The sequence below is a fragment of the Chionomys nivalis genome, chromosome 9, assembly GCF_950005125.1.
Source record: "Chionomys nivalis chromosome 9, mChiNiv1.1, whole genome shotgun sequence".
Taxonomy (NCBI): Eukaryota; Metazoa; Chordata; class Mammalia; order Rodentia; family Cricetidae; genus Chionomys; species Chionomys nivalis.
Window position 1 is genome coordinate 48,052,661 of NC_080094.1, and position 115,499 is coordinate 48,168,159.

Sequence of the window (115,499 nt, forward strand, 5' to 3'; positions counted from 1 at the left end):
CCAGGCCACAGTCACATGCTTTCTCTAGTTAGAGTAAGGGTGCCGTCCTCTTCCCCAGTCTGAAGCACATCTGAGCTCAGAGAATCCTGTGTGCCCATGAGGTCATAGCTTGTAAATCTCATAATAAGCTGTGTGCCACAGGTAATATGACCATGTCCCACTGTCTCCTGGTGACCCCACTGCAGTGTGCGTTGGAATCAGAAAATCAGCCTTCCTCCGTAGGGTGAGATGTTCTGCTCGGGATCATGGGAGCAGGGTTGCCGTAGTGTCCTCTAATCCAAGGGACAATCATCTCTGTGTGTGCTTGTGTGTAACATACATGTACCCAGGAGAAACTGAGCAATGGAGGAGGAGCAGTGACGTGGACACATCTCAAACAAATACTCGTATCCCTTGACAACACACTGGAACCTTGGGGTGATGGGAAACAATTGTGATGAAAGGTAAGGACCAAGTTGGAACAGGCCTGAGCCAGCTGTAATCAGTCTACAGCAACCGCAAGGGGGAAGAGCATTTAAACTGTTTAAAAACAAAACAAACAGTAGCCAAGGAAACACTCTTGGAGAAATGAAGTTAAAAGGATCAAATTTAGCTCCTGAGTAGAAGTGAAAATCCAATGTGCTCCCACTAAAATGACTTCTCACCGGCCATTCCCGGCAGATGACTTCAGTATCTACCATGTCCTGTGAGCCTCTATGTACTGTGCCTTTTTAGATAACCTTAGGAATGGGGGGGCAGAGCCTTACCCCCAGGAGTTGGGGCACGCGTTGCATTTGGGAGGGCTCTGCCAGATTTGACCCATGAAGGACCCCCAAAGAGGTAACATACATGTACTTCCTAAGCAGTCAGTCCAGGGCCTCTGTGACCTCAGTGAGCAAAAGTGAAAAGGACTTCCATGTACCAGTGAGCACTTTTCAACTGTGAGCAGAGGTCCTGAGAGAGGCCCCTGTATCATGGGACACCAACTTTAGATTCAGGACATGGAAAGGAAAATCATAAAGGACAAAGGTGTTGAGTGGCCATCCTGAGATAGAGCAAATAATAAAAGGGAAGGGAGGTCTCGCGCCTGCGGCACGTCTCATCTGCGTGCCAGGCAGATGCTCCACTCCCACCCCTTACCATTAAGCCATCCCTGCAACTGGAACTGCAGATAGTTGTCAGCTGCCACGCGGATAGTGGGAAGTGAGCCTGGGTCCTCTGAAAGAACAGCAAGTGCTCTTAACTGCTGAGCATCTCTTCAGCCCCCACTGTATTCCTTTCAAAGATATCATTTACTATGTAATCTAGGCTAAGCACCTAGCATAGCACACACCTGACCCACAAGGGAGGTAGAGCATTCCTGTGCTGCTGGGAGAAGAGGTGCTGGGCACCAAATGCAGAGCCCACGTTAGGCACACGACCACACTCATCGTTTCTATTTTATAAATGAGCAGGCACACAAACCCAGATCACAACTGCAGGGTGGTGGCGCATGCCTTTAATCCCAGCACTCAAGAGGCAGAGGCAGGTGGAGCTCTGTGAGTTCAAAGCCAACCTGGTCTATAGGGCGAGTTCCAGGACAGCCGGAACCAGAGAAACCCTGTCTTGAAAAAACAAACCAAAAAAAAAAAAACCCAGATGATAAATATATAATAACTAGTCATTAACATAGTAAGGATGTGAGTCTTTCTCTCTCCTTTCCCCTATATATGTATATATGCGTGTTTGCATATATACACATTTGTGTTCTTAACATGAATATATATGTTCTTACTATGTGTATGTATCATGTTCTCAATATGGTGGCACACATCTTTAATCCCAGCAGAGACAAGGGGATCTCTGTGAGTTCAAGGTCAGCCTGGTCTTCAAAGCTAGTACTGGGCCAGCCAGGGCTACTACATAGGGAAACCCTATCTCATAACAAACAAGCAACCCCACACACACACACTTGCCAAGCTGGTGGCAGATAACCGCAGACTGGGATGTGAAGCAAGAGACTGTCAGTTCAGAGACTGCCTCGGTTACAAGACCTTGCCTGCCAGCCACAAAAGAACCCCTTTATTTCCTAAGTGGAGAGGGCCTTGCTGTCACTTGCACTTACTCTCTTCCCTGGAAATACTTTCCTTCCATGTGTGTGGCCCACGCAGTTCAGAGTGTGCAGACCATGCCTGCCTTCAGGAGTCTGAGAGCCAGCCACACATGCAGGGTGTGACAGGACTGCGGAACCTGGGCAACACCTGCTACATGAACGCCATCTTGCAATGCCTCTGCAGCATATCTCCACTGGTGGAGTACTTCCTCTCGGGAAAGTACGTCACAGCTCTTCAGAAGTAAGAAGCGCTCTTCATTGAGCTCTGCCCCGCTCCCAGCTCCCCCAGCTCCCCCAGCTCCCCCAGCTCCCCCAGCTCCCCCGCCCCCAGTTCCCCGAGGCGGGGTGATGGAAGGGCTGTGTCAGCGCGGGCACTGTAGGTCCCTCGGTAACCCATCAAGGGTGAGCAGAGGGGGCGGGCAGCAGACAGAAATGACGGTGGCGTGGTCCCGATCCCCCACGACTGGCTCCGCTCTTCATGAATCAGCGAGGACTAGTTGCCTTTCGCCCTCTCTTCTTCCCAGGGATTGCAGCGAGATCACCACTGCCTTTGCCTACCTGATGACAGATATGTGGCTTGGGGACTCAGATTGTGTCTCACCAGAGATATTTCTGTCGGCTCTTGGCAGCATTTACCCAGTTTTTCTGAAAAAGACACAGCAAGATGCACAGGAGTTCCTGATTTACGTCCTCAATGAACTTCATGAAGCTTTGAAAAAGGTAAGAACCAACCAACTGCCTTGAGCTAGATGTGCTTCTTTATTGGAAACATCTGCTTCGCATGTGCATGCGTGTGTGTGTGTGTACGTGTGTGTGTGTGTGTGTGTGTGTGTGTGTGTGTGTGTAGGATAGGGCTCTGGGTGCTGGGGGTCCTTTGGAAAATGTCCAGGTTAGGATATTTGTTGTTTATTGATTAGTTTGCTTTTTTAACTTCAATTTTTTTTAAAATTTTTATTTTATGCACATGTATGTCTGTGTGCTACTTGCTTGCCAGGGTCCCATGGAGGCCAGAAGAGGGCATCAGAGGCCCTGGAAGTGGAGTTACAGACAGTTAAGAGCCACCATGTGAGTGCTGGGAATTGAACCCTGGTCCTTTGGGAGAGAAGTCAGTGCTCTTAACCACTGAGCCATCTCTCCGGCTCCTAAAATAATTTTTCTTTTAATATTTCTTTTTTTTTTTTATGATACAGAGTCTTACTGTGTCAGGCAGGTACATGACTCATAGTTTTCCTGCCTCAGCCCCCTCTCCAAATGCAGGTGTTACAGAAGAGATCTGGAACACTCACATCCTGGCCTTTCTTGGTATATGGCAATGGCCAGCGCCTCAACAGTACTCCAGATTTGCTCAGACACCCTCAGGGATAACAGCCCAAATGAAATCGAGCACTTCGAAAAGCCTCTAAGTCAACAAGAAGGCAAAGCCCAGGCAAAGGGTCGAAACACACATTTCTCCTTGCTAAATTCAATTCCAAAGCAACTCATGCTGGCTGAAACCCAAGATCTGAAGTCCCCTCCGGAAAGGGTTCTAGGGCTGTATGGGGCCTGTTGAATCTTGCCTCTCTCTGGGGCCAACTTGCTTGCAAGTGCCCCCCTACCTTGCCAAATTGTTACCAATGCTTTTAAAGGGTGAAAACCTTGTGCTGGGTGACCGCCTTTAAGGGCGGCAGAGACAGGCAGATCTCTGTGAATCTGAGGCTAGCCTGGTCTACAGAGGTTTAGCCCCCACCTTCTTGGTTTTTGTTTTGTTTTGTTTTTTCGAGACAGGGTTTCTCTGTAACCCCCCACCTTCTTGTAAAGACAATTAGAGACAGAAACACTGGAAAGACCCAGAGTGGCTAGACTGGGAAGAGAAACCGAAGTTCAGTGATCCCCAAGTCAACTTTGGGGTACTGACATGAGCTTTAGGTTTAAATAGGTGATTTAAAGTATGCACAACTAAAAGGAGACTGGTCAAGGGGAGTCCTGCCCTCCCCGAGCCATCTGTTTCGCAGCCTATCTTTCTTACAAGATAGTCTGACAAATTGTTGCGATTGTGTTTAATCTCTTCTCGGGAGCCCAGCTCCTCCTCCACCCACACCAGGCTTCATTCAGCCCTGAGAACAGCAATCCAACATCCCAAGGACCATTGTTTTCAGTATCCTGTTAGCCAGAGGGAGGACACAAGCAAATGTCTCTCCTTGGAGTATCATTTCTCCTGCTGGGACAATGATTGTCACTCTTCAGTTTCATCTGGAGAGGGAAATAGCTGAGTTATCAGTTGTCAACACACGTGGCAGATGCTGCCAAGGCCTTAGTGTTCTGGCTGGATCAAAACGAACTCTTTTCTGGTCAAAATGTATCATTCTAGTAGGAAGAACAGCCTTTCTGTGTTACCTGGCTTTATAACCACTAGATGACCAAGAGGAATCTGTCTCTTTACACAGCACTGCGGCAGAAGAGCATACGAGAAGAGACCTGCTCCCAGATCCTGCAGGAAGGTGGTGGCCAGTGAGACATCAATCATCACCCGGCTGTTTGAAGGACAGCTCAACTACAGCATCACGTGTTTAAAGTGTGAGACCTGCACCAACAAGAATGAAGTTTTCACTGTCCTCTCCCTCCCCATCCCATCTGAATATGAATGCTCCCTTCAGGTACATTTACTTATTTTTTTAAAGATTTATTTATTTATTATGTATACAACATTCTGCCTTCATGTGTGCCCACACGCCAGAGGAGGGCATCAGATCTCGTTACAGATGGTTGTGAGCGACCATGTGGTTGCTGGGAATTGAACTCAGGACCTCTGAGTCATCTCTCCAGCCCCCATTTTCTTATTTTTGAGACAGGGTTTTCTTGCTGTGTCATCCAGGCTAGCCTGGGACACTGGGCTCAGATACTGCGATTACAGTCACGGCTCTTATTCCCTACAATTTTAGTAGGAGATGGCTGTCGTATGCCTTAAAGATATAAATAAAGGAAGTCCATGAATGAACAACAATATTATTAATATTTCGAAAAGCAACCTATAGTTAATAGTTACTGTGAATTTAGTTGTATTTCTAAATGTATTCAAGACAAAGCCTCACTTATACATATGGATGAGGTTTATTCGGTCTCTTAAGATGGGGATTTGTGATTTCTTATGAAGCCCTTCTGACTCGCTCATACCTCCACATGTCATAGTTCAAGGCTAGGACTAGCTATAATAGACTCTTTTTTAAAAAAGATTTCTTTTTATTATATAGTGTATGCATGTTTGTCTGCATGCATTTATGTGCACCATGTGCATGCTTGGTGCCCAAGGAGGCCAGAAGAGGGTTTCAGATTCCTTGCAACTGCAGTTACAAACAGCTGTGAGCCACCACATGGGTGCTGAGCCTGGATCCTCAACGGATCTTAATCGTTTAGCCATCTCCCCAGCCCCTCGGGCTCTTTTAGACTTCGGATGGAAGCTGTGGGCTGTAGTGGGAGGAGAGAGAGGAGTCGTGGCTTAGTTTGCCGCTCTGATTTTCTTTACCATGGTGCTCAGAATTCATCTGTAAGTGGGAAGGTGGAGCGATGTGGGTTCAGAGTAGGAAGAAGTCACTGGCTAGGAACAATCAGGAATCAGGGAACTCTTTCCTTGCAGGAGTTTACACAAAGTTTTCTTTTGAGATTGTGAAAACATCTGCTGGACACAGTTTTCCTGCCCACAGCAGGGAAGCAGAACCTGTTACTTTTTATTTTGTCTCCCGTTTGATGGAAAGACTTCAAGATTACTGGAAAGACTTCCAGATTCTTGGGGGAAGCCACTGGCAGTTCTAATGAAAACAGTCTGTGCCCTCCTCCTCTTCCTCTTAAGTCAAGAACTTGCAGAAGCAGGGCATGGCTAGAGACCTCATCTCCTCGGGTGCACCTTCTAATTTATCTACTACTGTGAATTGTCACCCCAAACCATGAGATACGATTGATTTCAGACCCCCACATTCTCAGCAGATTTAGAAAACAGCTGTCTGATTTGTTACTAGGCATTTCAAAGTCTGTATTATTCTGCAATAAACCAGAAAAGTTAAAGTGATAATTCCTAGGTTATTTATTAGTTGGAAAAGAACCTAACCCATCTCAGCAGCACAGTGAGAAGTATCACTAGTTGCTAGGCAGATTTTTATTTATTATTATTGAGACAGGGTCTCACTGTGTAGCTCTGGCTGGCCTGGAACTTGGTATACAGAGCAAGCTAGCCTTGACTTGAAGAGCTCCTCTTGCATCTGGATTAGAGGTGTGAGCCATCAGCCCCAACTCTGAAAACAAAAAAGATTGCTAGGTAGATTTTACAGGGCTCTGGTGATGGGCATGACTTCTGAGTCTCTTCATTAGGAAAACTCCCAGAAGCACAGGTACACAGCTCTTTCAATGCTTTATGGTTTTGTTTGTATGCTTGTTTGAGAGAGAGAGTCTTCTTGTATTGCAAGGCTGGTCTCAAACTCACGATCCTCCTGCCTCAACCTCCAGTGTGCTGTAATAATCAGCAACTACAACCCTGCTTTCTTCTAAGGTCAGCGGAGATCCCAGGTCAGCAAATGCTCTCTGTCTCCCTCAACAGGACTGTCTCCAGTGTTTTTTCCAACAAGACATCTTGACCTGGAACAACCAAATCCATTGCTCCTTTTGTGAAATCAAGCAAGAAACAGCTGTGAGGGCCACCATTTCCAAGGCACCAAAAATAATTGTTTTTCACCTTAAAAGGTATGTGGATTTTGACATCTTGTAGTTGGATGGTGTGTAACAATTTTCCCGAGATGTGATTCACACACTAATAGTTTATTTAATTGTTCTAAAATCAGTGGCAAAGTGGGGGCTTAGTCCTCAGTGTCAGGTAAGAAATAAACTGTCCAGTTCATAGACTGGGTTGGACTCCAATTTAATATGTCATTTCTTTTATTAAAATATATGCAACATAAAATCTATCATTTTGATCAAGTGCATTAATTACCTTTACAATGTTAAATGTCAATTGCCACAATTTCCAGAACTTTTCAATACCTAAACAGAAGCTCAAACCCATTAAGCAACATCTTCACATTCTCCCTTTCCCTTGTTCCTACTTCTGTAACGTATTTCCTGTCTCTCTAGATTTATCCCTATTCTTTAACTAGAGTAGCTGGACCAGCTAGTTTTGCTTCACCTTGACGTGAGCTAGAATCACCTGAGAAGCATGAACCTCAATTGAGAAATTGCCTACAGCCTGTAGGGCGTTTTCTTTATCAGTGATTGGCCCAGCCCATTGTGGGTGGTGCTGTTTCTAGGCTCGTGGTCCTGGGTTCTGTAAGGAAGCAGGCTGAGCAAGCCATGAAGAGCAAGCTAGTAAGCAGCACCCCTCCGTAGCCTCTACAACAGCTCCAGCCTCCAGGTTCCTGCCCTGACTTCCTTTGATGATGAACTGAAATACAGAAGGGTGAGCCAAACAAACCCTTTCTTCCCCAGGTTGCTTTGGCTATGGTGTTCATCAGAGCAGTAGTAACTCAAAGATAGAACTAGGAACCAGGACAATGGGGTACTGCTGTGGCAGACTTGATCATGTTGTGTTGGGGAGGACTGTGGAAGGACTTTGAAACCTTGGACTAGAAAAGCCAATGAGTGTTGAGGGCCCAGTGGGCTATTCTGTAGGAGCTTGGAAGATAAGAATGTTGAGAGCACAGGAGTCTATGGAGGCCTGGCTTGTGAAGAGGGACGTTTGAGAGCTATGTAAAGACTATCAGGGCTGTTACTGTGTTGAATTAACTCTGTGGTTCTGGTCAGCTGGGACTGAAAACACCAGCTGTGATTAACAAGATCCAGGACCACAGAAGTGAAACCTCTGTGACAAATAATGGTGGTCGGCTGGAAGTGAGACGGTACCAGCCGTCAGATACCAGCGCCACTGGGAGTGAGACGGAGAAGGGGTTCCCCAGAGTCAGCATGCAGAGGAGGCCAAGTTCCATAGGAGGGCACGGTTGTACCTTGGGCTTACATCTGAACTTGGCCACGTGTAAGAGTCATCCAGGTGGCACTGGGTTTGAAGCCATGAAGGGCTCACGGAGAACAGCTGAGGTTGGGGCTGCAAGAGACCAGGAGAGGCAATTGGTGAAGGCACAGCCTTAGTAGCAATTGAAACCCAAGGATTGAAGGGGTCAGGGTGGGAAGTTTGTAATGTGTTTTATATTGTAATATTGATATGAGACATTGGGAACCACAAGGAAAGAAAGGTTATATTTGATAAGTGATGTGTTTGTGTGTCAAGTTAACAAGGGATCATTTGTGCCTGTTAGTTTTTATATCAACTTACCCCAAGCTAGAGTCATCTGAGAGGAGGGAACCTCAATTGAGAAAATACCTCCAGAAGATCAGGCTGTAGGCGAGGCTGTTGGGCATTTTCTTAATCAGCCCATTGTGGGTGGCGTCACTTCTGGGTTGGTGGTCCCGGGTTTTGTAAGAAAGCAGGCTGAGCAAGCCATGAGGAGCAAGTCAGGAAGCAGCACCCCTCTATGGTCTCTGTGTCATCAGCTCCTGCCTCCAGGTTCCTGCCCTGCTTGTTTGGGGTCCTGCCCTGACTTCCTTTGTTGATGAACTATAATTTGGAAGTGTAAGCCAAGTAAACCCTTTCCTCCCCGAGTTTATTTGATCATGGTATTTTACCATAGCAATAGTAACTTTAACCAAAACAGCCGGGCGGTGGTGGCGCACGCCTTTAATCCCAGCACTCGGGAGACAGAGGCAGGCGGATCTCTGGGAGTTCGAGGCCAGCCTGGTCTACAAGAGCTAGTTCCGGGACGGGCACCAAAGCTACAGAGAAACCCTGTCTCGAAAAACCAAAAAAGAAAAAAAAAAAAACTTTAACCAAAACAGTGCTGTTGGATAGTGGTGGCGCACGCACTTGGGAAGCAGAGGCAGGTGGATCTCTGTGAGTTTGAGGTCAGCCTGGTCTACGAGAGTGTGTTCCAGGATAGCCAGGGCTATGCAGAAAAACCCTGTTTTGGAAAACAAAAGCAAATAAACAACAACAATAAAACAAGACACACTGTCCTTTTTGTCTGGTAGGCTTCACTTAGCATAAATTTTGTTATTTGAAGGAGCTCATGTAACTGGAACTGGGCTTGGACTATCTTCTTGTCTCCACCTCAGCGTTCTAAGACTACTGGCTGTAGCCACTGTCTCTGGCCCAGCTATCAGAACATTTCCTAAGGTTTATCCATGTTGTAGCCGAGACTCTTGTGCTTTAATAACAGTCTAGTGTCCGTGCCTTTTTCCTTTGTGTTTAGTCATCTAATGAGGGATAGTTGGGTTGTTTCTACTTTCAGTGACTAGGAATAGTTACAGTTAACACTACCTTTCTGTTCCTGAGCATGAGGTCCTCTGAGAACAACCTGTCTTCTCCATCCTGACTGCATCCGTTTATGCTCTCACAGGATAAACGCTAGGGCTCAGAGTTCTCTGTCTCACCAATACTTGTAATTTTCCATCTTTTTTTTTTTCAAGACAGGGTTTCTCTGTGTATTCCTGGTGCCCTAGAACTCACTCTGTAGACCAGTCTGGCTTCAAATTCAGAGAGCCACCTGCCTCCTGAGTGCTGGGATTAAAGGCGTGCGCCATCACCACTGGCTCTTATTTTTTGATAATGAACTTAAACAGGGCAGGAAGCTGGAGGCAGCGACTGAATCAGACATTGTGGAGGGGTGCTGCTTACTGGCTTGCTCCTCATGACTTGCTCAGCCTGCTTTCTTGTAGCGCCCAGGACCACCAGTCCAGAAGTGACACTACCCACATGGACTGGGTCCTTCCCCATCAATTACTAATGTTGAGATAGCATTTAACTCACTCATGCTATGGTCATATGTTAGTAGAATATATTTCTTAGAAATAAAGTTGAGGGCCGGGCGATGGTGGCGCACGCCTTTAATCCCAGCACTCGGGAGGCAGAGGCAGGCGGATCTCTGTGAGTTCGAGACCAGCCTGGTCTACAGAGCTAGTTCCAGGACAGGCTCAAAAGCCACAGAGAAACCCTGTCTCGAAAAAAAAAAAAAAAGAAAAGAAATAAAGTTGAGGGGCTGAAGAGATGGCCCAATGGTTAAGAGCACTGGCTGCTCTTCCAGAGGATCAGGGTTCAATTCCCAGCACCCATGTGGCAGCTCATGACTGTTTGCTCCAGGATTCAATGCCCTCATACATGCATACATGCAGACAAAATACCAATGCACATAATAAAAATAAGTAATAAATCATTTTTAAAAGTAAGTAAATAAATTGAAGGCCAGAGAGATAGCTCAGTGGGTATTCACCTGATGACCTAAGTTTGACCTTTGGAACCCACGTGGTAGAAGGAGGCGAGAACCAGTTGCCTTGTTTTCTGACCTCCACAGGTGTACTTTGGCACACAGTCCCTTCAAGCCATGTTCTCTCTCTCTCTCTTTTTTTAATGTATACATTATTCTCAGTATTCTGTCTGCATGTATGCCTGCAGGCCAGAAGAGGGCACCAGACCTCATTACAGATGGTTGTGAGCCACCGTGCGGTTGCTGGGAATTGAACTCAGGACCTTTGGAAGAACAGGCAGTGCTCTTAACCACTGAGCCATCTCTCCAGCCCCATAGGTGGTTTTTAAACATAAAGCAAAGAGAGCCAGCCTACAAACCACAATCCCAGAGAACTTAGACAACAATGAGGACACTAAGAGAGACTTACATAGATCTAATCTACATGGGAAGTAGAAAGTATAAAAAGACAAGATCTCCTGAGTAAATTGGGAGCATGGGGACCTTGGGGGAGGGTTGAAGGGAAGAGGGGAGAGGCAGGGAGGGGAGCAGAGAAAAATGTAGAGCTCAATAAAGATCGATAAAAAAAGTATATAAAAGAAAGATATACTTACATATATAAAATGATTTTGTCTATGAAATTGTACAAATACATACAATGATATCTGTTGCAACCAATGTATCAACACCACCTGTCACTCCAGAAAATTCCCTAATAGTTCATTACCACCATTCTCTCCCTTTGCCATGAGCCCAGGGAATTAAAGGAAAACGTGTGGATGCCTGTGTGTGGGGTGCTGTGTGTGCAAGGATGCAGGCCAAAGGTAATGTCTTTTGCCTTCTTCAGGCACTGTCAGGTATCAAGGCAGTGTCTCTGGCTCGAACCCGAGCTCACCAATTTGGATAGCCCAGTTAGCCAGCCTGAGCTGGGTTACAGGTGGCCCACATGCTACCTAGCAGTGACATGGGTGCCGGGCATCTAAACCCCAGCTCCTTGTCCTTGCATGGCAAGTACCTTTACCCCTGACCCATCCCCACAGCCCTCCCCACGGGTTACTAATCTGTCGTCTGTCCCTACAGATTTGCCTTTCTTAGGATGCCCTGCATCACGCTGCTTTTAGCCTTTTGAGTGTGGCTCCTTTCTCCTGATACGATGCCTTTGAGGCGGCCTGGGTGTGGATGTGGCAGGTCCCTGCCATTGCTGTGTTTTCACCCTTTCTGTAGATGTACAGTTATTTCTCCATTAGCCAGCTGGTGGCCATTGGCCTTGCTTTCAGTCTGGGCAGACGTGAATAAAGTTGCTCCACTGTGTAGCATGAACACCCAGTCTATAAAACTCTTCATGTTTCCGGGGGTGATCACTGCCTAGGAGACCAGGCCATAGGGTGTCTTAGAGCTTTATTACTGTGAAGAGACACCATGCTCATAGCAAATCTTGTTGTTGTTTCAAGACAGGGTTTCTCTGTTTAACAGTCCTGGCTGTCCTGGAACTCACTTTGTAGATCAGACTGGCCTTGAACTCACTGAGACTTGCCTGCCTCTGCCTCCTGAGTGCTGGGATTAAAGGTGTGCGCCACCACTGCCGACCAAAAGACACCATGACCACAGCAACTCTTTTGTTTTTTTTTTGTTTTTTGAGACAGGGTTTCTCTGTAGCTTTGGTGCCTGTCCCGGAACTAGCTCTTGTAGACCAGGCTGGCCTCGAACTCCCAGAGATCTGCCTGCCTCTGCCTCCCGAGTGCTGGGATTAAAGGCGTGCACCACCACCACCCGGCTCATAGCAACTCTTATTTTTTTTTTTTTTTTTTTTTTGGTTTTTCGAGACAGGGTTTCTCTGTGGTTTTGGAGCCTGTCCTGGAACTAGCTCTTGTAGACCAGGCTGGACTCGAACTCACAGAGATCCGCCTGCCTCTGCCTCCCGAGTGCTGGGATTAAAGGTGTGCACCACCACCGCCCGGCTCACAGCAACTCTTATAAAGCAAAACATTTAACTGGGGCTGATTTACAGGGCAGAGGTTCAGTCCATCATCATCAAGGCAGGAAGCATGGTGGCGTGCAGGCAGACAGGATGCTGGAGAGGGAGCTGAGGGTTCTACATTCTCAGGCAGCAGACAGACAGAGTGACACTGGGTTTGGCTTCAGCTGCCGAAACCTCAAAGGCCACCCCCAGTGACACACGTCCCCCAACAAGACCACAGCTCCTAATAGTGTCACTCCCTATGGGTCTAAGGGGGTCATTTTCATTCAAAACACCACACAGGGCATTCCCTTAGTTTTCAGGAATAGGCATTCCTGCCTTATGGCCTAAGGATGACCCATCTCATCTAGTAATCCCCTGACTCATACCTAAATCAGCACATTTTCTGAGTGAATATTGTTTTTAAAGGTTCTGAATGATTCTGGTATGAGCTTAGATTTGGTGACTTCTATTGTGAAAGATTTGAACAGAATCTCTTTCTAAAACATTACATTTAGCTTTAGATCTCAGCTTGGAAACTGGGACACTAACAGTGCCAACACTAAGATAATGCCAGGTGTGCTGGCCTGCGCCTTTAATCCCAGCACTCTGGAAGGAGAAACAGCAAGCCTCCGAATTTGAGGCCAGCCTGGACTATACAGTTCCAGGGCAGCCAAGACTACATAGTGAGACTCTGGGGAGAGGAGGGAGATAGAGAAAGATGGGGAAGGAGAGGTGGCTTGACTCATGCCTTGCCTTGGTGACAGCTTTTGTGCTATTCCCCCCCAGGCAGACACTATTCCTCCCCCCCAGACACTATTCCTCCCCCCCAGACACTATTCCTCCCCCCCAGACACTATTCCTCCCCCCCAGACACTATCTCTCCCCCCCAGACACTATCTCGCCCCCAGGCAGACACTATCTCCCCCCCACGCAGACACTATCTCCCCCCCCCCCACGCAGACACTATCCCTCCCAGGCAGACACTATCCCTCCCAGGCAGACACTATTCCCCCCCCAGACACTATCTCCCCCCCCAGGCAGACACTATCCCTCCCAGGCAGACACTATTCCCCCCCCAGACACTATCTCCCCCCCAGGCAGACACTATCTCCCTCCCCCCCCCCAGACACTATCTCCCCCCAAGGCAGACACTATCCCCCCCAGGCAGACACTATCTCCCCCCCAGGCAGACACTATCTCCCTCCCCCCCCCAGACACTATCTCCCCCCAAGGCAGACACTATCCCCCCCCCCAGGCAGACACTATCTCCCCCCCAGGCAGACACTATCCCCCCCCAGGCAGACACTATCCCCCCCCAGGCAGACACTATCCCCCCCCCCAGGCAGACACTATCCCCCCCCAGGCAGACACTATCCCCCCCCCCCAGGAAGACACTACCCCCCCCAGGTAGGTGCTTGCCTTGCTCTCTCCCCACCAGGCAGGGCTTGCTGAGGTCGACAGTCTCTGGCTGACTCACTTTGGTGAGGCCGAAGGGTCTGGCATTTCTAAATAAATTTATTTCAAGAAGGAAGTAATTTATATACCAGATAATCATCTCAAAATTACCCTAACTGTACGTGGAATGTGTCGAGGCCTGTGGACCTCGTTCACAAGTGGCTCGCAAACGTATTTTGAATTTCATGCGTTTGTTATTGTTGCAGGTTTGACATCCAGGGTACAGTGAAGAGGAAGCTGAGAACAGAAATCCTTTACCCACTCACCAACTTGGACCTCACTCCTTACATCTGTCCAATTTTCCGGAAACATCCCAAGTACAACCTCTGCGCGGTGGTGGTGAGTTTAACATCCCGTCCTCTGCCTCCTCCCTCCTCCATTTGGCGGCCTCTGCGGAGCTATGCGTCTTGGCCACGTGCACCCCTAGAGGTCAGGCCTGTGTTACTAGCTTGTCTTGTATTTGTCTTGTATAATCGGGAAGCACTTCACAGCCAGCACCCACACACTAGGCACTCAACAGTCCCAGGACTCCATGCCTGGCTCAAGCCCATCCCAGTGGCTCCCTTTGGCTCTAGGTCAGCTGTGATTGGTGCAGGGTCCTAGCCACACCACTGTCCAGAATCTCCCCAAGGAATCAACCTGAGCAGAGAATCATTCTTTGGGCTCCTGGGTCACGGTGTAAGCTGTTGTGTCTGAGGGTGGGGGTCCTTCCAGAGCGCAGTCCTGCCGCAGGACCCTCTGATAAGCTGAAACTGAATCTGCCAGTTCATCTTATTGCTCAGCAGTGTCTTAAAAATGAAGTCGGGCTGGAGTCATACGCCACCAGCATTTGGGGGGCAGAGGTAGATGGATGTCTGAGTTCAAGGTTAGCCTGGTCTACGTAGTATGTTCCAGAATAGTGAGGACTACATAGTGAGACCTTGTCTCAAAAATATTAAAAATAAAAATAAAAAGAAGGGAGGGCATTATGTCTAGTCTTCTGCATTCCATGGTTCAGAGCCATTCTCAGACTTGCACAATGCTCCCTTATTCCCCTGGAGGCCGTCTGTCTCCTTTGTACCATTTACCCTTCTCCACACAGCTGCCTCCCTACACTCCGGCATTCACAGTGACTTCTTCCTCTCTCCCATCAGATGGAGATTCTAATTAATGTGAGTTTCAAAGGTGCTGTGTCCCAAGATCTTACTTTTTTAATTTCTCATTGTATCCCTTTCTGATTCACGAAAATCTTTTTTTTCTATGTGCATTGGTGTTTTGCCTCCATGTTTGTGTGAAGGTGTCAGATCCCCTGGAACAGGAGTTACAGACAGTTGTGAGCTGCCATGTGGGTGCGGGGATTGAACCCAGGTCCTTTGGAAGAGCAGCCAGAGTAACCAGTGCTCTTAACTGCTAGTCATCTCTCCAACCCCATAATTCAGGAAAATCTTCACCAAAAAAAAAGTGGAGCTTATATTTAAACAGTATGTGCATTAAGAAAAGATGCACACTTACGTGAAAATAACCCCAAGTATCTAAAAAGTTCCTATTATTTTAGACTTATTAGTTGAGGCACTGGAAGTCAGCTCAGGAAGAGATGGGCACATAGAGCTTGTGGCACATTGCTGGTGCATCAAGTGCTAAGCAAGCATCTCTCAAACTGCAGTGAGTGGTGCTAGGAAAGGTGGCTGGAACCTGGCTGCGGTAGCCACTGAGCACAAGAGAGCCAGAGTATCAGGGCCTCTGTTAGAAACGCGGCTTCCAGGCCTCACCCAGCCTCCTGCCCTGCAGCATACACTCCGGCAGGCTGTTGTGTGGTGTGCACTCCCTGCCTGAGCTACTCATCCAGACTAGAGGGGAAGGTTCTAGGTGAGCCCTGGAAGAGGGTGGACTTCATCCTTCTCTCTCTCTCTCTCTCTCTCTCTCTCTCTCTCTCTCTCTCTCTCTCTCTCTCTCTCTCTGTCTGTCTCTCTCCTTTCTCTCCATTTACTTATTATTTTTAAGAACTGGTACATCCAAGGTTTTGATCATTTTAATAATTGTATTTATAGTGTCATTTCTGGAAACCTTGTTTATTTTTCCGACAAGGTCCCATAAAACTCAGGCTGGTCTTGAATTCCCTCCTGGGGACTTGCCTTCACTCCCTCAAATGCTGAGGGAACAGGTGTGTGCCACCGCACCTGGCTGAATGTGGGAATTTACAAGGCTGTTTTGTTTTTAAAGATTTATATTTATTATTTTAGTTTTGTGTGTGTGTGTGTACACCCTATGTGTACAGTGACCACAGAGGCAAGAAGAGGGCAATGAATCTCCTGGAGATGGGGGTAAAGGTGACTGTGAGCTTGGTCCCTCTGGGAGAGCACTGGGTCTTACCCGCTGAGCCTCTCTCCAGCCCCTCACCTAGGTTCTACTCCAGGTTGCTCATTTGTTTCTACTGTTACCTGGTCACTCCATGGACCAGGCACTGTGTCAGTCTCTGTGGAAGCCCTGCATCCTTGCTGTTTGTTGCACGAGTTGTTTTCTTACATATTTTGTATACTAATCCTTATCAGATAAACGGATTGCAAATATTTTCTCGCACGCTATGGGTCTTCCCTCCACTCTCTAGCTGTCTTTACTGCGCAACTCCATCATCTAGTAAGTTTGCTGCCTGTGTTTTCGGGATCACATTTTAAAAAGTTATTGCCTAGAACAATGGTATGACACTTTGAGGTGTGTCCGTGGAGGGAGGTATAGGTGTTCATGGCACATGTGCACACGTGTGCATTTGTGTGTGGAGGCCAGAGGTGGGTGTCAGTTATTTCTTTGACAGTTTTAAAATTTCCATTGTGTGTGTTTGGATGTACAAGCACACACACAATTGCAGATGCCTCTGGAGGCCAGAAGAGGGTGTCATAACCTTTGGAATTGGAGTTAAAGGCAGATGCGAGCTGCCCAGTGACGGTGTGGGGAATTGAATTTGGGTCCCATGCAAGAACAGCAGGTACTCTTAACCACTGAATCATCTTCCTAGCCCCTCCACCTTGCTTCTGAAACAAGGTCTCTCACTGGTCAGCCAGATTAGCTGACCAACACGACTCAGGGATCCGCTGTCTCCTCCTCCTGACATGGGTGCCCAGCCCACTGTGGGCAGTGTCACCTCTGGGAAGGTGGTCTTGGGTGTCATGAAAAAAGCAAACTGAGCAGGTCATGGAGGAGCAAGGCAGTAAGCAACGCTTCTCCATGGCCTCTGCTTCAGTTCCTGTTCCAGGTTCCTGCTCCGGCTTCCCTCAGTGACGGGCTGAGGTTGAACCTATGAGCCAGACTCACTTCTCCCCTTCTGGTTTGTTTCACTGCCGCAACAGGGGAGCCCACTAGAATGGGCAACACAGACATCTGAAAATTGAACTGAGGATCTGCATATGCAGTATTTGTCTTTCTGGGCCTGGCTTAGCTCACTCGACTTAATATTTTCCAGTTCCATCAACTTTCTTGCAGTTCTAATTTCATTTTTCCTTTAGTACTGAATAGAATTTCATCATGTATATGTATGTTTTTTTGTTTGTTTATTTTTTGAGACAGGGTTTCTCTGTAGCTTTGGAGCCTGTCCTGGAACTAGTTCTTGTAGACCAGGCTGACCTTGAACTCAGAGATCCGCCTGCCTCTGCCTCCTCCCGAGTGCTGGGATCAAAGGCGTGCGCCACCACCGCCCGGCTCACCGTGTATATGGGCCTTTTCATTTTCTGTCACCAGTTGACGAGCACCTCGGGGAAAGCCACGTCTGCGCTATATTTAGTTTCGTGAGGTCGCACTTGCCTTATTTCCTAATTGCTAAGCCTGTTAGGAGGGCCTTGCCCATGCTCATGTCGTGTTCATACTCCCACCTTTACCAACAGGAGTTTTAATTTTTGGGTTTCATATTAATGGGTTTGATCTGTCTGGGGTTAATTTTTGTATGTGGGGAACGGATCTACTTTCATTCTACATGTAGCTGCCTGTTTTCCCGAGGCATCTGTTGAAGATACTGTCTTTTCTGCAGGAGTTTTTGGCATCTTTATCAAAAAGTAGGTGGCTCAGTGGTTAGTGCTTGCTGCTTTTCTAGAGGGACCCACATGGCAGCTCACAACCATGGGTAACTCCAGTTCCAGAGGGCTCCAACTCCCTCTTCTGGCTTCCATGGGGACCAGGAATGCACATAGTGCAGACATACATGTAGGAAATATATTAATCTTAAACACAGATTAGGTGGCTGTGGTAGCATGGACTCACTCTTGGCTCTGCTGTTCTGTTCTATTGACCTGTGTGTCTGTTTCTGTTACTGTGGCTCTGTAGTTATATAATTTTCACATACATTCATACATACATTCCCATTCACCTTTCATTTGGCGCTGACTGATAAACAGGGCCATGCAGCTCTATCCTGCTGATTCTGCAGACCGTTCAGACACAGGCTATTCTGAAATCGCCACCACTATCCATCTCACTGCTAACAGAAGCATATCCTAATTCTAGTCTGTTGGAATTGGCCAGACGTTGAGGTAGGCTCATTCCCAGTCTTGTTGCTATGCCTAAGTGCTGTCTGGAGAAAGTGTCCCTTGGTTCTGGAGCCTTCTATTATCAGAAGCATTCATTCCTGTCTTCTCTGCCTGGATTTGAAGATGTGCAGTTCTCAGGTCTACGGTTGAATTTCGGGTCATTAAGTCGCAACTGGTTTTTGCATCTGGTATCGGTATGTGGCATCTGGTGAGTATACTGCTCAGAAACCTTGACAATATGACTTGCTATCTCTAGATAAGACTCAAAGGCACCTTCGGGTCCTAAACTTGGTGCTGCTTCTGCTGGACGGTAATGCCGCCTCTCTGCACCTGTGTGGCGCGGCAGATACTCACATGCAGCACTGTAGGAGAGGCGTGGCCAGAGGGATGCAGTACTGTGGGAATCTTCTAGTTCCCATGCGCCTAGCCTCTGTGGGAAGGCTCCTCTGGTTCTCCAATGCTTGAGAGGTTCTCTACTCCCTACCATGGCACACCGCCTGGGTTGGCCACTCAATGAGGCTGAGCTGGGGTCGGACAGCCGGGCTGTTTGGTTTGTGATGCAGCTATCTGCTGAGCTATGCAGGGAAGTGGAATGTCTATGGGGCCCTGGAGATGGACGATGCAGAGGTTTCTATAGTATATTGCACTGAGACAGCAGGTCCCTTATCCAGATGGCTCCTGGCCACGCCATCCTGACAAATGGTCAAGAGGATGGGAACTGGTTTCCAAAGTCAGACTACTTGTGAAGACACCCATCAGATCAGTTACCTAGTTTAGCTGCAAGCCTGTGTGTGGGCTACCAGACTTTCCCTTAGCTGGGTTCACCATAATACATATGGCTGATAGTGCATAGCCCAACACCATGGAGGCAAGGGTGACAGCCATTTTGCCACACTGCCGAGAGTGGGCAGTCTCTGTCATCCCCACCCTGCTATAGAGCTGGGGTAGCCAGAGTAGATATAGAGTTTATGCTGCTGTGCTGTTTGCTCTCCTGCTCATGGCCAGCGCTCTTAGTACCTCACCTCACAATGCAGTTCTTTTCTTGCTGTTTGGCTCTTTGTGGCAGTATAAGGGAGTGCTGGCATCTCTTAAACCTCCTTGTAGAAAATCCTGTTTTTCAGGGGGGTGGGGGGAGGTGCTGGGGGATGTGGCTGTTGATAGACCGCTTGCCAGGATCCACAAAGCCTTGGTTTCAATCTACAGCATCCTACCATAAATGGCCACTGGGGGTGCACACCTATAATCTAAGCACTCAGGAGGTAGAGGCAGGACCAAGAAGGTCAAGGTTACCTTCACCTGTTTAAGCTTGAGGCTAGGCTGGGCTGTCTCCAAAATACTGTTTTTGAAGGACATTTGGTGAGCTGTCCAGTGAGCATATCCATGCACTAAGAACAGGGTTGACTCTAGGCAGTAATGGCAAGATGGGAACTGGGTCCATTCTGGGCAGTAATGGCACAGGTGGGAACAGGGACCATTCTGGGCAGTAATGGTGCACGCCTTTAATCCCAGCAGGGGCAGGTGGATCTCTGAGTTCAAGCTAAGCCTGGTCTACAGACTGCGTTCAAGGACAGTCAGGGCTACACACACAGAGAAACCCTGTTTTGAAAAAACGAAAACAGGGCTCAGACATTACCATTCATGTGTAATTGTCCTTATCCCTCCTTGGGTGCAGAAACAAGACTCTGCTTTTGTGCTTTATGCAAATGCATTCTGCAGCATGTCCTCACTAGGATCTGGTCCTTCTGCTCACAGTTCTGAAAGGCATCCGCACTGCTACACACAGTTCATTGTGCCCACTGGATAGAGTCCACTGTGTGAAGTCACCATAGCCTCTTCTGCTGTCTGCAGTGCTCTAGACCATGAGTATTGCTGTGGTACAGACGTACTCGGGCCTTTGGGGGCTATTTCTGGGACTGGGGCACTGGTGGCTGGCTATGCATACGCCAGCCTTAGGAACTCAGACGGCAGCATTCCAAAGTTGCTCCAGTTCACAGCTCAGCAGCAGCAGCGGGAAGTGTGGCCGCCTTAAGCCTCTGTTGTGCTTGGTAGCTTTCTGTTGGGCTGTTCTAGATGTTTGTATGGCGGGACAGCACTTGAACTTGAGTTGGTCCTTGCACTTTCACAATGGATAGCCTTGAACTTGCTTCCTGGGCACTGGGACTTCAGGTGTCTACTAAGCGTGCCCTACTGAAGTTTGTTTTGTGTGTGAAAACAGGTCTTACGTCTGTGTATTCTTACTGTTACAGGTCTGAGGCTATAGTGGCAGACTGCTTGCCTGGCATGTGTGCATCTCTAGGTTTAAATCTGGGAGAAACCTAATCTTACTGCATTGTGACTATTCACTATTTGCCTAGCATGTCTCAGCAGAGGCACGTCAGGACAGTGACTCACATCTGGAGATGAGACACACGCCCACTGACCTAAGGCCCTCTCAGAAGTTCCCATCTCTAAAGGTTCTACCACCTCACACTTTGGGGACAAAGTCTGCATCTGTGATCTATGGGTAGCACTGCTCCAAACCATAGTGCGTATGTGTGTGGTGTGTCTGTATTCAACAAATTCATTCAATTTTTGGCTAGTTGTAAATTATTATTATTATTATTATTATTATTATTATTATTATTATTATTATTATTTTTGTCTTTCTAACTTAAAAATACTTACTTGGATAACTGGAAACTTCACGTAGGTGTGGCACAGCTCAGCGGTTCTGGTGTATATTTACATAGCTGTCCATTAGCACCACAATCACATTCTACAACAGTTGAGTATTTCTAAACGAATCCCCACTACTGTGTCCTCTCCCCACCAGCCTGGCAACCACCCAAGGACTTCTTATTTCTATTGGTGTGCCATCTTAGGCACAGCACACGGACAGAATCATAAACTGCCTTATGTTGGGTTTTGTTTCTGAGACAGAATTCTGATATGTAGCTCTGTCAGTCTGGAACTCATTCTGTAGACCTGCTCAACAGTGGATTAAAGACATGAGTGTTACTTGTTTCTCAGCATGTTTTTAAGGGTTTCCGTGTGTTGTAGCACGTACTCATTTCTTTCTGTTGCCAAATAACACTGTCCTATGTAAACACATCACAGTCCATCCATTCACCGAGAGGTCCTGGGACAGCTCGACTTTATGACCTCACCATTCATGTCCCACACAGGGTTTTGTGTGGACAGTTTGATTGCTCTTGGGGCTATACCTAGGAGGGAATTGCTGAACATATGGTAACTGTTCACTTAACCCTTGACGAGGTTTCCTGATTTCCAGTGACGGTGTCATTTGTTCTACCAATCAACATGCCATGTTCCAGTGCACACATTCTCTTTGCTTGATATTACCCAGCTCTTAAAATATTTAACCAAAACCAAAGTATTTATTTATTTAGTTATAAACAGAGGCTCTTGTAGCCCAGACAGGTATTGAACCACACCCAAGTACTGAGATTACAAGATATCCACCGCACCTGGTAGCCTGAGGTTTTAAGTAGCATTTCTGTAATGACCTATGATGTTGAGCATCCATCATATGCTTTGTGTCAGTGTTTTTAGTTTTCTTTTTCAGGCAGTTTTCCCCCTTAGCTCAGTCTGGCTTCCAACTCAAGATCTCCTGCTTCAGCCTCCTGTGCTGGTATTTCTGCCACCATGCCTAGTGTTAATGGTTTATGTTTGAAAGATTACTTAGCATGTGTGGAGGTCAGAGGTCAGCCTACAGGATCAGTCCTCCTCCCACCACACGGGTTCCAGAAACTCAGCTCAGGTCATCAGGCTTGATGGCAAGTGTCTTAGTCTGTCCTTCCAGGAGGTGTGGGGACCTCAGTCCAGCTTCTATGCTCCCCAGGGCTCCTAAGTGGCTTCACAGTTCAAGTGCTCAGGTTACCACCCACCTCACTCTGCTCTTCAATCTGCTTCCTTCATTTTATGATATGAAGAGACAAGATGGGGATTAAGGAGACATAAATGGGTATCTACCTCCTAAAGGCTGAAAGGGGCTGGAGAGATGGCTCAGCGGTTAAGAGCACTGGCTGCTCTGGCAGAGAACCTCGGTCTGTTTCCCAGCACCCACACGATGACTTACAACTATCTGTGACTCCAGTTCCAGGGGACCCAAACCCTCCGCTGACCTCTGCATGTACCAGCATACGTGGTGCTCAGGGAAACACACAAATTAAAATAAAAAAGCTAGACGGTTTCTTTCTGAGGCAGGATCTCACTCCAGGCTCCAAGCTTTGAAGTTATGGCAGTCCTGCCTCAATCCTCCAAGGGCCTCGGCCTCCTGTGCTGGTATTTCAGCCAGCATGCCTAGTGCTAGCGAATGAACGGTTTTACAGGATTTGAGAATTACAGGTATGAGCCTTAGGACTTCCTAAGTCTTCCTCCCTGCTGTTCACAGATGCAGGGTTATGGCTCGCAAGGTGGAAACATTTCTAAAGTTATCACTTGATGTTATTTTATTTCCTTTATATGAGGGGCCAGTAAACTTTGTAAAAAAGCCAGCTAAGATATATGTTAGGCCTTGATAGTCATAGTTTTTTTTTCTTGCCAGCTACTCAATTTTACTGTTGCAGCATTAAGACCCTGAAGCTAAGGTTCAGTTCCCAGCATACACATGGAGGCTCACAAGCATCCGTGCCTCCAGTTCCAGGGATCCAATGCTCTCTTCAGGCCTCCATGAACACTGGGCATTATGTGGTGCACATGCAGATATGCAGGCTAACCACATACAGAAATTACTGTTCTTGTTTTTTTGAGATAGGGTTTCCTCTATGTAGCTTTGGAGCCTGTCCTGGAACTCACTCTGTAGACCGGGCTGACCTTGAGCTCACAGAGATCCTCCTGCCTCTGTCTCCTGAGTGCTGGGATTAAAGCTATGCACCATCACTGCCTGGTCACATAAATTATTTTAAAATAATTTAAAATTTTATATATAAATTAAAAATTTATAAATCGTATATATATTCTCCAACTTCCTTTATAATTCTATTAGGGAGTCAATGAGTACAATATATAAGCAATTCAAAGTCAGACATTAGGTAAGACTTGACAAAACTATTTCCTCAGTTCAACAAACAATTTAAAGTTTTTTGACCTTGTGATTTTTATTATTCTGTCAGAGTATTTGCATGTAGAAACCATGTCTTACACACTTTCTTTCCTAGAACCACTTTGGCGATCTGGATGGTGGACACTACACTGCCTTCTGCAAGAACTCAGTAACTCAGGCCTGGTATAGCTTTGATGACACCCGAGTCAGTGAGATCCCAGACACTTCAGTTCAAACAGCTACAGCCTATCTTCTGTTCTATAGCTGCCAGCCCTTTCCTATGCCGATACAGAAGCGCAGGAGCTAGGACAGCACCCTAATCACTGCAAACCAGCCACCAGGAACTGCAGTGCAATGTGTTTTGTCATTAAATCCTTACAACCTGCTTACATCGCTGAGGTCTGTAAGTCTCACAGACAGCCTCTATAAGATAAGTGAGCCTAAGAAGACACAGTCCTTGCTCACTCAGGGCAGCATGGAAGCCATGCGCGGCCATCACGGGAGCCTAAGAACTGTAGGTTCCAAAGGTCAATGTCTCATGCGGCAGGTTCCTATCACAATATATTTCATAAGTGCCAAATTATTTTCCAAAAACTTTTATACTTATTTTGTATCTGTGTGCACATGGAAGTCAGAGGCTAACTTGTGGGAGTTCATTTTCTTTTCTACCATATGGGTCCTGGGGATTGAATTGGGGTCTGCATTGAGCCATCTCTTCAGCCTAACACAAATAATTATTCACACATGTGAGTGTACAGTTCAGTGGTAGGCTGTTTCCTCAGCATGTATAAGGTCCCAAGATTGATTTTTAACACACGGGAAAAGTTAAGTGCAAATATGACCTGTAGGGCTGGAGATGGCCCAGCTGTTATGAGTCCTTCCTGCTAGTAGAGGACCTGGGTTTAGTTCTTATGCCCATAAGATACACATGTACACACGCACAGGCAAAACACCAATACACTGAAAATAAAAATAAGTCTTTCAACTTGAAACCCATACTCTAACCTTCTAAGTTAAATAATCACTTCCCAAAACAGCCAGCCTGGTCAACAAGAACTAGTTCCAGGACAGGCACCAAAAGCTAGAGAAACCCTGTCTCGAAAATCCAAATAAATAAGTAAATATAAAAAAGAATTCCCAAACCAATATGGACTATTGTACTGCCCTTGGTTGCCTTCTAGAACTTGAAGGGTAAGACCCTGTTGCTGAGGACAGCACATACTTTAGACACAGGACTTGAAGGAACCGAGCTGGAACTGACCTGGAAGCCTGTACTTGAGGACTAGCTCCCACAGTGTCCCAACATGCTATGTGTGCTGCCAAGGGAGGAAAGCAACCAATAGTCAGAGTCAGCTATGACACCTATAAAGCACATGGCCAGCGAGGCAAGTATCCCGATAGGTGCAATAGTGGCGCCTCTATCTTGGGGATAACCAGCAGCTGTCATGTAATTGGTCTGAGTGGTCTAAGGGGAAGGATCCATGACTGGTGAGGGGATGGGCCCTAGAGGAGAGTCTCCTACTGCCCGTGTAACTCTCAACTTCTAAGTATCGATCCACAGGTAGTGTAGCTCGCACCCCTCATCAAAGAAGCTTTTTACAGCAGATGGAGACTATCACAGAGGGTCATTACTAATCAAAATGAAAAATGCAGACAACAACTGACCAAGTGGCACTCACCCCAAAAGATAGATCTACAGTGTGACCACTACCTCTCAGCTCAGGGGATTGCTCTGAGATAGCGTCTGTACACAGCAAGAAAGCGGCACCCACAAAATCTCAACAATGAGACTTGCACAGTGACATGGCAGCACAGATGGCGATAATCTCACAAGGGCCTATCCCTAGATGAAGAGCTATAGGCAACTGAGAGCTAAGAATGCAAGAATCAGTTTTCTCCAGGGATGAGACCCTGGCACTCAACCCAATCTCAAGTGGTGAGCTCTAAACATGTGAGCAACACTAAATGGCCTCAGCAAGGTGTGTGTGTGTGAGACATAAGAAATAGAGTTTGAGAGATTAGGAAACACGAGAGGAATTAAGAGGATTGGGTGGAATGATGTAAACAAAGCACTGTAAGAAATCTTCAAAACCAAAACAAAAAACCCAACCAACCAAACAAGCGAACTTTATGTAGTTTTCGTTGCTGTCCCTGAGGAAGGTCAGGACTCTGAGGACGGTGTGCTTCTTATTATAGCAGCTCACTCTACCATAACTCTTCAGAAAAGACAGAAGTCTGGGGATTATTTTACATGTGGCTAGCATGGAATAGAGTCCTAACTCTATAAATAACTAAGGTAATATAAGGTCTGTGTAAAAACACGTAAGAGGTAGGTGGACCTCTGAGTTTGAGGCCAGATGGTGAGTTCCTGACAGCCAGAGCTACATAGTGAGATTCTGCCTCAAAAAAATACCTGGATGCGGGGGAGAAAGAACACTTACAAGGTTTCAAATGTTTTCTTTTTTCATTAAGATTTTAATGTAGATGTAAATGAATTTTTAAAAAATTAAAGTTTCCTTTTTTTTAGAATAAAGATTTAGTGCACAAATACAGCCCAAAGCCAACAGAAAAATAGTTTTGCCCTGTCGTTTTCCCAAGAAAGCACTGCAGCTACCTAGAAAAGGCCAAAAGAACAAAAAAAAAATCTCTCTTTCCCAGGCTTTCAGAGAAGGGCATGTTAAACTATGTACAGCGATCTGATGTGCAAGAGTGCAATAAATATGTACACATACATTCCTATCTGCGTTAGGTCACTCTAGAGTTCATAGTGGACCGAGCTGGGACTAGAAAGGAGAAAAGGCTATAGCAGTGAAAAGGAAATTGAGGGTTACAATGGTTTGATACCAATAGAATAATAAACATCTGGCTAATGGATTATTTTTAATTTTGGGGCAGACTAAAAAAGTTGTTTTGAAATAAATGATACATAGGGATGCTTACTGTGATACTTGTTAAACGTCAGTTGTTTGTTTTTGCTTTTGATAAACAGCACTGACCTGATTATATGGTGCTAGTAATGCAGCCCCCAGAATTCTGGAATTCCTCTACACAGCCAGTCTCAGCGCTCTGTTATCTTTGTAAGCGTTAGATGTACCTCTGCGATTTAAAAACAATACATCATAACCTACACCTCTTTATGTGGCTACATCAGTTACGCGTGGTCCCAATGAAGTATAAAAGAGGATATAAGCCGCTGACGACTTCACAGAAGATACGGAGATATCAGAAACTTCATGATCATCAAACTTAAACCAGCGCTGCCTTGCTGCATTTTTACAATAGGCTGTGTAGTGGCCTCCATCCAGCCCGCCGTAGTGGTTCTGTATCAAGAAGATAAACAGAAACTGAATCATTACTTAGCACGAGTCAGTTATTTCCAGAGTTTGGCTGTTCTCACTCTCCTATGAGGAAAGAGTGCTGGAGCCTCCTGTTTTCTTAGTTTGTTTTAAAAACATCTTTAGTTCAATGAGATACTTACTGAAACAGAAAACAAGTTATATTTCTTCAAACTGTTCTTTGGACCAATAACATACTGGGACAAGTCAAGGTTTTCTAACGGGAAGTCCACGGATGTTTGCAGCTTCTGCTTCCACCTGCCATCATAGGAAAATCTGCAGAACAAGCATCACACGAGTCAGACTGATGGCAAAGACAAGCGCCAATTTTCACAATTTAGCATGGATTTCAAGGCAAGCTCTTAACTCTCACATCAGCTGTGCCGTCTTAGGGCCAGCAAGAGCTCAGTGGTGAAGGGCTTGCCATGTAAACCTCGCGACAACCTGGGCTCGATGCCCAGAATCCATGTAAGGGTGGAAGGAGAGACAGGATTCCACAAAGCTGTCCTCTGCGTGTGTGGCATGACAAGTGTCTGCCTGTACACACAATACATATGACAAAATTATTTAATAAGGCCTCTGTTTAGTAATGGAAAGGCCAATGAAGACAAGTTTCACTTCTATTTCACAGAGGAGATGTAGACGATGTGCCCAGTGGATAATGAGAATGGAGAGGCAGCTCCACATTCAGGTCTATTCCTGGGCCAGCTACAACACTAACCAGAAAGGCACGAAGGAGGAGCTGCGGGAGAGCAACTCCAGACTTATGCCTGCACTTGGAGAAACTGAACTGCAGGGAGACCTGTGTTCAGCTCCCTCCAACCTTCTGTGGAACTACCTCACAGTTCAGTGTCAATGATCAGGCCCACAGCATTGTATGTGCAAATGAACTCCCACAATGAACTGCTTCTCAACAATTCTACACTGTCACTTTAGAACCTTCAGTACTAGAACTTTTTTTTTTTTAAAGACAGGGTTTCTCTGTGTAAGAGCTCTGGCTTTCCTGGAACTCGATTTATGGAGCAGGCTGACCTTGCACTCACAGAGATCCAACTGCTTCTGCAGGTGCTGGGACTAAAGGCATGCATAAGCATGCCCAGCCAGTTCTAGAACTTTTAACAGGGGGCTGGAGAGATGGCTCAGCAGTTAAGAGCATTGCCTGCTCTTCCAAAGGTCCTGAGTTCAATTCCCAGCAACCACATGGTGGCTCACGACCATCTGTAATGAGGTCTGGTGCCCTCTTCTGGCCTTCAGGTATATACACAGACAGAATATTGTATATATAATAAATCAATAAATATTTAAAAAAAAATAGAACTTTTAACAGAATAAATCTATACTCACTTAAGGGCGGTGGTGACCCACGCTTTTAATCCCAGCACTCTGGAGGCAGAGGCAGGTAGATCTTTGTGAGTTTGAGGCTAGCCTGGTCTCCAAGAGCTAGTTCCAGGACAGGATCCAAAGCTACAGAGAAACCCTGTCTCAAAACAACCACATTTATATTGCCACAATGCTCCAAGTGACAGCTGACACACTTGTCAAAACTATAAACTACAGAAAACTGAACATTTCAATGTTGAAATTGACATAAGCAATTGGCCTATTAATCTCCAATAACCCAATAAAAATCCTTGCTTCAAAACAAAATATGTTTCACAACAAAGATTTTGGGATTTTTTTTTTCTGATGCCAACTGAGGCTAGGTGTGGTGTGTGCTCCTGTAGCAGCACTAGGGAAGGAAGGCTGTGTCACGGCTGTCCCGAGGTGTGGAAAGCGCACCCTCCCAAGAGATCACAGAGACTGAGACGAGTGGTGCTGCAGCGCTCACGGCTGAGCTCTGCCGGGTGGACCCTGTCCTTCCTCTTGCTTAGACTTGAGACAAGAATGCTTTTGCTTAGCACAGGTAACATTCAAATATTTTAGTCTTTAAAATTGTGGCTTTTTACCAGGTGGTGGCACACACCTTTAATCCCAGCCATCGGGAGGCAGAGGCAGGTGGATCTCTGTGTTTGAGGCCAACCTGGTCTACAGAGTGAGTTCCAGGACAGCCAGGGCAACACAGAAACCCTGTCTCTGGAAAAAACAAAACAAAACCATGACTTCTTTTTCTCCCACTTAAAAAACTTATTTTAGGCTGATGAGATAGCTCAGCAGTCACGTGCAGTCCCAATGACCTGAGCTTGCTCTTTAGATCCCAGAATGCACCAGGAGAATGCTGACTTCCATCAGTTGTCCTCTGACCTCTACATGAGTGAGCTAAGGCACCCATACCCTGCACTCAAACACTTTTTTTTTAAAAGCATGATTTTACATTTTAATTTTTTTTTTTTTTTTTTTTTTTTTGATACAAGGTCTCAGAAAGTTGTGGCTGGCTTTGAACTCTTGGTCATCCTGTTTCCATTTCCCAAAAGCTGAAATTACAGGTCTGTACTACCATGTTACAAATATTTAAGTTGTTATAGTTTATAATTTGGATGTTAATTAAAAAATATTTTATCATTTTATGTGTATGGATGCTTTGCCTGCATTTAGGTCTGTTCACTGTGTGTGTCTGGTGCTTACAGATGCCAGAAGAAGGCGTTAGATCCCCTGGAACTGGAGTTACAGGCAGTAGTGAGCTGCCACATGAGTGCTGAGAATTTAACATGGATCCTCTGGAAGAGCAGCCAGTGCTCTTCACCACTGAACCATCTCTCCAGCACCTGAATGTTAATTTTTATCTGCTAATATGTTTTGGAATTACACTATGTAACATTTCACTTGATGTGACTTAAAATTTTGTTATCTGAAATGCAATAATTTAGTTCCATTAACAGAATCACATGGAATGACATAAAATGACAGGTACTGTCACTCTGCTGTCATGTATGCCATTAATTGTTCTGGAGAATCTTCATTAGGTTTCCTCGAACGACAATACAGGATGTGCAAATACACAGACATTAGAGCTCCTCCATCAACTGCTAGTGCGTATGCAGAGGCTTTACCGTTTCAGGTGTACCAATAGCACAGGCGGCAATTTCCAGATCTCTATCTTCTTTAGAGAGTCCCGCCGAGCTCGGCAATGGCTGCAGTAGAATCTGTTGTTATCTGTGAGTTTTTCTTCTTTGGAAAATAATCTAAGGCAGTCCTAGTGGAAAAAAATCACACGTGAATACTCAGTGATTCACTTCCTCATAGAGTGCCAGGCGACCCTCTGCAGTAAGAGTGCTGCAGACACAGGGATAAGTGTCTGTGATAAGAAGGGGTCAGCACAGCACACACAAGGACCTCTATTTTGGGTCTGGTGGATCATGGTGGACTTATTGGAGGAAGTGAAGATTGTAGGTATCAATACAAGCCATTCTCTTAGTTACACTGCTGTCATGTAGAAACAAAACGTCTGATCACCAGGTAAAGTACACAGAAAAAGTAGATCTAAGTTAATGTCAAATGCAACTTCCCAAGTTAGCTTTCAAAACTCCCGAAAAATACACACTTTTCCGGATAGGGGTTTGGCTGACTGATGAAGTACTCTCCAGCATGCACAAGGTCTGCATTCAATACTGTCAACAAACTTCTGGCCGCACCTGGTGACCACCTGCCTAGACCCCTCCTCCCCCCAGCACTGTAGAATCAGAGAAAGAAAAGCTCAAGTTCAAGGCCAGTCCCATTTCACAAAGTTAATGGCTATAGGCTGGAGAAATGGTTCAGCAGTTAAGAGAACTTGCTCTTGCTGAGGACCTGGGTTCAATTCCCAACACCCACATGGCAGTTCACACCCTCCTACTTCAGGGAATCTAATGTCCACTCCGGCCTCTGTGGGCATTGCATGTAGTTGGTGCACAGACATATACCAGCAAAAGACCCAGCACATAAAATAGTAAGGTAATAATAAAAATTCCAAGGGCTAGGATGTAGCTCACCCATTTTCCTGTCAGGATGAGACAAACTTCTATGCACACACAAATAACATTTGCATCAACACATGCTCTCTTCATCTTACACTTACCTGTAATGTGCATTTACTTGTGGATGCTAGTGGCAATGACAAATACATGAAAGCCTCAAATGTCCGAGACTTTTTGTGGCAGGTGAGGCACTGCACTGTGGATTTGAACTGACCCTGAAAGAGTGCGACAATAATGGACTCATTGAGCTGCTTGTGTTTCTGCCAAGCGTGTTCTGCCGCTTTAAAGTCATCGAGGTGATCGTTGTTCTCTTCCTTATGCCTCTTCCGATTGTCAGCCTAGGAGTGAGAACAACTCATTTCTCTTAGTACCTAAGAGTTTGGCGTTGATGGTTAAGTATGAAACTCAAGAAATAACACTAAATAACATTTTACACATTTAGCCACACTGAGGAGTTCTGGTCTCAGTAAGTACTATAAAACAATTAATTCTACCAACCAAATCCCACTTTACTGAAAGGGTGTGCCTTGAACTTCTTGTCTGTTCTGTTTGGAGACAGGGTCTCACGATGCTGCTTTAGCTGTCCTAGAATTTTGTTATGCAGACCAAACTGGCTTGAACTCAAGAGATCCGCCTGCCTCTGCCTCCCAAGTATTAGGATTAAAGATGTGTGCCACCACGCCTGGCCTTTATTACAACTTCTGGATATATTTTTATTTGAAGTATGTAGGAGATCTGAACTTCTACTTCTGTCAGTGCTGAAGGCTGAGTTCTGCTCCAAGAGTAGACGCTATCTTGCAGGGTCAGTGGAGAATGAACAACTGCTGCGTGCCCAGCCATAAGTGGAACACACGCATCACCACGGAAGAGGTTCACGGAGGAACAGCAGAAGGAAGAGAAGTGTTCGTGACACTTAAACCAATCTGAGCAAGAGTCGGCCAGTACCATGGAAGGGAAAGGTGCTCATGTGTCCCACGACTCCCCTGAGGATTTATAATGACTGAGTGATGAAGGAAGGAAAGATATTTCCTTCAGTGACATGTGTACTGATAAGGTACACATGTTCTAGTAAACAAACCTCGCGCATTCTTCTGTATCACTAATGAAACTCACTGAGTTATAGGGGAAAAAAGGTATGAAGAGAGGAAGGCAATTAGTCAGAGTTGGAGGCAGGCAAGAGAGAGTCAGGGGGCACAGAAATGCTTGAAATATGTCCATGTATTTATACACAATATAAGCTGATAGCGTCAATGCCATTTTTTAAGATTTCACTGTTACTATTGCGGGTGCATGTGTGTATGATATGTGTACGGGCACATGCGTCAAGGTGCATGAGGGGGTCAGTTCTGTGAAGCTGGGTCTCTTTTGCCTCCTTTACTTTTGTTTTGAGGAGCAAACTGAGGCCACCAGACTTGGCTTTGCCAGCACTCTTACACAAGGCTGAGCCATCTTGCTAGCCCCAAAGCATTGAACTGAAAGATATTTCATTTAACTAGGCATTAGGGTTAAAATTCAACAGGCGCAATCTCACTGTTAGAGGCTCATGAATTTACCTACACTTGACCCCTTGAGACAATCTATGTAGCCCAGGCTGTCCCTGAAGTAACCATCTTCCTCCCTCAGTCTCCTGAGTGCTGGACATCCTGAGTGTGAGCATCACAATAGCTTGAATTTTTATACTCGTGTTAGTTGAGAACTATGACCTTAAAGGCTTTTCTGAAGAAACAGGTGACACTTGGTGCTAAGAGCAGCTGTGTACAGATGGAGGCGGTCCTTATGTCAAGATACTGCTTAATGAAAGCTATTTACCTGCACCACTTGCTGACATGGAGCAATTCTTATTTTGGAAGGTAAGTCTTAGAACATCAGAGTATAACACACACAACACATAAATATGTACTAATATATAAAGAATAAAGATGTTCAGACTACAGTTAATAAATACAGGACTTTGCTTTCAAAAGCATGAGAGTGACAAGAACACCTCCAATAGCTATTTTACCACTTGTAAATTATTCAGTACTTCCTATTGGTACTTGAGTAAATGACCATACACTACTTTTCAAATCCAGATTGCACAATCCTAATCTAAGACTCCAAAACACATGGCATGCTGCCACAAGTAGAAAATTATACTCCATGAGAAAAAAAATCATTAAAAAATAATTATTCAAAAAGTATTGTAAACAATTTAGTTCAGGCCGGGCGGTGGTGGCGCACGCCTTTAATCCCAGCACTCGGGAGGCAGAGGCAGGCGGATCTCTGTGAGTTCGAGACCAGCCTGGTCTACAAGAGCTAGTTCCAGGACAGGCTCCAAAACCACAGAGAAACCCTGTCTCGAAAAACCAAAAAAAAAAAAAAAAAAAAAAAAAATTTAGTTCAGGAAACACATATATAGAAAATTAAAATAAGTTTTATGTTGAGACCAGGGTTCCAGTCCCAGCATGCCTCATTCTATAAATGCAAACATTCAGTTTTTTTCTGGGGAACTCAACAGACATGCTTAGTATGGTTGCTGTCTAGGAAGGACCGCTGGTGCACGGGGATTTGAGCTGCTATGAGGACGGAAGCAAGCAGAGCTGCAGATAGCCAATCCTTACCTTATTTAGATCCTCATGGAGGCCATCCATGAGGAACAGAAGCAGTTCCTGGGAATCTTGCTGGCTGGATCCTGCAAACTGGTCGTTAATCTTCCCAATGGTGACTTTGAAGTCTTTTGGACTGATGTACCTGTACTGTCCTGTCCACAGCGCTTTCATGATGATACCAAATTCTTCTGCCACTTCACCCTTGTGCCCCAGCAAATTTGACCTGTGCAAGTAAAGTCACCAAAGATAAATAAAGGAAAAGATTTTAAGTTATAGTGGGTTCTTGATATCAGCACAAAATTACACGTATAACACACAAAGGAATCACTCACCTGCAGGCCTGGATCAAACACGTCTGAACCTGACTTTGCTGTGGTCCTCCAAATCGTTTCCTTATCCTGGCTGCAAGCCCTGCTCCTCACACTCATCAACAGGCTGCAGTCAAAGATGGAAGCTGTAACCCTGACAGTGTCTGCCATCTTGTTTGTCCTTTACGACCAGACCTGAGATAACTATCCAGTATTCTTGCAGATAAAGAGAATTTTCTTTTACTAACTTAACTCCTCTGAAGCTGAGTGGCAAGTGCTACAATCTGAGTACGTCCTTTCAAAATTTAGTATTGCACATAGACTGGAATAGGTCCTTGCGGGGCTAGAGAGTGTTAGTTAAGAGGAATTGTTTCTCATGCAGAAAACCAGGTTTGATTCCTAGGAGCCAGACGGTGGCTTATAATTACCCATAACTCTAGTCCCAGGGGATCTGGCATTCTCTTCTGGACTCCTCAGATACCTACACTTGCATGTGCACATACTCCTAAAGACATATGCATAAATATACAGTTAAAAAGGAAAAAAAATATACGGCTCTGAGAGGTGACAGGTAAGAACATGACGTAGTGACTGGGATTGGGTTTGCTGAAAAAGGGAATAATGAAGGGGCTTTCCCGGTGCCTTTCCATCTCCTACTACACTGGAACAGCACAATGCTCATCTTGGATTCTCAATCTCTGGACCTATGAGTAAGTAAGCCCAGGAAGTAAAGGTTCCCACCATGTGAGCTGACAACCTGACTTGATCCTGGAACCTACACTAGAGGGAATCGATTCCTGAAAGTTGTCCTCTGACCTCCACATGTGTGCCCTAGTTTGTGCATATTCATTCAGATACACAAATAAAATTTTAAAATTAAAAAGAAAAAAGATTACCTAGTCTTGGGTTCTTTGTTATAGCAGTACAAAACAGTACGGCAGATAGAAATTACGGTTGGATTCCCTTTTCAACAGTGTACTGCAGCAGCGAAATGTTCCTTTACCTGTTGATATCATCCTGGTAGCAGTTCCGGTTGAAATAATCAGCCAAATGTGGAGCATTACACAGGCACTGCAGTATTGAGTTCATGTAACAAGTATTTCCCAAATTACGAAGTCCAGTAAGAGCTGGTCCAGATCCTCCAAAAACAGGATTGAGGTTCCGAATCTGAGAAGCAGAAAGTCTTGAGATCTCAGCCTTAGGCCTAAGGAAGAAAGAACAAGATGCCTTATGCAGAGCATCTCAGCTGGAGTCCACACTGAAGGTGGTAGTTTACAATCCACACGCTAACCTGCTGTGTTCTCTAAGACATTTAGCATGAGGCGAACTATATGTTCCAGGATCCTCCCATGAAATACAAGCCCACAACTTCTCTTGTGAGAGTTCCTGGATCTAGAGTGACTTGAGAGAGGTCCTCTAGCTAGTCCTGAGTTACTTTCCAATGGGGGAAAGCTCTTTCAGCCTTCTCCAACTAGCCCAGAGAGGTTAGCATTATGAAATACTCTTAACTAGAACATTAAAGAAATACAATTAAATCTTATGTACTTATAAATTATATATTAATTACAGAAGGATAAATATGTAGTATGTTCTCTCATATATAGATCACAGCTGCTAAACATTAAATAGTATATTTAAGTGGCAATAAAGGTAGTAGAAAGAAACCCACTAGACAAGAAAAAAGAAACTTTAAGAAAATGAGGTTGGGGAGAGCAATAGAACACATGAGATACGAAAGGATTGCTGGAGGCAGAGGAAGCAGAGGAGACTGGGAGTTTGGGATGAGGAGGGTAGGAAAGTATTTGAATTGAGTGTGTGCAAACCTTTTCTTGTCACTAGTTTCTCAATATTGTATTTCACATCTGCACAGCATTTTCACTGTAGTAGATATGATACATTTAAGAACTAAAGAGGGGGCTGGAGAGATAGCTCAGTGTGATTATGAGCACTGCTGCTCTTCCAGTAAATCTGGGTTTGATTCTCAGCACCCACATGGTGGATCACAATCACCTGTAACTCCTAGTTTGGGAGACCTGATGCCCTCTTCTGGTCTCCAAGGACATTGGGCATATACATGGTACACAGACATACATGTCACAAAACACCCCACACATAAAAATAAATATTTTAAAAAATAAAGAAGCAGATATTTACACTTGTCTAAATAAAATTATACATAAGATGAAAGTATATTCTAATCATTAAACAGTTCTCAAATGAGGTAGAGATCTTCTGGGTACCTAACTATGCCTCCAGCCACTAAGTCACACATGGATGGCCATACTTAATTAAAAATTAAGGCCATTCTGGACCGAAAGAGGCATCTGCTGGGCTGGAGATGCTCCCTGGGTCCTGCGCATGTGTCCAGAGCGTTGTACTGAAGGGAACCTGACTAGAGGATGGTCCCTTGTCTGGCTGATCCCCACATTGTGTTCCCTACCCATGAGGGGAATATGGAAAAAAACCAAACTCTCCCAATTTTCCCTACATGATCTTTCTCTGTTCCTGTATTTAAATAAAAAAATACATGAACTATATATAGATAGCTTCAACCATTGCCAAATTAATGAACTTTAATAACATGATGTAAAGATTTCTAACATCTGAATTGTATTAATTCCAAAAGCTCTTTCAAATAGGTCTCTCTCTGGCAAAATGAAGTCTCAGAAAACTGATTAACTATTTCCTTGAGATGTGTCAGAAAAAAAATAAACTGAAAATTATAACAAATAATATATAATACATGAAAAAACCCAAGTCACTTACTTATACATACACCAAACCAGTATCCAAGACCCCTAAAGTAACAGTATGCAAGGCTAGTCTATGCCTGAGTGAAATGCTATGGTGTCTGCACTGACCTGTGCACACCTTCCTGTCTCCTTTAAACCATTTCTGATTGTTCATCACACCTGATACAATGTAAACAGCTGTTAAGCTGTGCTAAAAATGATAAAGATAAACATCTATTTGTGTTCAGTTCTTCTATAGCCCCCCTACCCCCAATTATTTTTGATCCCTTATTGGTTAAGTCCTTAGATGGAGAAACTACTCAACATGCTCTTGCTTTTGTTGTCTGAGGCAGGGTCTCACATAGCCCAGGGTGGCCTCAAACTTGTTATATGGCTGCGGATGACCTTGAACTTCTACCCCTCCTGTCTCCATTTCCTGAGTGCTGTTCTTATAAGTATACCTCCCCATGGCTGGTTTGGGAACAAACCCAGGATTTGGGTATGTTAAGCAAGCATTCTGTACTGAGCTATACCCCAGCCCAAAAACCAAGGACATGAGGACCAGCTGCATTTTCACCATCCCCAAAGTGATGAGAGAAACACAAGTAAATGATGTGCTACTTTGAGAAACTTAAACCAGCTGGTCACCCTGTGAGCAGAGATGAGAACAGGAAAGGATAAATGGGACAGAGGAAAGGAGGCATTATGGTGCCTGCATTTTTACAGATAGAAGACTGAACTCCTCCATGACTGGTTGAGAGAAACGAAGGCTGGAAATTGAGTACTGTAACACTGCCAACTCGGCAATCCTATGAGTTACATTCTTGAGTGGCAGGACAGCACAGTGGTAAAGGCACTTGCTACCAAGCCTGATGACCTGAGTTCAATCCTCAGGATCCACATGGTAGATGAGAGAGCTGAAATCTCTCTCTCTCTCACACACACACTTTTCTTTAGTAAAATTAAAAATTAATTGTGATCTATGAAAGATGAGTGGAAGCCTGGGGCATGATGCTGAGAAAGCGCTGTAACAATGTATGTGACACTTTCATGTGTGTATCAATATAAAATTCATTAATCCTCCTATGTATTAAGCTAGCATTTGGGGGAAAGCTGAGGACATCTCATTGTTTCTTATTTTTCATGACATCATAACAACAGAACCCTGAGACTGTAACTCTTAGGTGGTGACATGGAGATAGCATTGTTTAGTTCTAGAACTGGGAGAACTTACTTGTTTTCCCGGTTGACTGCTGGGGTCACAGCTGGCCTCCTCTTTTCCTCCTCCTGCAGGGCCTGAGTAATGTCCGGGGAGGAGTAGGAGCGCTTCAGTTTGGATGGCTCCCTGTCCCGCTCAGCTGGGGTCTGGGGCTTGACTTTGTGAGTAGGAGGGGTGGAAGGCGGGGCAGACGACGGGGCCATTTCAGGTGGGTACATGTGGACCGTGTTGGTGGGTGAGTGGTAGTAACGGAAGGTTCCAGTGATTGGATCAAGAAACTTGGAAAAGAAAAATGAAAATAATAATAATAAATCAGATAAGTACCAAAGTCATTAGAGTGCCACCCCCACTGCAGCATTTACTTTTAGATTAAAATGTGTTTGTGCTAAAGATTAAAGCTGGGGCCTTTAATTTTCTAAGCACAAACTCGATCAATTACTTTAGTCCCTAAACTAATTTGAATAAGAATAGCAATCACTTTGTAAACTTCCAAAGAAATTTAGGCTTGCTTTTATGGAATACTATATTTCAAAATTCTACTGTCAGGGTGCTCATATGTGACAGCCAGCACCTGAGGATGCATATTAATAGAGATATCTCCTTGCAGCAGTCAGGAGGAAGAGCTCATGTTCTCTATAACAAAGGAGAATTGACAACTAGAGCATAGTACTTTTTAAAACAAAGTTAACTTGTATTTCAGTTTAGAACTCTGATTTTACCTTGGCCCAGCCAGAAGGCAGCCCTGGTACAATTCTCCCCATTTCTTCACTTCGCGCTCTTGTCAAAGGTTCTCGTTGAGCCTAGTTTGAAAAACAATAATCTGACTTTCCAATTAAAACTTTCCATTCATGAACTTACACTGAGGAATCAAAAAAAAAAAAAAAAAAAAGCCCCAAAACCAAACAAACAAACAAACAAAAAACAGTCTTGACTGCCTTTCATATTTTTAAAGGCAGAGTCAAGATGAAGGCAGTTTTGTATTTCTCAAAGTCTACTATGCCAAGGGTTAGAGGAGTGTGAAATCAAAGGAAAACTGAAGTAACATTTCTAGTTTTCCAAAGGAAGCTGAGAGGTCATCGGGAAGCAGGGACCATGACTCCAGCTGCTGGCGTGGAGGAGAAGAGGACAGGTAATTAATCCACACTGCACTGAGAGGCTGGAGAAGCCTCTTCAGGACGCTAGTGCACTGAGAGCTGTGACTCTTCTGCCACACACCAACTCCGACAACTCTGACAGAGTTGCTACTTTGCAATTGTTGCACTGAGTGTGCACATGAGCCTGGTGGTGAGTGCATTACCTGGTGGGGAGAAAGAGCAGTGGAGCTAAATAAGGAAACCTACCAGATGATTACCTCATGGCCTATTCTAAACCATCTTCCCTCCTAACATAGCTTCTTTTATATCCATTTTACAAAAATAATGAAGCGTTATATATAAGTACATACAGGTCAATACACTGAAGTAACAACCTCCATACTGACTACTTCTAACTTTAGAAACATTTTTGTTTGTAGACTTCCTTGAGTTCCTCATCTGAGCTGAGTGGTGGTGGTGCATGCCTTTAATACCAGCACTCGGTGGCAGAGGCAGGAGGATTTTTTCTTTTTTCTTTCTTTTCTTTGAGGCAGGTGGATTTCTGTGAGTTATGGTCTACAGAGAGTTCCAGGACATGCTCCAAAGCTACGCCACCACTGCCCGGCTGACTACACATTCTAAGTAGACAAAAACTAACTTAACTTTTGGCACCTTCTTTGTCATGAGATTGTATTTCATCCTAGTACTTTAGATGGTTACACACCAACACAGAAACGAATATAGCTAAATCTAGCAGTAACTAAATAGGTACGGCATTTCACCAACAAAAAAAATTCTATTGCCAAAAAGTCATTTAATGTACATCGCCACAGATCTCAAAAGAGTGCAGGGAAGCAAATACCAATGACTCAGGACAGTCTCTCACTCTCTAGAGCACTATGCAGAATGCTTGCCCTGTCTATGGAAGGTCACTGTACCCCCATCGTAAACACATTTACCTTCAGTTCTACCTACCTTGCTTGCACTCAGTTCTCCTGACACGGATGCAGGGGACACATCTGGTGGCCTCTTCTGCACTCCTGATGTGGGACACCTTTTACCTTCCACAGACATCTTGGCATCAGAAGCCTCGTGTTCACTTTTACTTTGTCTTTTTGTCCCTGTGGCTTCCTGGCCCCTGTCTGCTGAGGGCTCTTTTTCTTCCATCTTAGTCTGTTTGCTGTCTCTCTTCTCCAGCTCGGCCTTTGTTTTGAGTTGGTTCTCACTGATGTCATGTTCTTCCAAGTCCTGTGTCTTTCCAGCTTTGCGCTCTTGTTCCTCCCTCCTCAGCTTCTCTTTCTGCTCCTTCTGCTGCCTTTCCCAAAGTTCCCTCTCCTGCTTGTTTTTCTCCATGAGAAGGGCGGTTTCTTCATGAATACGGGCTTTTTCTTCATCTGTTAACATGGCAGTCGGAGGAGGAAATACTGGCTTGGTGGAACGATCAGGAAGAACTCTTCCACTCTGATCTGTATTTTCAGATTTTATTCTATGATCTTCAGGCAATTTCACTGCTGGTTTTTTCGTACGATCAACCTTAGAGAAACAAAAGCAGAACAAAGCGTGTTTTTTGTCTTGGTTTTGAGGCAAGGTCTTGCACATAGGTCAAGTTGGCTTCAAACCCACAATTCTCCTACCTCAGCAAATATGAGTGTTATTTCAGTTTTAGTTTGCAATGAGCATTCTGTGCTCAGAAGAGTTACATATGTCTTAAAGCTCAACTCTAGTACCTAGAGCTGACAGAGGAGAATGACGCTCCACTCCTACACACCCAACTACCCCTGCCCATCCCCACATAAGTAGCCAATAATACCTCACACTAAACATGGCCAAAAATAAATGTATGATGCCCACAAACATGGAGCTTCCCTTCACTCTCCAAACAGCTGTAAAAGCAGTCAGCTGATAGTTTTAGGCCACGTTCTTCCCAGTTTTCTGCTGCCTGGTGAAATTGCACACAGCTGTATACCCATCTCTGTGACTACCCAGAAGCCTATACCAAGATCATTCTCTCTCCAGAACTCCAGCACAGCCTCCCACTGCCTGCTCGCCTGTTTCTCTCCATTTCTAGTTACTTCCCTACACTGTGCTGAGAGTGATCATTTCACAAATTATGTGTGCATATAGTGTGATGTGTGGGCACATCGCATATGCCCAGCACACATGTGACAGTTAAAGGACAATTCTGTGGAGTTGGCTCTTTCCTCCCACCTTTATGGAACCCTTTCCAGGGATTAAACTCAAGTTCAGGTTTATGTGGCCAGTGCCTTCACCTGCCCAAGTAATCTTTTTCAAAGACATCTGACCATGTTTGCTGTGGAACAGTGGTCTTGTACTTTGCAAGATTTGTCACTTGTATTGGTTTAATAAAACACCAATTGGCCAGTAGCCAGGCAGAGAGTATAGGTGGGGTGACCAGAACAGTAGAATTCTGGGACGAGGAAAGGCTCAGCCTACAGCCATGATCCAGATGCAGAGGAAGCAAGATGAGAATGCCTCACTGATTAAGGTATCAAGCCACGTGGCTAGCACAGACAAGAATTATGAGTTAATATGTAAAAGTTAGTTAATAAGAAAACTGAATAGGCCAACCAGTTTATACTTAATGTAATCCTCTATGTGCTTCTTTGGGACTGAATGGCTACAAGATGGGAGGGACAGAAACCTCTGTCAATACATGCTATCTCTTGTTTAATAAAACCCTACTTTACAGTGTTACTCATTGTACTTAGGCTGTAGTGTACACACATACATTCAAGCACAAAATGAATCAATAAAATAAACATTTTACCATGGCCTGTCTACTTTTCATTCTTTTTGTTTGTTTTGTTTTTGAGACAGGGTTTCTCTGTGCAAATGTCCTGGAACTCACTTTGTAGACCAGGCTGGCCTCAAACACACACTGCCTGGCCTACTTTCCATTCTTTTTTTTTTTTAATGCTATTTTTTGTCTTTTTTTTTAATATCTATTTATTTATTATGTATACAATTGTCTGTCTGTGTGTATGCTTGCAGGCCAGAAGAGGACACCAGACCTCATTACAGATGGTTGTGAGCCACCATGTGGTTGCTGGGAATTGAACTCAGGACCTTTGGAAGAGCAGGCAATGCTCTTAACCACTGAGCCATCTCTCCAGCCCCCTTTCCATTCTTTAATATGAAAACATTTTGTTTAGTGTGTGTGCATGCTGCACATGAGTGCGAGTGCAGAGTCAAGTATGGTCAAGACAACTCTGAGAGGTTGGGTCTCCTATGCCATCTTGTAAGATCCAGAGGCTGAACTCACAGCACTAGGTCTCACTAGCCCTCTTTTTCACCTTACTGTTCTATTTTTTAAACGCTATTATTAATTTTATGTAATTATTTAATTTTTGAGGGGGGCGTCAGAGGATAATCTGCGGGAGTTGGTTCTCTTTCTACTACATGGATCCCAGGGATTAAACTCAGTCATCTTTAGCTGCTGAGCCATCTTGTTGGTCCTCCATCTTTACTTTCTGAGATGGGTCTTTCACTGAACCTGGAGCTCACCGATCAGGGTGGGATTCCAGGTGTGTGATGCTGCACGTGGCTCTGTTGTGGGCACTGGGCTCCAGACTCAGGCTCTCATGCTGCACAGCAGGTGCTTTACTGACTGAGCTCTCCGCAGCCCTATTCCTGGAATGTGGGTGTTAAGACCTGCTTTGGCTGCTCTAACACTGCTCTAACAACCTTCAGGAGATTCTAGTTGTCCTGGAAATAGCTCTGTAGACCAGGCTGGCCTTGAACACACAGAGATCCGCCTGCCTCTGCCTTCCGAGTGCTGGGATTAAAAGCCACCATTTCAGGCTTAAATAACTATTGTTTTTAAAAAGCATGCATTTATTTATTTATTTATTTATTTATTTATTTATTTATTTATTTATTTATTATCATACAATATTCTGTCTGTGTGTATGTCTGCAGGCCAGAAGAGGGCACCAGACCTCATTACAGATGGTTGTGAGCCACCATGTGGTTGCCGGGAATTGAACTCAGGACCTTTGGAAGAGCAGGCAATGTTCTTAACTACTGAGCCATCTCTCCAGCCCCCTTAAATAACTATTGTTAACATTTCAAACTGCAATGAAATGGAACTAAAATGATGCTTTAAAACCAAAATACTGACAACTCACATTTCTCATATGCAAAAGCAGGCAAAATACCCTTCATAATGACAGGTTCACACGCCAAAGTGATGGGTTCCACGTGGAAATGTTTTGTTTGAAAAATGTGTTCCTGCCTAAGCATGTAAGGGAACTCTCCTCAGTATTACTCTCTGAACGGTGCTGCACTGCAGCTATCAGAAGGGATGCAGAGAGGACATAAACTCTGGGTGGTGTGTGGGCTACGTGTAGACTGCAGACCATCTGTAAGAGGGACTGATCATTTGCTAGCTTCGTCAGGATAGCTGTGCTGGTCAGATCACTGCAGTGTAACCAGCTGACCTCTTCAGCTCACTTCTGAAAGCAAGCCTTTGCTACAGGGTGTAGGAAATGGCCACCAGCTGATCAGAAATCTTGTAAGTGATATAATAAAGCCATGGCCACAGGGATGGGTTATAAAAACTTTTAGGAAAAATAAAGGTGACAAGATGTACAGATCCTTCTGATGTTTCCCAAGGGGTCACAGGTTACAGATAAAACCCTGTATGTTATGTGTCAATGTGGTATCAAAACAAAAAATAAGAAAGTTAGTTGAAAGAAAAAAATAGCATACCTGTGGGACAGTCTTTGCAGCAGGCACAGGCTGAATTATGGGTGAAGCTTCGGCTTTGGGAGCGGCACTGGGTCCGGCGAGAGCTGACAAGTTCTGTGGTCTCGGTTTTTCATCTTGACCAGTTACCAATTCTGCATTTTCATCTACTTCTATAGGTAAAGGAGACATCTGGGCAGGAAGTTTGGGAGGAACTGGTTCTTCCAGTGAGGGATAAGTAAAATCCACTAAAATCCCCAAAAGAAAAATGTATCGTTTTTAAGAACAGCAAACTCCAACACAATATTTATGTTATACATGTTCTTTGTGATAGCTAAATGTGAATGAAATGGCAATCACCGCAGTCTTAAAACATGAATCCTATTCTGTACTATTTTGCCTGAAAACAAACTAGTATTTAACAGGACAAAGGCATATACAAACAAAGTTACCCTGAACATATAAATCAGGACAAAGGCATATACAAACAAGGTTACCCTGAACATATAAATGTTTTATTCTGTACTGAAGCAATTTTAAACAAATTTTTCACATACATACATGAGACAGACACCTCTTCAGTTTTGCTTCGAGGGGGTGGAGTGACCTTAGCATTTGTTGTATACTGCGGATAGCAAAGGAGCCAGTTTTCATAGCCCCCCTCCAACACCAGAGGCTCGTGGCGCAGGACAGTTTTACTTTCCCACTAGAAAATAAAGACAGAATATTTGTAAGATGGTAGCAGTCTCTTGACAGCAAAAATCACAACCCACAACAAACAAAATGTAGAACTACTGCAAAATGAAAACAAAGAATAATTAAATTCAAACTCCAACTTTAAATGAAGTATTAGGTATAAATCAACACAAGTTTTAAGAACCAAGAAACAACCTGTGATCTTAGAAGGAAAGTAATAAAACAAATCCAAGACAAAGCTACGTAAAACCTGACCACCCAGAGACACTCCCTAACATTCTGGAGTTAGTTCCTAGTCTCCACGTACATACACACTTTTCAAAATGCATTTTTTTTTTGTTGTTTTTGTTTTTCGAGACAGGGTTTCTCTGTGGTTTTGGAGCCTGTCCTGGAACTAGCTCTTGTACACCAGGCTGGTCTCGAACTCACAGAGATCCGCCTGCCTCTGCCTCCCGAGTGCTGGGATTAAAGGCGTGCGCCACCACCGCCCGGCTCAAAATGCATTTTTATAAGATGATGAAACTCTTAATTTGCAGCTTTTTCTTTTACATGAATGTCAATAACAGTTGTATCATTTATAATGATTACTACTGTGTGTGTGTGTGTGTGTGTACATGTACAGATACTCCCAATGCTGGAATAAACACCAAAGATAAGCACACATCCTAACCCCCTTAATAAAATTTCCAAACTTGGAGTAGCTGAGTCTTGACTCAAGAACACCTATGACTTTCAATATTAAATGTTCACCTCTAAGGTGGTTACTGAATACAACTTCCTAGGTGAACAGTTGGTTTAAAAGTCTAGCGGAGCCAGTCAAAACCAGTCTCCACAATTACCCAACAATCAGAAAGAGCTTGTCAAAGTAGCAAGGGGAGCTGCCAACCTTGAAAAGTGCGTCTTTCAGACTCCGCAGTGTGGTTCCAAGCTGCAAATCTTTTGCTGAACTAAACCAGTCGAGCAGTACCACATAGTCCACACTCCCCCTCTTTTTCCAAGTGTCTTTAGAATCATCTGAGAGGTTTGCTTCAATCCAACTGGCAGTGACTCTGAAATGAATGAACATTTGTACTGAGGCAAAGTGGAGAAATAAGCCTTGTACTCTGCCACACCAGCACAAACTTTACTCCCCTCTTCGTTACTGCATGCTAGTGCTTTCTAATAATTATTAGGGAGGGAAAGAAACAGACTTAATTCTGACCGCTTTTTAAAAAAAAAAAAAAATGGAGAGGGGACACAAAACAAACAGGAAATCATCCAGACAACTTCCTTCGCCAAATCACCTTAGCAACATTACTCATATTTAAGCTCACTTCTTCCTATACATATAAAAGCTAAACAGCAAGATTTAATTTAATTAGCAAGCACACACACGCCGACAGTGTCAGGTACTGCTCTGTATGCTTTGGACCTTATTGAATCCTCAGAGCAGTACACCAGGAGACATTACTGCCACCTTCACAGCTCAGGTCTACGCTCGCATCCTTCCATCAGCATGTTCTCAACTACCCAGGAGAGTGTTCTGCTACCCCTTTGCTCATATGGAAGCTCACACACATCCTTAACATGGCCCGTGACACAGACCCCAATCCTCTTACTGCTCCCTTCTCTTCTTTAACTGCTTGCCCTCTTTGCTCATCCACACCAGTCACTGACCTTTGATTCTTGACTCATTCAGTGACCCTGCCTAGGGTCTTCTATTCTTGCTGTATTCTCTGGTTGCTCCCCATGCCTGACCTCAGAATGTGCACCACCATTTCCCCTACATATTTAACACTTGTTAAGAACTTTTCTCTGAGTCTTCCTGGAACTAAATTTTAGGGTCTACTCCAAGACAGACAGACACACCCACACATCCCAATATATACCCACCTACCACACCTTACTAACATAAAGAACATTATATTTTTAATTTTTATTGTTTTTCTTATCTTAACTGCTTATTTAATTAAAGCTTACAAAGACAACAACTTCTATCTGTTCACTGATTAAGCCTCATCACTGAGAAGCCTAGTAAGTAACCCAGTGTACCTCTCAGTAAATATTTGCTGAATGACAGAATAACAGACCCATTCCTTTGGTAAAAGGTGCCGGTGCTTAGAAACCAGCATTTAGCAGGCATTTCAGTATTTAACTGACAATACTAGCAAGCTGAATGGGACTAGTGAAACCTTTACCCGCAAATAAATCAAAATGGTGGACTAAGAATTAAACAAAACAAACCTCTTCCTAAGTAATAACACTGGTTACTTTATCTACTGGGAAGTGAAGAGGAGCTAATATAAAATACCATCTCCTAGCTGTCCTTACAGAGAGACAGATTAAAACGTACGGCCTGAAAGAATGGAAACAAATGGAATGAGAGGTTTGTTTTTTTTTTTTGGTTTTTTTTTTTTTGGTTTTTTCGAGACAGAGTTTCTCTGTAGCTTTGAAGCCTGTCCTGGAACTCCCTTTGTAGACCAGGCTGGCCTCGAACTCACAGAGATCCGCCTGTCTCTGCCTCCCTAGTGCTGGGATTAAAGGCGTGCGCCACCACTGCCCGGCGGAATGAGAGGTTTTTAAGCGGCATTTATTTGCTCACACATTCCTTTTAGGATTGGCATTCTAGTGAACACATATTGGGGAATAACACAATCAACAAGCGTTTCTTAAATTTAAGTTTCTCATGTATTACCTTCATAATTTGTTCTATAATTTAAAATATAACTTAATAATAAAAATATTAATTATATTGTTTATTTTAATAAATTCATATGTCAGCCGGGCGGTGGTGGCGCACGTCTTTAATCCCAGCACTCGGGAGGCAGAGGCAGGCAGATCTCTGTGAGTTTGAGGCCAGCCTGGTCTACAAGAGCTAGTTCCAGGACAGGAACCAAAAAGCTACGGAGAAACCCTGTCTCGAAAATCAAAAAAAAAAAAAAAAAAAACAACTCATATGTCCCTGTATAAATGGAAAAAGCACTATCAAATCCAATATATAAAGGGCAAGTTTAGAAATAACACGGATAATTAAATTATACTGTAGTCACACAAAGGGACACAAGGAGCGATGAGAATGAACACAGTGCACTATACACAGTAATAGAGATGACTATCAAAGCACAGTCATTTACACACTAGGGAGGCCAAAAGGAAGGGTCACAAATTCAAGGCCATCCTGTTAGCACAGCAGGACCCTGACTCTCTTTTATTTTTGTTTTTTTGAGACAAGGTTTCTCTGTATAGCCCTGGCTATCCAGGAACTCATTCTGTAGAACAGTTTGGCCTTGAACTCATATATCAGCCTGCTTTTGCCTCCCAAGTGCTGGGATTTAAGGTGTGTACCACCGCCAAGCTGTATTTTTTAAAATGTATTGCTCTCTCATATACTACATCCCCTTCCTCCTCTCCTCGCAGCCGCACACACGTTCCCTCTCCCCCAGACCCACTCCTCCTCCATTTCTATCCAAACACATAGTGACCTACCCTGGACTGATAGCTTCTTCAGGAACACTGAGAGAATCTGAGATACAGGAATGCTGATAATCCTGCATTTTTCGAGCATCCATTATAATCAAGCTGATGTTTTTATCCATCATCATTGTATACAGCTCCTTTGCTGTGATTGCTCCTTGGAATTGAGAGACACAGTAGTAAACAACAAGAAACACCCTGTTCCATGTGCTGGCACGTTAGCAAACTTCGAAGAGCAAAGTATACTTGGCATCTGACTTGCCAGCCCATCGTACCATGTTTTATCTTTTACAAGAACACTAAGTATAATTTCTGTTAACATTTACTAAGAGACAAATCCCATGTCTTGTTTATACACAGGCTAGACACATAACTTGATGGAATAGTGTCTGCGTAGCTGTGCTCAGCTCTGGGTTTGATTCCATTGTGCCTACCATCGCCCAGTTAAAAACTTTATGTCATGGTCACCACTGTATCTGGTGTTCCTTCTACTACTAATCTCAAAGAAAGAAAATTAAATGTGTCTTAATAAGACAGAAAACAATTCACACACCAAAATAAACTGTTAATAAAATCACCAGGGCTGGTGATGTGGCTCAGCAGGTTATATCCAGTCCACTAAGGCCCTGGGTTAGTCCCTAGCAACTACACAAACTGGGCGTGGTAGAGTACTTACATTCAAGGTCACCCCTTAAAATTCAAGGTCGGGTTACAGCAGATAAGTTGTTATCATAACAAAGAAGTCTCAAAAGGTTCTAGTTTATCTTCGAATTCTTTTTCAAGTCTTTGGAGAAGTGCTATGAAGACTATTTGAAAGTTTAGACTTCCAATTATTTGTTTAATTGGGATAGGGTGTGCAACTTGGCAAAAATAAACCAAACAAAACTCTCTAGGTTGCTATTTTTTGTCAGCTTTACGACCTGAAGTGAAAGATCAAAAAACATTATAAGCTGGGGCTGGAGAGATGGCTCAGCAGTTAAGAGCACTGGCTGCTCTTCCACAGGTTCTGAGCTCAACTCCCAGCAACCGCATGGTGGCTCACAACCATCTACAATGAGATCTGGTGCCCTCTTCTGGCCTGCAGGGATACATGCGGACAGAACACCATATACATAATAAATAAATAATTAAAAAAAAATCACAAGCAACTTTAGATACAGAGGGCTGTTTCTGCAGCTGTGAGAAACACAGGTAATCTTATGAATAGCTGCTAAAACCTCCTTCCTTCCTCTCAAACCATCAAGATCAATTTGATAATGAGCAGACTAAACAAGCAGAGAACACAAGTCACCCAGAAGGATAACAGCTAAGCAAGCACCATGAGCTATCACACCTACACTTCTTAGTTTACTTTTGAGATTACTATATGATAATATGCTTAGTACATAAGTGTTTTGTGTTACATATAATTGTTTAATTTTAATCCTTTCTGAAAGAGCAGGAAATTTCTCTAGTAGATGAAGTCAACTTCCTAACTCCTGTTGCTAGGTCAGATAATTATCATGAGATCATCAATACCACCTAGGGATACATACAAATTACAGGTTCAGATTTTTTTCCTCAGGAGGTGAAAGCACTTGTTAAATAATTCTTACTACCGTAGAGTCACAAATAATAACAGCTAATAACCCTTAAATTTACTGTGGATTCTGAAAGTTCAACATGTATTAGCTGAAATTAACTATGAACCTCTTATCAACACCTTTGACAGTTAATATTAACCGTGGGGGGGGCACAGTTCCATGCCTGAGGTTCTGTTTGGGTGAGAGCTAGCAGTCATCTCCCTCTGCTTCCCGACATGACCAGATACCTCAGTTCCCAACACCATGACTTTCCCGCTGTGGTGGACTGTGCCCTGGAACTGAGCCACAACTAAACCTTCTTCTCATAAGTTGCTTTTGTTAGGGTATTTTTTTTTTCTTTTTTTTTTTTTTTTTGGTTTTTCGAGACAGGGTTTCTCTGTGGTTTTGGAGCCTGTCCTGGAACTAGCTCTTGAAACCAGGCTGGTCTCGAACTCACAGAGATCCACCTGCCTCTGCCTCCCAAGTGCTGGGATTAAAGGTGTGTGTCACCACCGCCCGGCAGGGTATTTTATTTTTGAGACAGCGTGTAGCCCTGGCTGTCCTGTAACTCACTCTGAAGACCAGGCTGGCCTCAAACTCAAAGAGGTCCGCTCCAGTGTGCTGGGATTAAAGGTATGCACCACCACCCAGTTTGTTAAGAGTATTTTATCATAGCAACAGGAAAAGAAAATGCAACCCCACTTTCCAGATGGGTAACCTGGGGTAGAGTGGTAAGTGGTAAGTATCATATCAAGATACTGAGGAGCAGTTCCCGAGAGTCCATCCTCTCAAACACTATTAGTTTTAACTACTGCATCTAGAAAAGAAGATAAGTAAACAACTGCTTATCATGCCAGGCTAAAAATAACCATACCCTCCCCCCCCAGTAAATCAATACAGAACTTACAGCATTTCAATGTATTTGTAGAGTACAGGAAAACACACATGTGCTGAGACCCTCACTGCATCAAACTGAGTAAACTTACAAGAACTTGAAAGGACATCCTGTCTCACATACCTTTCTCTGCAGTTCCACCCTTTTCACTCTTCTCACCATTGATCTAGTTCACAGAGGAAAAGAGTTTCAATTTCATAGGAAAAAATGCTCAAACTTAATACTTAATTACAATAGAAAACTAAGAAATACAGTGTACCAAGTAATGACACTTTATAAAAATGCACATAAACAGGAATAGAGCTCAGTATTAGAGCACTTGCCTCAAGGGCATGAAGCACTGGGTTCAATACCCAGTGATGCCCTCCATCCTCAAGAATTCAGACACATAATGGTTTTGCTGTGTTCTTTTACTAGGCAGCAGCTAAAGTAAGCAGCAGCGTATCAGAATCACTGTTCATTCTCAAATTTTCTTAAGGAGGTATCACATCTAATTTAAAAGTAGTACTTAATTAGAAAGACTTCTGAAATGAAACAGCAATTCTAGCTATTCTAGTCAGCGCTTTCCACTATAAAATTAAAGGGAAATCAAGTAATACAACATACCACTTAGTTTACATTTTCTAACCAAAGCAACTTGAGGTGACCCTATAGGAAGGGAGTTTATTTTACAGATGGGAAAACTGAGGACCCATCTGGACCTATGGGTCAAGTTAGCAGCACACTTGTATGCGCATATTTGCACAGTTATGTATATCACCTGCCTCTTAGTGTGACACAATATGAAGCACAAGGCACCATCTGCAGAGAATTCTTATCATGAAACAAAACTGCACCTCCCCTGACAATGCTGGAGACAATGAAAACCTACAGGCCAGGGGAACAACACAAAATGTGGTTCGCTGTCTCAATCCAGCCAAGTGCACAGTATGAAAAGTCAAAGGAGGAGAATCTCAAGTAGGGATTATTTTAGAACCTTAAGACATATAACAAGGAAAAGACAGTTCCTTGTTTAGCGTCATGATTCAACAAATCAACTTGAAAATCAATTATGCTAAGACAGGAAAGTCTGATATAGACCGAGTACCAGGGAACACTGAGGAGTTACTGTTATATTCTGGGTGGGATACAGAACTGCAGTATGTGAGCTGGATAGCAGTCAAGTAGCAAAGCAGCTGGAGACTGTTCTCAAACACTCAAGCAAAAGAAGAGGTGTAGGAGACAGGTACAGCAGGGCAAAGGAACAGAGATGTAGCTGGAGTTGTGACTCAGCTGGCCACCATTTGCTTGCCCCTGCATCCCGTTAACTGGGTATGATTACAAAGGCCTTTAACCCTAGAAATTGGGAGGTGGAGGTAGGAGGAACAGAAATTCAAGGCTGCCTTGCCTACACAGTGAGTCTGTGCTAGCTTGGACTTCAAGAGACCCAATCTCAACTGAAAAAAAAAAGTGACTATTCACTTTTGCAAAGTCAACAAAAGGAAAAGGTTCCCTTCATACAATCTTTCAAGCCCTGTTATTTGGTGATGGTAGTCACTTGACCCATTGACAAATATCTCCCTAAGTTGTGGCTTTGTCACACATCATGAATTCCAACAATGGAAGATGACATTTCTTCACCTTTCCAGAGTGCCCAGCCCAGTGAAACATCTTCCAAATGACAATAGTAACCAACACACAAGGGACAGGACTGCTACAAATGTCTACAAAATGCACAAGAGGTCAGAGAAAGCAAAGCAGAAGGCTTCCGAAGATTCCAACAATTCAGAAGAGTTTATGCTTTACAAAGAGTAATTTCTGAAAGAGGCACAGTGACAGCTGGCAGAGACTGAGCTGCTGGTGGCTTTTAGTAAGGAGAGTTGTCGATCGCTGAGAATACTAAATGAAATGCAGAGAGTGACAGACACAGGGAAAATGAATAGGAAAGGAATGAAGGAAGGAAGTAAATAAGACTCCAGACACAAACAAAAATTGTTTGGGACCAAATAAAGCATCAAACCAAGTCCTTCTCTCTTCTTTTAGTTTATTTATTTTTGGTTTTTCAGGATACGGTTTCTCTGTGTAGCCCTGGCTATCTCAGAACTCTCTCTGTAGACCAGGTTGGCTTCAGACTCAAGAGATCCTCCGGCCTCTGCCTCCCAAATTCTGGGATTAAAGGTGTGCCTCAACCATGCCTGGCCCACACTTGGCCCAAGTCCTTCTCTTAATGTAGATTTCATTATGAGGTAAAAGATACCTCAGGATCCTGTTTGAAGGAAACTGAGTCCGAGAGTTGTTAGGCAAGGCTCAGCAGAGCCCAGAATGCAGATGGACCAGATCCTAATCAAGGCTGCCTCTCATCCCCCTCGTTAGTTTACGTCGCTGCTCTAATGATGGCCAGAATGGGAAAACCCAGAACCAACTGCTACTGGGACATACTCAGTTTCTGATTAATCACATGAAATGTTATCCCTAATGCTTCAAATAATTTTACAATGGCTCCTCAACTCCTTAAATGCAGGTCACCTGGCAAACAGAACCAGATTTACACAATAAACTTGAAATACCCTTTGGGTTTTGTTTTTGAAATCCGATACATTCTCCAAAGAGCGTTTGGCCACTGCACCACTGTCTTCTCTTCCTGCCTCCTGCCTTTTCTGCTGTTGCAGCTGCTCTTCCTCCCGTCTGTCCTTTTCTTCAAGTTTTTTCCGAACTTCAGCCTCTTCATATCTAATTGAAAGAAGAATTCTTTTATTGACATGACAGAGTATAGTTAAGGGAGTTCATGTTTCATACACTTAGCATCCTGCCTTGGGCATACTGTATGGCTTTTTTTGGTTTTGGTTTTTTGAGACAGGGTTTCTCTGTGTAGCTTTGGTGCCTGACCTGGAACTTGCTCTGTAGACCAGGTTGGCCTCGAACTCACAGAGATCTGCCTGCTTCTGCTTCCTGAGTGCTGGGATTAAAGGCTTGTGCCACCACTACCCAGCTACTTTGTGGCTTTTAACTTACCCTTCCACCTGAAGCTGCATTCTGCTACAGTTCCCATACAAACTACACACATCTGCTCTCAGGGCTGGCTGCATACTTATGTCAAACTGTGTAAAAGCCTTGAAAATAAATGTTATGTTCTTCTATTAATGTTTCTTTTGCTTTTACACTAGTTACAAATTTCTAATTATCAAATCTGCTACAATTTTCTTTTTAAAACACAAAACTTTTGATTCTCTCTGCAAGAGAAATTATCCCAATATCACAACTGTGATAATTTAGATGAAAATGTTAAGTAAGTGTTCAGAAATGATATAATCCACATCAAGTGAAGAGTTACTATCAAAGTTACTATCATTGTCTTAAAAAGGATGAATGACTTCACCGAAATGTCTAATTTGCTAGAAGTTAACCCAGCTATGGTGACCACAATTTGCAGAAATACAAGGTATTTGGAACTACTCTCCACAAAATTAGAAGCAGTACTTTTGGGAATATTTGCTAACAAGGACCTGTAAACTTGCTTACCCTGTCATTAGTGATCATAGTGATGCCTGCTGGTTCTGAATTTAAGAGGATGGAGGGAGAAGGAGACAGAGATGGGGGTAAGAGGAAGGGAGAGAGAAGAATACAGAATGGAGGGAGAAAGGGGTAATAATGGACTCCGGTCGGCTAGTAAAGAATAAGTCAACTGACTTTACTATTCTGTTACATGCTATTCTACCTATCCTCATAGACAGATACAGCCCTGGACAGTCACAGAGACAAGGAACAGGAAGGGTGCTGAACTGGGAAGGGGAAGGGCATCTGTCAAGATCTCTGATTTTGATGGTTTCATCCTTAACGTCAAGACTTCATATACTGGAAACAGCTAAAACTCCTAATGGAATTCTAAATATGGAAAGTCAAAGTTCCAGTCTCTTTGCATAAAGTTGTCCATGTCTCTAGCCAACACCCACAATAAGTAAGGATAGAGCTCACACTGAGAAACCAGCTAACTCTGAAAGAGAAGAGCTGGAAAGACACCTCCCGCAGGACAGGCAGTTTATAAAATCCAACTCCAGCACCCTCCCAAAACAAAATACTCCAACACTCTTCAAAGGAATAAAACAAAGGCTGAGAGCCTGCATAGCCAACCATATCCAAAGTTACTCAACATGCTATCCAAAAAGAGCGAGCAATTGATACAAATTGACCGAGATAAACAAACAACAGATTCAGAACAGAGTAACCAAAAGTAGCTATCCAACTCTGCCCAACAATAAAAAAATGAAAAATGGTTTGTAGTGACTAAACATATAGGACACCTCTTCAAAGAAGCAGATGCTATGAAACAGCCAATCAGAAATCCTGGGATTAAAATGTATCTAAGAAACTTACCTGAAATTGGAAATGACAGTCAGTACCTAAAGAATAGAAATTTTCCAATGTAAGAAGAGAGAGAATGAGAAAATGGTTTAGAAGATAATGAACACAACCTCAGACGGATTTCCAGGACAAAACCAAAGCCCTGACACATGTATAGCCAGAGAGACAGCAAGAGAATGAAACAGAATAAAAAGTATTTGAAGAAACAATAGCCCTAACTCCCAAATTTGATAAAAGACATAGATTTATAGATGCTCAAAGCTCAGTGAAGCCCAAATGGAAAAAATACAAAGAAAAACAATGGTAGTCACATCATAATCAGACTGAGACTAGAGAGAAAACTCTCAAGTCAGAAAAAGAGAATGCACAGCATTCAATAAATTAATAACTGGACTGACTGCTATGAATTTCCACATCAGAAGCAATAGAGGCAATCAGAAGCTGGGCACGGAGGCGCATGCCTTTAATCCTAGCACTCCAGGGACAGAGGCAGGTGGATCTCTGTGAATTTGAGGCCAGCCTGGTCTACATAATGTTCCAGGCTAGCAAGAGCTACCAAAGAGGACAAAAGACAAAAAACAAATACAAGTACAACTTGGAATCATACATCTTCAGAAAGCATTCTTTAAGACTAAAGACAAGGGCCAGCAAGATGGATCGATTGATAAAAGAGCTTGCTGGAAAGTCCCGATAACTGAGTCTGATCCCTGGTCTCCACATGATGGATGGAGAGAATGACTCCCACAAGCTGTCCTCGGACCACTCCAGACATAAGCTGTAGCATAAAGACACACGCTTACAGCCAAAACAAACAAGCAAATGAAAATCAGGAGTAAAAATAAAAGTATGTCTAGATAAGGAGAGTGAAGAACTTGTTCCTAACAGATGGGACTACCCGAAAAGCTAGAGAAGTTCTCAGAGCACAGGAAGGCAGAAATGTGCATCTAGAGGCAATGGAGAGCACCAGAAGCTAAAGGAAAGGGAGGTAGAGAAGGGGTGCTTTCCTCTTTTACTTCCCTAAAGCATGTGTTACAATTAGACTAGCCATGAACAGAGGAAACGTATCAAGATTGTCAGGATGAATGAAAAAGTAGGATCTCATTATACTGGGTGGGCTAAAAGTAATGAAGGAGAGGGGCAAGGTTGGTCTCAAAGGACAGAGACTAACTACCAAGAATTTATGATAACCATAAACGTAAAAATGCCTAAAAACATAACTTCAAAATATACAAAAGCTCAATGAATTACAGGGAGAAATAAATATTTTAGAGACTTTTAGCACCCTGTCGTAATAAGTGTTACAATCCAACTTCTGCCAAAATAAGCACCATGAAACAAAACAAAAAACAAAACCAAACCACCCCCACCTGTACTAACAAAAAGCTCAGCTAAGCCAGATCTGTAAATGGAGGTCTGTACCCTGAGCTATCTGAGGGGCTGAGGCAGGAGGGCTACAAATTCAAAGCCAAATAAAAGGAAACAACATAACAAATGACTATGTCTAAGTGTGTATGTGTTGGGCTTTATCTCCACGTTAGAGCAGCTGCCTAGCACAAGGCCCAAAATCCTTAAGGGAATGGGGTGGGGCAGAGAACCACTAAGTAAGAGCTGAACAGCATTCAACAAAGCAGAGACCTAAATGACAAACAGTACTAAGGTTTGAGTAAGGTCAGTAAGGTCCAAGTCAAAGTCTGACACCCTCTGACACCAATCCCCACCTTCCCTACTCTATCACACTCCTGCTGAAATTGTATTTCCACTGTGAGGTTAACATAGAAGGAAATTCCTGTGACTCTGATGTTTAGAGGGAGGGCTTTTGGGAGGTGATCAGAGTTTTACCTTTAGCCTCAAATAAACCTCTCTCTCTTTTAAATAGCCTGTTTCAGGTAGTTTGTTGTAGTAATGAAAAATGGAAAAATCACACACAGAGAACATTATATACAGCAGTCATTGCACTTTGTTTTCCAAGTACACAATGCACACTGGCCAAAATAAGACTGCATGTAGAGCCTCAAACACAGGTTGTTTAAGGACCAAATATCTCTAGCAAGGATGAAATTGAAATAGAAAACAGTAAGATATTCAGAAAAATCTCATCTTTGAAAATTAAGTACCATACTTCTAAAAAGTCAAAGGACAATTTAAAAAAATAGTTAAAATAGATGACATAGCTTGTGAACTGGAAGAACAATACACTCTCAGATTTATAAAACTCAGTATGTTAACTGACATAGTGACACATGCCTCTTACCTTAGCACTTAGGAAGCAGAGAGAGAATGCTGTAGGGTCCTGCTGTGGGATGATGCTCTTGAACACTGTAAAGATTTGTTGCTAATATTGGTTTAATAAAATGCTGATTGGCCAGTAGCCAGGCAGAAAGTATAGGAGGGGAAACCAGATTAGGAGAATTCTGGGAAGAGGAAACGCAGAGATGCAGTCTCTCTGCTGTCGTCAGACAGAAGCAGAGGAAGCAAGATGAGAATCCCTTACTGAGAAAAGGTACCAAGCCACATGGCTAAATATAGATAAGAATTATGGGCTAATTAAGTTGTAAGAGGTAGTTACCAATAAGACTGAACAATAGGCCAAACAGTTTATAATTAATATAAGCCTCTGTGTGTTTATTTGGGACTGAATGGCTGTGGGACCAGGCAGGACAGACATTTCCATTGACAGAGTACCAGGGCAGCCTGATTTATATAGCGAATTCCAGGCCAGCTAGGGCTACAGAGACCTCTGTCTTTAACAATAAGCGAACGTCTACAAAAATAAGTTCATTCTCAAGTCTCTGGCAGAACCATGCTTACTGGTCTATTCATTCCCATTATTTCTCAATCATATTGCTAAGAACTTGCTGAAAGAAGAGCAAGCATCACTATATACTGCTTCAGTGGAAAGTCAACCTCAGACTGTTCTCCTAATTTCATGTGCCAGTATCTACTTCTACCTCCATAAAATAGAAAAGAAAGACTTGAAATTGCAACTATTCTACCCGGTCCCTTCAACACAAACCATTAGAAGACCATCAAGGAAGGCATCACAGACCAAGTCGGCTTCTACTGTTAATAACAACAGCAACAGAGAACACTTTCGCAGAACCTACTCCAGGCATCAGTCTAACAGAACAAGTCTTACATTTGCTTACTACATTAAGAAACTTGGTTTCTTTTTTTGTTGCTGTGCTCAAATACTCTGAACTAAAGAGACTTAAGAAAGGGTTTTTACTGACTCTAGCTCACAGCTCCATCAGTAAGAAGGTCAGAGTGGCAGGAGCCTGAAGCAGCTGATCACACTGCATCCACAATGAGAAGCAGAGAGATGATGCAAGCTGCTTTTCCACTTATGCAGTCAGGATCCCAGCCACAGAATGGCTCCGCCTGTCCTAGAGTGGACAGCGAGTCTTCTAACCTCAATGCAATTAAGATTCTCCTACAGATGTGCTCAGAGGCTATATCCCAGGTAATTCTAGATTCTGTAAATTCTGTAAGTTAACAGTAACCAGCACAGGTAGTTATTCTTATCCCAATTAAAGACGAAGTAACTTGCCCAGTAACACACAAGAGTAAGTAGAACAGCCCAGGACGTCTGGCTCTGCGCATGTACTCATGCTGCAGATCTCTTCTCTAGTAACAAGCTATACCTTAACAGTATGGGAACCGTCTGCCCTAAGAAATACAGTTCAAGGGCTAGGAAGCACCTCAGTGGTAGAGTGCTTGCCTAGTATGCACTAAGCCCTAAGTTCTATCCCCAGCACTGCCAATATAAAACAGAACGAAAAAGACCACCAGGCAGAATTTCATTTGAAGGTAGAGATGAAGAAATTTCAAGGTTCACTTTCCTGCTGTTTCTGTCATCTGCACCTTACCATATCTGCCATTTGTTCCAAAACTACAGTGGATCTCTGTAAACACACTTACAAAGATCTCATGCTGTTTCTACTTTGGGTAGCCTGAAGTGAGATCAAGGCTTGTGCACCATCTGGCACTGACCTCTGATTCCTTTATCTGCCTGACTAATCCCTTTTGCTGGGATTCTAACACCTTCTGACTTGGTCAAATTAAACCTAAGATCACCCATAACATGGATAGGTGAACACATATGTTTGACAAGTCACACCTAACACAAGGTAACTTGTTTTCTAGGCACTAATTGGGTATTTTCTAGTGTTTTATGGAATTAGGAACTTGGTCTGTCCCAGCAGTGGATTGATATATCCACAATACCAATGACTGGGCATAATTTAGCAGAAAATGGACGCTGAGGAGTCCAAAACTTTCACCTTAAAGTTATGATCCTTCCCAAATTCCAAACTCTAGTCAGCTGGAGTGTAGAGAGGTGGCTCAGTGGTTAACAGCACTGGCTGCTCTTCCAAAGGATCCAGATTCAATTGCCAGCACCTATACAGCAGCTCACACTTGTCTGTAACTCCAGTTCCAGGGCTTCTGACACCCTCCCACAGACATATATGCAGGCAAAACACCAACAAACACAAAATAAATTACATATTAAAAAACCCACAAAAACCTAGAACTGCTCTTTCTCAGACTGCTAGTCTGACAAGAGGGAATCCTACCACCGAAGAGATTTCAGACTCTCAAAGGGGGAAGAACTGACTTGACTAGAGAATCACTAAGGACAGATATATCGTATGCTAATAAGCATCAATGAAAGAAACCAAACATGGGGCAGCAGAAGACAAACTGAAAGGGGTCTCTTCTGTTAGTTGGAAAGTAACCTACACCACAAGAAAACTGAACACACTGAAGAACCTTACAATTAGAAGGCCCTAGAGGAAATTCCATACTAAGAACCTTATTAAATTGAGCAGCCCATTCTATCACCCTGTAAAAAAAAAAAAAAAAAAAAAAAACTACTCTTATTAATGAACTGGTGGAGAGTTAGTTCCCCAAGGAAAAGTGATGGAAAAAAGAGATTGCCAACAGTGGTGGCACACACCTTCATCCCAGCGCTCAGGAGGCAGACACAGGCAGATCTCTGAGCTTAAAGCCAGCCTGGTCTATAGAGGGAGTTCCAGGACAGCCAAGGCTACATAGAGAAAGCTTGTCTCAAAAAACAAAACAACAACAAAGATCTTCTTTCACCTGGATAGCATGTATGTGAATCATCACATATTTGCTTTCTGACAAATTCAGCAACCAAAAGATTTTTCCTCTTTTTACTACAAAGCAATAGGATATAAAAAGCAAATAAATATTCCTTTGTATTTCAACCACCTGGGCTCAATTATTTTTTATTGTCTTTTAAAACATGTAGTATGGGCCGGGCGGTGGTGGCGCACGCCTTTAATCCCAGCACTCGGGAGGCAGAGACAGGCGGATCTCTGTGAGTTCGAGACCAGCCTGGTCTACAAGAGCTAGTTCCAGGACAGGCTCCAAAACCACAGAGAAACCCTGTCTCAAAACACCGAGAAAAAAAAAAAAAAAAAAAAACCATGTAGTATGTTTCAGGGGCTGAGGGTGGTACAGGGCTAGCATGGCATGTGTGAGACCCTGTGCCTGATTCCCGGACTCAAACAACAATATATTCTTCAAGCGTTCCTTTAAAAGATTTTCAGCCGGGCAGTGGTGGTACACCCCTTTAATCCCAGCAGTGAGGCAGAGGTCAGCCTGGTCTATAAAGCAAGGATAGTCAGGATTGTTACACAGAGAAACCCTGTTTTGAAAAACAAAACAAAACAAAACAAACAAACAACAAAACCAGAGTATTTTCAGCTGTGCGTAGTAGTGACACATGCATGTTGTCCTTGCACTCATGAGCCTCAGGCAGGAGAATCATAAATTTGTGGATAATGTGGGTTACAAAGAGAAGAGAAATTCTAACTCAGGAACAACAAAACCCACTCACTGAAAACAACTTACACTTGTGTAAAAATGTGTCAGCCTGATATAGTCTTGTCTTCTTCTTGTGTGTTGTTTGCCTCATAACCTGGCCTTTTCTAGCACCTAGGCTTTAGTGGCTTCTGTCACTTTATACAATGCCAATTTCATTGTTCTTTCCGCCTCTATCGTATCACTGAGATATCAGGTTAGTCATCAACACTTCTAAGCTCTACATATGTGTAGAAATTTATTTTTACTAGGATCTGTATTACAGTAGCATACTGTTCATAAGAGCAAAAAGTTAAATTTAATGAATGACAAAAAGTAAAGCATTCTTCTTTGTAAAAGCTATTTGGATTTATTGTATGAGAGAGAGAGAGCAAGAGAGTGTACCGGCATGAGTGAGTGCACGTATACAGGAATCAAAGTGAGGCTGGAGAGATGACTCACGGCTCTTACTTATGATCCAGGTTCTGTTCCCAGCACCCATATGGCAGCTTATAAAAACTTTAACCCCAGTTTCAGGGAACCTGATGCCCTCTTCTGGCCTTTGCAAGCATTGCATGTACATGGCACACAATTGCAGATAAGACACACATAAAATTAAAAAAAAAAATCTTGTTATGTGGATGCCAGAATCCCGAAGCAGGTCCTCATTACTGTGCAACAAGAACTTACACTGCTCAGTCCTCTCTCCAGGCTAGCATACTGATTTTAATTTGTAATTTAAAAATACATATACTTTTAATTTCTGTATATGCATGTCTGTCACATGCATGCAAGTACCTGTGCAGGCCAAGAAGGACATCAGATCCCCTGGAGCTAGAGTTACAGGTGGTTGCAAGCAATAAGATTGTGGGCACAGGGACCCAAACTCAAGTTCTCTAAAAGAGCAGCAAGTGCTCTTAACTGTTCAGCCATCTCTATAGTCCTAATTTTCAAAAACTGGTAAGACAATCATGGTAAGTACTGGAATTAGATTGCTTTTAAGCATATGTAACTTTTACAACTATGGGGAGATTAAAACTAAGAGTAAACACTTCATTTCTGTACGATTATATCCAATAGCATTTTCTAGGATCTCATGTAGTATATGAAAAATTAAAACTCTCATCATCTTTTGTCAAAAAAATCACAAATACCATAACACATGAGAATATGGACATGACTTTTAATGTAAAACATCAGTGCTGTATTAAAAACCTAAAATCTTCATGAAGAATATTAATAATACCATATCAATATGGGCAATATAGCAAATGATTTTGTTTGGTATTTCAGTTAACATAACTTGTTTCCAGGAAGTGGGGTAGTACAGGTTTGGTTAGATATAAATGAACAAACCTACGCAGTATTATCTTCTAATATGTCAGTACCTCAGTTTGAGGCTCTCAGAGAGTCTTTCAGCTTCTTCAACAGCTTTTTTGATGTTTGCAGGTCCGAGTATTGAATGATAGTAATCCTAGAAGTATAAAAATCATTCCACAGTTAGTATGGGGCTCTGCTACAGCAGTGGTGCTATGTAAAACACTAAAATCATGGTGCCTATAGAAAAGGAAGGTTACACGAAAGCAGAAGTATTTGTTTTAAACTTCCAACCATTTATGTGCACAACTTATTGCCCAAATGTCTCAAAAGTATCGCTGTCTATCAGTATGTAAAAACCCACTATGCAATACATTGAACGTATTCATAAGAAGCCATTCAGTGTAAACACTATTCCTATTGCTTATACATAAATGCTAAGGAGAGTTTTTGAGAGCAAAGCAGATTTACTTCTTACAAATACACATTACACTAAGTTCCTTTCCTCCAGTCTCAAAGGAATAAAGCAGACTATGCAAAGATGTAAAGGGTAGGATTTATTTATTAAGATTTTCCAGGACAGGGCTCAGTTTGTATTCCAGGCTGGCTTAGAATTTAAATCCTCATCCTCCCTCTCCCTTCCTCTCTCTCTTACCCCTCTCCCCCTCTGTCTCTGTCTGACTGTCTGCCCTTCTTCTGGAGAGGTAGTTTCTGCCTCTATCTCTCCCCCCCCCTTTCCCCCTCTCTCCTTCCCTTACCCCTCCATAACCCACTAAATAAACCCTATACCCAAACTCTCAAAAAAAAAAAAAATTTAAGATCCTCACCCTTGACTCCAAAGAGATAGGATTTTGGGGGTGTTCCTCTATGAGAGGCCTGTTTACTTATATTAAATGAAAGTATTTTTGGCTTCTTGGCACCCAAAACAAGTTTTATACTTGAGGAAATCATGAATTTCTAAAATCAAGTAACAAAAGATAATGGTATAATTTAACTAAAAAAAAACGGGGGGGGGTGGATATGGAAGTTACTAACAAGCATAATTGAAGTTTGTTTTTTCTTTTAAATAACTACTTCAAAAGGTTACTCATTGTGGTCAGTGAAATTTTCCAACCAAGGCTTTTTGGATCTAATTCACTACATACCACTGAGACTTTGTAAATAGAACCTATTAGCAGAGTTCACTACCAACAGTAATAATAATAAAAATATAGTGTGTGTGTGTGTGTGTGTAAGGCAGTGAGAAGGACCGTGAAGATAAAGGATCCATCTTCAGCAATGAAGTGGTCAAGAGTGGCAATGGCAAAGAAAATCCATTGTAACAGTTATCACTATCTATGCATCTATTTGGACCAAGAGAAATCATATTTTGATTGTTTACTTTCTAATGCCTAACTATGTCAGAAAAGCTCTTTACCAAATAATACCAATAAAAATGTAGCTTATTGGGACTGGAGAGATGGCTCAGTGGTTAAGAGCATTGCCTGCTCTTCCAAAGGTCCTGAGTTCAATTCCCAGCAATGATATGGTGGCTCACAACCATCTGTAATGAGGTCTGGTGCTCTCTTCTGGCCTGCAGACATATACACAGTCAGAATATTGAAAACATAATAAATAAATAAATAAATAAATAAATAAATAAATAAATAGAGAAAGGATAAGTAGAAAAAAATGTAGTTTATTCAAAACTGTACCAACTGAACTACAAGTGCAATATGTTTTTAAAAGTATAATGCAATCATCATTGCAAATTTATTACAAAAGTAAAACACAAAGTAAAAAAAAAAATGTTTTCATTTGTTTTAATCTTTTTTTTTTTTGGTTTTTCGAGACAGGGTTTCTCTGTGGTTTTGGAGCCTGTCCTGGAACTAGCTCTTGTAGACCAGGCTGGTCTCGAACTCACAGAGATCCGCCTGCCTCTGCCTCCCGAGTGCTGGGATTAAAGGAGTGCGCCACCACTGCCCGGCTTCATTTGTTTTAATTTCATGAACTCAATTAGAAAGGTAGTCTGAGAGCTTGCTTTATCTTAAATGCTAAAAAAAAAAATGCTGTGTTTGGGCATGTCTATTACAAACTATGAGGCAACGATCCTTTAATATTAGTGAGGTTTCCTAGAGACTCAGCAGCATAGATATTGTCAATAACATGACAATTGGCAGAATAGAGAGGTAACATCTGATTCCTACTCGACTAAAAATTCTTCGCAGGTTTACAAGTACAACTGTCCTATCCCTATCTAAAAATTCCCAGATTCCTATCCAAAAAGGTTAGCCAGTAGGGATGTGATGGGGTACACCTCACACCCCAGCACTCCTGAGGCAAAAGCAGGTGAATCTCTGAGTTGATTGTTAGAGGATTATCAGCAATGCTGCTCATTTTTAAATTCACTGCAGATTTTTAAATATAACTCTAGTTTCATGAGAATTTACTATGCCAGTATTTCACTCCTTCTCTTCCTTCTCAGACAACCCTGACAGCATTATTTAGGATTGAGCGGGTTTCAGTTACATCACTGTGCCCTCTCTTTGACATTAACAACTTTTACTTACAACTTAACACTTTGCAATACAAAATAAGAGGGAAAACACCTAATTCTGAAGGAATTCACTTACATATTCTGTCCCTACCCAATTTAAGTAGTTGAAACTATAAAATATCTAAGTACCTCACATACTTAAGCGTATACGAGAAAGGTCAGGGTAAATGAAAAAATACAACAAAAACAGTTCTAAGACAGGAAAGATGAGGTACTCTAGACAGAGCAAGCAAATAGGGAGCCAAGTAACTGTAATATTCCAAGGAACAGCCTGGGTTAGCTGACCCTCGCAGGTAGCTTCCTAACCTGAGTTCACAAACTCAGCGAGACAGTGGAAATGGAAAGAGCTCCTGTCAATCAAAATGACTTCCAACCTATTCAGAGAGGAGAAGCAGACAGCCAAAAAGGCAATTCCAATCTTGCCGGAGGAAAAGCACTACTAAGTTCTAAAAATAAAGCAAAAGCCAAACATACATAAAATCAGTCCAGTACTGGGACAATCAGCAGATAGTGGCTACCAAAGCTAACAATCCTCAAGCCTTCCAAGCATTTACTCTAGAAAGTACCAGATCTGGGGTGTGCGTGGGGTGTGTGCAACACCCCACCCCACAGAGCTCACGTGGAAGGCAGAACAACCTGTGAGAATCAGTTCTCTTCTACCCTGTAGTTCCAAGGAACTGAATCAGGTCACTGGGCTTTCTATGTGGTAACAAGGTCATTTCTAAGTTGGGAGCACAAATACAGCATTCTTCCTGTTGTTTAACACCACCTGAATATTATTTAGCCTATTTCTAGGCCAACTGAAATACAACCATCTTTTCTCTCCACACCAATCCCAGTTGTCAGCTTCTCTGTCTATACCATGACTGCCCACCTTTCTACTCATGACTTCAGCCAAGTGACAGATTAGCACCTGCTAAAGAGATTAAAAACCAAAAAGAAAACACGAACATGAAGAGACACTGAAGTCTTGCTCTTAATTCTAAAGCCATATCTAATACGCCAGTCAAATAAAAAGGCCAGCACATAACAAATAATTAAATATTTGACCTGAAAGCACAACAGAAAACATATTCTTATTTATTTTTATTTTCATTTGTGTATGTGTTGTTTGAGTGTATGCCACATATGCAGGGGCCCAAGGAGGACCAAATAGGGCACTGGACACCCCGGAGCTAGAGTCAGAAACAATTGTAAGTTATCTAAAATGAGTGCTGGAAACCAAACTTGGGTCTTTTGAACAGTATTCTTAACCACTGAGCCACGTCTCCCAGTCCCTCTATTTTATTTACTGATAAAGGATCACGCTGGCCTGGAACTCTTGGGCACACATGAGACTAAAGGCATGAGTCACTGCACTCAGTAACACTTTCCTTACTCAGTGCATGAATAAAGTCAAACCTTCCATCTGATCTAGCAATAATTTATTACAACAAAAAGTGAACAATCAGCTTATATACTGACATATACACATGCTGATCCAAGCCAAGTGTATGTATGCACACACTTACAAACAAAGAGACTGTTTTTGCTTTGCTTTTCCCAGCCACATGGGAGTTTAGAACTGTTAAGACATCATGTGATCTAAATCCATTGTTATGTTGAAGACAGAGCTTCTGCTTAGCAATTCCAAGCCCAGGATTTGATTGCCAGTACCAGGAGAGAGATGAGGGGGAACAGTTGGTTAAAACTTTTAGAGAAAGTCAATAGTTCTATTACACAAAAATAATAAATAAGAATGCAAAAAAGGTACCTGCTGTTGCTTGAAATCAGGTCTTTTTTTGATAAGATTATAAACTGCCACATATTTCATATAAAGCACATAGGCCCTTTCCTCATCACGATCTAGTCTGCATTCTTCTGCTGCCTTGAATATCTTCTGAGCGCTGTGGACATAACTTAAAAGTTGAAAGAAAATTTAAAATACTTGCTACTGGGGGGAAAATACAAGTCTATATAAACTCTGCAGGTGACCATAAGATAACTGTCATGATTTAGGCTGTTTACTTCACACACCTCCTTTCATACCTTCCCTTTGACATTAGGCTAGTCTTAAGATATAACCATAGACAGCTAGAAAGGAATGACCGGCCGTCTTAGGTTTAACCTTTAGGATGTTCCTGCCCTTAGTTTTTGAGAAAGTTTAAAGGTGGCTTGTAACAAGAGTTAAACAAAATTACTTTCCTTGTTAGACCACATTTACCAATTTACCTCAAGAAGTAAGACAATCTTTCCCCATTTCTCCCCAAAGGGTAACTTTAAAGCCATTCTGCTACTGGTAATACTAAGAAACAATGGTGTACTCTCAGGTTTTCTCTCCTTACTTTTAATTATGTTTTCACCCTCAACTGTCTTTTGTTTCTTCCCATTTATTTCCTTGATAAAATGACTCATTAAAATGCTCCTGTGCCTACAGACCAGGGGCCTTGAATAAGACCAACATTTCTTTTTGATAAATGACTACATGTAAAAATATATGGAAAAGGGTTTACTCTATGTGACACTATACGTGTCACAGTGCAGCTTCCATGATGAGAGTTTCCCCTTCTTCCATTTTTCCCTTTTTCTCTTAAATTTTATTGTTTTATTTTGGAGTAGGCCAGAAGATGGGTGGGATCAGGAGGCAGGATGTGAAACATGCAAATAAATAAATAAAATGCCCTTGTGCTTACACAGGTCTCTTTAGCTTTGTCTTCATTGGTTCATTTGGGATCATGTGTCATGTTTTATCTCCAATCCCTTTAAAAACTATTTTCCTAAGTCTGGGGAATGTGGCAGCTAGATCTACCTTTCTTTCTAAAACTTGATTTCCATCTAAATAATAATGTAATTACTTAGTAATCTCTAAATCTTTTGCTGGAGAAAATAAATTTGAACAAAAAGTTGTTTTTTTTTTTGTTTTTTTTTTTTTTTGCTGTTCTCTGTTCCTTAACTACTAGAGTCAACAATTTTAACGATAACCTATTTTTAGCAGATTTATATTTCCAGCAAGTATCAGAACCAGTTGACCCCTTGACCATGAAAGTTTGGAACCTCTCTTGGAATGGCACATTTTCTACCTGTGCCTTAGATGGCACATATACCCAGGGAAATAAAATCACATAAGATAAATCGGTAAGTTGAAGACCGTATCACATTGGCACAAAATAAAACTTACAGAATACTAATTTTTCTATCTTATCTATTGTTGTGATGAGACACCATGACCACAGCAATTCAGGGAGGAAAGGGTTTATGTCCCTAGTCAGTCCATGGAAGGAAGCCAAGCAGGGAGTCAAACCTGTGGAGAACTAGAAGCAGGAACTGGTGAAGGGGTACAGAGTGCTGCTTACAGACTTGCTCCTTCCTCATGGCTTGCTCAACCTGTGTTCTTATAGAACCCTGGACCACCAGCTCAGGAGTGTCCCAACCTCAGAGGGCTGGGCCTCTCCCAAAAACCACTAATTTAGAAAATAGCCTATGGGCTTGCCTTCCTACAGCCTGATCTTATGCAGGTATTTTTTTTTTTTCCACTTAGGGTCACTCCTTTCAGATGACTTTAGCTTGTATCAAGCTGCCATAAAAACAGCCAGGATAACTACACAAAAAAAGTAGTCACAGCCCCTCTTTAGTCAGAGGAAGACTATACCAGCATTCTAACTTACAAGTGTACCACACAAGAGTAAAGGCAACCTTTAATTAAAAGTTAGACTGTTTTATGGGAAGAAAATAGCTTGTGGCAAAATGGCTTTAATAGAACTCTCATATTCCTTTAAACTTATCGTCTAGTATACATACTGGCCAGGAAGTTACATTTGAGCAATCAAACATTTATTCTGCTAACACAAATTTAAGAACATCTCTGGAGCTATTTTACTCTTGTGATCATCTTAATTGGCTATTCATTAAATCTAAATAATAAGGAAATGAAGTAAAATCAATGCTTTAATCAAACTAGCAAAGAGCACACACTTCTTGGTGCTGGTTTTCTCAGGTTTAACTTCTGTCTTCTTATTGAGGTCTTTTAGTGAAGAACTGAGGTAGAGTTCTTTAGGAACGGAAGCTACAGCAGGCATGATGAGTGATACTCGCTCTTCCACTTCAACAATGGATGGTGTAGTTCATGAAAAGCAGTTCTTTCCTAAAGCAAAGCAAACAATTCCACTCATTATCCTCATTAGAGAAAAGTAAGTGTTAAAAAAAAAATGAAACTTTTAACATTTGCTCAGCAGCAAAGTGACTGCTTGGCATGTAAGGCTCTGGACTGCTTAGCAACACACACCTACACCCACCCCACGTGCACCAAATAAAACATTATTAGAGTGTTAGGCATGGTCCAGCAATTGGGAGCTGAGGTAAGATTATGAGTTTATCACCAATTTGGGCTACCCAGTGAGACTCTATTCAAACAAAAACAAATATCTACTACATAACTGTATCCTTCCTCAATGGGGTTCATTCTAAATTATCTTGAATATCTATTTTGAGAGTGCAATATATATATACACACACACATAATAAACACACATACAAATATATATAAACACACACAAACATACAAAATTTATGGTATAAGCAAGATTTATTTTCAAATGTTCATTAACTAAATGGATTATTGTGCCATTTTGCCATCAGTATCAAAATATCTATTAAAAAGAACAGAATAGTAAGAGCTTTTATAATTTTGTTAAAACTACATTTGATACATATTACAAGTAGAATTTTCAACTTGAAATATTTCTTTTCTTCTTGATATCAGTTTATAAAAAGAAAAGTTGTAGGCAGAGCCAGGTTTATATGGAGCTGGGGACAAAAACAACATATTTCTGCTCTTGCCAAACACTTCTCTTACACTTCAGTTTACTCTGAGTCTTTGATTTTGTGACATTCTTTGTTTCCAGATATGCTGTGTCAAACTGTGACAAGAAAAAACATGGAGTAAAAAAACGAAAGTGTAAAGAATGGCAAGGTATATACAATTAAATTGTGTGTGTGAATATTCACCAAGACCTAGAGATGGAGCAGATGAAAGCACCCAAGGTAAAAGGTCTTGATAAGATCCTAAGTGTAGGCAGGCAGTGGTGGCACCCACCTTTAATCTCACCACTTAGAAGGCAGAAGCAGGTGGATCTCTGTGAGTTCGAGGCCAGCCTGGTTTTAAGAGCTAGTTCCAGGATAGGCCCCAAAGCTACATAGAAACCCTCTCAAAAACAAAACAAAAAACAAGAAGAAAAAAGATCCTAAGTGTCACCACATGAAAATGTCGGTGACCTGATTAACTTCATACATGGCTTTCTGTAATGCAGAACTAATTACAATTTCAATTAAAGCCTACATTAATACATTTAAATGCAACATTAATTTTTCCCATCATCTCTCTCTGCTCTCTAAATGATTCTATCAATTCAATTTAATTACATAACTGGAGATCAACAAGCACCTAATCCTAAAAGACCGAATAACAGGGAGCTAGAGAAAAGGCTCAGAAACTAAGTACTCCCTGACTGCTCTTCTAGAAGACCAGCGTTCAATTCGAGCACCAACATGGTGGCTCACAACCATCTGTAACTCCAATTCCAGAGATCCAACACCCAAGTGTTGTGTAGATATACAAGCAGGCAAAACAGCCATACACATAAAATAAAAATTTAAATTTTCCTTTGTTTTGTTTGTTTTCCAAAACAGGGTTTCTCTGTGTAACCCTGGCTGTCCTGAAACTCATTTTGTAGACTAGGCTGACCTCAAACCCTGAGATCTGCCTGCCTCTGCTTCTACAGTGCTGAGATTAAAGGTATTTGTCACCACTGCCGGGCTTAAAAAAGAAAAAAAAAAATTTAAAGGTTAAGTTACAATTTAAGAGAATGGTTTTAGCCGGGTGGTGGTGGTGCACCTTTAATCCCAGCATTCAGGAGGCAGAGAAAGCAAATCTCTGCGAGTTCAAGGCCAGTCTGGTCTACAGAAGGAGTTCCAGGACAGCCAAGGCTACACTGAGAAACCTGTCTTAAAATCAGAGAGAGAGAGAGAGAGAGAGAGAGAGAGAGAGAGAGAGAGAGAGAGAGAGAGAGAGAGAGAGAGAGAGAATGAGAATGAATGAGAATGGTCTTAGTTCACTTACAGGAAACTCCAAAACCACTCCAATTTTCTTTATTCTAGTCATTCCTGTATAACACACTAATTCTTTAGATTTATCCCTTCCAATTCTTTTTTTTGTTTTGTTTTGTTTTTCGAGACAGGGTTTCTCTGTGGTTTTGGAGCCTGTCCTGGAACTAGCTCTTGTAGACCAGTAGACCAGGCTGGTCTCGAACTCACAGAGATCCGCCTGCCTCTGCCTCCCAAGTGCTGGGATTAAAGGCGTGTGCCACCACCGCCCAGCTATCCCTTCCAATTCTATGTTAGTACTACATTCTTAGTCACCAAATTATTTTTCTTTACAAACCATGTTTTTGCCATTTTCAGTTTTCTCTATCCATACAGGCTCCCTACAGTTATAAAGACATGCTGAACTAAACAGTAATTGATAACTTGAGATGCCTTTAATCATTTTGTACATTTTACCTATTTTGAATCCTGTGTATAAAGATATGATAATGGTGAGAAATAGTCTCTGTCCGTACCATCACTTCCAAATGGGTCAACTGACATTGAATGTGTCCTTCTACTGAAGTATCAATTCAGTAACAACTCACTGTCAAACCAACTAAAAACATGCATTAAGTAAAGGGTATGACAGGGACCCCAGGATTTCATCATTCTCACAGTCAATATCATTATTTTAGTACAGTGTAAATCAGTAGATTTACCTTGCAAATGCAGACTCTGTACTGTAGGTGTCAAATCGGCTCCCTAAGGACAAACACTAGTTCAAAAACAGAAAGTGTCAGATTCCTTGGAACTGGAATTACAGATACTGTGAACTGTCATATGGGTGCTAGGAAGTGAACCTGGGTCTTATGGAAAAGCAGTCAATACGCTTAACCACTGACCCATCTCTTTAGCCCCTAAACCTTGGATCTTTAAAAGAATGTGCAAATCATACCAGATTATAGATAATTTAAAACAGTAAGTCACTAGCTACTTTAAAGTTAAATTTAAACACACGTAGATATCTTATAGTATAAATGTCATGCTTTTAAAAGCTGAAGGATTAAAATCAGATATTTCCACAGAAGGCTCGAAAACTAATGGGAAACAAAATGTAAACCGTGGAAACAAAAATAGTAGACAGTGTTACAAATAAATACACTGAAGAGGCTGGGCAGTGGTGGCGCACGCCTTTAATCCCAGCACTCGGGAGGCAGAGGCAGGCGGATCTCTGTGAGTTCGAGACCAGCCTGGTCTACAAGAGCTAGTTCCAGGACAGGCTCCAAAACCACAGAGAAACCCTGTCTCGAAAACCCCAAAAAAAAAAAAAAAAATACACTGAGGAGGAAAACAATCACTAAAGGGAATTAGAAGTAATCAGAAGAGAAAGAATATATGTATGCTCTTTGATGAAGACGGCTTTGGTGGAGATGAGGAACAGCAGGATGACAAGGTCAAGAAAACAAGCACACCTCTAGGAATCAGCTGCCAGAGAGAGTGTACGCGGACAGTCTCCACAACGATCCTAAAGTGTCATGAAAGGCACCTAAGTATTTACCTTTTTCTCTAAAGGTAATGACAGAGTCACAGTAGGGCTCTGAAGAAAGTTATGTAGTCCCAACAAATAAGAGCAAAAATGGGCTTTCAGACTGAATAAAGAAAATCTTAGTTGTCTACTGTATGATTTGTAACTACAGTTAAGGAAGAAGGATGAGTTAGAACTAGGGCAATAGAAATGGAATAGAGGAAGTATATACAAGAACACTGCAAAGACAATGACAAGACTTGCCAAATGATCAGACACAGCATAGAATGATGTCACTAAAGTCATTAGCAATGGTTTTTTGAACAAATGAGAATGTGCACACGTGCATGTGTGTATGTGTGTGTGTGCATTTGAGACTAGGCCTTGCTATGAAGGCCAGGCTGGCCTTGAACATATAACCCAGTAAAACTTTGCCATACTTCAAAAAAGGATTGTAAACTAAAGTCAACAAAGTAGCCAGATGTGGCACTTCCCTGAAATCACAGCCCCTCTGAAGCTGAGGCAGGAGAACTGAGAATTCAAGCCAGCCTAAGCTAGAGAGCAAAGCAATGTCTCAAATCAAAACAAGAACTTGATGGCTCACATGACAGAAGTGCTACTCAAATGCAGTCCAAAGACCAATACCGGTTGGGGAACTACTTCTCTCTAGTCTACAGCAAAATAAGCTTGTGACAAAGGTAAACCAATTAATCATACTGACTTCTATAGTAATCAGACTTCCACTCTCAGGCAAGTTTTACATGCTGAGAAACACGGACACTAGGCAGGGCTACATATTGCAACCATGTCTCATCACTGAAGGAAGGTAAGGTGGAACCGTCAATGATTCAGACTCTGAAGAGCACTGTTCTACAGCACACAGAGAACAGGATCAGTCACAAAAGTCTAATATCAATTGCTCCACTATATATTGATATGACTCTGGTCACTAGCAAGACTCAAGGAAAGGAAAATCCAGTTTAGCTAGAAAGAGAAAGAAAAAGCTTTAGCCAGCCCCACAGTGTCTTTTTCAATGTTGGCCCCGTTCTCTTCCAGAGGCCAGCTTAAGCTTCCCTTCTGTTTCTGATGGTTCCAGTTCTTGGAGTTTATTTCTTAGTCTGAGTCCTACAGTGCTTGTTGACCATACTGCTCATTCAGTACAGTTTTTGGCCCAAATAACAATTTGGCTGAAATGATGACAGCTGAGGTGAGAAAGGAACCATTTCGGAAGAGAAGCACCATAGAGACAGAGAGTGAGAACTTAGTACGGGAAAACAATGAAGAAAAGTAAGGCAAACTATTGAATCACTAAACAATAATCTCTGGGATCAAAGGAGTCCACTGATAGTATGTTATATCCTGATATCTACTTTAATAATCTTCAGTCAACATTTAATAGTTGCTAGCTAACAGTATGTTAGTTAAGGAAATATAGTCACAGAATGGAGGATCTGTGAAGCCACCCAGAAGAGTTTACATTTGACTTAGCAAGAAGTCAATATTACCTCAGGATGGTCAAAATGGGTATATACAAGATGGATGTGAAAAAGACGGGAAAAAGGAAAATATCCTACAAAAAAGAACAATTAGAAAGCCACTACAGGGAAGAACAAATTAGGCACACTGCTTTGGTGATTCAATGATAAAAACCGAGTGTTTTCACTTGCTTACATTACCCCATTCTCCTTCTGTGAAAAGGGAAGAACACTAATTGGTATTAACTAAATAACAATAACAAGCATTCATTATGACCTTTGCACTGTGGTACACGCCTACTCAGGAGGCTGAAGCTAGAAGGGTGGTGAGCTCAAAGCTACCTCAGGTTCACAAAAAAAGATCTGTCTCAACACCAACAAGCAGACCAACAACTAAAATGTGGGGGAAAACAAAAATACTGTAATTTAAAAACTGATCATTGTGATCATGAAAAGCACGTTTCAGCCTTGGCATCCTCCCATTTCAGACCACAATGAACTTTCTTGTGGGAGCTTGCTCTATACCGCGTAGCACATCTGGCAGTACCTCTAGCGCCTGCCTTCAAGATGCTAATAACATTCATCTTCCTTTCTCTAGCCCTGCTAAACAAAACGCTCTGGACACTGCTCAGTGTTCTAGTAAGGAAAATGCTCCCAGATACGAACTGCCAATTTTCAGGAAAATGGGTAGCTCAGTTCTGAACATGTTAAGTATATATAGTAAGAGAACATTATCTAAACAATGTGCCTAAACAGAAATATCATGTTAATTAAAAAAAAAAAAACCAATTTCATGGCTGGAAAGGTGATTCCCTAGTTAAGAGCACTGACTGCTTTTGCTGAGAGCCCAGGTTCAGGTCCCAGCAACTACATGGCAGCTCATTCAAGGTCCAGGGAATCCCAAACTCTCTTCTGGCCTTCCCAGGCACTAGGCATGCACATGGTGCAGACACACAAGCAAGCAAAACACCCATACAAATAAAAAAATACGCCTTTTTATAAAACCCCTACAGTTTGGGAGATTACAACATATTGCCACAGGAAATGATATTAGATCACTTTATTCTGTGACAAAATACCTGAAGTAACAAAGTATTTTTGGCTCACTATTTTGGAGGACTTTCACAGCCTGTCAGAGAAGGGACAGTAACGACAGTGTACTGGCAGCAGGAGTATGCTGATGCAGCACCTATAATCTGGAAGACCAGAAGCAGACAACGCTGGGGGAACCATGGGCTGCAACAACCTTCGGCAGGCTACCCCCAGCAACAAACTTCCACCAGTCAGACCCTACAGGCTCCATACACTTCAAAATTGGGACCTGGGGTCCAAGCACCCTAAATTTAAGCCTGGGAAAAGCATTTTATAATAATTATATTTTCCTTGTTTTTATGTAGTGTGTTTTAAAACATATAAAAATAATACTCTTTTAAAATGCAGACATCAGTCATTGGGTACAGTGGCATGCATCTGTAATTCCAGCTACCTAAAGCAGGAGCATCTCTTAAGCCTAGGAGTTAGAGGCCAGCCTTGGTCACAGTAAGATATTTTCAAACTATATATAAATAAATACACACAATAAAAACCCATTGACATTATATACTAATAATTAAAATCAAGAAAATAAATCATATGGGCTGGAGAGATGGCTCAGAGGTTACGAGCATTGCCTGCTCTTCCAAAGGTCCTGAGTTCAATTCCCAGCAACCACATGGTGGCTCACAACCATCTGTAATGGGGTCTGGTGCCCTCTTCTGACCTTCATGCATACACACAGACAGAATATTGCCTACATAATAAATAAATAAATAAATATTTAAAAAAAAGAAAATAAATCATAAAGGAATTGAAACCTTGTTTTTCTACTGCTAATATTTTACTTAAGGTCCCAAACTGGGCATTCTAAGAAGAGAAAGACTCAGGAAAAGAATAGACATCACTGCAATGAAGAAAGGGATAATCCTAAACAAAGAAAAGAATTCTAAGGCATCTAAATAAAAGTATTAGAATGCTAAGGAAAAGTAAGGAAAAATAGAAGGAAATACCCCTAGTTTCTAAGAGGGATTATATATATTCAGGTTATAATTGATAAGTATTTAGAATATTTGATATATACAAAATACAGCTTTGTGTGTTGTATATGGGTTTGCAGGTGCCTATAGTTTTGAGAGTTTTTTGTTTTAAAAGGTGGGAGTCAGGCTATATAGTTATAACAGGTCACAGCAGGGCTTTGATATGCATGTGCCATGCCCTGGGGGCCCTAGCATACATAAACACAAAAATGTATAAGTCTATCATGTGATGACTGATCTATCATCTTTCATTGATCTAACCAATAAAATATTTTTTAAAGTAATGTACCAATTTCCTGGTACAGGCTTTTCAGAAACTGACAGCTTTCATTTCCTGCCTCTCCGGTGTATGGTCATGGACCCCAACCCACGTGATGCAAGAAGTGCAAGCCACACAAAGAGGCTGTGTGTAGGCACTTCAGTTATTATTCCGGGCTACAATCAACACCAAAAACTATCCAGAAGAAAGAGCAATCTTTAAGTTCAGCACAAGTTAAGCATTCTGATAACTCTAAATTCAGCTGGTTATTTTTATAACAAAATAAATGCAAGACTCCTCTTTGCTTCTTGACTGCCATGAGGTCAACAATTTCTATGACATACTCTTACCACCATGAGATCTGCTTCACCTCAGACACAAAACAATGGATCCAACCAACCTTGGGCAGGAGCATCTGAAACTGTGAGACAAAATAATCTTCTTCCCTTCAAAAAGTTAGGATGCTAAGCATTTTTGACTAAAGTTTGATATAATGGCTTTATTTTACAACTGTTTTATTTACAAAGCTACCTGGATTCTATCCTATTTATATTACCAATAAACAAAAGATCATAATGATTAATAAACTCCAAGTAAATAAACCAACAAGCTAATGAAAAGACATCTTTAAATATTTTTGTTATTTCTTATTCATTGTTATCTCAAAAAATATAAGTCTATGAGCAATTATTCATTACTGACAGGTTTATATTACTACAGCAAGATCCCTGCAATTCAACTTCAAAGATGCGCTTAAAATATAGTCGAAAGATCAGAAGATACATTTTAAGTATCTATAGTGTTATGGCATAATTAAGATATATTCTAATTATTAGTTATAATTAAGTATAATTAAAGAAGCATGACTACAGCCAATATCACCATATTGACACAGCACTCTATAGATGAGAAACTACCTACCTAAATCCAACATGACTGACATTCAATAGGGAGTCTTAAACAGAAAAAGTTGAAATGCAGCAAAACTTACTCACAAGGCTAAGTGGCGGAGGACTCTGAAAAATAACAAAGGGAGCCTAACAAGGTGGCTTTAATTCCAGCACTCGGGAGGCAAAGGCAGGTTTACCTCAGTGAGTTCAAGGTCAGCCTGGTCTACAAAGCAACTTCCAGGACCGGCAGGGCAGTTACAAACAAACAACCCCACACCCCGTCATTTTTAATGCAGCATGATATATACCCAACTAAGCATAGTCTATAGATTAAAAAAGAAAATCCCTGCTGGGTGTAGTGCTTGCTGCACGCTTTTATCCGACTCTCCAGGCAGAGCAAGAGGGTGTCTGTGAGTGTGAGACCAGTTTGGTTCAAATAGTAAGGCTCCGCCTAAAGAAAAGATAATTGTGCTGAGCCGTGGTGGTGCTGCACAGAGAAACCCTGCCTCGGGAAACACAAACAAACCAAAAAACAAACACGCAACAAGAAACCCAAAAACTAACAAACAAGAATTACATCCTTCAGTTAGATAGGCAACGTTCTGATCCGAACCCCCAGAGCTGTTAATAAATATTAAACTTCTTAGACTCTGCAACACCTCTGAGTCAAGTAAATATTTCTTCAATGACTGGCTTAGTCAAGGTCACAGAGTAAACTGAAAGCAAGAACTAAACCTAGGAACGGGGTCTGCAGCTTTGTGAGTTAATGAGTATCACTGCAATTTGCGGTTCTGACAATCCCCTCAGTCCACCCGAGTTGAAATTAACCTGTCGGGGCCACAAGTCTACAATGGAAGGCACATTTTAGGAAAAGAAAACCCCCTATTTGAATACGTCTTAGGTGTGAGGAGTTTGTTTAATTCACTTCTTGTACTTCACTAAAAACATGCGTGATTAGGGCAGTTACTAGAGGAAGCTGGACAAGTGATTATAATAAGGCCTGGGATGGTAGGTGGCAAAAAACCAGAAAACGGAAGCAAAAGGAAGGAGACCAAAGTCGGGTCGAGTGTCCAAGAGAAAGGAGAACTGGTCAAGGCCACCCTCTGAGACGGGCAACCGTAGGAGGGCAACGCAGATACCAGAGTCCGGGCCCTTGCTGGACCAGCCAGTTGTCTGGGGTTGTCCCACCCCTCCGCGGACAGGGCTCGTCTCCCGGATGACCAGCAGCTGGCGGACGCCTCCCCTGAGAACCGGGGCCGGAGCCAGGACGCACTCACCGCAGCGCCCGCACTCCGCTAACGCCGGCCTCCTCGCCTGACGCCCATCGCCCACCACCCGAGGGAGAACGAGCCTCCGCTCTCGGACGCAGGCCAGCGCAGCTCATCCCCTCTTCCCGATTTGCTTTGCGTGGCGACGCGTCGCGTCTCTAGACGTCACGGCAGAGGCGGGGCTTCCAGTGAGCCCCCGTAACTCCTCCCACTGTCCCGCTGGGAGGGGCAGCGGTTGGCCTGCTCCGGAAGGGCGCGCGCCGAGCCCTCTGCGCATGCGTCCGTGGGGCGGTTTGCGCCTGTGCGGGACGGAAGCGCGCGCGTCTGGTGCTTCCGGGGTTCTCAAGCTTCTTCTTTCCGTGTGGTAGCATCTTCAATCTGAGTCACTGTGTGTGTAGGACCTTTCCGCGGAATAAGCAAGGATATTCTAGCGCCTCTCAGCTGTGTATTTTTTTCTCAGATCAGAAATTAGGAAAAAAAAGACGGGAAAGGAATTGATAACCTCTAAAAGTTGGAAATGAGCATTCTCCAAATCCAAGTTTCATCTCCTAAAGGCCCAGCCTTTTTTTTTTTTTTCTAGACAGGATTTCTCCGTAGCTTTGGAACCTGTCCTGGAACTAGCTCTTGTAGACCAGGCTGCCCTCGAACTCACAGAGATGCGCCCGCCTCTGCCTCCCGAGTGCTGGGATTAAAGGCGGGCGCCAACCACTGCACAGCTAAAGTCTTAAAAAGCAGGGCTCTGGACATTTTGGAGAGTCTACTTATGCACTCTTGTGGAAAAAGGGTGAGTTATTCTGATAATCTGTATATATAACAGTTGGTTAAGGTGGAGTTGTTGGCCCTGGTCATTAAATCCCTAGGGACAGTCTTACTGTTTGATGCATGGCACACGTGGAAGCACATGTCTACGCAGTGTATAAAGTGAAGACGCTTACTGGATAGACAGTCATTAACCATAAAGTGTAGTAAGTGTCCAGTCCCCCAACGGTGCTTCACATACAGCCTTTATGATAAATGTAAAGTTTCCTTTCCATTACAATTAGGTACCTGCAAAAAACAATATTCTTGTATTCCTACTTAAAAATCAATAGGTCTGGGGAGATGGCTCAGTGGGCCATGCAAACCTGAAGAACTGAGTTCAAATCCCCAGAACTCATTTAAAGCCAGACACCATAGCACCTATGTGTAATCTCTGCACTTCTGGCAAGTTAGGAGTTAGAGACAGGTGACCCCCAGAAGCTAATGGGCCAGTTAGCCTAGCACACACTGACTGACATGAGACTGTCTTAAACAAGGTAGAAGGCTCCCTGAGGTTGTAGCCCCTGACTTCCATGAGTACAGTATGGCATGCCCATATCCACACTGGCATGAATGTATGCACCCCCACACCAATGGCATGGGCATTCACGCAAAGAATATTTTAAAAAGAAAAAAAATCAACCCTATATTACATACTATCTGCTTTCCCCAAACTATTGAATATAAAGCCTTAATAGTTGTTTCCCTCCCCCGCCCCTTAGGGCTGGGGAGATGACTCAGTGGTTAAGAGCTCTTCTGGAGGACCCGGGTTCAATTCCCAGGTAGCTCACAACTGTCTGTAACTCCAGTTCCAGGGGATTCAACACTCTCCTATAAACACACATGCAGGCAAAAACACAAAATACACATGAAATAAAAATAAAGAAATAGTTTTTCATACTTAAGGAAGAAATTGTTTTTTGAGGATGGATTTTAGGAAAATGTTTTTTCTCTGCTGAGCATCTGTGGAATTGAATAAGGAAAGAAAAACCTAGGGCTGAATTTGAGAATGAGTATTAACAACATGGAGAGAACTTTGGGCGCTCTGCAAATTGAAGGAGGCAGTAATGGGAATTGAAAGAGGAAGAGAGACATTGTGAGTCAGTGAAAAATCTCTCTGGGCCCAACAAGATGGGTGAAAGCCTTACCAGGCAAATTTGACAATCTGAGTTTGATCCCTGGAAAACACACACACGCATGCACGCACGCACATGCATACACACGCTCACATGCACGTGCACACGTGCACGCACTCACACATGCACACACATGCATGCATTCACATTTGTGCGCATGCATGCACACACACATGCACACCCACTCACCTGGTATCCTAAAAGTCCTCTGATCTCCATGTGCTTCCTCTACCCCAGAAACATCATTAAAAAAAAAAATCTCTGAAGATGAGGTTCCAGAAAGATTTTAACAAATACTATTTTTAAAATATTTACCTATAGTCATTATTTTTTAATATTTTATGTATGTATGCATGCATATGGGTGCCTTCGGGGCCAAAAGAGGGTGTGTGTCCTAGCCTAGAGTTAGAGTTGCAGGCAATTGTGAGCTGCCTGAGCCCGACATGGGTGCTGAGAACTGAACTCCCCTGGAGAGCAGCAAGAGCTCTGAACTGTTGCACCATCTCCCCAGCCCTCGCTTTCAGTTCTTTGAGTTGCACGGATGTAATTCTGCTTCTATCGCCTTCCACTGCCAGCAAACAATTCTCCTTACATCACGGACATTTCAGTCAGGTTTGCTAAAGCACAAATTATTTGTATGAGTTTTTGTGTAAATGGAGGAAAAGCTAGAACTTGTGCAAAGCATCAGCTCCAAGAAATGGCAAGATAATTCCCGATCTGAGCCATATGGAAGAGAAGAAAGGGGGAAATGTTGACAGATAATTTATAAAAATCTTGGGATGAGCTTTGAGTATTCCAGAACTTGTGCAATGAGAGAGCTTAGCAGGGGTGCCAGGATGAAACTGCATTCATTCAATTGTACTGTAAGACATAGCCCTTTTCAGATATATATTCTAACAAAGCAGGCAAGAGTACCTGTGGTGCCTAGAGTTGATAAATATTCAAAAGTCATGACCCATATTGAATCATAGCTTCAGTTCTCACATAATTCAATACCTGGTTCACTCACCATTTATTAAACATCCATTTACTGGTAGCTGATCAAGATGACATGTTGCGGGACATTTGATCACACTGTGAACCCCAAGATTGCATTATTTACTGAAAAAACCTGCTTCTAGCTATGTTGTGGCTCAATCCTAGCACACACCTTTAATCCAAGAGTTTTCTGCTTGAATATTGTGATCAGGATTAAATAAAATCAACCATAGGTCAAGAGCAAGTAACCAGTTGTCTGGAAAATATCATAGAGTAAGAAATCAGGAGGATGGAGGGGTGGGAGAGTAGAAGAGAGGGACATCTGGTTGGAGAGGTTTTGTTTGAAGTGACCAGGAAAAGTCTCTTTCTGGGATGACAGCAGAGAAGGAAGCAGCTGAATACTTTCTCTGCTTCCCTGAGTTATCAGATTTTTCACTCCAGCATCTGGCTCCTGAGCCTTTATTGATAAAATAGAGCTGGTGTGGGACAATGGTCTGTATTCTGTCAGTTATATTTTAATAACGCTGATTGGCCCGTAGCTAGGCAGGAAGTATAGGCAGGACAACCAGACAGGAAGGAGAGGTGGGTCAATGAGAACAGGAAAATTCTGGGAAGAGGAAAGCTTGGTCTGCAGTTCTGGCCCAGCCACAGAGCAAGCAGGATGTGACTGCCTCGCTGAAAAAGGTACTGAGCCATGTGGCTAACATAGACAACAATAATGGGCTAATAATTATAAGAGTTAATAAGAAGCCTGAGCTAATGGGCCAATCAGTTTATAACTAATGTAGACTTCTGTGTGATTTCTTTGGGACTTAACAATTGCAGGAACTGGGCAGGACAGAAACCCCGACAACATAGAACCATAGAGACTTAGTTAAAAACAACAGTGACGCCAGGCGGTGGTGGCGCACGCCTTTAATCCCAGCACTCGGGAGGCAGAGGCAGGCGGATCTCTGTGAGTTCGAGACCAGCCTGGTCTACAAGAGCTAGTTCCAGGACAGGCTCCAAAACCACAGAGAAACCCTGCCTCGAAAAACCAAAAAAATAAATAAATAAATAAATAAATAAATAAATAAAAAACAGTGACACAGATATAATTCTAACACTTGGGGGGAGGGGATAGAGGCAGGAAGATCAGGAGTTCAAGAGCAGCCTCTGCTACACAGCAAGTTTGAAATCAGTCTGGGCTACATGAAACCCTATCTCAAAAAAGCAAGGCAAAACAGTATTTTGAAAACTATGTGTTTACTGAATGCACATTCTGTGCCACTCATCATTTTAAATTCAGGAAGTAAAGTCCATGGTCAATAAAGAGTTGATTTGGGTTCTAGTGGGAGAGACATAATACATACATATATTCTATGTATGTATTTTAACTTTCTTTTTTTGTTTTGTTTGGTTTGGTTTGGTTTTTCGAGACAGGGTTTCTCTGTGGTTTTGGAGCCTGTCCTGGAACTAGCTCTTGTAGACCAGGCTGGTCTCGAACTCACAGAGATCCGCCTGCCTCTGCCTCCCGAGTGCTGGGATTAAAGGCATGCGCCACCACCGCCTGGCTGTATTTTAACTTTCTTAAATTATAAGAATAAAAATACTCTAAAAGTATACAATGGAAAAAAGAGAGCATCTTCAACAAATTGTGCTGGCAAAACTGGATGTCAATCTGTAGAAGAATGAAAATAGATCCATATCTATCACCATGCACAAAACTCAAGTCCAAATGGATTAAAGACCTCAATATCAGTCTGAACACACTGAACCTGATAGAAGAGAAAGTGGGAAGTACTCTACAACACATGGGCACAGGAGAACACTTCCTACGTATAACCCCAGCAGCACAGACATTAAGGGCATCATTGAATAATTGGGACCTCCTAAGACTGAGAAGCTTCTGTAAAGCAAAGGACACTGTCACTAAGACAAAAAGGCAACCCACTGACTGGGAGAAGATCTTCACCAACCCCGCAACTGACAAAGGTCTGATCTCCAAAATATATAAAGAACTCAAGAAACTAGACCGTAAAAGGTTAATCAACCCAATTATAAAATGGGGTACTGAGATGAACAGAGAATTCTCAACAGAAGAAGTTCAAATGGCCAAAAGACACTTAAGGTCATGCCCAACTTCCTTAGCGATCAGGGAAATGCAAATCAAGACAACTTTAAGATACCATCTTATACCTGTCAGAATGGCTAAAATAAAAAACACCAATGATAGCCTTTGCTGGAGAGGTTGTGGAGAAAGGGGCACACTCATCCATTGCTGGTGGGAATGCAAACTTGTGCAACCACTTTGGAAAACAGTGTGGCGGTTTCTCAGGAAATTCGGGATCAACCTACCTCTGGACCCAGCAATACCACTCTTGGGAATATACCCAAGAGATGCCTTATCATACAACAAAAGTATATGCTCAACTATGTTCATAGCAGCATTGTTTGTAATAGCCAGAACCTGGAAACAACCTAGATGCCCTTCAATGGAAGAATGGATGAAGAAAGTATGGAATATATACATATTAGAGTACTACTCAGCAGTAAAAAAACAATGACTTCTTGAATTTTGCATGCAAATGAACGGAAATAGAAAACACTATCCTGAGTGAGGTAAGCCAGACCCAAAAAGAGGAACACATGGGATGTACTCACTCATATTTGGTTTCTAGCCATAAATAAAGGACATTGAGCCTATAATTCATGATCCTAGAGAAGCTAAATAAGAAGGTGAACCCAAAGAAAAACATATAGACATCCTCCTGAATATTAAACTTCATTAGGCGATGAAAGGAGACAGAGACCCACATTGGAGCACCGGACTGAAATCTCAAGGTCCAAATCAGGAGCAGAAGGAGAGAGAGCACGAGCAAGGAACTCAGGACCGCGAGGGGTGCACCCACACACTGAGACATTGGGGATGTTCTATCAGGAACTCACCAAGGCCAGCTGGCCTGGGTCTGAAAAAGCATGAGATAAAACCGGACTCGCTGAACATAGCGGACAATGAGGACTACTAAGAACTCAAGAACAATGGCAATGGGTTTTTGATCCTACTGCACGTTCTGGCTTTGTGGGAGCCTAGGCAGTTTGGATGCTCACCTTACTAGAGCGGGATAGAGGTGGGTGGTCCTTGGACTTCCCACAGGGCAGGGAACCCTGATTGCTCTTAGGGCTGACAAGGGAGGGGGACTTGATTGGGGGAGGGGGGGAAATGGGAGGTGGTGGTGGGGAGGAGGCAGAAATCTTTTATAAATAAATTAATTAATTAAAAAAATTTAAAAAAAAGAATAAAAATACTAAAGGGTCAGGAAGAACAGCAGTCTCTCTGATGGGATTGTCAAGAGAGGGATCTATGGAAAAGTGATACTCAAGGCCAGCGTGGTCTACAAGAGCTAATTCCCAAATGCATGGAGAGAGAAAACATCATATTGAGTGAGGTAACCCAAATCCAGAAAGACAACTATTATATGTACTCACCCATAGTGGTTTTTAAACATAAAGCAAAGAAAACCAGCCTACAATTCACAATCCCAGGGAACCTAGACAACAATGAGGACTCTAAGAGAGACTTACATGGATCTAATCTACATGGGAAGTAGAAAAAGACAAGAACTCTTGAGTAAATTGGGAGTATGGGAGTCATGGGAGAGGGTAGAAGGGGAGGGGAGAAGCAGGGAGGGGAGCAGAGAAAAATATATAGTTCTATAAAAACAATTAAAATAAAAAAGCTAAAAAAGTTATCTGTATATGAATACGATACAAACTTTAGATTTAGACTTGGGATTTCCTCTCCAAGATACTTAATTATATATGCAAACATTTTAAATAAAAATTGAAACCTAGACGTTCCTGTTGTCCTGACCGTTTCAGATAAGAGATATGCTGTTTTTTACAGTTGGTTGGGTATTAAGTTTCACCTATAATGACACTTTAAGGAAACATCTAAAGAAGATATTTATTTATTTATTTATTTATTTATTTATTTATTTATTTGTTGGTTTTTCGAGACAGGGTTTCTCTGTGGTTTTGGAGCCTGTCCTGGAACTAGCTCTTGTAGACAAGGCTGGTCTCGAACTCAGAGATCCGCCTGCCTCTGCCTCCCAAGTGCTGGGATTAAAGGCTTGCACCACCACCGCCCGGCCAAGAAGATATTTTAATTAAATATTTTATTTAATATTTATACATGTATATAATGTGTATTGCTTGGATCCAATCCTTCCTTAAGAAAAATTGTAGCGGGGCTGGAGAGATGGCTCAGTGGTTAAAAGCACTGGCTGCTCTTCCAGAGGTTGTAAGTTCAATTCCCAGTAACCACATGGTGGTTCACAACCATCTGTAATGAGATCTGGTGCCCTCTTCTGGCATGTGGGCATACATGGAGGCAGAATGTTGTATACATAATAAATAAATAAATCTTTAAAAAAGAGAAAAATTGTAGGTGGACAGTAATGGTGCACTCCTTTAATCCCAACACTCAGAAGGCAGAAGCAGCAGGCAAATCTCTGAGTTCAAGGCCAGTCTGGTCTATAGAGTTAGTTCCAGGACAGCCAGTGCTACACAGAGAAAACCTGTTTCAAAAAAAAAAAAAAAAAAAAAAAAAAAAAAAAAAAAAAAAAAAGAAGATTTCTAATATATATTATTATAATATCTCCAGAATTGAATCCCACTTGTATGACTTCTATTAGTCATTTTTCTACTGCTATGACAATCGTATGGGCTCCAAAGGGCCTGAGTCACTCTACTAGCCACAGTATACACAGCTTTCCTCACAGGCTTAGGGCAGCCCTATTCCTGACCACACTTGCTGCTGACCTTGGTGGTCCTTCCATGGTACTAGCATCTCTAAAATGCTGGGGTCTCTATTGCAACAGGACTGCACCTATACCAGTAGCCTCTTCTGGGTTCTCTTCAGGGATTCTAAACACTGCCACACAGTGTCAAGCCTCAACTTCTGTCTGTGACCCCTTCAGAACTGAGGCTTCTAATACAACTAAGTTTGCACTTTCACCAATGGCCTCTCCTGGCCTCAGGTAACCTCCGTGTCTCCTTCATGCCTTCAAAATCAGTACTACCAGCCAGGCAGTGGTGGTGCACTCAGGAGGCAGAGGGAGCCGAATCTGTGTGAGTTTGAGGACAGCCTGGTTTGAGTTAGTTCCAGGACAGGCACCAAAGTTACAGAGAAACCCTGTCTCAAAAAGAAAACAACACAATACAAAACAAACAAACAAAAAACAGTACTCCCTAGGAGACTCTTTTTTTTTTTGGGGGGGGGGGGGTTTCAAGACAGGGTTTCTCTGTGGCTTTGGAGCCTGTCCTGGAACTAGCTCTGTAGATCAGGCTGGTCTCGAACTCACAGAGATCCGCCTGCCTCTGCCTCTCGAGTGCTGGGATTAAAGGCGTGCGCCACCATCGCCCGGCCATCCCTAGGAGACTCTTACACATTCCAAATTCACCTACCAGCACAGGGTACAGCCTTGGTTCCCGTAGGACCAGATCTGTGTACTGACTCTGAGGAAGCATTTCCTAGAAGAATCTACTTTGCTGATACTGCTGGTCTCTTAATCATAGTGTATACTTCAGCCCTAGCTGTTTGAGCATAGGTAAGATTTTATTTTAGTGGTTCTGGCCTCCTAATGACAGCAAATTATTCAACCCCGTCCAACCAGAACCAGAGATTCTTAATTTGAAATATCAAATGGCCGTAATAGAGTCATTAACGGAATCTCAAACTGCCTCTAAAACTTCAAAAGCCAGGCCTCCGTCATCTACTCTGGTCTCAGCATTATCTTCTTAGTTTCCACAATTGCTCATTAAACTCTGAAACTCTGAACACTCAATGGCTTTTCTTTTTTTTTTTTTTCGAGACAGGGTTTCTCTGTGGTTTTGGAGCCTGTCCTGGAACTAGCTCTTGTAGACCAGGCTGGTCTCAAACTCACAGAGATCTGCCTGCCTCTGCCTCCCAAGTGCTGGGATTAAAGGCGTGCGCCACCACCGCCTGGCTAACTCAATGGCTTTTCTGATTCAAAGTTCCAAAGTCCGTTCACAAGTCCTCCTGAAAACTTTGTTGGGTGTGTGCAGGTACTATTGCAGTAAACCCACAAACCTTGTATAGACGTCTGTCTTCGTTAGAATTTCTATTGTGATAAAACACCATAACTGAAGATAACATGGAGAAGTCAAGTTAGTGCCTACATAGAGCCTTCACCCTTACATGCCAGTGTCTTTGGTACAAGAAGTTACTCTGCATGCTATCAAGGTAGAAATTTAAACACCAACCCAGCCACAAACGCTTTGATCTACAATCATGTCCTGCCCGCAAGATATGCTAGGTTTGTCTTAGGGCCCATCGCACAAAATCGAATCTATACCCAACACTGTTTGGGTGTCCAAGAACTTGAGACTAGATAGCATAGGGACCTAGGGTAAAACTAAATACTACTGATTTTTTTGTTTGTTTTTACTGTTCTTAAAAAATAGGAACAACATGACTCCTAATGACATCCAGTCACACTCATAGATCAGTACCTTCCTTGGATACCATCAGAGACTCCTGCAGCGGTGGGAACAAATACTAAGACCACCACCAGACACCATGCCGGCAGTGAGAGACCTTGGAACACTCAGTGCTTTATGGAATTTCTCCATCAACCTCCCCCCCTACACACACACCTTTAGGGTTCAGGGAACCCCATGGAAGAGGTGGAAAAAGTATAAGATCCAGAGTGGATGAAGGACAACTAAGAAAACAAGGCCCTCTAAATCACCAAGATACATGCACATATGAACTCACAGAGGACTGAGGCAACACACACGCACACGGGATCTGCATGGGTCTGCACCAGTTGGGGTCATAGAGCTGAAAGATAAAGTGGACACACGGCCCCTCCCTGACCCAGAAGCTATCTCCTATTGATAACCACTCTCGAATGAAAAGTCAGTTTTCTCCAAGGAAGTGTTACTGGGAAACAATCTACTCTTAAGGGCAGTCCCCACACCCAGCAGTAGATGGGGACAGAAAGTGAACTCGAAGGCATCTTTGGAAGTTCCTTGTCTCATAATGTTCTTTTCCTTTTAAAAAAAAAAATCTATCTAGTTTTTTTCTTCTCTCTTTTTACCCTACAGGTCTTTTGTGTATATATTATGGTGTCCAGTTTAGTGTTTTTATGGAATTCCTGAGTGTGTGAGTGAGTGAGTTGCTAGTTCTTGTGCCTTCTTTTGGACTCTTTCCTTTCTCTTTGTTTTATCCCATTCCAAGGTGGTAGTTTTTGTTTTAACTTATTTTGTGTTATTATAGAAGCCTCTTTATTTTTAATGAGTGACATAAAGGGGGTAGACCTGGGTGGGAGGGGAGGTGGGGAAGAGCTGGGAGAAGTAGAGAGGAAACCATAGTTAGGATTGTGTGTGTGTGTGTGTGTGTGTGTGTGTGTGTGTGTGTGCGTTGCCTCTTACACAACACGCTCACATACACACGCAAAGAAAAGCCAAAAGAGAGTCAGGAAGCAGAGAAGGAGCAAGCGGCCTCCAAAGGCAGCTGTAGCAACCAAAACAGAAAGAAAAGCTTTCAGTTTTCCTCCCTCCGCAGAGAGAAAGGGACTCGATTATAAACTTTTACTAACTTTCCGTGGACTTGGGGCTCTTGACCCCTACTGTTTGACGGCTCTTCCCTGAGTGAGCCTAATTTTTCACTTTGCATAGCTACATTCAACCCATCAGGGACAACTGGGCATAAGAGGCGCCCTAACCTCAGAGTACAAATGGTAGCAGAGGTGCTGCAGGAGGCAGGAGAGGGGAAACACTTCTGAGTCCATCTCCCAACTCTGACTGCATCATCAGCTCCGATGCTCCTGCTGTCTCTGGGGGAACGTGCCCGGAAGGAGACTTTGGAGCTCAGCTCCAGTTGACTCCTGCACTGACAAGGAAGACACCTTCAAAACACCCTGGAGAAAGCTCACAGAGATCCTTGTACCCGAGGCTTCTGCCCTGGACAGGGAGCTCACCTAATCCAGCCTTCAGGACTCCCCCACTCCTGCCTCAGCCTCCGAGACTGCACGTTAGCTGGGGATTCATTCCCGCAGTTAACCTGAGTTCTCTGCAAGAGCAGCAAGTGCTCTTAACCGCCACCGAGCCTTCTCTCCAGCCCTGTCACCTCTCCCCTGAATTTTCAGCATGCTGGCTTGTTCTATGTGATCTGAACTTGCCAGCTCTAATAACTGCATAACCCAATTAAAAAAAAAAAATCTCTCCCCCTTCCAAATAGAAGTTTGCATATGCTATACCTTTTATATTTATTATATATATTTTGTACATAAATAAATTTATATTTAATATGTCGAGTTGGGATTTATATTTTTATGTGTTTGTATCACTGGGTAATCAAACCCAGGGTTCATGCATGATAAGGAATCAATCTACCATTGAACTACATCCATCTCTGAAAGAGATTCTCTCTCTCTCCTTTGATCCCCATTTCTTTTCCTTGTTATCTTCTCTATATCCCCTGAGTATTGTGTACTTAATTTGCTCGTTCACTGCAGAGTGTAAATCAATCTACCTCCCCCTCCTATTCCTCAGCTCTGTGTAGCCTCACTTCCGCCAGTGGATTCTGAGTGTTTGACTGGAATTGGGGGATATGGGGTCAGCAAGGGTGGAAGGAGGAATCACACTGGAAGGCTCTGCTGAAAATAAGTCAATTGGCCCAACTACAGCCTCCTAGCCAGTACTCTACAAAGGCGAGGTTTGACTTAAGAAGTACTCAGCAAATATTATTTCCCAACAGTGCAATTATCTCACAGTGATCCAGCAAGGTTTCATAACCCTTGGAATTTTTTTTTAAACCCTCAGAATTTTGAAACCATTTTATGCTGCAATTCGAGTAACAACAGATGGAAAGATTTTTTAGAGTCATGAGATGTCAGTAGGGCGTGGTGGCACATGCCTTCAATCCCTTAAGCTTGGAAGCAGAAGCAGGCAGATCTCTGAATTTGAAACAAGCCTGGTCTACATAACTAGTTTCGTGCCATTCATGGTTATGTAGAGAGACCCTGTCTCAAAACTAATAATCATGAGTTGTCTTTAAGAAACTCGTGATTCCAAAGTTGAGCTTGGGAGCAACGATGGAACTAAAGTCATTCCCTTTTAACTGTGTGTCTCTCTACAGAGCCCGCCTCTCGACAATCTTCTTTTCATGTATGTCATCGCGCTGTCACTTACAGCCCTCAACTAGGGCACCACCCCTACTTCCAGGACTGGTATTTCCCCTCTAAAGACCTTTAGGGATTTATATTGTCTATCAGGATTATTTCTGGGTCTCATTCTATTCTACTAGCTATCTTTTCTGATCTTCGTGAATGGCCTTCCAGGAGTCTTCATAAACATCGTCCCTGTACCTGTACCAGCCAGATGGCTTAGCCGATATAAGTGCCTGCAGCTAAGCCTGAAGACTTGGGTTGATCCCTGGGACCCACGTGGTGGTAGTAGAGAAACGACTTCTACAAATTATTTTCTGACCTCCCCATGTGTGCTGTGTTGTGTGTATGCTCCCCTATACCCTGTTAAAACCATTGTTTTTCACCAGACTCTTCTATTACCAGTTTGCTTCTGTTGTTGGGACACAAAGTGATGCAGATGCTCAGCTGAAGTCTCACATCGATGGACACGTCTTCACAGTTGATGTGCACTGCTACTGACCTCATACACTTGGTGCTTCCTGCATTGTCTGTTTTTTAAAGCTTTTAAAAGATTTATTTATTTGTTTTGTTTTATGTGTATGAGGTCAGAAGAAGCTGTTGGATTCTGGAAGTAGAGTAACTGATGATCGTGAGCCACCATGCGGGTCCTGGGAACCAAACCTTGGGTCCTCTGCAAGAACCATAAGTGCTACTAACCTCTGAGCCCTCTGTTCGCCCCGTTGTTTTGTCTGATTGAAAGGCCTATCAGGAACCAGCATTCCTGTACAAATGATGTCAGAGCGAAGAAGTTAAACCTTTGACCAATTATGAGCGAACGAAGCCTCAAATTAAGATCAGAATTTGAGACATACAGTCCAAGAATCCTTTTAACTTTACTCTTTCTTCTTTTTCTATTTCTTCTGTTTATCAAATACTTTTAGAGTTTGTAACGCAGATGAAATGGTGAGGCCGCAGAGTGTAATACCAAAGAGCACAAATGCAGGACTTTTCTTTTTTAGCCCATGTCCATGGTGCGCGCGCGCGTGTGTGTGTGTGTGTGTAGGTCAGAGGTTGATATTGGGTGTCTTCCTCAATCAATCTCTACCTTATGTTTTGAGATAAGGTCTTTCATCTAACCCATAGCTCATTGTTTTGGCTAGGATGGCTAAATAGTGATTTCAAGGGGCCCTCCCCTGAGTGGAATATATACCTGTGATGTAGGATTCCCCTCTGTATGCTGTGAATATCATTGGTTAATAAAGGAACTGCTTTGGGCCTATAGCAGAGCTATAGGAGAACAGAGCTAGGTGGGGAAAACTAAACTAAATGCTGGGAGAAAGGAGGCGGAGTCAGAGAAAAGCCATGTAGCCCTGCCAGAGACAGACACCAGAACTTTAGCCAGTAAGCCACAACCACGTGGCAATACACAAATTAATAAAAATGGGTTAAATTCATATGTAAGAGCCAATAAGAAGCTGGAGCTAATGGGCCAAGCAATGATTTAATTAATACAGCTTCTGTGCGATTATTTCAGGGCTAAGCGGCTGAGAACAAACTAGCCCCCTCCTTACTACATACTTGTGTGCTTTCTAATGGATTTTCTGTAGGTGCTGGGATTGGCTCAGGTCCTTGTGCTTGTTGTTAGTGTTCAGGCATCTGTACTGGCCTGCTCTTGGGGTTCTGATAGGCTCTGTCCTGAGCAGCAGCCTCTAAGAGCACCTCCTGTGCACATTCTTTACATTCCCTGCTAAAAGAGCCCTGCCCATCTCCCATCTCTCTGCTTCTCTGCCTATCTTCTGTCTCTTCCCCTTCTCTCTCTCTGCCTCTCTCTTCTCTTCTGCTGCTCCTGTCTCCAGAGGCCAGTCTTCCCTCTCTCCTCCCCCTTTTTCCATTTACTTTCCCCCCAATAAACCCCCCCTCCACAAGAGCTCTGTTGCATGGCATCTTTCTCTCTAGTGCTATTTTTTTTTTCTAAGTTACAGCAACATTGGTTCCATGACCAGGAAAGGCTCTCCTGCCTGCAGGCGGTTTTGTGGCATGTCAGGGTCCTGGGACCTGGTCCACATACAATAACCTTCATTCAATGGGTCCCTTCATCCAAAACCTGCACTGGCTATCTCGTTCGAGTGAGGACTTGTCTTGTCTCTCAAGTGTGGTTTCTCACCTTTTGACTTCTCTTCACTCCTGGAACCAGACAACCACGGCTCTCCCTCGGGCTCAGAGCCCTCGGCCCCCACCCTTTGCATGACGACTCACTGGGTGGCCTGTGCCGATCTCAGATGCTTGGGTCCTTTGGGCTTTGCCCTATGGCCCCCCCCCCCCGCCCCCCGCTCTTTGATGACTCTCCAGGGCGACTTGTACTGTTCTCACGATCCTCGCTTCAAAAAAAGTCATCTTAGATCTTTTTCTGCCTCACTCATGGGGAATAAGCCTACCAAAAATCCACTTCCAAGCACTCTTTAACCTGATATTTTACCGGACCTCTGCAACATTCTGCCAGCGATCCTGATAGATGGAAGGAGGTATCACCCCTTCATCCGTTCACTCTTCCTCTCCCACCCCCATAAACCTTACACTAACTCTGTTGCATATGGCATGTTTGCTCAGTGGCAGAGCTCACCGAAAGGTAATCACTTCATGCTAGGACCCTACCCACCTGCTCCACCCTCAGCAGATCTGCTTTCTCGTTTACTGGCGGCTTTACTTTCCATTCAGTATTTGCAATTGGGTCTCCGGCAGGGCTACCAGCCTCTGACCATTCCGCTGGATGTGAAGCTTCCTTTCTGGAGCACAGTTCTCTCCTCGTCTTCTTGTGTTTCTCTCAGGCTCAGAGTCCTTGGAACCGCCCTTTGGTGATGATCCACAGGGTGGCCTGTGCCTATCTCGAAATTGACCCTCTCTGAATTACTGGGATGCTAGGAATTGCAGACCCTTGCGTCTTCTCTGCCTCATTCATCGGAACTGGGTCATCATTTATACCTCCTCGCTCCCATTGGGATTTTTTTTTTTTTTTTTTGGAGACCCACCGACCATTCCTAATCGGCTCTTCTTGCAGGACTACTGACTATTGGCCATAGAGCTGGAGGCGCAAGACCGTCAAACACTCCTGGGTGACGCTGTGGCGATGGGAAAGGATCAGGCGCTTTAAGACCTAGGGGGTCAACTTGCATCCACCTTGAACAGCATTTTGCAAGGTTCAGGTGGTACCTGACAGTTCCACAGAACCTGGGCAATGAAGTGAAACAGATACACCAGGACATGGCCAGCACCCCAGCTTTCCCAGGTCCCCCAAAGATGAATGAAGCCCCCCAGGTCAGCAGAAAGTAGTCTTGAGAGCACAGCGTCCTCATCCTCGCCTCATCTGCTACCCCTTTCTAACTCCTCACCTTTTATAATAAATAAAAGGGAGGAATGTAAGTATTCAGGCATTTGTACTGGCCTGCCCTTGTAGATCAGGCTGGTCTCGAACTCACAGAAATCCGCCTGCCTCTGCCTCCCAAGTACTGGGATTAAAGGCGTGCACCACCACCACCCGGCTACGTTTCCTTTTAAAAGGGCCCTGCCCACATCCCAGCTCTTTCTCTCGCTCTGTCTCTGTGTCTGTTCCTCTCTCCAGCCATGAATGTGTGTTTGGAGTCCTGGTTTTGATGGTTAGCAGTCTCGTGATCCCGACCAAATGTTCTTGCACTTCAGTTTTGTAAAGCAGAGATGACAATAAGAGAGAGCATCTATTTCATAGGGTGGTGTGAGGATTAGAATATCTAGTACACAAGAACTTCTTTTTTTTTTTTTTTTTTTTTTTTTTGGTTTTTCGAGATAGGGTTTCTCTGTGGCTTTGGAGCCTGTCCTGGAACTAGCTCTTGTAGACCAGGCTGGTCTCGAACTCACAGAGATCCGCCTACCTCTGCCTCCCAAGTGCTGGGATTAAAGGCGTGCGCCACCACCGCCCGGCACACAAGAACTTCTTGGCATATACTCGATCACCTAAAATATTAACTAGAATCTGTTACTTAATTTTTTGATGTCTAACAGAAGTTAAGTAGGAGAAGAATGGATGGTGGGAAGAAAAAACTTTCGAGGTAAAGAAATATCTTATTTGAAGTCCACAAGGCAAGAAAAAAGTATTAGGAGATGCATCTAGAAACTGATGGTGTCTAGTGAGATAGCCTGGGACAAATTATTAGGGGCCTTGTAGACTATATATTATAGAGGGTTTTATTTTAATTGTGAAAACTAGGAAAAATCGTTTGAAGGGTTTTAAACAAAAACCCAATTTTCTTTTCTAAAGATAACCTCTGTTGCTATGGGAGAGAAGGTAGACAGAGAAAGGTTGGGAAAGCCAGGGAGCCAGAAAGTACACTTGATGGGGGTGGGTAATTTACAGTCTTGGGTCAGGTTGGCAGCAGAAGAAAGTGAAATGTACGAGGCCAAAGGCTTTGATGATTTGTGGGGAGGAAGTATGTGAAATGTAAGTAGAGGGAAAATACCTAGTGACATTAGCCCACTGGAGCCTTTAGTTACTGATGGGGCCACTCATTAGGAAGAACACCACAAGAGGAAGATGTGGGTGCAGAGAGGAGAGGACTCAGTCCTGGGCCTTTCAGATGTGGGCAGTGGAAGCGGCCCTCAAGTAGATCTCATTATGGGGCGGGGACTGGGTACTCAGTCCCGGAGTTTGAGGTAAAAATCTGTCTTGTCTGCTCTTCAGTGCACAGGGTCAAGATGGAAAGGGAAGTTCCCTTCCAGCTAAACAAGACAGACTTAGCAAGTGATGGAAAAGAATCAATACATGTCTACATTCCCACACTTTCCTCTTAGGAAATTTAGAGCTACGCAATGACTCTGTGGAGGCCGTCCCCGTACTATCCTGAATTGAGAATATGTAGCTCACACGGCCGGCTACGGATAGTGAGTCGGCTGTGATGAACAAGAGAGCAGCACCACTAAAGGGTCCTCTGGGTCAGCATGAAGAGGTTGTGGTACAGAGGGTCACCAAAGCTGCATCTCAAGATGGCAACCAAACAAACTTGGAAATGCATCAGAGTCTTCTTCATGGTACTGGTTTTTTGTTTGTTTGTTTGTTTGTTTTTTCGAGACAGGGTTTCTCTGTGGCTTTGGAGCCTGTCCTGGAACTAGCTCTTGTAGACCAGGCTGGTCTCGAACTCACAGAGATCCACCTGCCTCTGCCTCCCGAGTGCTGGGATTAAAGGCGTGCGCCACCACCGCCGGGCTCACTCTTTTCATATGACTTCAGTTTGTGTCAAGTTGACAAAATTCTAATCAGCAGAATGAGGTATCTGTTGAGGTCTTTGGTTAATTACAGTACTGAGGATTGAACCCAGAGCCTTGTACATGCAAGCTCTGCCACTAAGCCGTAGACCTAGCCTTCTTGTGCTCCCCCCCCCCCTTTTTTTTTTCCTGAGACAGGGTTTCTCTGTAGCTTTGGAGCCTGTCCTAGAATCAGCTCTTGTAGATCAGGCGGGTCTTGAACTCTCAGAGTTCTGCCTGTCTCTGTCTCCCGAGTGCTGGGATTAAAGGCCTGTGCCACCACTGCCCGGCTAGCCTTATTTTTTTTTTTTTAAAGATTTATTTATTTATTTTGTTTACAGTGTTCTGTCTGCATGCATGCCTGCAGGCCAGAAGAGGGCACCAGATTTCATTACAGATGGTTGTCAGCCACCATGTGGTTGGTGGGAACTGAACTCAGGACTTCTGGAAGAACAGTCAGTGCTCTTAACCTCTGAGCCATCTCTCCAGTCCCCACCCCCTTTTTTTTTAATCTGAGACACTGACACTGCTGAGCTCATTCTGTAACTCTGGCAGGCAGGCAGGCCTTGAACTTGTGACCTTCCTGCCTGGGTTTCTTGAGTTGCTGGGACTATAGGTCTATGTCAACTAGGCCTAGCTGACTTTTATTTTATTTATTTTTATTTTTTTATTTTTTTTTGTTTTTCGAGACAGGGTTTCTCTGTAGCTTTGGTGTCCGTCCCGGAACTAGCTCTTGTAGACCAGACTGGCCTTGAACTCCCAGAGATCCGCCTGCCTCTGCCTCCTGAGTGCTGGGATTAAAGGCATGCGCCACCACCGCCCTGCGCTAGCTGACTTTTAAAATCAGGCTTTAAAAATCATAAAGTTTGCTGGGCGGTGGTGGTGCACGCCTTTAATCCTAGTACTTGGGAGGCAGAAGCAAGTGGATCTCTGTGAGTTCAAGGCCAGCCTGGTTTACAAGAGCTAGTGCCCGGAAGGTCTCCAAAGCCACAGAGAAACCCTGTCTCAAAAAAACAAAAACAAAAACACCAAAAAAAGAAAGAAAGAAAGAAAGAAAGAAAGAAAGAAAGAAAGAGAAAATCATAAAGTTCTTTGTCTATTTTGGATAGTGCTCTTTAATACCCAAGCCTTTAACAAATGTTTTGTCCTAGCCTGTGCCTGTTTTCTATGGTGGACTCTCAGTTTTTAAGAGTATAAGAGTCTTATTTGAAAAGTTTAAGCATCTTTGCTTTGAGTCATTGAAATGGGTTTTTTGTTTCAAGACAGATGAAGAGTTGTGGGGGCAGAAGTATTTCCTGGGAGCTGGATGTACTTAGCTATGGGAGTGGTTGTTTAAGCCGAGCATCAGAAGCACTCTTGTGTTAAGAATGTTCTACCCTAGGCGTGCTGGTGCCTCAACACTTGAGAGGGTGAGACAGAAGAATTGTGAGGTCAAGGCCATCCTAACTTACGTAGTGAGACACTTGTATTTACCTCCAGGATTTTAAGACCAAATAGGCACACGCTATATTGTCTAAGCTGCCGGCACTCACTATGAAACTCACGTAGGCTTCAAACTCCTACCTCCGCTTCCCTGAGGTTAGGATTATAGGATGAGTGATCACACATTTAAAAGAGGTGTGTGTGTGTGTGTGTGTGTGTGTGTGTGTGCATGCTATATACTATGCCCTCTACAGAATAGTATCTGGTGTGAGGACCTTTCCTAGGCCTTATGACAAAGCTATAGAAGGCCAAAGCTAATGAGAAAATTTGCTGGGTAATCAATCATACATATTAAAATTTTTACTCAAGTCAGAAAATAGTGAAATACAACCTTGTGATCCTCATCTTTCCTTTGCCAATTAAAAAATTTGCCCAATTAAAAAAATAATTTATTTGTGGTGGCAGGAATTGAAAGAGTTTGTTTTTGAATTGTGCTGGGAAATACATACTTGAACTGTACTGGGAAACTCACACCTGAGTTGTACTGGGAAGTGTGTACTGAAAGAGGAAAAGAATCATTTTCTCCCTATTCGGGCTCCTTTGGGAAGGCTGAATCATCAAAACTTTATATAATCTAGGAGTGAAAGGGTTGCAGAGATGGCTCAGTGGTTAAGAGCACTCACTGCTCTTGCAGAGGACTCAAGTTCAATTCTTCACACCCTCAAGTCAGCTCACAACTGCCTATAACTCCAGTTCCAGGGAATCTGGTGTCCTTTTTTGAACTTTGTGGGCTCCCACACACACATGGTGTACATACATACACGCAGGCACACACATATGCATAAATATTTTTTTTTAAAAAAGCTTTCTTTTATTTAGTATTTATTTATTATGTATACAACATTCTGCCTCGATGTGTGCCCGCACACCAGAGGAGGGCACCAGATCTCAGTACAGATGGTTGTGAGCCACCATGTGGTTGCTGGGAATTGAACTCAGGACCCTTGGAAGAGCAGTCAGTGCTCTTAACCTCTGAGCCATCTCTCCAGCCCCGCATAAATATTTTTATTTAAAAAAAATAGGATTAGGTGGAAAGATACACTGTGCTCTTGAGTTAGAAGTGCAATGTTATTTAGAATGCCATTTCTCCCCAAATCCCATCTTCAGGGAAAGGGAATACCTATCAAATTGTACATTCTCTGAGAAAATAATGTGTTTTTTTTGTTTTTGTTTTTACTTTTTAATGGATATATTTTACAAATGCATTGGAGAGTCATGCAGTGTTGCCTGCATTCGATGCAATCCTGGGCCACAAGTCTACACACTCCTTTGCAACTGGACTTGTGATAGTGGAACCTTTCATCTCACCTTTGTTGTTTACCGTGACCCCTGCATTGTCTTCAAAATAAAGAAATACCCCATCTTTTGTTCAATATGAATTTTGTTGTTGATTTACCACTGCTGGTTGGGCCTTTTTTCTTAGTTCTGCTTTGCCTTTCTTAACTGTGACCATTACCATGTTGTCCATACCAGCAGCAGGAAGTCTGTTCAGTCATCACTTGGTTCCCTTCACAGAGATAGTATATATATTTTTAGCCCCCCCCCCCCCGTATTGTCAGCGCAGTTGGTCATGGCTCCTCCCAGAAGACCCAGGGAAACCCGAAATTTTGCTTCAGAGGACATATGTTCGGTTTCGTCATCTTGAACCATCATGTATTATTTTTTAAATCTTCTTTTTCATATATATATATATATATATATTTATTTATTTATTTATTTATTTATTTATTTATTATATGTATACAATAGTCTGTCTGTGTGTATGTCTGTAGGCCAAAAGAGGGCACCAGACCTCATTCCAGATGGTTGTGAACCACCATGTGGTTGCCAGGAATTGAACTCAGGACCTTTGGAAGAGCAGGCAATGCTTTTAACCGCTGAGCCATCTCTCCAGCCCCCTATTTTTAAAATCAAGAATTTATAATACCCAGACATAGTGATTGCTTCTATTCCCAACAGCTGCACTCCTGAGACATAAAGACCACAAGTTCAAGGCCAGCCTGGGCTATATAATATGACACTGTCTCAAAACAGATAACAAACAACAACAAAATAAATCTTTGCTGTGAAGCATACTTTTACTCTCTAAAAGTTAGCTTATCAGGGCTTTCCCAATCTATCACTCAGAGGTCTGTATTAAAGGTGGTGGGGTTTCCTTGTTTTTGTTTTGTGCATGTGTGTGACTCTTCTAAATGGTGAGTGATTTATGAGTAAGGAGTTCACTCCCTGCTGTCTCCCCCCCCAACTCCCTACCCCCGCAGAAAGGCTCTTGTATTTGAACACTCGGCCCCCAGATGGTGGCACTATCTGGGGAGGTTATGGAACCTTCAGAAGGTGGAACCTTTCTGGAGGAAGTGTGCCAGTGAAGGTGACCTTTACATCTTGGTCCCACTTCCTGTTCTCTGCTTCCTGTGTGTGTGTGTGGGGGGGTGAAATGTGCTCTCTGCTTCTTGACTGTCAGGGCTGCTTCCTGCTCCTGCTGTCATGGCTTCCTCCTCATGATGAACGCTCTCTCTCCAGAACTATGGTCAAGAAAACAAAAATGAAATGAAACAAAGATCCACTTTTCTTTCCTAAGTTGCTGCTGTTGGGCAGTTTCTTCCAGCAACAGAGAAGGAACTATTTAATACGGTGTCTCTAGATGAACTGGAAAAAATATTCATGAACAAAAATTTAGTTACTTAATAATTTCAATTATCATATATCTTTCCCCCCTTTATGTTTTTGTGTGTCTACTTAAGAAATCATTGCCTCTTTTTTTTTTTTTTTTTTTTTTTTTTTTGGCTTTTCGAGACAGGGTTTCTCTGTGGCTTTGGAGCCTGTCCTGGAACTAGCTCTTGTAGCCCAGGCTGGCCTCGAACTCACAGAGGTCCGCCTGTCTCTGCCTCCTGAGTGCTGGGATTAAAGGCGTGCGCCACCACCGCCTGGCTATCATTGCTTATTTCAAATCATGAAGAAATACCTTTACACTTTTTTCTAAAGACTTTATTGTTTTACTTATGACGTTGTAAATGCCTGAGTGAGAAGCTGTAAAAGTCAGTTTCTATCCAGCTTAGAAACTTACCTTTTGTTGAGACAGGGTCTCTCTCTGTGGTCTGGGCTGTCCTGAAACTTGCTCTGTAGACCAGGCTGGCCTCACCTCTGCCCCCTCCCCGACTTAATTTTTTAAGAAGGGGAGTACTGTAATCTGTGGTAGGAATTTTGAAGGAGTCAAACAAACAGCTTTCCACAGCCAAAATAGCAGGGAGAGTGATTACACAATTCTACCTCAGTGAAGTCCTCCCAACTAAAAAGGGTCACGCAGCAAGCTTTTCAGAAATTAGCTTTCTGATTCAATAACTAAGAGACCATAAAATAGTAAAATGCAGGGCTAGAGATATAGCTCAGCTGGCAGAGTGCCTGCCTGGCATGCACAAAGCCCTGGCTTCATCCTGAGCACTGCACAAAACACATGTGCTTCACATCTGTAATCCTACCACTCGGGGGGGGGGAGGGGTTCCTAGTGAGCTGGAGGCCAGCCTAGGACGCTTGTGACTATAAATAATAACTTAAATAATAACTTGCAGGAAAACCCTGAGATGATCTGAATTAGGACGTGAGATCCTTTATCTCCTGTCACAGAAGCAGTCTCTTCTTGTGGTCTAGATGTGAAATGTCTATAGGCCCATGTGTTTGAACTGATCCTCGGCTGATGACAGTGGGTTAGTATGTTGTGGAACATAGTATGTGGGGGACTTGCTGAAGGAAATGGGTTCCTAGGGGGCAGGGTATGGGGTAGTATAGCTGCCCCCACTTCCTGTCTACCCATTTCCTGACTGAGATCTTGATGTGACCATCCACCACAGGGTACTGCAACCACATTCTACCTGTCATAATGTATCCAGGCTGTAAGTTGAAAATCTTTGCTCTCTTAATTTGCTTCTTGTCGGCTGCTTGGTTGGTCCCATCAACAATGGAAGTCTGTAATGACATTCCTACCTCAGTAACTCTGATACCATGAGCATTCCCTGCTATTTATCTCCTCCTCTTTTTTTTTTTTTTTTTTTTTTTATCTCCTCCTCTTCTTCCACTACTTCTACTCTTGTAACTACTCGGCAGCTTCCATTCCAACCTGTAAGCAAATCTCTCCAATTCATTTGACGCCGGAAAGCCTCAGCCACCGACTCGCGCATTCTCCCTTCACTGCCGAAGTCCATAAAGAACAATCACATTGGTGACCAGCTTTCTCATTTCTACTTAACTGGCCCGGTTGTTTATTGCACATTTGCTCTTAGCAAACTGGCCAAAAAGTCAGCCCATGATCTTATTCCTCTCTCATCTCTACCAGTGTATAAAAACTATGCTTTTAATGCTCCCCAGAACCAGCATGTCCAAATTGATTTTCCCACTCCTCCCAAGCCTTTTTCCCCCCATTTCTTATTTCTTTTTTTTTTTTTTTGGTTTTATCGAGACAGGGTTTCTCTGTGGCTTTGGAGCCTGTCCTGGAACTAGCTCTGTAGACCAGGCTGGTCTCGAACTCACAGAGATCCGCCTGCCTCTGCCTCCCGAGTGCTGGGATTAAAGGCGTGCGCCACCATCGCCCGGCCCATTTCTTATTTCTGTTGAGATACTCGGGTTATCAATACCAATGCATTCATGTCTGTAACATGTATTCATTTTTGTCTTTCTCTTTATAATTTTTGTCTTTTTTATTTTATTTATTTGCAGTGGTGGTGCTGGGGGTCAAATCCAGGGCTTTGCTGGACAAGTGCTCTGCTAATCACTGCTTTCAAAACATACTGAAGATACCATTATAACCCAATCATTTATTACCAGTATTTATTACCAATTGTTTATTACCAGTAATAAACAAACATATTTCCTGGACTGTCTTCCCTAATAAATTTTTAGTCTCAAAAACAAGCATAAAATAATTTAAATTCTTTTTTTTTTTTTTTCCGAGACAGGGTTTCTTTGTGGCTTTGGAGCCTGTCCTGGAACTAGCTCTGTAGACCAGGCTGGTCTCGAACTCACAGAGATCCGCCTGCCTCTGCCTCCCAAGTGCTGGGATTAAAGGCATGCGCCACCATCGCCCGGCAATAATTTAAATTCTTGAAAATTTAGTTTATCATAATATCTTACAAAGAGATATAAGTAGCCTAGGCTAGCCCCCAAACCACTGTGAAACAGAGAATGACCTGAATTCTTTGATTCTTCTGCCCTCACCTCCCAGATGTGCGAATTACAGGCATGTACCAACATGCCCAGTTTATAGAGATACCTTACATTCTTTTTGGTCAGTGTATTCATCCATTTTCTATTGATAACAAAATATCTGAAGTTGAGTAGTTTATAAAGAAAAGATGTTTATTTATTTTACAGCTTTGGAGCCTGAAAGCCCCAAATGAGGAAACCTATGTTTGATCTCCAGGGGGAGGCTTCCTGAGCTGAAATGTGGCAGACCAAGAGTAAGGCAAACAGCCGCATATGGGAAGGGGCACAGGCGAGGGTAGCCTCAATCTGTAAACACTGTTTCTCTGAGGAACTACTCAGGGTCCTGGAAGAACTACGTAATTTCCTTCTGTGGACAGTACTTCTTACCTCGTCACCTTCTAAGGAGCCCTGCCCCTTCAAAGTACTTCTCAACATTGCCACACGGGGTTCTAAGGTCCAGCATGGAACTCTGGGAAGACACACTCAAATTATAACAGATGACAATCATTGAAAAGCTATAGATAAAACCTCGTGTGGGCTAATAGGAAGGTCCTTCCATAGGCTCCCTACAGCATTGGCATACTAGATGTGGCTTTTCATCAGGTCAAACTGTCACGTCTCAAGAGCACACTGTTTCAAAGCTAGAGTGCTTGAGACAGGCCCAAGAGCAGCTAAAATATCTACTTTTCACCTGTTCCCAGAAACTGGTAATTTAGGGTTCTCCTAATAAGTACTGCTGCTTAGGAAAGCTCTTCACTTATTTCTTCATCGCTTCGTAAATTGCTTTGTAGAAAAGGAGGATGTTAGCTATTCAGTAACATGGGTGGAGTTGTAACAGAATCAAGACTTGAAAGCAGTCTGTGAGACTCTCAAGCATGAGCTCTTTCCGCCTCATCTCTGACACACTCATGTTTCTGCAGAAACAGCTGGAGAACCTCTTGAGCCATGTGGGGAGCATAACCCTCCAGGACCAAACATCAAATGTACATAAAATACATCTTAGAGGAAACTAAGCTGTGAGAGACAAAGCTCCTGATTTATAACAAGAGCACTGGAGGCTCACAGCAGTGAAAGTGAGGCAGATTATTTTGCAGCCTTGCTAGACACACTGATGTAGTCAGTCACCATGGCTGGTTACAAGAGACAGCTTGTAAACCCTAAAGCAAGTCCCCTCCTGCTTTTCCCCACTTGCTGAGGAATCAGTAGGGAATGGTCTTACATGTTAGATAAGATAGGTTTTACTGTCCCTTTATTGCAATACTTGTCTTGGTCTCAACAAAAACTGTGAGTCATTTCTGCATTTTATATACTGTTTATTTTATAGCTTATCACATATATAATCTTGTCACCATAATGGTGGAGGGTTTTGCCCCATTTTAGTTAGGTTCTATTGATGTGATGGAACACAAAGGCCAAAAGCAAGCTGGAGAGGAAAGGGTTAATTTTACTCACACTTCAATATAATAGCTCCTCATTGAAAGCAGTCATGGCAGGAGCTCCAGAAACTAAGAAAGCAGTCAGGGCAGGCACCTAGAAGCAGGAGTTGATGCAAAGGCGATGGAGTCTTGATCCATCAAGTCCATGTCTTATTATTATTAATTATTATTATTATTATTAATACAACATTCCTTCCATGTATGCTTGCCAGAAGAGGGCACCGATCTCATTATAGATGGCTGTGAGCCACCATGTGGTTGCTGAAAATTGAACCCAGGACCTCTGGAAGAACAGTCAGTGCTCTTAACCTCTGTGCCATCTCTCCAGCCCCTCAAGTCCATGTCTTGATCAATCAACTTTCTTAGAGCACCTGAGGCCACCAGCCAGGGATAACACCATCCACAGTGGGCTGGGCTTGCTCCCATCAATCATGAATTAAGATACTGCCTACAGCCTGCCTACAGCTGGATTTTAGAAAGGATTTTTCTCAGTTGATGTTCTGTTCTCCCAGATAACTCTGGTTTGTGTCAAGTTGACATAAAATTAGCTAGCACCCCAAACCCAATTAATGTTTCCAGGAAATACCCTTATCAAGCTCATCTCTCAGTTGATTCCCAAGCCAATGAAGCTGATACCCAAGATTAACCATTGTTGCAAGACCTCCTACAAATTGGCAAGCCAACGTGGTGGACTAAAATCTACCTAAAACCTGAGAAAGCTTAGAAAGGAAACCTAGACACAAAAGAACAAAGTTAAGCATGGCTTTTTGGTAGCTAGCATTTTGGTGGTCACATGCAGTAGCTCCTTTAAGAGAGGTTTTCCTGATTCAGTGATAGTAAAAGAAAAAAGTCACGCCATTTTGACATGCCAGCTTTCTGGGCTTTGCTGCCAGTGCTAACTCTGACTTTTTCTGGAGGTTTGGCAATGGAACATTTAAATTGGATTTGTGAGGAATGTACTACAACTTGCATAATGACAACATAGACCTTCTGTGTGCCTAAAATTGGGGCAATGTGCACGGCTTGCAGAGGCAGTGAACGGATGTCCACCATGTTGGATTGTGCAGAGCAAGCATCGAGTACCGATATACCCTAGTAATGGCTCAGATAAAGGTTTTAAGAAGTACTTAGCATTTTAAGAAGCTATCCTGGTCAGTAAAGAATTACAGATATGCAATAAAGACAAATTCAGATGGAAAAGACCTTTAAATGGGTCACAGTGTTGAATAAATGTACATAGGCTTGATAGAGAGAAGAAAAAGAGTACAGAGAGTTATTTAAAAAAAAGCAAATGTTTTTTTAAACTTGTAGAAAAAGTAATAAAGTAAAAGCAAGCCACATAAAGATGGAAAATTCACAGAGAGTCTGGATTATGTATATTATTGTATTATCTTCGATTTTTTTTTTTTTTTAAGCAGAGAGACATTTGATTCTGGGGACTGCTAAGTTAAGCCAACACATATATTTCAAAGGTATCTTGAATTCAAAATTTGAGTATAAGCATATGTTGCTTTGGAAAAGAGATTCTTCTTTTGTTTCCACAGAGGATGAGAACCTGTGGCTTGCTTCCAGACTAATATGGTTTGATGGACCAAGACCCTCTGAAAGGTTACTGTGAATACCCCCAAAAGAAAATACTTCACCCAATAAGCAACAGGAAGAAGTTTGGACAGAACTATGCCCATATTCCCAAATATTGTTTATAAATGTTTGTTTACATTTAAAGGGGGAAATGCTATAGAGATGGATACTTTGCATTGGTATGGATCTTGGTTTATTGATACGAATTTAAGGTCAATTTTGTTATATGTATATTTCTGCTCTTGATTAAGGTATTGTAATTGTGCAGTTCATTTAAAAATATAATGTGTAATTAAAAATATAGGTTAATAGATAATTATCAAGCTTGTAGTCATGTTAGTTCGATTTTTTCAGATGGATAGAGATGTATTTCAGATGGACAGGCATTCCTCAAATCTTTCAAAGACTACATAATATGGCATTTAAAATGTTTTAAGAAGTTAGGACTTTCCATGACAGAGACACATCCACTCCTGGCAGCACCAATTACTTCAAGATGGGCATCAAAAAGGCTCTTTATGGAGTTTGCTAGCTGTTTGGGCAAGAAATTGCTCTTGCCTAGACTGCTTAACTGGACATGCAGGACCCACAGAGAAATGACTGCTAAACTTGCCTAAAAGAGAGACAATCCTTCAGGGTTCCTTGCCACATGAAAGAGTCTGCCAGACATTCTGCAGGACACAGAAGAAAGTGACTGACAAACTGCCAATATAGGCGGAACTGTCTTTAAAATTTCCTGTGTCATGAAAAAGTCTGCTGAATATATGGGCCTGTAGGATGAAGATGGATGCCCCAATGATACAGAAGAACTTTGGGTACCTGTTCAGGCAGCAAGATGTCTCTGTCAATTCTAGAGTTTTGGAGGTTGCTTACAATGTACTTCCTGTTTACTTAGGTAATATTATATCCTTCTGGAATCTTTGATGGAGTTGAAAAATTTATAGTTATAATTATAGTTTTCCTTAATTTTGATAAAAATAAAGTAGATATAAATATTGTAACTGTAATTCTTACTTGATACCCGTCTTGTTATATGTAATTTTACTATGTTAAAGTTAAAACCTTTCTTTTTTATTTAAACAGAAAAGGGGAGGTGATGTGGGATTTCCCTCTGTATGGTGTGAATACCATTGGTTAATAAAAAAAAAAAAAAACTGTTTTAGGCCTGCACAGGGAATAGAAGTAGGCAGGGAAAACTAAACTGAATGTTGGGAGAAGAATGGCAGAGTCAGAAGAAGCCATGGAGCCACCACCAGACTCAGACATGCCAAAACTTTGCCAGTAAGCTGCTGCCATGTGACAATACATAGACTAATAAAAATAAGTTAAATTCATTTGTAAGAGTTAGCCAATAAGAAGCTAGAGCTAATGGGCCAAGCAGTAGTTTAATTAATACAGTTTCTGTGTGATTATTTTGGGGCTAAGCTAGCTGTGTGGCCTGGGAACCAACAAGCTCCCTCCTCTAACAACAAACAGCCTCCTGCAACAAACCATCATAGTGACTTCATGATTAAATCAGTGCTTACTAGTTTGAAAATGCTAGGTGTGATGGTTTGAATGGGAATGTCCCCCGTAGGCTCAGATATTTGAATACTTAGTCCCCAGTTGATGGCACTGTTTGGGTAGGTTTAGGAGGTGTGGCCTTGCTGGAGGAAGTATATCCTTGGGGTTGTTTTGACATTTCAAGTCACGTGACATTGCCAGTTCATGCTCTCTGCTTCCTGCTTGTGGTTTAAGATGGAAACTCTAGATTTGCTGCTCTAGGAATCAGGCCTGCCTGCTGCTACGCTTTCCCACCGTGATGGTCACCTAAGTCTAAATAAACCCTTCTTTCTACAAGCTGCCTTCATTATGGTGTTTTGGTATTTTATCACAATAAGAAAGTAACCAATACAGAGAGCCTTGGAGAAATTTACTTGTTTTGTTTTATAAATGAATCAACAAATTGTAGATATTAGCACATTTATTTATAACATAGTTTACCAAAAAGTTTAAGCTGATTGTTGGGACCACTTAAAATAAAGATTCATTTCAAAATATCAGTGCTGAGAACATGGCTTGGCCACTGCCAAACCCTCCAAAACAAAACAAAACAAAACAAACACCTCTCCTAGAAAACAAAACAAACACATATCTTGCCTCAAATAAGAAATAGTTTATTTTGGAACTACATAGGAGTGGATCATGCCTGGAAACAGACTCAAATTATTCAAAATTCCATGTTTTAACATAGTATCAGTTTTATTAAATTTTTATAGTAATGGATCAAAAACAGTCATAAATCGAAGCTCAAAGCAGCCCCTCCTTTTTTTCTAAACAGGGTCTCATGGTGTAGTTCTGGCTGACTTGTAACTCAGCCAGCATTATTTTTTTTCCCCATAGCAGTCTTAAATTGGGTGTGGTAGTACATGCCTTTAATCCCAGCACATAGGAAGCAGAAGTGGGAGACCTTTGTGAGTTTGAGGGCTACATTAATGAGTCCTTGAGTCAAATACGTACACAGTATTTCTTCTTTTCTTCTTCTTCTTCTTCTTCTTCTTCTTCTTCTTCTTCTTCTTCTTCTTCTTCTTCTTCTTCTTCTTCTTCTTCTTCTTCTTCTTCTCCTCCTCCTCCTCCTCCTCCTCCTCCTCCTCCTCCTCCTCCTCCTCCTCCTCCTCCTCTTCTTCCCCTAGCTTTTCAAGCCAGTGTTTCTCTGTGTTGTCCTGAAACTCACTTACTCTGTAGACCAGGCTGGGATCCGCTGCCTCTGTCTCTAAGTGACAAAGGTATGTACCACCATGCTCGCTTGTACATAGCAGTCTTTAAGGCCTCTTATTTTATGTACATTTTCCTAAGTGCATGTATATGCATTACATGTGTACAGGAACCCATAGAAGTGAAATCTTCATGGGAAGGTATTTATAGATAGTTGTGACCTATCCAATATGGATTGTGAGAACCAAACCCAGGTACTCTAAAAGAGGAGCAGGTGGTAATAACTGCTGAATCATCTCTCCAGTCCCCCAAGACACTTTTAAAATACACTGCTAGAAACATCTGCTTGTCAGACGATGGTGACAAATATCTTTAATCTCAGCATGCAGGCGACAGAGGCTGGAGGATTTCTGTGAGTTTGAGGCCAGCCTGGTCTACAGAGTTCCAGGACAGCCAGGAATACACAGAGAAACCGTCTTGAAAATCCAGCCAAACGATCTGCTTGACAGTTTACAGGAGAGCAGTGCTGACTGCCACAGTTCTCAGGTGTTCCCTGTGCAGTCCTAGCTTCTGGCCCAGTAGAGGCTAAGGATCTGTTTGTACAGCTCAAACACAGAGGTAGGCAATAAATTGTTTAGGAGGGCTAAGAAAGCAAGGAAACTTGGTTCAGGGCCTGTTTATTTCTATTTTCCACCACAGTTGAAATTCTAGTTTGACAATTCGTCTTATAGAATGTTTAATGCATGTGTGATGCCCCCGCCCCCAGGGAGACTTTAGTTAATATTGCACAAGATCTCTAACAGAGACGGGTGGTCAGGTGTTGCTTTTGCTGACCAAGTATTCATTCTGCAGGCCCTGGATCAAGAAGCAATTTCCACTTTTAAGTGTTAATATTTTATTGGGTCTTGCGGTGTACACTTTTAATCACAGCACTTGGGAGGCAGAGGCAGGCTAATATCTGTGAATTTGAGGCCATCTTCTGTGAGTTCAAGTACCGCACAGGAAACCCTGTCTTGAAGCTCCCTTACCCCCCACTCCAATTATAAGTATTATTTTTATATGACTTCAGTTGGTGTGGTGATTCCTTTGGTTGGTATAGACAAAGTAACTGAAAACCTTCTGGAAGCAATTCACTACTCTAGATGTCATTAGGAAATTCTGGGACTCTTGGGAGGAGCTAAAAATATTAGTATGGGGAGTTTGGAAGAAGTTAATTCTAATCTTCATCTGTCAGTTTGAGGGTTTCAAAACTTCAATGTAGTCAGTAATTGCTGATGTGGTCAAGTAGCAGGAGAGCTAGCAGCAGAGTCTGAGGCTTAGACAGAATTTCTACTAAGAGATTAGCAAAGAAAGCGATTTCTTTCTTTATTGGCTCCCATAAACTCATATGGAGTGGCACTATTAGTAGATGTGGCTTTGCTGGAGGAAGTGTGTCACTGTGGGGGTGGGCCTTGAGATTTCCTTTGCTCAAGCTCCACTCTGTGACATAGTTCACTTCCTGTAGCCTGGAACAAGGATGCTCAGCTCCTTCTCCAGCACCATGCCTGTCCGCATGCCACCATGTTGCACTTTGCTAATAGACTAAACCTCTGAGAATGTAAGCCACCCCAATTGAATGTTTTTCCCTTTATAAGAGTTGCTATGGTCATGGTCTCTTCACAGCAATAGAAACCCTAAGACACCATGATCATAAAGGTGGTTTTTCCACTGCAGTCTGGATGTGCTGACTTCTCCCAGTGTGGAAAATTCGATCGCATAACCTGTGGCAGTGGGGACTGCATTTGTACTGTCCCTTACAAAAAATACTTTTAAAATTACACTTACATATTTTGGGGGGCAGGCATGCACATACCATGGTACACCTGCGGCAGTTGGAGCACAACTCACAGGAGTCCGTTCTCTTCTACCATATGGGACACGGGGCTCAAACTCAGGCCATTAGGCTTGGTGGCAAGGGCCTTGACCAGCAGAGCCATCTCACCGCCTGTTGTTTAGCGGTTTCCTCCAGGATTTGCTTAATCAAATGGGGCATCTTATTCAGAAACAGGAGGTTTCCAGGGAGCTGAAACAATATGATGTTCCAAGAGGAGGTAAAACATTCCATCCTGCAGGGAAGTTTGTTAATCTGAGGAAGGAAAAAAAAATAACTCAAATAGCTTCAGGAAGTTCCTAAGACCAGTAAGATTCACTAGGCTCCTTCCTCCCGTGTAGGTAAGCAGTGGAGACTGCCGAGAAACGTTCTCAGACAAGCCAAGCTGCCTAGAACAGTGGGTCTCGACTTGTGGGTTGAGACACTGCTGTTAGGACGTAGCAACAAAAAATAAGTGTATGGTTGGAGGTTGAATCCCAAGACCATTGCAAATATGTATTTTCCAGTGGCCACAACCCACAGGTTGAGTAGAATCTCAGATAAGGAATATTGCTTAGAAGAAGCAGAGACTGATTAAGCTAGGCACTTAGAACAACTGGATTACCTGGAAAGGACACTCTCCAAGTTGCTGAGGTGCTTACAGGCTCTGCATGTGCCTCTGGTTCCCAGCTTTTGTCAACTGTCTCCCACACTGGGGTAGGATTTGGGTAATATAGTTGTCTTTGAGTCATTTCTGCTCCTGTAAATCACCCTAATAAAACTCTGTTGTTCACCAACTTGGACTTTGGTGGTATCCTTCCTCTGGTCTGCCATGTTCCCCTAGTGAGCAGACATTTGCTCATGTCTCTCCCCAGGAATAGTTACACAAATCATCCCAGAAAGTAGTTTCTTTAAAATGGATTCTATTTCTGTTGAAGATGCTAGGAACACTATCAAAATGATAACAAAGGATTTAGAATATTAAATAACTTGTCGTTGTTTTTCTTGGTCATTGTGTGTTGTGAGATGTTTTCCTGTTTTGGCTTTCTGGGGAGCCCACCACCCAGCTCCCAAGTAAATCCCACACACAGAGGCTTATTATTATTACTTATGAATGCCCAGCCTTAGCTTGGCTTGTTTCTTGTCAGTTTTCTTAAATTATCCTGACCACCTTTTCCCTCTGGGCTTTTATCTCTCTCTACCTCTGTATACCTTTCTTCTTTCTTTGTGGATTGCTGTGTAGTTGGGTGGCTGGCCCCTGGTGTCCTCCTCTCCTTGTTTTCTGGCTCTTCCTTTCCTCTTTTTTTCTATTTTTTCTCTTTGCCTGCCAGCCCCACCTATCCTTGCTCCTGCCTTGCAATTGGCTGTTCATTTCTTTATTAGGACCAGCAGGTGTTTTAGACAGGCACAGTAGCAGTTTCACAGAGATAAATAAAAGAAACACACCTGAAAATAATATTCCCCAACAACTGTGACCAAATACACAACAAGAGACAAATTAATGGAGGTGAGGTTTATTTTGGCTACATCTTGGCAGGGAAAGCATGGTAGTGGGAGCCACTCTTGGCTGCAGCAGAAATATGCGGTACTGGTTCATGTCTAAGTAGATTAGGAAGCAGACAGGACAGGAAGCGGGGCTGGGCTATAAATATGAAAGCTTGCTCCACCCCCTCAACCAGCACTTCCTCTAGCTAAGCTCTGTCTTCTAAATGTTCAACAACATCTTAAAACAGCACACTAGCTGGAGACAAAGTGTTCAAACATTAGGACTTGTGGGGAGCAGTTTACATCTAAACCTCAATGCTTGCTAGAGCAGCAGCAAGGTTCTACTGTGAGCAAAATGCTATCCGAGAGTATCCCATGCTGCAGGAGTCGGGGAGATAGCTCAGTGGGTGAAGTGCTTGCTGTGAAAATGAGGAACTGGGTTTGGAGACCAATCCAGAATTCCAGGTAAGGGCTTTCAGACCCATTCTGCCTATTCACCTGCCTATCAGCCACCCCAACCCTGTGCTGCCCAGGTACTATGTAGAGTCTGACACAGATCTCAAGGGCACCCCCACCAGATCCATTCCATCAATCTGCCTGCCTAACAGTCACCCCACCCACCATGATGCCCCAGTACTATATGGGAGATGACCTGGAACTTCAGTGTGGTCTCCACTTACCCCCCTCCACTGGAGGAAGTTGTGACATCCTGTGCCCCACACCCACAGAGCACTGCCCACTCCAAATATAACCCCATCCCCTGCCACCCAAGGACCACCTGCAGAAGTCAGTCAGCCCTCTATAGATTTGATGATCAGCAGCAAGAACCTTGTAAGCCTACAGAAGGCTTACTCTCAGTCTCAGAAGTTAAATCCATCCCTACCAGAGCTGAGAACACTTCTGCTGAGCACCCCCAGCAGGCCTATTTCTTCTGATACTCCATTTCACATAAACACAGAGTGGCCCCAATACTCACTACTAAGATCCCTTGGCTGGACCACAATCTGACAAGGTGTGGTAACAGCAAACAAAGATCCAAACACCAACTCATGGAAGGCGAGACAAGATATCTCCAGCAAACAACACTTCCAATGACCCAAGCCTAGACGCCTAGGCTCCATCTCTAAAACACAAACAATGTGAATAGCCAAGACAACATGTCTCCTCCAGAAGTGAGTATTCCCAGAGCAATGTTCCTGGACAGAAGCAACTTAGCTAATGCATGAAAATGCCCAAATGAGAACAGAAAACATAAGCAAGTGAACAAAATAATGAAACAACTCAAGATATGAAAGTGGAATTTAATAAAAAGAATTTCTGAAGAAAAGTCAAAATGAAATTAACTTGGGAAGTCAAACAAAAAGATCAAAGAAATGTATTCCCGACAGATTAGATTGGGTGGAAGAAAGATTATCAGGTTGCACAGACAAGGCAGAGGAAATAAATCTTAGAGTAAATGAAAATGTTAAAAACAAAAGACAAAACAGAAAAAAAAAGACAAAACAGAATCTGCAGGAAATCTGGGACACCATTAAAGACCAAACCCCAGCACTCAGGAGGTGGGGGCAGGTGGATCTCTGAGTTTGGGACCAGTCTGGTCTACAAGCCGAGTTCCAGGACAGCCGAGGCTACAAAGAGAAAACCTGTCTCATTACAAAGACCAAATCTATAAATAATAGGTATAGGAGAATGCAGGTCAAAGATACAGAAAATATTTTCAGCAAAGTCATAGAAGAAAAAGGTTCAAGAGGCATACAGAATACCAGAACCAGAAAAGAAACTACCCAGTCACATACTAAAACAAAGGATACTGAAAGTAATGAGAGACCAAGTACATATAAAGACAGGCATACCAGATCAACTCTCGACTTCAATGGAAGCTTTTAAAGCCAGAGGACTTGGTTCTACAAGTTCCAAGAGACCACAGATGCCAGCCAAGACTACTATACAAGTAAAACTATCAGTCATAACCAAAGGAGAAAGGAAACATTTCTATGATAAAAAACAGATTGAAGGGGGCTGGAGAGATGGCTCAGTGGTTAAGAGCATTGCCTGCTCTTCCAAAGGTCCTGAGTTCAATTCCCAGCAACCACATGGTGGCTCACAACCATCTGTAATGAGGTCTGGTGCCCTCTTCTGGCCTGCAGAGATACACATAGACAGAACATTGTATACATAATAAATAAATAAATATTAAAAAAAAAAAGAAAAAAAACAGATTGAAGGAATTTATGTTCACTAAGACAGCTGTAAAGAGGATATTAGAAGAAATACTTCAGTTTGAGGAGAGGATTAAACATACCCAAGGGGGCACATACGTAATCCCGGAACACTTAATCAACACAAATTTAAGAAAACATTACAGTCACACAAAATAACACTGCTGAACAAGTAAGTCTTAGTATTAATGGTTTTAATTCTCCAATAAAAAGAAGACTAATAGATTGGATTAGAAAATGGGATCCATTGTTTTACTGCCTCCCAGAAACACACCTCACCATCAACAACAGACACCTCCTTAGGGTAAAGGGACAGAAAAGGTATGCTGTACAAACAGACCCAAGCAGCCAGCAGGTGCAGCTATTCTAGTACCTGACAAAAATGAACTTAGAGTACCATTTGTCCCCTAAGTTCACTGGGGATCCTTTGAAGGTAGCAGTCTCACAGTCTCTCTAAAGAAGGTACTGTTTGTGTCAGGGAATCCCCTAGATGCCTGGGCAGAACTAGAGGCCTATTTGGAATCCCAACTCTAAGACGTAGGTTCTTGGTGATTTGAGGCAAGTTATGAAGCACAATTCCTCACTGGAAATTAATCTTAATAATACTTGTTCCACAGAATTATTTTGAGCACTGAATGAGACACTGTATTTACAGGCTATACATAGTGGGTGGCATTTAATAAACAGCTGCTAGGGGTCTGGGAAGACGGGTCAGCAGTTAGGAGCACTGGCTGTTCTTCCAGAGGACCAAAGTTCAAGTTCCAGCACCCACATAGCAGCTCATGACCATTTACAACTGCAGTTATAGAGGCTCTGACACCCTCTTCTGGTCTCCTCTGGTCTCCCCAGGCACCAGGCATGAACAGAGACATACGTGCAGGCAAAAAACTTAGATTTAGCGTCTTCTAAAAACTTGATCCTTCTCACCCTCTTCACATTACAAAAATGCTCTGAAAGGCTGGGGTGTAGCTTGGTTAACAGAGACCCCATCTGGCATGTACTAGGTTCTAGATTTGATCCCTAGCACCACCATTACGTAGTGGTGCATGCCTGTCGTCTGCTTGGGAGGTGGGGACTTGAAGATCAGGAATTGAAGGCCATTCTCAGTTACATAGCGGCCAGTCTTGGCTACACGATAAGCCCTCCTTAAAAAAGCAAAACGTTGGGTAGTGGTAGCACATGTCTTTAATCCCATCACTTGGGAGGCAGAGGCAGGCAGATGTCTGTGAGTCTGAGACCAGTCTGGTCTACAAAGTGAGTTCCAGGAAAGCCAGAGTTGTTACGCAGAGAAAACCTGTCTCAAAAAGCCAAAACCAAAATCAAACCAAAACAAATAACCAAACAAACAGAGAGCTATGTTTATAAAACAAAAATTATTAGAAAAGGGGAATAAAAAAAACATGCAACAGCCAGGCGTGGTTATGTACGCCTTTAATCCTAGCACTCAGGAGGCAGAGTATGAGGCCAACCTGGCCTATAGAGCAAGTCCCAGGACAGCCAGAGAAATCCCGACACGGAAAAACCAAAAACCCATGGAACAATACAGCTCTGGAGGGTACATTTATGGATATTAATCTCTACTCCACACTTCTGAATTCTTTCTTAAATGTCTTGGGTGGTAACAAAAGGAGGGTCTGCAGATTGGCACTAATGGATTAGACTTTTGGTGGCATTGTTCTAGAAGAACTAAGCTAAAACTGGATTTCATAAAGTCAAAACAATGGAATGAAACAATGGTTTTAGGAGTCACCAGATGGCCACCTAGTGGACTCTTTCTAGTCTTAAATATAATGCGGCTCAAACACCACACTTAGCATTCAAGGCTTTCTGGCCTAGTCTCAAACTTCCTTTGGTAGTGCTATGGATACTCAGTACTTTGCTAATGACAGGCAGGCACTCTACTGCTGAGAGTATTCTCAGCCTTCAGGGGCAACTCCCCCCCCCCCCTCGAGACAAGGCCAATCCACATAGTTCTGACAGTCCTGGAACTCACTATGTAGACAAGGCTGGCCTCAAATTCAAAGAGATCTGCCTGCATCTGCCTCTCAAGTGCTAGGATTATTCAATTTAAATCTGATTAATATAGAAATTTATTTTCAAAACTTTAACTTCATCTTATAGTTAAAATAAGCATGGCTTAATGTCTGGAACCAAGAGGATAGGTAAATCAACTTTTCAAGATTAAATTTTATGAAATCAGGTATTGAGATAAGCTTTAACTATAATTTATACACTACATTTCAAATAGCAAGAAAAAGAATGTAAAACAAACTATATTTTATATCACATATAATATTGGCATATATTTCAAGAAGACTTTAATTTCACATTTTTATGCAACTACTGCAAAATTATATGTAGCTTATATTTCTACCTGACGGTGGCAGCTTAGGCAGTCATACTCAACGCTTGATTCTTCCTTCCCTCACTCCACGAACATACAGATTATGTTTAATGTCAGCTGTTTTTTTTGGCTCCATCTGCTTTCTCCATCTCTACTGCTATGCCCATGCCACTCCATTCCTTAAGGCTTTCAATGACTTCTTACCAAAGCTGCAGACTTTTCTTTCCTTCCGTCCCTTCTTTGTTCCCCTCCACTCCAGTCACACTGACCTCGTGTTTGACCTCCCTTTGGATTCCACAAACTGCCCTAACTTCTTCCCAGTCAGGGCCTAGCGCAGACCAAACCTCAGCTGTCGTTCTCACCCGGAGAACTACTTTATTCAGCTGCCCTTCTATTTTCCTTGTGAAACTACTACGGGACATTATCTCTCGTCTTTGTTTTAAATCCTTAGTCTCTCTTCCCTTCACCAGAAATGGGAGCAGAAGCCATGTTCTTTGTTGCTACTTTTATCTTTTCTAGTACAGAGAATGGTATCAGGTAGAATGGGCGTTCCAACAACTGCTGAAAGAATCCAACTTAACT

General features: G+C 42.9%; 2 protein-coding genes and 1 pseudogene across 2 annotated transcripts; 1 reads left to right on the forward strand and 2 right to left on the reverse strand.

Annotated features, from left to right (window-relative positions):
- The first annotated feature begins 632 nt into the window (after positions 1-632).
- Positions 633-23,608, forward strand: Usp50 (ubiquitin specific peptidase 50). Its single transcript, XM_057780411.1, has 7 exons — positions 633-685; positions 2,130-2,312; positions 2,596-2,791; positions 4,495-4,704; positions 6,636-6,778; positions 13,942-14,074; positions 23,385-23,608. The coding sequence occupies exons 1-7, from the start codon at positions 633-635 to the stop codon at positions 23,574-23,576; spliced, it is 1,110 nt and encodes a 369-aa protein (XP_057636394.1). The 3' UTR covers positions 23,577-23,608.
- Positions 23,609-24,398: 790 nt separating this feature from the next.
- Usp8 (ubiquitin specific peptidase 8) lies at positions 24,399-77,443 on the reverse strand. Its single transcript, XM_057780410.1, has 19 exons — positions 77,306-77,443; positions 67,699-67,867; positions 65,501-65,645; positions 61,283-61,368; positions 52,274-52,436; positions 49,851-49,893; positions 47,283-47,427; positions 44,704-44,866; positions 43,683-43,827; positions 43,146-43,369; positions 39,390-39,947; positions 38,061-38,141; positions 37,357-37,619; positions 34,394-34,594; positions 33,095-33,305; positions 30,596-30,832; positions 29,592-29,734; positions 26,748-26,880; positions 24,399-26,589 (listed from the first exon to the last, which is right to left on the reverse strand). Exons 2-19 carry the CDS (start codon positions 67,800-67,802, stop codon positions 26,404-26,406), a joined length of 3,231 nt encoding a protein of 1,076 aa, XP_057636393.1. The 5' UTR covers positions 67,803-67,867; positions 77,306-77,443; the 3' UTR covers positions 24,399-26,403.
- A 19,886-nt stretch (positions 77,444-97,329) lies between these two features.
- LOC130880985 (60S ribosomal protein L23-like) lies at positions 97,330-97,766 on the reverse strand (annotated as a pseudogene).
- Between the last annotated feature and the right edge of the window lie 17,733 nt (positions 97,767-115,499).

What these genes read in the sequence shown, in the direction of transcription:
- Usp50 (XM_057780411.1), top strand. Translation starts at nt 633, where the DNA reads ATGACTTCTCACCGGCCATTCCCGGCAGATGACTTCAGTATCTACCAT. An exon ending in AATATGAATGCTCCCTTCAG is followed by an intron (nt 4,705 to 6,635) that starts GTACATTTACTT and finishes CTCCCTCAACAG; the next exon opens with GACTGTCTCCAGTGTTTTTT. An exon ending in ATTGTTTTTCACCTTAAAAG is followed by an intron (nt 6,779 to 13,941) that starts GTATGTGGATTT and finishes TTATTGTTGCAG; the next exon opens with GTTTGACATCCAGGGTACAG.
- Usp8 (XM_057780410.1), bottom strand. Translation starts at nt 67,802, where the DNA reads ATGCCTGCTGTAGCTTCCGTTCCTAAAGAACTCTACCTCAGTTCTTCA. An exon ending in GAAGAAGCTATCAGTCCAGG is followed by an intron (nt 44,867 to 47,282) that starts GTAGGTCACTAT and finishes CATTCATTTCAG; the next exon opens with AGTCACTGCCAGTTGGATTG. An exon ending in CTATTGGTACACCTGAAACG is followed by an intron (nt 26,881 to 29,591) that starts GTAAAGCCTCTG and finishes CTTGTTCTGCAG; the next exon opens with ATTTTCCTATGATGGCAGGT.